Here is a 142,949-nt window from a genome sequence, read left to right on the forward strand (position 1 = left end):
CAACTTGCACTGACATATCTTAAAATACATTAGTGCCCTTTGTTTTGCCTCAAAATGCATACAAGTAATGTTTGTTAAACCTCGTTATATTTCATAATTAAACTAAGGCCTAGTCGTGGCTTAAGCTAATCCCTGTACAGGAAACCACCCCGTAATGTTCAGAAAAATTATCACAAAAAGAAAATTACACAGGATTAGAGAAAAGAATGGTGGTACATAGGCCTAACGTACATGATTGATGGGGGCTCGCATCCAAACGGACTGAATGTCGCCGTCTATGCTTCACTTCATATTTCACGTTTTCTCTCATATGGCAGGTAATACCTGAAATCCCTATAACGTTATGGTGTTAAGTTGATGATCTGGATCACGTTTGACAGTTGTCATCCAACACATGGGTGAAGGCGCTGGTTAAAAAAATAGTTGTAGTCTGTGTTGTAGTCGAGCTGTGTGTTAAGCGTGCCTGCCCCCTAGTGGTTTCTTTCTGAAGATGACGTACACGCATGCATCAAAATATTTTCTAAAGTCCTCATTTGTTTTAAAGCAAGAGCCAACAAAAGGGTATAAGAATGACACAAGTATGTTTTTAAGCTTTGTATTATCTTTTAAGAATTTCAAAATATCAAATTACATCACAAAAGCTAATAAAAAGAGAATTTGGCATTTTACAAAAAACAAACAACACTAATATACTTGGGGAAAAAATGTTAAATACCAAACAAACATTTTTTCACAGTGGTTAACAGGTAGCCTAACTAATTTCACTCAAATGTCAAGACAATTAAGGCTCTCATTTTACACATAAAATTAAAAATATTACATTTTATATTGGCGGTTACATCACTCAAGCTAAGTGACAGCACAACAAAGTTATCATGATATCTGTGAAACCAATCTTTGGTGTAAATTCCCCTGTTACAGTTTTAAGTGGGTAAATGGTTTAATACTGGTAATGCGTTAAACACACAGCCCTGCTTATTGTGTTTGAAGAAAATCACTGATTTAAATTCATTGCTTCATGTAGAAACATAAATACTGAGACTATCTGTGAAAGCATATAATGTAGTAAAAAAATGTGTGCGTGTGAGAACAGCAGTAAAACCCTCCCAGAATGACACAAAATTTCAGCATAAGAGAAATAAATAAAACAGATAAAGAACATCCGTCTCATATGATAAATCAAAGGCGACACTGATGTAAAGTTTTTATGCTAACAGATGGTTTGGGGGGGTCAGCATTGTGGTGTATTCTGGTACTTGTGGTACTGAACTGCATAATTTCGGATGTAATTTCACCTTATTCCCTTGAAATAAAAAGTGCATCACTTTGTGCTGTAACATTTATGACAATACAACCATGGGACAAAAACAAACATACGCACATACATTCAATCCCTTTAAAAAAAACTTGTACAAACGCCAGTAACCTTTTTCGTTGCCAAAATAAATTAAGTTCATGAGTTCACATTCATTCGTTGGTTGTGTTGTTTGTTCACAGCTGGTAGAGGCTCACTGCTGGCTAAGAGATTTTCTTAGGAGTTCAACGTCCGACCGCTTAAGAGGGTCTTTTTGCGTTGGACACGAGTATTCATCCAGGGACAAGGGGATGAACTTTTCTCGTAAGCCCAGCACCTCTGCACCCTGGCATGCCAACACGGCAGTCCATGGCTGTGGTGATGGACTTCCATGGCCGAGGAACCCAAAAACAGCAATGGCCTCTGGAAAGAGAAAGTTAGAGAGGTGAGCAGACAAAACCTCAAACAGGACTTTAAAAAGACAGAAAGAGCAGTTACCTTTCTTCTGAAGATCTGGCACTTTAACAGATCCCAGAGAAACCAGATATTGTGCAACACCAGTAATGTCAGCAGGCCGTCCTCTTGTTGCCAGAAGAACGATTGACCTAAACACAAGTAGATAGAATAGGTATAGTTGAGATGACAGAAACTAACAGTGTCATTTATGTTCATATTTGAATGTAAAGAGAAACACAAAGTGAAAATGTAAAAACAGAGTTTTTAGTACCATCATAAATGTGACGGACTACAAAACCAGTCCTAAGTTGGGCAGGTATATTTGTAGCAATAGCCAACAATACATTGTATGGGTCAAAATTATTAATTTTTCTTTTATGCCAAAAATCATTAGGATATTAAGTAAAGATTATGTTCCATGAAAATATTTAGTAATATTACTACTGTAAAAAATATCAAAATGTATTCACCTTTAGTAATATGTGTTTTTAAGGACTTCATTTGGACCACTTTAAAAACTTTAAAAATATATTTTTTTGCCCCTACAGATTCTAGATTTTCAAATAGTTGTTTACTTTGGGTAAACATTTTCCTATCCTAACAAATGAAAAGCTTATTTGTCCAATTTTTAGATGATAGATAAATCTAATTTTCAAAAAACTGACCCCATGACTAGTTTTGTTGTCCAGGGTTACAAATATCTCAGCTTTTCTGCAGTCCACCAAGTTACTACAATTGCAGTGCCAACTTTAGAAATTAAGAACCATGTCTTCAGAAATGCCATCCTAAACCCCAACTCTGAACCCTTACCTCTTCATAATTCCAGTTTTCAAATACTGTTCCATCTTAAAGTCCAGCTTGGTAAACAATGAGCTCTTTGTGACTCGTCCCGAGCATGCGTCCACTGTAACCAGGAGAAACCCTGGCTGATTGAGGTCAAACCTCTCTTCATTCACCTATGAGTCAGAGAAAAGGAAACAGTTGTAAAGGTCAAAAACAACTTCATGCACCCTCGAAAGAATAAACAAGATGAAAGACATTATTCACAGCCTTAAAGCAACAGTTCACCCAAAATTCTGATTACCTCTTTCCCTGCCTTCGCCGAGTTTTTATGGTAATCTGTTATTCCGCTATTATCCGCTAATTTCCACTAGATGACGCTCTTACCCATAAAAAAACTGAAGCAAAAACAAATTTTACACATTTTAAACTCTGTGTATGTTTTAATCGTTCTGAATCTGATCTCTAACAAAATTTCTTTACAAAAATGCATTTATTTCAGCTTTTTGCTCTAAATTAGGTATTTTTGAAGAAACCTACCGAAATTTAAGAGGTTATAAAAGAGAACAAACGAAGCTAGGATAAAAAATTTTTCCCTTTTTGTTTGTTTGAAAGCAGAGGGTCTGTTCTTTCATTTTATATATATTTATGTTTATATAAAGTACTGTGCAAAAGTATTAGGCCGCCACCACCAGACTTGTTATTTTAGAAGTTTTAATATCCATCCATATTTATTTTTCAATCTTTTTTATTAAGATACAAACAGAAAATACAGGAAATATGTACAAAATAATAATAATAATATTTTTCAGGACTAAATGTGCCCATTAGGCATCGTGGGTGTTTAGTGTGACCTCTCTTGGCACTAAACACATCTTGAGCGTTTTTGAGCAGCATGTAAAAAGACTAATTTCTTTAAAATGAAAAATTAGGATTTAATTTTATTTAGGTTTAAGAGATCCTGCAGTTTCCTGCTATTGCTCAGGTGGAAGGGGAGTTTACCCTAAAAACTTGACACATCAGTTTACAGCTTTTAATACTATATACACTTTTCCTGTATTTTCTGAATGTATTTGATTAAAGGGACTGAGAAACAATTATATATTATCATTATAACATAGCAAAAACAACTAATCTAATTCTGGAATGGTGGCCTAAAGAGGGGGTCACACACCGGACACGCAGCTAAACACCGCACAGCGATGCGCCATTCAAAAAAAAACAAAAAAAAAACAAACACATTGTTTTCTATGAGTGTGCGCACACCGGCCTGTCCGCGGTGCCCAGCTACGACTCAGGAAGTTGCTCAAATCCCTGTCGCGCCAAAGAGCGCCACTCACAGAGTTTAACATTAAATAACATCATATTTTGCCCAAATCATTAACGATTAACATTAACTGGTAATGTAAATTTTGCTTTTTGAAGTAGATGCTATCTAACTAAGCTAGCGCTATTTAATGTGCACTTCCAGTTCTACGATACTTCTGAGTTGTCCTAGATGCGAAGCAGCACTGCTCGGAGCTGCGCATCCGGTGTGTGACCCCTTTAAGACTTGCACAGTACTGTATTTATAGAAGAACATTTTCCTGCAAGAGATTTTGTGAAACCTTTGTGAAAATCACAACACTGGCCGGCAACTTTAAAAAAAAGGATGGCGGGGAATGAGTTAAAAGTGTGCTTCTATAAAGATCTATAAAAACATGTACCTGTAGGAAAATGTATTAATTATACTGTCAAAGTATGGAAAAGTTAAGTATACATTTTTTAAAAGTTCATATTTTGTGATTACGAAAAACGGTTTGTCATTTTTGAGTGAACTATTCCTTTAATTACTACAATTTACATATAAAACAGTACATTTCTTTGAGCAGTCACACTTACAGTAATGTAAGCCTGAGTGTCATTACTCTGTTCTTCTTTTACGCTGAGGGATTTGATCCGAGTTTGGAGGTAGCTGTTCCACGGTTCACTGGAGAAGACCAACTACAAGGAGGAAAATAAAGACAAAGAGTTGGCTGGACTTTCTGTTTCAATCACCCGGAAAACACAAGGTCAGAAGAGCAGATGGACATGTAGGTAAAAGTCTGTTCCTACTCAACCCCTATAGAGATGCACAATTTATCCTGTTTGTTCATATGGTGTTTGGGTTGTGCTCACCTGTGAAGCCCCACAGGTTTTGCAAGGCTCTGTGTTTGGCTTTGGCATAGGCACTATGGTGCTGGCAGTTTTGCTGTATTTGGGGTAGGCACTGGCGGTGCAGTTGCAGGTTTGTGTTTTTTGGGGGGGCTGTATGTGAGCTATGATCTTCACTCTCTCGCAGCCCGCGGTGGAGCAGTAGCTGTAGCCGTCACGTCTGTTCCGTGCTTGAACGTACAGCCATAACAAACTGGAGAAAATCATCAATTGACAACAGGATTAATATCTTAGCATTTAATTGGCTAAAATTTGAAAAAAAAAAAATTCAAATTCCTCTTTCCATTTAAAACATAAATGCAGAATGTCGATGCTAAAGGTGAAATTTCATCTTCACTAGTGGCTTTAAAAAAAAATGCAAATATAATCAAAATAATCTCCCAAACAGGTATTTCCTTCCAAAACTTATATTATTGTTATGTCTTTCCCAGTCTAGCAATTTCATTGGGTGGTGCTAGTGGACGCAGAAATTGCACTTCACCTTTAAGTCATACAGCATGCTAATAAAGTTAATATATCAAACATACCCGACAGATTTGTCGAAAAAGTACTTTCTCTCGTTCTGTCGTTTCTCCAGATCTGACATGGATGAAGCAGTGCCGTAGTCATCCATGCCCTCGAAGCCATTGTTTTGCTTGTTGTAGATATCTGATGTGATCTGGAAGCTTGTTTGATCGGGGTAACACAGGCCAAGGAGAGTCCAGTCACCCCTACAAAAGCAGCACATTCAAATAAACATCCTGGATTGAATTGATCTTATATAAAACAATACTAATACATGTAATAATGCAAAATCTTATGATTATGTAAAACAATTAAGGAATTCAGATGCAAAAGCTAAACACCACCTCCATTGCAAATCAGATAATGATATTAACCGAATACTCTCAGCACGTATTATATGTTTATCAAATACCTTTGACCTTTCAGAAATTCTGGTTTGTTGGCAACTATTTTTTTAGTATTTGTAAAATTACTGGCGGGCAAAACAACTGTTTCACATTTAAACTTGGGTCCCTTGTGAGTACTTGGATGTGAACATCATCATCTCATCTGATTCTTGAACAATCTCAACAGGAAGATCTTACTTGTCAAAATTAATAAGTGACAAGACTGTCTCCCTGGGGGCAGGTCCATTCCAGTGAAACGTGTAGCTCTTGCTTGTCATCAGAACAGGTTGGTATTGTTGGGACGGTGATGTCTGGCTTCTTATACCTCTCAGCACCATGGGTTTATCAGGGTACTCGTCTCTTCTGATGGTCAGGCTGAGGTTAGACGCACCCTGCGTCTGTATGTACACCTGTATGCGGCAAATGTAACTTATTGTTTAGCAGACAAAATAGTTCAGACGATATACAAGCATAATGAGAGGCATTTCTTTACCTGAGAGTACTTGCCACTGCACACAACCCCATTCCAGCGGGGAACATCCACGCATTGAGGATGGCGGATGAGGAAATTGTCAGCTCTTGCCACATACGTGTCTGTGTAATTGCTGATCGAACCGTCCAGGTCATGAAAGATGGAATTTTTATCACCATCCAGATCGTTCTGCTCAAACCATTCACCTGGTCGCCCGAAAAATGCTCTCAGGGTCACCTGAATAAGAGGATCATTGAGGATTTATATAGAGATCTCATTTTACAGTATATGAAATCTAATGCTTTTTCATATTTTAATCATTTCCAAGGATTTTCCAACCCAGCGATATTTTTAGGCTTTCCGAAATCATGTGAAACCCACTGGACAGTTTAAAGGCTGGGTGCATGATCTCTGAATGCCAATGTTGACATTTGAAATCACCTAAACAAACACACCCCTACCCCAACAGAATTTGGACCTTCTTTTGATAGACCCGCCCCCACACATACGAAACCCAGGCAACGATGTTGGTTAGTAGACACGCCCCTTACTGCTGATTGGCTACAAGTGTGTTTTGATACTCGGCTCAACTCGTGCATCCCGCCTTTAACAGACACTACTAAAATAAATGTAGTGACATTAAGACAAAACAAGTAAGGCTGGCAGACTCAAATCCAAAGACCTTTTTCACTTACACATCCTAAATGCCAGCTGCCAGATCAGGGCCGTATTTAACATTACAGAGGTCCCCGCAGCTTAAGCAGATGGTGACCGATCAGATGACAACAACCAGATGTGTGAGCCAAAAGTAAGGTCTCTTCTATTATGACTATTAGTAACACTTAACAAAAATTAGCATTACAGACTAGACAGAGTCTGGGGGGGGGGGGTTAACCTCATGGTTAAAGAGCTTCTTGGGGAAAAGGCCTCTATCACCTTGGGCAAGACAATTATGCCCCAGCAGACCAGACCCCGCAATTATGGGTAATTCAACAAATTATAGCAGGAAATTAAATTATGAAAGCGGAAGTTTAATTTTGTAGTAGTAAACAATTTAAATCAAGAAATGTCTGTGTGTGTGTAATATTTAATTTGTAATCACAGTATAACAGAAGGGCATCTTAACAGTTTTCAAGTCATAAATTTGTGTGCGTGTACCTCTTAATGTCCCCACAAATATTTAATAATGTCCTCATGAGGGAACAAGCTTATAAATCATACAGAATTATGTTTTTGAAAATCTTACATAGCAGCAAGTTTTCTTTGAGGTTTAGGTTTAGAGGTTGGCTTATGAGAAATTAATACGATTTATAGTTTGTATAGCATAAAAGTCAATACAGCTATAGAATGTCCCCTCAAAAAATGCAAACCCGTGTGTGTGTGTGTGTGTGTGTGTGTGTGTGTGTACACTTACACCGTGCTGGAAGGAGAGAGAGGACAGGTTATTTCTGGGTGTCAGCTGCCAAATGTTTTTCAGGCTGAACCCCACGGCAGTGGTCAATCGTTCTGTTGTGGTGCTAAAAGCCTGAAATGTGCAGTTTAAGATCCTCACTGGACCATCGTTTATCTGAAATCCTCGGATCGGAAATGTCCTGCAAAGAACAGGACATCATTATTTAAATGAATGTTTTTGTCATTGTAAATGTATGTGCACTCCCTTGGAATCAAACCCAAGACTTTTAACAAGCGGAAAGCATGAGATGCATTTTACAAACTCTTATCTGGTTCATCTAACCTCTCACACATCTATGAAGTAGGAAAGATTAGGGCGGTTTTCCGGACAGGGCTTATCCTATTCCCAGACTAAAATGAATGTTTGGGCTGCCTTATTTTAAAAACATCTTGCACTTACATATCTTAAAATATATCTGTGCCATTGTTTAGTCTTAAGATGCACACCAGTATTGTTTTTTGTAAGGTATGTTTGTAAAAACTACTTAAGTGTCCTAATATAACCAAGGCCTAGTCCTGGATTAATCTAAATCATGTCCAGAAAACTGCCCCATAACGCTTGAAATTAATCTCCCTCTTTCACATACTTGTTTCTTGGCAGAGTCCTCATCTTCCCGTCTACTCCACCAACGCCCCAGTATTTATTTTGCCCTCCGTTGGTGCCGCGATTTTTGCTCTCACCGACAAACAGAGACTGGGAGACCTCCTGACTGGAGCCCTCATCTTTAGGGTAGCTGCCATCACTGCAGTGAGGGAAGTACAAATTAACTGTTTGCCTTAGGAAATCTGATGTAACATAGTAGTGCAAACAAGTTCTCATGCTTGCACACATTTCCCTCAGATTGTGACATTTTTGTCAGAAGTTTTCTTTAATTATTATGACTGCAGGAAGGTTCATAGGCACCAGAAACATGCAGATTTGTACCTTGCAAATGAGAGTCCTACACCATTGTCTGCGAATCTATCAAAGAAACAAAAAATGAATCAGAACATCAATGTATTTAAGTTATGTTTTGATTTTGGAAAGAAATTTTTGTTTAACAGGGTCTCCTACCCTGAGTTTCGTATGATGATGTCACCTCCTCGAATCCAGGCCCCAAGATCATTGTTCTTAAAGGAGATGAGAGTGTCAATGACAGCAGCCACTCGTGGCCTGCTTGGATCAGCATTCTCGTGAGGCCTGAACCTGAGAAAAAAATGAGAAACGTAATTTTTACAATTTCTGAAGAACACAAGTGGTTTTAAAGTAGCCTAGAAAAGCTTTATGTCACAGTCTTGCGTAAATCAGAAAAAAATAAAATTGTGAAATCATGCTCAAGTCCTCTTTAAACTTAATAAAACATGGTCAAGTGTCACATCCAATAGAAACAATATCGTAAAAATCATTTTTATTGTTGTTTATACATTTTGTGGTGTTTGTAATAAGCTTTAAGACAAACCACATTCCTCATTAAACACCACTGCATATCCTCATAAAATTTGAAAAGACCTCTCAAAGCCTGGCTTTAAAATCGCCTCGGTTTCCTATGTCACAAACATGTAACCAATCTTGTAGAGACTGAAGCCCTTTTCACACAGACGTTACGGAAAATACACATGAAATGCATACAGGATTTGTCCGGGATCGTTTGGTTTTTTGGTTCATTCACACTGCAAATGATTTGTTTGCTTAGTTAGTTGTGAATCGACAGCAGCTTAGCTTAGCTTAGCCAGAGCGGTTTGAGTTTATCTGCTGACTGAAGTATTCCTGTGAGTGGAGTTTAGTCAAACAATCTTGCTTGACGTCATTCAACCAGGAAGTAGAGGGCTGTCGACCAAACGGGCCGTTCACTGTAGGCTTTGATAGGGGAATTATATTAAAGAAAATATATCACTTGGCACTGAACTTTGAGCTTTAACATTTTGCAAGTACTTTTATGCTCTAACAGCAACATTACACACACTAACTAAAGTTTGAAAAATGGGATCAGGAAAAATGGGACCTTTAAGTGCTATAATTGGGTTCCTAGTGCTTCTATCAACCTAGAAAACGTGAAAAAGAACAACCCAGTAACTTAGTTTGGGTAAGCCATTCTTTGCAAGCATGTGAAAAATTAGGTTGTTCAGATTTTGTGAGGTAGGTAGCAAGGCCGATTACAATAATACCGCTTCTTAATCTGAACTATCCAACCACACCACTGCCATTTAGTGCAGAGAGAAAGAGAAAAAAAAATGAACTGCACAATTGAGTTTCAATTGCAACAAACCACCATCATTGTGATCAATGTTTGCATTTTATCAGCTCATTTGCATTAAAAAGGACACACCCCAAAACGGCACATTTTTGCTCAACCCTACAAAGTGGCAATTTTAACATGCTATAATAATTTATCTGTGGGGTATTTTGAGCTTAAACTTGACATATGCACTTTAGGGACACCAAAGACTTATTTTACATCTTTAAAAAAAACCTCATAATATGACCCCTACAATTGGAATGTAGCCTTATCCAGTTTTATTAGATATTGCATTGTGACATTCTTTATATGACAACTAAGCAACCGCTTCCTATTGACGTAACTATAATGAGTAACACACTAATAATCAGGGGCGGATCTACCGGGGTGGCACGGGGTGGCAGTTTCCACCCTAAATAAAAGCATTGCCACCCCATATGCCACCCCAGCGCGGGTATCCTAATATATATAATTTATACCCGAGTAGGCTCTTTTAACCAGAAAGGCAATGTAGTTTTTCTCTGCGTGTGTTTGGGGGTGGGAGACACATATCTGACGATGATTGGTGTGTGTGTCTTAGACGGGGTGGGACAACCACATAGCTGATGGTGATTGGCTTAATTTCCATTGTTAGCCAACCAGAGGCAGCAGAGTTCATACACAAGCATGCAGTCAGTCCGAGCAGAAAGTCTTTTACAGTGTAAAAAAAGTCCGCGCAGATTTGCCAACTTGGTGACTTTGTCGCTAGATTAAGAAACTTTTTAGACCCCTTTAGCGACTTTATTAAAAAAGCGACTAGGACAAATCTAGCGATCTTTTCTGGCGTGGTTGGAGGCGTTTGGAAACTGCGGTGAAAGGATGCATCGCCCCATCCAAGGCACTCACATGCAGCCCGGTTCTCGCGCTGCAGTCCATCCGTGATCCGAGTCGCACAAACCCGCAACAACAGAGCGATGGCGAATACAACGAGCTCAAAACAAAGGTAGCGGACGCAAGCACAAAGTATAAAAAGCACAAACGTTACTTTTCCATCGTTGAGGTTAAAGGCAAGAATGTTTATGAACGTGCAACTTATGCCCATGAAGAAAGAGTCTCTTCACGTCTGTAGCGAGGAATTCTGATCTAATAAAGCACCTCACATCATCACATGCTGCCAAAACAAATTCTCTTTAGTGTCTTAAAGTGATTAAGTTGAGCATCACATCAGCAAATCAGAGTACTAAATACGGTCATATTTATAGATAAATGTTGCATCAGGATAAAAATACAAAAATTAAACTGATGTTAAATATTGCACGAGGTAGTTGCTTGGTAGTTAAAACAACTGAACTGCAGGTTTGTGTAAGCAGTAAATATCTTTTAAGCAGTTCTTTCTAGAGTTAGCCCGTCATGTCTTGCAGCTACTGCAGCAATCAAAATATTCCATACGTGCATATGAAATCGCTAGTTATGTTTTAGTCTGATGTTTTTATTTGTCTTCGTTAAGGAGACAAAACTATTCAGTGTTGTGTATGTTTAGAAAGCTTGAAAGACAACTTAATGCGGCATTTTCCAGGATATTATGAAAAGAAAGGCTGATATCCATTCTTTTTACCAAAAATATGTCAAATACTATGGGAGTGGAAGGTACAAATAAAACAGAAAAATATGTTGTGGAAGGGAGAGGAGTAGATGAAGTCATGAAGGAAAGAAACATATGGATGGCAAAGAGCTTAAAAGAAGTGAAAAGACAGAAATCCATCATGAAGTGAGTGAAAGGATTAAAGAAGAGGGTTATGAGAGAAAGAGATGTTTGCCTTTCAAATATGTTTTACATGAATATAAACTAGGCAATCCTATTTTATTTATATAACTGTCTTTATACCATTATGTTCAACCAGTCAGTGTTTTTAGATATTGATAAGCTGTATGTATTAACTTTGTATTAAGACAAAGGGTGCTACAGAGATGCTTAAGGTACCTGCTTGGGTACTTACTTATAGGAACATTTGTTGTTGCGTTTATTAATGTTATAAAAATTTAAGGTCCAGTGTTCACCGAAAATAGTATATACAGTATATAATTTCTTGAATCCACGACAACCATGCAAGGACGCTTACTTCATTGCCACCCCTTGTAGTTCTCATGCCACCCCCTTGCCACCCCATAAATAATTTTCTAGATCCGCCCCTGCTAATAATACATTATAATATAAATAGTAAAAATCTACAAGAATTAAGGTGATGACAAATTGGTGTAAAGAGGAACTGTACAAAATTAGATTTTTTTTGTTTATTTTAAAGTTAAATGTCACATCGTCATGTTTTTTTTTGGTGTATGTGTTCTGAAAGACTAAATCCAAACTCTCTGAGCATTGCACAAACTCCATATGGCCATATGTTTCTTCTGTATAAGAAGAATAGAATGAGCACATGCACAAGAACATGCAAATATTAAACCCCTAACAGGCTTACTGACAGATCTCCACCATGTTTCCTTACCTGGCGCTGTTGTCCAAACAGAGGTATTCACGGGGGTCCGCTGCGGTGGCGTTGGTGCTTTTGACTTTTCTGTCGATAAAGAGGCCAGCCTGAGAAGGAACAAAAGATAAGTCAATATTAATATCAGGTAGTATGTGAAAAATATGGAATAGATCTCAACACCGAGCACACAGCTCAGCTAACCGACACAAACATGCAGCTAACAGAGAAGTATTGTATTTGGGAAGTTATGTCACACAAGTTCAAGGAGTGTGGGATGATTTAAACAACGGGGCATTTTGGAGAAACAGTGAGGATGCCTTGTAAAGCAAAACGCTTTCCTGAAGCCAATCTTACAAATCCCAAAAGATTTATGAACTGCAGCGCTATGAGCCAGAGACTGAAAATTCTTAAAGGAAGATAAAGAACTGCATCAGTGTTGACCATGTGTGATAAATATCACCTAATTATTGTGAAAACATGTCATGCATGCAAAGTATGCATGTCCTAACCAGAAGATTCCAGCAATTTGGCTGTCCACAGGAGACGGGACAAAATCAATCAAAATTCACAGCCAATAAGAACACTGTGTAGGCGGAGCTCTCGCTGTAAGTGCTCTGCTGTACTGCACTCACATTAGAAATGTGTATGTACATAATCAAATAAATAACTTACCAATAATTTAACTTCATTAAACATATTTATGCCATGGGTCTGTTGAATGCTGTATTCTGATTGGCTGAGAAATGTTCTGTGGTTATGCATTAATTTCTGATAGGCATCCGAGCAATGTTGTGGTAACCGTGGTATAAGAGGAATAATTGAATCCGGTCCTTTGAATTGTTTGAAAATAATGCACACCCGCGGTGCATTGCATGGCCTGTTCAATGGCCCGTCGTCAATTATTCCTTACATAGTACATAGTATACAAGTAACTGATACACAATCTTTGTTTAAAAAATACAGTTGATTATATTTAAAAAATGTAAACATTTATCATTTATTTTCCATTGTCACTTTCATCAAAGTCCCTTCAGGGAAGTTGCGACACTAGGCGGCAATGTTTGCAATGCATCTGGGCAGTTGTGTCAATCATGCAAGATTGAAGTCTTATCTATTTTTTATATTTCCGTTGCCAAAGTGGCCATATAGAGACAGAGCGCAGTTATGCAAATTTGAAAACCACGCCCACCGGGGGAAAACAATCCAACCGTCTCCACTGACTTTGGATTGCGAGAGGCCGCCTCCTTGTCATTTCTGGCTTATAACAAAAACAGAATAATGCCTAAAAGCTGCTGTGTGACAATATGTACAGCTTACAAGCCAAAAACACAGAAATAAGTTATTATAAGCTGTCGAGCCGTAAAACTCAGCCTTTAAGGTGAAAAAAGTGGATCGCCGACTACTTATCCCCCTAGTGGACGCAGTTCTACTAATATGAGTACTATGAAAAGTTGCCTGTTTCCACTTGTGTGTCTTTAAACGCTCGTTTTTTTGAGGTCGACAGCTTATAAAAAGTTATTTCTGGGGATTTTTTGCTTGTTAGCTGTACACCTTGTCACACAGCAGCTTTTAGGCATTATTCTGTTTTTAAGTTTAACCTGTAAATAAGTTGAACCCAAAAAAACAATTGTCCCCTATTCATAGAAATAAAAAAGCTCAGCTCAACCATGTTGTCATATCCAATATCTTTACTTTCATTGTGGCCATTAATATTCATAGTGCGCATAACTTGTGGGAAGAGCTGTCAGCTGCAATGTCGAAATACAAAACCGATTCTAAGCAGAATGCATTGTCATTCATTGTGTATCGCCATTGTGGCTGGTTAGGACAAAAGACATGAAAAAGAAAAAGTTTATCGCACATTACAGTATTGTGTTTTGCACACATTTTAAGCAACCAATAGCCTACGGATGCATTCCATAACTGGTTACTTAACACAATTGACAGCCAAGAATGTGTTTACCAACCATAAAATTAAAGTTTCCTGAAGGCTTTTTATATTTGAAGGTTAGTGCCGCTGGTTGGCAGACTATTTGCAAATACTGGTTCTGAGCCAAAAGTGAGGCATTTGGTTACCTTAAAGTTGGAGTGAACGCGGTTGTTAAAGAAGGCACCCAGAGGCGTGAGCTCAGCTTTTGTATCTGGTACCAGCCCATGAGAATCACCAGTAGAGGAATTATGAAAAATATACCAGATTCCTGCATCCTGAAAAAAGCAATAAAATAAAGAGAGAAAGAGAATGAATAGATTATGTAGTTACAGTCCACTAATTTGATACAAGTTGGGTGTTGTATCACTCTGCTTGTCTGTACTAAGTTGTTTGTTACTAACATCAGCACTAGTGAATGACACTATGACTTGCTGACGTTTTGTGCAAATACAAATTTGATATTGCTTAAATATTTATTTCTGAGATCTTTAAACTGCGGATATCTCATCCTCTAAAGCGTAGACAGACCGAGTCTCTTAACCTGTCATGTGAGAAGCACAACTTAATAAGAAACTCTTCATAATACATCCCTTTGTTAACAAAACCTCAAGCAAAATAATCCAAGTAAGACCAATTTAATTTGACTAGATCTGATATATATTGGCACATAAATCTTTAATAAAAGATTGAAATGAGAAGATGCTTTTAGCGATTGCCTAAATGCCCTGATGTTCTCATCATCTGTATGTTTAGTCTGAGAACAACAATTCAGAGATTACAAATTCAAATCCCTGAATATTAGTATTTACCACTTTGATAAATACTGTGTAGACTTGTAAACAGATATGCTCACTGTTCTTTTAGTCATATCAATGTTTGTGTGTACCTGTGAGCCAGCTGCCGAGTTACTGATCAGATGATTATTGGGGTGTGCGATCCAAAATGTAGACACCGCCCTAGGACATATGAATAAACAAGTGACTTAAAATGCATTGACAGTTTGTGGCTTATAAACCCCACGCTTAAAAATATATTGCTGTGTTTGCTTTATATAACAACATTTCGGAAAAACCCAACTTTTCAAGATAATTAGGTTTCAAAGAAATTGAACAATAGACAAACACAATATTAAAAGTATTTAGACACTTTATGGATGTCAAACTTTGCGAAACATTCTGAAGTGGTCACTTGTGGTCAGTTAAATAAAATTAAAATGTAAAAAAATACTTTATAATATATGTTTTAAATAAGAATTTTTTTTCCATTTTTTTTGAGAACACATTTGTCCCCAGAAATAAACAAATACACAATCCTGCATGTTCATACTTGACATGTTTGGTTTGATTAAAACAAACTCTGGAGCGATTGCTCGGTTGGTGCTGCCACCTGAACTCTTGTTCACATTAAACAAGCATACCTAGACCGATGAAAAGGTGGGTCTCGGTCCTCTTTCAAACAAACTCTGGTGTGGTTCGACTGATAAGTAGGGCTGAGCAAAAAATACATTTTTCGATTAATCATTTTTTAAACGTGGTGGATTCAAAATCGATTCTCAAATGCCAACAAATCAATTTTTTATTAAATAACCTGATCCTGTCTGATCAAGGAATGCGACTGTTCTGACTTTTTTCTTCATACATTTTTCATCTTGCATTAAAATGTTATTGTATTTAACATAATTGTATGCATTTGAAAATTAGAGATGGGTTCTCTTTTAATGTACCCAAGTCTACCTAAAATAAAAGAGTTTAATATTCAGGTTTGTGGCTGTTAATTGTGTTCACTGTTATTTTTTATAAATATATAATATTTGTATTAAAACTATAAGCAGCGAGTTAAATCGGGAATCAAGTATAAAAATCGATCTGAGAATTGAATCGATTTGATAGCTTGTGAATCGAAATAGAATTGATCTGGAACATCTGAATCGATACCTAGACCTACTGATAAGTGAACGCACTTGAACCAGAGACACCGTAACGAACCAAAGCGTATTGAAAAAAACAAATCACAAAATGCTTAAGTTTATAAAATGTTTTGTGATAGTAAAATACCTTCATAAACTCTGAGCTTATAATATTACCTCCAAATATAAATAAGCATGTTTACTCCAGCATGCAGCATTGTTGGGAATGATTGGAGTTCTGTTTCATAAACGCGTCATCAAAGCTGACCAATCGGGTGGTGACCTTTAAGGTTCGTTATATTTAGGTTCGCTGATAAAACGCTAGTATGAACGCAAAGCGAACCAGGGCTTAATACATTTTTTTTCTTTTTGGTCCAGTTCAAAAACACCAAACTACAAGTATGAACATACCCTAACACACACTCCAAAAGTATCCAAAACATTGTCTTTTTATCATCCCTCTGAGATACAGAGGGTGTGTTTCTGGATAAGAGAAAAAGATTGTTGCGGAGTCTCAGGAAATGAAAGCTCGGTTATCCTCCTGTTTTTTTTGCCAAACAATACAGCAGGTCACTCTCTCAAGGTCAGCAACACAGAGTCGATCTAGCACTCGGCACATCAGGGGAGTTTCAGATAAAACACTCACGTATGCACCATGCAGTGAAAATTCCTCTCCATTTCAGTTACAAAATTACCATAAATATTCAACAAATGTGTTTCCGCAAAGTGTTTGTTATCTTACTTGCACTCGGTTGCAGGAGACGGGACGTAGCCTTTGTGTACTCTCTCAGTAATTTCGGCACACATGCTATCATTACGGTCGGTAGGCAGAATGGTTCCTGGCCTTGTCAACAAGCCAAGGTTATGGAAAAATACATTCCTTTGTTCAATCCCATCCTCCAGGAAAAAACAATGTCCCAGCGTATCGTAGCCAATTGTATCCCTAACCTGAAATAAAATATTAAAAGTATAATGGAATAAAAGTATATATATACGCATAAATATAAACAAATTTAGTGTTTATTTGTTTTAGATATGTATATTTCTCTCTCACCAGCAGGCCGTTTGTGGCGTGTATAGCAACACATCGAGAGAATGAGTGATGTATAGAGAGGGAATCCACATAGGCGGGGTTATTGTAGCCCCCACGCTGGTCCACGTCTCCACACCTATGAAAGTTCACAGGGTATCTGCCCTTCTCCCGCTGCTGACCCATGTGCTTTAACTCAACATGAGACAGGTGCACTGAAGAGAAATTACCTAAAATCTAAACATAAAATTTTAAAAGAGCATTAGAATACAAAAGTTGCTGACAAAACAACAATTTAGGTTTTAGGATTGTTTTCCTGTAATTGTTTCTCATGAAGATGTCTGTAAAAATAAATTTGCATGCCTCCTCCGGGATAAAACGGGATGCGTTCGGATGAAGATACGGTAAATTTGTGGTGGATATGCGAGTTTATAAATCTCAACAACTGGAAATGCGCTGCTCATGTGTTTAATCACAATCATTGATAAGACATGGTATATATGTCTATGTATATATGTATATGTTATACGAATACATTAAAAAATGTTATTTAGCACTTGTTGCCGCTATGATAATAGACATTTAAAAGTTTTCATGAATTTCTCAGCTCACACTCCCTGTAGGGGAGCGATGATGAGACTTTGTATCCATATTCTTCTCATATTTTTAGTTATAAAATGCACGCAAAGAAAGATGCTTCACTGATGCAAAATCAACGCAAAGCACATGACCAACACTGACATTCTGGATTCAGCAGCAATAAAATCACTGACTTCCCACTGTAAGTGGTGAAAATACCTTACTTTCCCATGAGAAACAATTACATTTCGAATTGGGCTTTAGACTGTGCCAAATATATTTAAAAAAAAGTTTAGTTTTAGTCAAGAAAAACCAAAATATTTGGTGTGGTTCAAAATTCTATTGGTAAACATAAATGTAAGATTTTTATGTACATTACAGTTTGTAAATGGTTTCAATTACTTTTACTAGCACAAGCCAATTTAGAGCAGCTGTTTGTCAATAAATCTGTGAATTCTCATATGAAAACCCAATACAGCTTACTGTTAAAAGACAAGCACACACACACACACACACACACACACTCGAACAGACCTTGATGTGTCCCCCAAATGTGTCGTGGCTGAAGTATTGGCACCAGTTTTTTCCATAGCAGGACTTTTCCATTTCTCCGTGAATAAGGATATTCCTTGAGAGCAATGCCACCTCTGCACGCATGTCCACACCGTCCAGTATCTCTCCAATGTGGGTGAACTGTGGCTTTCCTAAAAAAAATTCCCATACAAAAATGCGCATCCATGTTAAACTCGCACTTTAAACTACACTGACTATAATCTATGAAAATTATGATCATTTAGACTTCCCCCCTCACAAAAACGCATTGTTATTGTAAACATCTGTGGCAAACATCTGGAAAACATTGCTGCAAATAAACAGTTTTTGCAGGGGGATATTGGACACACGTGCAAAGTAAAATACTTAAAGATTGTTAAATGAACTGGTAAAGGTAGACAGTATAAAACATACTCCCCCCCCCAAAAAAGAATAAGTCAGGAAGGAAATAAATCTGTTCATCCGTTTGAAATGCCCTTTACACACCCAGAGTGCACACATTGTCTTTTCAAAAGGAAAAGGGCTTGCAACAGTTTTGCCAATAGGGCACAATGCACAAGGTGACATTTAAACTACATCCCTACGGTAAAGGCCACAGACTGAAGACATTTCCAAATCTCCCAAGCCTGGGCTACATGTGTGAGGAAAATAATGACCATATGTAACATACCAACTGGGACACTGGAGCTCTGGTAAGCAATTAGCGAAACGGCTAAAGTTTATCTGCATGGGTGGAGTGGAGGACCTCACATTGGAATTAATGTTCATGTTGCCACTGACTGAAGGAATTTGCTCAAAAATGACATGACAATGTTTATGGAATTCTAGTAAACAGCGCTCTCCCTTTTCCTGTCCCAAATTAACTGAACCCTGTACCATGCATAACTGTTTGAGGTATTTTCTTAGAACCGTAACCTAAACCAAAACAGCCCTCAACCAGCACAAATTAAATTACAGATGAAGTTATGATTTCTGACATTTGTGACATAAGATTTGCGCTAGTTTCTGTTGCTGTCATGCTGTATAAAATCCTCAAAACAGAAAAGGTCACGTGAGATACTCTGTAAGCTGCTACCAAGGAAAATCTGAAAAACGTTCAAGGTTTTTTGCATTATACACGGATACATGCAGACACGTATGACCCCACCTTGTATTCGGACCTGTTTCCTGTTACAGTGCGGACAGGGGAGGAGAGTAAATTCCTCAGCCTGATGCATTGAATAATCCGTGCTGGCGATCACAATTCGATCACCCGGTTTCCAGCTGCTGACGTCATCTTGCAGATTCAAAACCACTTTATCTATTGCGTCCACTAGGAAGCCCGATGTAGGGTAACCTTTAAAGTAGATAAAAGACCAATGCTTTAATGTACACCAAATGTACTACTCGCATGACTGAGTCATGAATATTCCGAAACAGCAACACTAGCTCAACCAATAGTAAGTAAGCAATAGCAACCATTTGTCCAGGTAATGTCAGACTTTAATTTTCCTACTGTTTATTATTAGTCATAATTTTTTTTTCATTTGTGACCCTAATTATGCATCAAAGTTTGATTTCAATCTTTTAAAAGGCCTTACTAAGTCAATATTAATATTAGCAATTAAAATTATTAAATAGTTATGCTCATTTTTCAGCTCCCCTAGAGTTAGGTTGTTTTCACATATATTGGTGCGCACCGTGGTGCGGCCTCGGATCGCACCAAAATACATTGTATCATTTTTCAGTTAGTGCGGTCCGTGTTCACATATATATATTTTTTTACTTTACTCGAAATGCCGCACCGTACACCATGTGACAACGGTCAGCGCTGTCATTGGTCTCTGACAGCTCTTACCGTCTCATGACCACCCCCACGTTTCCACGACAACCAGCTTGACAGAGAGAGCGCAGCTATCAAGATGTGGAGATAAACTATGCACGTCTTTGTGACGTTTCTTTGCTTTAACGCGAAATTGCGTAGCTGTTCTATTAAAGCCTTTCTCACGAGCCGTTTGCTAAAAGCCCGTAATGTCACTATTTGTGTGTGAAGGACAGCTATGCATTTATAAAATCATCAGCTCAAACGTAAAGGAGACAGCGAATCTCTATGCAACGGACCAGGATTGGCTTGTTTGTTGTTAACCCACAATATAACACCAGGCTCACGTCACAACGAAAGCCCAGTTGCTCAAACATGTGGAGAACTTCCTGTATTTGGTTCGGCCCGAGGTCCAGCAGTGTTCACACCACAGGTGGGTCGCCCCAGAGTTCGGCAACAGCCGCTCCGAGACCACCTGTTTAGAGCGGTCTCGGAGCGGTCGTTTAGTGCGCACCCGAGTGCGGCTGTTGTGTTCACACTGACCCAAACGCACCGTACTCGGAGCGACACGTCATTTGGGCCGACCTAAACAGTGTATATGTGAAAACACCCTTAATCATCTGATTTTTACCATTTTGGAATCCATTCAGCTGATCTCCGGGTCTGGCGCTAGCACTTTTAGCATAGCTTAGCATAATCCATTGAATCTGATTAGACCATTAGCATCGCGCTCAAAAATAACCAAATAGTATCGACATTTTTCCTGTTTAAAACTTGACTCTTCTGTAGTTACATCGTGTACTAAGACCAACCGAAAATTTATAGTTGCGATTTTCTAGGCCGATATGGCTAGGCACTATTCTTTCAAACTGGCGTAATAATCAAGGACTTTGCTGCTGTAACATGGAGGCGCAATGATATTACGCAGTGCCCAAAAATAGTCCTCTGCTATTGAAATCTATATTATTTTTGAGCGCAATGCTAATGTCTAATCAGATTCAATGGATTATGCTAAGCTATGCTAAAAATAGTACCGCCAGACCCGGAGATCGGCTGAATGGATTCAAAAACTGAAAAAATCAAAAGCTTAACTCTAGGGGAGCTGGAAAATGAGCATATTTTTATTAAAAAGTGGAGTGTCCCTTTAACAGTTGCTGATTGTTATTACAATATTTGATTATGCAATATGGAAACATACCATTTTGCCACTCGCTATACGCAGTAACGGTGAAACGAACACCATCTGTGGTAATGAAGTCTCTGCGAGCCAGCGCCTTGCCACCTGTGTTATGGTTCTCATGTTCTCTTACGTCCTCAGTGCAAGAACCATTTCCTCCTCCAATGACAGAGACCAAGGCCCATGCCTGCCTAAAAGAAAGATGGAGAACAGACACAGCATGAGATCAGTGAGTATGACAAATATTGTTTAAACATACATCATGTTTTTCCACATCAACTGATTGCAAAACTGGCTGCCAAAAACACATCCACTGGCATGCCAACAGTGTTTGCAATAAGGATCCTGTGGCACGTGGGATTTTTAAATACTCAAACTAGATGGTACTTTATGGTATAAGCGTATTCGTAGCACAAACAGCCTGAAGTCAAGACGCAAGAATCAATTACTCAATGGCAGTACCATATAATCAGAATGAGATTGAAAAGCTACTCCATTAGGAGTTGTTGACACTCCCATGTGCAAGTGATGATCACTTATCACACATTAAAGGGATGTAACGGAAGAGAAACCGGGAAAACGGATGAGATGACTAATTGGATGCTTCTCTCTTTTCATTTATCCAGCTAGACGCCAAGTACGATGAAATGAGCACATTGCTTCACTGATTTAATTTCTTTTTAATGTTAGGGACTGATAGCCTTACTCACATTTCATTTCAATTGAAAAAAAGACATAGAAAGAGAACTTTTTTGGTAAACAACTCCTTTTTATAAGCGTTAAAAAGAAAAAATACAACGATACATCCTATGTGCATCATGTGTCTTGTCAAAATAAGTGCCTGCTGCAGAGTGCAGACATGTCTAAAGGGTTTATGATACAAGGCTCCAGACTAACTTTTTTTACTAGGAGCACAGTGGCCCCAACTGAAAATTTTAGGGGCGCAACCAAAAAATTTAGGGGCACACGCCGTAAATCAACATGCTAACCAAATAATCACATTTCTACAAATTTCCACAGTATTACTAATACATACTTTGATGATAGATGCAGAAAGTACAATGTGCTGTTTCAAATTCACTATCACATCAGAAAAAAAGGTCAAATTTACTGGTCGCACATGTGCGACTGGATGTAAAATTCAGTGACACACTCAAATTTTGGTGGCAAAATGCCCCCAATTGGTGGCAGTCTGGAGCCCTGTGATAAAAGAGACCCTAGCGTTTGCCAGATACTCACATAGTCTCATGCATAATCAGTTTTACTGAGTTTAGTGTTAAGGGAGTGTCTTGCATGTATTTTGCGAACATGAGCGTCTCTATTATCGTAAACGGTTTTGACCGTGTGCAGCAGGCACTTATTTTGTCAAAACATGTGATGCACATGGTTCACAAGACGCAATAAACACATATTTTGAAAACACAAGCAACACACGACACTCTGAACCCTTATTTTGAATTTGCGCCCCACGGAAGAGCAATCACGAGGCGCCACTTGCGCGGCAATACAATTCTGTACAATTCTGATGACGAAATTTGCGCACACGCACAATGCTAGCATTATGTTGTATTACTACCACCAGACTCATGGCTTATATAGAGTGCCGCAGCGATGCAATAAATAATCCTTGTGTTTAACAAAAGTCTATGACACTTACATGCTTTGTCCAACATGTTTAGCTTTCATGTTGATGAACACAACTTTTAAACATTTTGAAGTCTCAAAGTTGCTTTTTTATTTCTAGTAAACACATTTAGACATAAAAGTTGTGTTCATCTGGGAAGATAAACTTGTTGAACAAAAAGTGTAAGTGCCATTAACTTAGCTAAACACAGAGTTTATTTTTTAAGTCAATGGGAAAAATGAATGTGCTTTTTTGGCGAGAGAACCTGTATCCCACTCACTTCCGGGTTGGCCTAAAAAAATACATCATCCCTGTGGCATTCAACTTCTGTTGTTGCATTATAAATTTCGCTGTGATGAAAGCGCTGTCACCTTTAAATAGCCACTATGACATAACTGCTGTGTGTTATACTGACGCACTGGGACTGTAAGGGCCAAGCTTCGTACACACAAGACTCAAGGTTTGGAAAACAGTCTCTCATTTAACTTTCTCCCATTAGGCAGAGTGGTTCACTGCAGTTTACTACAGGTTAAAAAATCTTTGTGGATAAACAGAGTGACTTAGTGTTCCTACAAACACCAATGTTATTTGCACCAGATGACTGTTGGAAAAAGAAAAACAAAAAATACTTAGCGTGATTTTTTATTTTCTTAATCGATGTTCCTGTAGCACAGTTGATAGAGTATTGTGTTAGCAACAAAAAGTTGTGGGTTTAATTAAAAATGTATAGGATTAATGCACTGTAAATCGGCTTGACATAAATGTAAACATTAAAATAGTGATTCAAAGTTGTGCAACATTTTACAAAAAAATTCACAGGTCACTCTACCAAATGTAAAAGAGATGCCAACAACTTTCACATTTTCTAATTTTCACTCATCTAAAACTTTCCTTTTCAGACGAAAAAGCTCCTGGGATCGGTTCAGTGACCCTATTTTGTCGCTTAGCACATGCTTTTCATCCAAATGTCAGCCTACACTTTCCACATGGACAATGCCTCTGCAGAGAAATGTGTTTTCTTTATGACACAAAAGAGCCAAATTTTACAACAGTGAATAAGCAACAAACTACAAGTAATTTACCTCCTAGGCAGAATGAGATTGGCAAAGCTCATTTATTAAATGTATCACTGCCCAATAACAGTTAAGAGTTATCAATGTATGAAAGATAAGTGCAACAAACCCCCTCTGAAGCTCCTTTGGGACTCGGAGAGCCTGGTTTCTATTGCATAAGCTTTCAGTTAGATTGTGCCAGATTATTTTATGTTTGCGAGGGGAGCTGCCAAGTTTGCATGCCTTGGACGAGACGAGTCGGGCTGGTACGCATAAGAAGTTTACTGGAATAAGAAAATATGTGTGCAAGCTGTCAGAATTGAGTGTCGCGTGTCGGCATGTGTAAATGCATGAATAGGGTGGCCATTTGTGCCTGTTCCGCCGGACACGTCCCGAACATGTTTTCAGGTTCGTTCTCCGGAAGTCGCGTTGGTCGACCGCATACGTCATCAAGGTTTCATATTTCAGGTTTAATTTCAGAAAGCAACCGTTACATTTCAAGGTAAGAATGAAACTACAATGATTGTAAGAAATAAATCTTAATTTTCTAATGTATTTTAACTGAAATGTGATGACGTATGTGGTCGAGCAACGCGACTTCCGGAGAACGAACCCGAAAACATGTTCGGGACGTGTCCGGCGGAACTGGCACGAATGGCCACCCTATGCATGAATAGGTTTTTGTGACACTCTGGCATATAACCATATCCTGCCACTATCTTAGGTTCACTGGAAACCACATAACCACAGTGAAACCAACTCAGTAGTAGTTTGTAATCAGATACTTTTTTTTCAGAAAATATGCCGATTTTGCCTTACAGGTCAAATTATTTACAAGTAAACTGAATTTGGGATTTTTGAACCAAGATGTTTAAAACAGTGTATTTTATTGTCATTGACCATAGCCTACGGCTTGGACCCTGAAACAAACAGGCATATTTTCCATGGTTCGGAGACTCGGAGAGCCTGGTTTCTATTGCATAAGCTTTCAGTTAGATTGTGCCAGATTATTTTATGTTTGCGAGGGGAGCTGCCAAGTTTGCATGCCTTGGACGAGACGAGTCGGGCTGGTACGCGTAAGAAGTTTACTGGAATAAAAAAATATGTGTGCAAGCTGTCAGAATTGAGTGTCGCGTGTTGGCATGTGTAAATGCATGAATAGGTTTTTGTGACACTCTGACATATAACCATTTCCTGCCACTATCTTAGGTTCACTGGAAACCACATAACCGCAGTGAAACCAACTTAGTAGTAGTTTGTAATCAGATACTTTTTTTTTATTTTCAGAAAATATGCCGATTTTGCCTTACAGGTCAAATTATTTACAAGTAAACTGAATTTGGGATTTTTGAACCAAGATGTTTAAAACAGTGTATTTTATTGTCATTGACCATAGCCTACAGCTTGGACCCTGAAACAAACAGGCATATTTTCCATGGTTCTTGGATGGCCAAAAGAATGTAACACATAAGTGCTCTTGGACTGCAGGCTTTATGTCTGGAGGAATCCACACAAAGCATTTCTATGTTTGTCACTAAGCTTTGTAAAAGTTGAGTCGTCCTTTCATTTCTTTTGGAATATTTTCAGTTGGATCGTAATAAACCACATGCTTTCTGAAAATGCATACTTTCCATCTGCTATTTAACCAAAAGAGTCTCTGGATTGGTTTGCTCTTGCTTTGAACTCTCTAACAAATCTGACCCCTAAACTGAATCAGAGACAGACAGATACACAAGTCAGCTCTTTTTATACAAATCCTGGAAATGTGCCTGCATAACCTTTAAGCAGCTTTTTCCTGCAGTAATACTGCCATCCCAAACACAGGATGCTTCCTTGGATATGTTTCCATTAGGGATGTAACAATGCCACGATTCGGATTGTATGCCGGTTTTGGAGCCACGGTTCGGTTCAGTTTTCTTTGCTTTGATGGCAGAGTTCATGGCATGGCACCAGCAAATGCTAAAGAACATTAGATAATAACAAAAATGTAACTTATTAACTTTACTAATGGTTTGTTTAAAGTAATTAAAATTATAGTCAGCCTGATTAAACATACGTTGTGACGTATTTCCGAGTGAAACAAAATATCACTTGAGGAAAATAGTGGGCGTGGCATGTGTTTTCTACTGTGCTTTGATTGAATATAGAAAAGTATGTGTACTGGCATACAGAGTGAGCAGACTGACAGTTTAAGGGGGCAGAGTTAACAGGCCCTGTCCCACATGGCAAACTCCATACTTGTAGACCTTCTCTTTGATGACATCATGTAGTGCAGACCTTAGGGACCCTTGACGCGAGTCCAAGAGGGCGCACCAGAGTCATATATTGTGTGTCACACCGGAAATAGAATTTGCCCATCAAACTCTACCCTTCCATCGTCTGATTGGTCTGATTGCTCTTTCGCAAAGACTTCTGGGTTGGTAAAGTGCGTGAAGCCTGCTACACTGCGGGCTTCACTGAAGACCGTATCAAGGGTGCAAAGGGGGCACTGATGAGCACACTTCGGAGCGTAAAAATGGCAGATAGGACACCCTACGGACTTTTAGACTAAGCGAACATGCGCAATTTAAGGCCACGTGACCGAAAGCCCACATGAAGTGTGCCATTTGGGACAGGGCCACAGATGTTCCCACCCAAGCCATCATGTCATCAGAGAATGATCGCCACAAGTAGGGATGCACCGATACCACTTTTTTGGAATACGAGTACGAGTACTTGCATTTCAGTACTTGCCGATACCGAATACTTAATAAAAAACATGATTTAAATTTACAGGTAACAGCTTTAGTCATATAATTTAACAAAAAAACAAGGGACTAGTTTTCCAGTTTGTTGTAAACTCTGCATCTTTGGACAACACAAGAGGCATTAACCCCTTACACGCCACTCAAACATAGACATTTCTCAGACCGTGGTATCGATCCCTGGTATCTTGGGACTTTTAATGAGTACGAGTACTTTAGAAAATGTGGTATCGAAGCCGATACCCGATACCAGTATCGGTATCGGTGCATCCCTAGCCACAAGAGGGTGGAAGTATTCAGTTTTTGATTGAAGTTTATAAAAGCAGATGAAATAAAAAAAATCATGACTTAAGCGGATAAATCGTTTATAATAAACACTGCTATATAACATCAAAAATTAAAAATGAACAGTTTTGATTTCATTGGTACTTTAAAAGTATGTTAGACTGCTCATTTGTTAACTAAAATTCAGAAAAACCCTCATAGTTGCTTTTGATTTCAGTGATCCCAAAAAAACTTCAAGACACTATTAGACACTTAAGTTGCACTAAAAATGCCATTAAATACCACATGGTCTGTTGAATAGTTATGTAATGCGGACACAAACAACCATACATTAAGTTTGGCTATCTGGCACTGTAAGCCTAAGTTAGAATCACTACATAAACGGGACTCGTAAACTTGGCACGACGTACGCTGTCTGTGTGTTTCAGTAGCTAGATCCCAGCAAGCGAGTCGGAATTTGGAAATGGAACGATGAGACACTTTCTGTTCCCAATCAAAGTAACTTCAAAGCTCAACTCTGAGCTAATCAAAGCAAACACACGTTAAGTTGGAACAAGCTTCTTTCCTCATACTACCCTCCGGGGATTCGTTTTACAGCTAAAAAAATATTTTCATAATGACGTTTGAAGGAAAATTCTGGTGAATCTCTCTTTGTATTTTTCTCTATTACCTTTAAATGTGTTTTACCTCAAAGGTAATTTACAAAATATATTTTTGACATCACAAAGCATTTTGTTTGGCTAGTTACCATCTAATCGACCTAAAAACTATAGGTTTTATTTGGTACACCAACTTCACAAAAAATAAAAGGATTCATGCAGTTATGCATGGTTTCCAAAAGCCTTTATTTACCTGTATTTGAGATCAGTGACATGTGTGCTGCCTAAAACATCTTGGATGGTTCTCTTGGTCTCTTCCAACAGGCTCTTCACTGCCGAATCTCCGATGGCAAGTGCAACAATGCGCCCCGAGGTCAGATTCTTCAGTAGCTCACTGAGCCGCTTGCTTTCGTTACGAAATTCGTGTGTATCGAAACGGTCCACCAGCAGCACTTCCGCCGTATCCTGATCTACCACCCGCAGGTTAATCCCACGACTGAAATTTTTATGGAAGGCATGGCTGGTAGCCAAACCTGAGGAGGGTACAGTACGAGTGAGGAGGGTCCAAGATAGTCTCTCTGATCCATGGAGCTCCAGAGTTCCTCCACCATACACACCCAAAAATTTGCGTCCCATACCAGGAACCTCAGTCACAGAAGTCTCGTCAGATCGGCCAACCAGGGTAATGGTGGCCAGGGAGCGATAACGACATTTTGGAGCGCCGATATGGAGAGCGCCGCCATCTTCGATCAAAATGTGACGTGTTCGTAATGTAATGTTTTTGGAGCCCTTGTTATCATCATCAAAAACAACTGAACCTAAAAGGAATGTGGAAATGTGAAATAAAGGGCTTTGCAAAGGTAACATCAATGCACTACCAGTAAACATTTCTATAGATTGGACATATGATCTTACCTCCAGCCTTGATAGTGATGGAGTACAAAGTGGTAGATGAAGTTAGGCAATAATGCTGACCACTGTGTACCACCACTGCCTTGTTGGGATCATGGCCTGGTTTCCAAGTCCATAGTAAAGGGTTGTGATGAGGGCAGTTCTCTACATACAACAAAAATGTAAGGTGGACATTTTACAACAAAGCACAACTGCCTACAGTTTGTTTTTGATTCAATACAACATAGATTTAATGAAGATAGGGGAATCCTTTTTTTGACCTGTCATCAGCCTAAATTAAATTTCCATCTAGACCACATTTAGGCAGAGATTGCTGAGATCTAAAGGACACAAGCAAACAAAATTGTATCTTACCATCCAAAACATCTTTGGAGGTAAGACTGAGGACAAGTATGAGAGTCAGGAAGAAAAGCCCAAAGAAGACCCCAGCACAGATGTAAGTGTTCTTCCTTTGTTGGTTCTGGGCACGTTCTCTCCTGCTATCATCTTCTGTCAAATTAATAACCGGAGGCCGTGCAGGGGGCGTGACTTGTGGCTTCGGCTTCAATGGGGGCGGTGGAGGAGCCTTGGTTGGGGGTGGAGAACGGACTGGAACAATCCTGCCTGGAACATATCCTGAAGACCGCTGAGCATTTCCATTGGCAGGAGCCACAAAAATAGGGTGACTGCTGGGGCCATCATTCACCTGCATGGTACAACAATCTGCCACGGTCTACAAGATAAGAAATAAAGACACAAAAGAGGTAAAAATAAAACAGAAAAACCATAAAAATACTTTTTCAGATAAATCAGATGTTGACAAATCTACACCACGCCAGCCTAAAAGGGCATCAAGAATCAGGTTTACAGCAACCTGGTACAGGTTAGACTTACTTTAATACTTCAATTGTATTGTGCAATACAATTTTTCCCTTTTTTAGGGATGATAAAGTATAATTATTTATACTATCAGGCATCAGTTTCATAATGGAATGACACTATGCTTTGAAGTGTAAGCTAAGCTTTCCACGTTTTCAACTTATTTACAAACACATGGCACCAATTAAGAGAAAAAAAGTGCTCAGTCTGTCAACTCGCGGCCCCTTCGTGCCACAGAAGTAACAGACATTGGCTCAACTCGCTCCATAAAGACTGTGCCACAAATCAGCTAAAATTTCATCAGTTATTCTTCAAAATAATTCAGAAGATATAAACAGAGATTCTTCACTATTTGGCCCATACAAAACAGCTGCTAACGCTTTTGTAAACACAAGTTGGATTCTCTCCAGGGCTGCAGCAATGACAAATCGTTTTAAGCCTATAACTATTAGTAAAGAAAAGGCCACTTAGACTCCTACACATGCTGACCCATGGTCCATTTCCTATTAAACTGTTCACTCTAAAAAAATGCTGAGTTGTTTTTAACCCAGGGCTGGGTCACTATTGGACAGAACACACTGCCGGGTTAAAAAGGACCCAACTGCTGGGTTGTTTAACCCAATTGCTGGGTTATTGTCAATCATCCATGTTGAAACAACCCAGCAGATGGGTCATTTTAACCCGGCAGTGTGTTCTGTCCAATAGTGACCCAGCCCTGGGTTAAAAACAACTCAGCATTTTTTAGAGTGTTAGACTAATAGTAATAGATATAAATACTCACAATAGATCCTGTTCTGGCCAGCTGTTGCTCCATAGCAATCATTACATGCCTCACCCAATTCTTTTGGGAGATAATCGATACCCATGCTTTAATGTGTCAGACCCCCCCCCTCACACACACACACACACACACACACACACACACACAAAACCCGCCCCCTCCTCCCTGTTGTCTTTTTACCCTTGTACAGATGAAATCACATTTGGGGGTGAGCAATGAATTACCATAGGCTGTGAAGATGAATGAACAATGGCAGTCTAGGGATAGAAACTATAGAAACTAAGAGGCTTTATTTGCAGTCAACCAATTTGCAGTTGTGTAATGTGTGGTGTAATTGATGATAACACTAACACATTAAGATAACAATTGTAGCAAAAGTTTGCAAGCACGCTGTAAGCCAAGACGATTCCTTATAACATGATATTTGTAGCAAAACTATGGTGATACAAATCCAGGGAAAGCCATGGTAAGTTGCACTTTCACTATAATTAAACCACGATTAATTTTAGTCAGGAAGGACAGCGATAAAGACTAGAGATCAAAACTGTAACTATAATACAAAAATGCGTGACTTACTGTGAATGGAGCTTGAATTATCGTTTTCTGAAACCGACTACAACACTTTATGATCAACTAAACTGTTGACTAAACTGACTTAACTTATATTGTAACTGTTACGTCGTTCGCGCTCCATCTGAAGTTCAAACCGTGCCGCAAACTTTAATCATCATCGGACACGTGTACCCTCAATTCTAGTCTCAATCACTCGTATCTTAAAAAAAAATGGCATAAACTTACGAAGTCTGCGCCAAAATCCACGAAAATAGACCTTTCTACAGTGGAGGTCTGAAGTGGGGGTCCAATGAACGGATAACGTTACTAAGGTGGAGATCTTTTACCTTTCGCAAGATCCACACTGTCACGTCCCTGTCTTCTTCACTCCTTCCTCGCTCTCGGGCGAAATGACACACGCACACCGGGTAAACTGACAGGGAGATGGCACTTTTTGTGTTTTAATCTTCTTTTACATGATGTTTTCTATCCTGGCTGAAGTCAGCCAGCCCCGTCCCAGGCGCGGCTCGCGAAGGAAGTGAAATAGAGGCGTGCATAAAGCGCGAGCGAGCGCCATAGACATAGAAGCAAACGTCTGGAATCGCAGCTAACATGAAACAGAGGAGTTCTAAAAGGGGCGGTACCTAGAGGACCGGATGTCGTTTCTCATTGGACAGGTAAGAACATGAATATTTATCTTTTCCATTAATTTAACATTTAAGTTGAAAATGCAGACAGCTAGCGCACTGTATCTTTATATGAAGCTTTTCGGTCATTCGTGTAAAAGTTTCATACCAGTTATTTATTATTTTTATTTAATTATACTTTTCATTTTCACTGTTTGTTTTATATATATAGATTCAACAAACTGTTATACCATGGTAAATGTATTTTATTGTTAATTGATTATAACGTGCCTGGCAAAAAAAACCAATGCAGACAGAGGCCGATGTATGGTTATTTTTCTTAGCTTAGCCCTGAGCAATAAGACCGTATGTGAATAACTGGTTAAATATTTGTTTGATAATTTTGTTGAGATTGAGCGGATATCCAGTTGTATGACTAGTTCAATCCTTGGAAAGTAACCGTTTATGGAAAGATCTTCCTGTGAATGCAGCTCAATAAGGATTTTGGCTTAATGAGCCTCAATGCGACCTCTTGAGGAAGACTATTTGTATTATAGGAAATAGTTATAAACTAGCGCCACTTGCAGCCCAATTTGCATCATCGTCATCATGCGCATATCACTCTCAGACAAGATTTTATACACGTTCACATATTTATTTCGGGAAATTTGTAAAAAATAATTAAAGGGAACATCATGAAAATCTGACTTTTACATGTTTAAGTGCTATAATTGGTTCCCCATTGCTTCTATCAACCTAGAAAATGTGAAAAAGGACAACCCAATAACTTAGCTTTGGTAAACCATTCTCTGCAAGCATGTGAAAAAATAGATAATTAAAATGTAGCTCCCCTTGTGATGTCAAAAGGGCACACCTATTGCTTACACCTAAAGTGGCAATATTAACATTGTTATAATAAATTATCTATGTTGTATTTTGAGCTAGAACTTCACAAATACTCTGGGGACACCAAAGATTTATCTTACATCTTAAAAAGTCCTGTGAAATGTCTCCGTAATTAAAATTAGTTTGGTGTCATTGGCAGTTTAATTCTATAGTTATTTGGACAAGCGAGGTGAGCAAAGGGAGGAGAGAGTAGATGATTTTAATACCAACGTTTCTTATTTCTTAATACCTGTAACCCTATAAAACAGTTAGCTGTAAATTGTTATTGCATTTTAAAAATGTTTTCATTAGCTTAATACCATTCAAACCATTACAATATAAAGCTTAAACAATTAGCTAATTAATGGAAAGTGATACATATATAAGATCTGTTTTGCATATTTTTATATACGCATAAATATTCGCACTTTAATATACATGAACTTTAAACATACATGCATTGATTTAAATCAAAGAAAACAATTATACACAACTAAATACTATAAAACTTGTGCAAATACTCCATACAGAATTTTGGATGAACAAGCTTCTCATCAGATACCAAAGCCACAGTTTCACATATCTAAATGTTGAATTTTGTTTAGAAATGATCCCAGCTGGAAAAGGATAATTTAGATACACTGGTTGCTTTCAAGTAAGCTTATAAGAAGGTTTTCCTATCGTTGCACAGTAATGTGCCTGCCCTGTTTTCTGTTCTCATCCTTTGAACTCATTTAAGTGCCTTTTAGCCCTGTCTTCAAACATTTCCTACTGTTAAAAAATGGCTCACATGTGTTCTGTACTTCCATGCTTAATGCCCCAGGCTGCAAAGGTCACTGAACCCAGGAGGTGTGCCTGACCTCAGGGCCATAAAACAATTGTCAGAAGTGAATACGTTTGGGATCACAAAAAGTTATTCACAGTTAATTTACAACATGCCTCTCAAAAATAAGAAAAAAAGATTATACTGGGTTGCATTACTTACTACGCATAATAAAAGCTTACTTTTCCACCAACATGCGCTGTATAAACAGCAATTTTACAGTACAAAAATCTCTATTTGCCTTTGGTAATGTACATAATTTCACGGCACTCCATAGTGGGACTGCTCATATAAAGCGAAAAAATTACTAAATTGTTCTCTAACCCATTAAAATAAAGAAACCATCCAATATGACGGAATCTTTAAAAACAAACTTTAGAAAAGAGGTATTGTTAATGATTTATGTCCACACCACAAGAGGTCGCTTTAGACATCTGCTTACACTTTTCTGCACAATAATTATTTTGGGTCTCTAGTTTTTTTTAAATACATGTTTATTTTCACTTCTGTAGTATAACTATTATCAATATCATTATACAATAATCTTATCAACGCGTGTTTAACAAAAAAAAAAACATTAGTCTGACCATTTAAAACATTTTCTATGCCATACATAGGATAGTAAATCAAGTTACATCGGTAACAAAATTGTTACCATTTTAATGGTTATCAAAATACTAAACAGAACAGGGAGACAGTCTTTTTCAGAAGTACAAATTGATAGTTCACATTTACACATCCATCCACACTCATATCATATATCATGTGTTCCTTAAGGAAAACTTTATGAGGATTATATAACAAAAAAACTTTACAATGCACCTGCTAAATTTAGCAGTAGTGGTCTAAAGTAACAGCTTTATCATGGCATGAAAAAAACAGTTGTGTGCATTTCTTTATATGGGTTTCATTTGTCAAGACAGTAGAAATTAGTGATGATTCCATACAGAATCAAGTGTGTTGTTCAACAACATTTATGTGTAATTGACTGATTTTTAAGCCTCACACAAATAGTGAAGAAAAATACACTCTGCTTTGATAGTAAAAGTGTCTTTATATTGGGCTGTTTTAAGCCACAACTAAGTGTATCTTTTATTTCCGAAGTCTATAAGTTTATTTGACATTTAAAACATTATTTTCAAGGTCTGCACAGGACAATACATTTACACTGGTGGACATCCAAAAAACAAAATCCAAATTAAATTGATAAAATGGCATACAGTGTACATAATGTGGTTAAACAGACAAGTTATAAACATTGTTCCTAGTACAAAGTAACATCAAAGATCAGTACTGAATTTTTGGCATCACCTGCATGGCGAAATGTTGTGTCAGAATGTTGCACCTCTTTGTACAGTATTGGATTTCCTTAATGGTCCTAAACACATGCATACAGCAAAATCATAGTATAGACTATGGAATGAGTTTAAATTTTTTAGTACATAGTATCAAGACACATAGCAGAAACTAACGTAGGGCTACTGAACCAGCAGACCCCTCGTCCACTCCACCACAGGTACATCATCAGAAAGGCAGTAAGGACACTCCTCCCATGTTCTCTATACCAGAGCACTGCGACTCATGAGGAAAAAAGCAGTCTGGTTCACAGTTGCCACGTTTATCAAGTGAGGTCAGTCCTAATCTAGAGGTTCAATTTCTAAGTTCACAAGTTCATGGGCAACAAACTGTTTCAAGCGTTCCAGGTACTGTCCATACAGCTCTACATCGTTGTGGCCCGCCCCCTCCACCCACAGCGGCTCCGCGGGCCTTTGGCAGCGCTCATACAACGCCAGTCCATGGGAAAAATCGATCACCTCATCTTCCGTACCATGGATCACCAACACCGGAGAAGTGACTTTGGAGATTTTATCAATGCTGAAAGAAAAGAAAGCACACATGACTACATGGAGATCACCATTAGAGTAATGTGAAGGAGAGACCTACATACATTTCTAAATTTCAAGAAAAATATTGTAGTTTTTAGTTAAATGTTAGACATAGAAAGGTCTATTAATATTGTAATTGTGGAATTAGACTCCATGTCACTGTGTGTTCTACCAATAACATAATTCTTTCAAAAGCCATCCAAAAGGCACTGTGACCCTGCACCAGAAAACCAGTCATAAGGGCCTTTTTTATCAATAAATCTCTATTTAAAAAAAAAAAAAAGAGCTGAATAAGATTTCTATTGATGTATGGTTTGTTAAATTTCTAATATGCTGAGAAAATCGCCTTTAGAGTTGTTCAAGTCCTTAGCAGCACACATTACATTTAAATACACATATCTTCATGGAACATGATCTTTATCTTAATACTTAAAATACATTAAAAAAGATAGATACTTTTGACCCATACAATGTATTGTTGTCCATTACTACAAATATACCCGTGCCACTTACGACTGGTTTTGTGGTCCAGGTTCACAAATACTTAAAACTACTGATTTTAAAATATTTGCCACTAGAGGGCACACAATCACATGGTAATAGCTGTAGGGGCAGCAAAACAAACAATCCAACCACCCGTCTTCTCCAGAAACACTTACAACATGGCTTCGCAAGAGCCAGACTTATTCCAAGACTGTTAGGATATAATACAACCAAATAAAGAAGCAAAGAACAAGAAGAGACTCACTTGGGAAACGCATCAAAGCAGTACGTCTTCTTGGTGTCGGGAAAAGCCACTCGCATGCCTGAGGTCAGAGGGGAGTGAAGGATAACTGCAGCACTCTCGTACCGTGAGGCGAGATCAACCGAAGGAACCGTGCCAATGCTCTGCCCATAAATGATTATGTTCTCCGGTCTGATTCCGTACCTAGAACGTCACATTCATAGGATTAGTTAAAACAAGACACTTACACACCTACTTCTCATGATGCATATATCAAATACACAATTAAACAGTTTATTCAGTAATACAGGTTGTGTAACCTTGTTTTAGAACAGGACAGACATGGTAAAGGTTTCATTGATGCATCAGAGCTTCTCACGTTTGAAAAAGGTCATATGCCATTTTCGCCAAGCTTGGTGTATTATGTGTACCGTATTAGGATGGTTTGTGGTTAGTGGGAGAAACTTAAACCTTGCCTAATTATTACACAACCTTACTTGGTCAGGTGTAAGCATAAAAGTAAAAGGCATGAGAAAAACGTAAGAACAGATACTATAACAGGGAGCAGTCATGTCAAACCTTTCCTGGAAAGAGAAAGTAAACGGTTTCTACTATATATTCATCTACTGACTCTCATCTGTCGAAAAGAACAGATAACACCTCATCTAGTTCACTGAATTGAAATGAAAACATACAGGGTCAATTTAGGGTGATTGGGACAGTTTTTTACAATCCCCTGAATGCACCTTAAAAAAAATTCACACAAAATTCTAATTCTTTCATCTTTTACTTGTACCTGTATACATTTCTTTCACAAAGGAAGATATTTTGAGGAATGTTTGTGACAAAACTGATCAGAAGCCCCATTCACTTCTTTAGTACTCCTTTTGCAATTTTGCAAGTCAATGGGGCTTCTGATCGGTTTGGTTACAAACATTCCTTAAAATATTTTCCTACGTGTTTATCAGAAAAAAGAAATTTATACAGGACAGGTTTGTAACAACATGAGAGTGAGAAAATGACAGAATTTTAATTTTTGGATGAACTACACCTTTAAGTGTACCCAATCAACCTGAATTCACCCTAAATGTCTCAAATAGCATGATAATGACAAGACAATACCTTTTTAACTAAACAAAAACAAACGAGTACGGATGCATAAAAGCCATTCATCATAAATGTACATTTTGCTACCCAATATGAAATTACACAGTACTGTAATGTCCTCTTAACATGTGGTCTGGTTAGTTTCTCTACTGCTTGTTTGACTGCTGTCATGACAGCATACAGAAGGTGACAGAACTGGTTTGAGGCTGAAACTGAAAATTAGCATCATATGACCGCAATGCATGTAAATATTTACCTTTAATGACAAGCAGGGCACAGCCACACCGCACAAGAATACAGTTGCAAATGTATGAGTCCTTAAAGGGGACATTTCACAAGACTTTTTAAAAGATGCAAAATAAATCTTTGGTCTCCCCAGAGTACGTATGTGAAGTTTTACGGTAGCTCAAAATACCCCACAGATAATTTATTATTATAGTTTATGTTAAAATTGCAACTTTGCAGGTGTGAGCAAAAATGTGCTATTTTGGGTGTGTCCTTTAAAATGCATATGAGCTGATCTCTGCACTAAATGGCAGTGCAGTGGTTGGATAGTGCAGATTAAGGGGTGGTATTATCCACTTTTGACATCACAAGGGGAGACACATTTCAATTAGCTATTTTATAGAAGCACTGGGGACCCAATTATAGCACCAAAACATGAAAAAAGTAAGATTTTCATGATATGTTCCCTTTACATCTTGGCCAGGGGACTACAGATGAAAAATAGCCTTTTGGCTAATTCTGGCTTTTTTAACCATGTTTGTTCATGCGTTTTATGAAATTGCACTGTCCCCTTTTAAATAAACTATTAAATAAAAATGAAAAAAATAAATATGTTGTGTTTACACAAAGTTTGGTTATTTAGAAATGACAATGGCATTATATAACCAAACTCACGGCAGTAAATATTTGGAACTTACAACCGCATTTACGGAGAAGACCTGCTGTGTGAACAGAACCGTACTGGACAACTAGTTGTCTGTGACATCACCTGAATTTGACATGTTATAGCACTTTGACATCACTGTTTTGAGGTACAAAGTGCATGAAGATGCAGAATTGCTTTGTAAATGTGTGCACAACCGATCTTCCGCAACCTGACAGCTGCACTGTAATGCAATATTTTAATAGCGTTCATAGATGCCACACTGCAACGGCAACTCTCATATAAACATAAAGCATGCATCTGAGTGTTGCGTTTGTAAGTACAATGTACAGACAGAATTGAGCCTTATTGTTGTACAACTCCAAGTCTTTATTCTTTGATATTTACATATATCATTATGGTTAGAGCATCCCGTATTAATACAGGCTTGACATTAGTACTGTCTGTATGATTGTACAGAGTCGTGACTGTCCTCGCATCAAAAGTTGAATTGTGTTAATGTCGTCAATGTCACTTTTCACTCAGCCTTCTTTAGCTCCTCTCCTGGGGACTCACGAGATAGTAAAGCGATTGAACACTTTGGGATCTTGCTGGAATTAGTAGGTAATCTGGGTACTTTTCGCCTACTGTTAGAATACTATGAATTCGGACATCCTACTCACCTAGGCCTTTTGCATACTATATAGTGTGGAAGTAAGTGGTTTCGGATTCAGCGACTGGCAAGCACCCGCAGTCGGAGTGCGCTTGGCGTATTTAGCTGCTTTCAAACGCTTTGGTGGAGGTGGGGTCTAAATATTGATAGTAAACATGTAGACTTCCTAGTACCATGATAGGCTGGTTAACAACGGCAATATTTCAAAACAAGTTAACTGTTGAACCGCCAATGTTGGGAAACCTAACTGCCATTGTCCCTTCCCCAATAAACACCAACAGTGTCGTAATTTTAATTCAGTCAAACCCAGGCACCATTTCAACCTAGTGTCTGTAGGCATTTGATGAAGCAAAAAAAAATCCAAAATCTACATCCTGCATACGCATGAATCTTCAAACAAACTCAACCTACTTACGTCTCAGAGTAAATCAAGTTTTAAAATATCTAACTAGGTTTCTTCACATTTACAAGGACCCATTGAGACCCACACAGTCATCGGTTTTGTCTTAGGGATGTAAATCACATGATTCTTCATTACTCTGAGAGGTCATGTGAGAAGCTGGAACAGCAGCATGGATGCTCAGGCATGAGAGAAATGAAAGCAAGCTGCTTGAAAATCAGTTTTCACCTTTCAAAATGAAAAATCTAAAGCACTGCTTTAGGGGGCCTACATGCTCTCAGATTCAAATTTGGGGGAGCACTGAGGGTCTGCTGAATAGCTTTTCATTCAACTTCATTTAGAAAGAGATGGTAGCGCCTTACTATAGACCTAATGTTTTAAGCATCTGTAAAGCACTAAATGAAAATTTGAATGGTATGCAAACATGTTTTCCCATCACATCTGAAGTATAATAAAACTTAGGTTTAATTTGCTATCCATGTTATTCCCTGGATGTGTGTGAATGGGTTTGAGAATGTAAGGACAAATTCTTATACCATGGTTATAAAACTATTTTAATTGCTAGCGTCTATTAAGACACAGATGAGAGAAGACCCTGATAAACATGAATTGTTCCCATGGCCACCATCTGCCAATGTGTAATGTACTAGTACACATTTATTAACTTCATGTCAGTCAAGGACACGCCAGCTGTCTTCAGACCAAACCCAAACTGATAAACTTTGAGACACCAAGTAGCAGTAAACATCCATTGCTTGCTGTGTGGCAACATCAGGAAGTTTTTTTACTTCCTGGGTAGACAATGTTGCTATGACTGCAACCAGGTCCATCCTCCCAGGACCCAGTTGCTAAGCAACCAATCAATATTTGACTTGGAGAACAGGCTGTTGGCACCTCCCCCATCACCTCTCAGAGGGATTTGTGCTCGGTGAAATACCGATACACAACTCTCACAGGCCGCTCAAGAGCCGCCATCCCAAAAATACTCAAGTACAATAGTCATTATTTCACATTTGGGGGCAGGGTCTCTTTCAACACAGCTGCCGCTGCCGGTTGTCGTGGCGCTTCCTTAATGACATCACACTCATTCCCTTCAGGAGGGAAATTCTCTCAGAGACAAAAGCCATTTCCTTTGCTTCTTCCCTTCTGTGCATGTCACACCGGAATGGTTTCAGACTTTTAAGAGTTTACAGACAACGACGTGTACCTCAAACAATTCAAGACAGGAAAACTGTAATGAAGACAGCACCAGATGTTCCCGTCTGGAATTTGAACACGGTTTTATTAGGTAGCCTTGCTACCAAACCACTGATGCAAATTACTGAAAGTGTCTGGTTGTAAACGCATACGACACAGAAAGAAGTCTACTGCAATGGCTAGCTGTGATAATAACAGATGGCAATATCCAGGCCAACCCCGAACCTGCCTGGCACAAAACATTGCACTGGTGTTTTCTGTGCCAACCACGCTCATTGCAAACATTTATCAGATACATGTATCAGACAGTGTGTATTTGAACAGCCCCGCCTGATGTTTCAACACTGACTCACCTGGATGAGCAGAAAGGTGTGTCTGTACTACTCTTACAATAAAGTAAATAAAGACTGAAGAAACACGGTCACTTTAGTTTTGGGATGCTCCATTTGTTTTTGTGACCAGAAACAAAAACATTTCAGAGATGTAAGTACAAACATATGTCCGAAAATCTGTCTTCACGGCAGTTACAGGGAAGCAGGAAGGCAACAAAGCATATCTGAATCCAACATTTACATAACGTCATGTATACCAAATTGGATTCTTCACAGCCTAATGTGATGCAACAAAACTAAAAATGGCTTTGGTATGAGCAGATGAATACATTGATCCTCCTGTTACAGTCTAAAGCTGAATTTGACATGATGTAATAGCACTTTGGAAGACCGTCTGCAACCTTAGGAGGATCCTTCATGTAAAAATGCTGCTTGTTAAGTCATGAAAAGACTAAACAATGAAGCAATAATTTTGTTATAATAACAACATTGAAGATAATTGTTACATTTACTGTTCCATGGAACACCCATATCTTATCCACCACAGCAATTTATTATTTAATAGGTATCAAAGTCTTAAATAGCTGTGCTAGTTTTGTGACTCATACCCTGGGGGTTTTCCTCAGATAATAAAACCATTTTAATTAAAATCATATTTACATACAATAAATAGGATAATGTAAAAAAAACCTTGACAGAGTGATCAGGACCCCAACATTAAGCAGACTTGGTGTCTGTACCAAGTCAAACCTACCTACTGACCTTATGTACTTTAGCGCATATAATCATAAAACTGTGTTGCTGCTACATGAGGTGCTTTTTTATGATTACCAATAATAAAAATCAAAGCACTGGCCACTCAAAAAAAAAAAAGATTGATAACACAATATCTAGCATTCTTAATGAATAAGCTAAAAGACGTTGTGGAGCGAGCCAGACTTCATGTTACAATAATAGCGGAAGGTAATCAATATGATACGGAAGAGGGTGATTTCACAAGCGTGCTGCTCTAATCAGCTGTTCATTGCACCTTTATGAGCCACAATACAGCAAAGAGCTGTGGCACATGGACGAACAGAAGCCCGGGGAGTAGGCCGGAGCCTGGGCTTAAGCTGCGTAGAGGAGCCCGGGGAAGACGCCGCAACCCTCGGCCTCTGCTGCGTAGAGAAGCCCGGACTGGCTGGAGCTTGACTTTGCTACACACCAGACCAGAGTGTTATTGTGTGTGTAACACATTATTGTATTTTCTTTGTTTTACTAGCGTGGCATTTATGTACACAATAGCATATCTGAGCAGTGTTCCGATTAATGGGAGTGGCTTGCAGAGCTGTGCATTGTGGTGCATAGTTGGAGTTGGTCGGGTTGCGATGTTTGGCGTTTTCTCGTGGTCCTGTAAATGGTATACAATATAGACCCGTTTGCCACTGAACCTGCATTAACGACGACAGTGGGGCTTTAGGCCTTAGTCAAACGGGTCGTCAGGTTTCATTTTCTCTTAAAGATCGGAAGGTGACCCTTATTTACCATATATACCTTCGCATTGGGCCCCCAATTTGCTAAATACTCAACTGTGGATAATATAATTATGCCGCAATAGTTAGTCTGTCTGGAACTAAGCTGAGTTAAACCACATCACTGTGTGACACTTCAATACATATGAACGGCCGCTACGCTAATAGGATTTTGTTTTTCTCTCCCTGTCTCGTCCTCGACCCCGAGGACAACGAGACAAACAGACCCAGTCCCGGTAGATGTGGAAGTCGGCACACCTCTGATCTACTGGCAGTCCTTCAACGTGATGTCCAGCTGATGCCTGACCAACGATCACCGGCAGAACCCGCTTAATCTCCGCTAAATCTCCTTATCCGTTCTCCCAAGGGTTTTTCCCTCCTAGGACTTATTTTTCCTTGAATAAAAGCCCGGGGGGGGGGGGTTCTCCTAGGGGGTTTTTCACCCCGGGGAGGCAGCCTTTTTGGGCTTTACTTAGCTTCCTTTACTAGACGTTACTTTAGTAATACGTTCACTTATAATATTGAGTCATAGCCGCAGCAAATTTAACTGCTTATGCTATCATCTATTTTGTTGTGCTATCTGTCGTTTTTATGTGCTTTTCACTGCTTCTGTTTATGTAAAGCTGCTTTGAAACAATTGACTTTTGTGAAAAGCGCTATATAAATAAAATTGAATTTGAATTTGAGTTGTAGTTTTTCATACAAATGTGCTTTAAAGTCACGTTTTGTCTTTTCTCGGTCAAATAAGCACAAAATTCTAAATTTATGTTACATTTCGACTACAAATATGACCCACTTTCAATAAAGATTAATGTTTCTATCGATGAAATGGCCTTTTAAGTATGCCAGGGCCTTGGTTTCTTTGTAGAGAAACTCCACACAATGCACACAGACATGCATTCATCTACGGAGCGTGATAAAAACAAAACAAACAAATAAACACGGCAAATGCATCAATTCGTTTAGGCGGACAATGAAGTATACGCTTATTACTACAAGTGACCCTGAACTACAATGCACCAAAGTTTTATACGTTTTGTTGGAGAAGGCCTTAAAGGGATAGTTCGGCCAAAAATGATTTTAATCCCATGATTTACTCACCCCCAAGCTGCCTGTCCGAGACGCATATGTCCATCGTTTTTCAGATGAACACATTCAGTTAGTCTAAGATGGCAGCGTTTGAGTTTATAATAGAGCCCGACCGATTTATCGTTTTGCCGATTTTATCGGCCGATATGAGCCTGTCGCAGATATATCTGTATCGGCGTATAAGCCGCAGATATGAAGCCGATATGAACGTTCGTTACAGAAGACATTAAATGCTTTTGAAAGATGTAAGTACTTGTTTGTCCAGCAGAGTGCGCCCTACTGGTTGCTAATGGTGACCCATGTCACTCACTGTAGTGACACCAGCCAACCCCCCTTCACTTCTGTCAGTCCCTCAGTTCAGGTGGTGGCAGTCACGCGGTTTCTTCACAACATTTTACACTTGGTATTAAGACGCGCTTTGGTCGATTGGATTATAAGTGGGCGAGAAAGACACATTCCGGTTTACATTTGGTGTTTTTAATCCGTCTCTTTTGTCCACTTGCGAGTTATTTAAAACGCAAGTGGAAGAAATGACGTGAGGCGGAGAAAGGACGCGCTTTAACTGCCGCGCAGTCTGTGGGAGTACAGCTGCTTGTGCTGTTACTGAACATGCTCATTTCAAAGCAATTGATTAAATAAGCTCGCGCAACTTTACACCCTCGCTAAATTAAAGCGGCGGAGATAAGACGCTTTAGTTTTATACAAGTTTAAAGTCCCGGCAGAACACTGTGGGTTCGTGTTATAAAAACGTTGTGCAGAACATTAAACATAAGCCTACATCATTATGTTGTCAGCAAGTCAAGCATTGTCGTCTTAACGGTAAGTTTCTAATTAATTTGTGAAGCACATAACTTATTGTAAAGCTAATAAAAAATGACTTTATAAGTTTCCATTTTCAAAATAAGCCCAATATAACATTATTCTCGTCAAAACTGACAATCATTTAAGTTATATGTATTTTGTTTTGTTTGTGTTTAAAAGTTATTTATAATTAGTCAAGTTTACTGTTTTGTGCACTTATGTCAGAATCATTTTGGATAATAAAGTTTATTGTTAACTTGTAAAACCTGCCTATATTACATATCTTTGTCACGTCATTTTAAGTGTTTGATCACCACATTTGTGAGTGATCATTGCAAAAAAAGTATTTATATATAGTATATTCTGTTAATGTATATAGTGTATTATATGTACAGTAGCCTGCTGTAGTATAATATACTGTAGTATGTGTGTACTGTACTATAATATACACAAAGAATATCGGCCGATATATCGTTATCGGTGTTTTTTACTCCCTAATATCTGTATCGGCATCGGCCCAAAAAAATGCGTATCGGTCGGGCTCTAGTTTATAAAGTTTTAAATGTGGATATTTCTACACCACCACACGGATTATTCTCAGAAGGCCTTTGTTTATCATTGTGGAGGCGTTTGGATTTATTTTGTGAAAGATGGATGCGCATTTTTTTGGACTTGAAGTACGTGGACCTCGTAACTTTACTTTTGATTAACTGAAAGATCTAAAACATTTTCTAAAATAATTGAAAATATCCGAACAGTGAATGAACAGAATAAAACTTTCCCATTTACAGTACACAGCATTATCTAACAAATCTTACGTTTGCTATTTGAGAACTCAATTAATTATCAGTTGGCTTTGATAATCATCAGCTATTAACCAGTTTGTACGTTTTCTCCAAATTTGGATTCCTAAGGGACTAGCCTTAAACCATTTACCTGCTTTAAAAAAAGCTGGTCAGCTATGACAGAATGAAATAATCCTCTAGAAATGCAGATGTTGAAAATGGGTTAATGGGTAAGGGACTGCATACGGTGGGGACTTGCCACAATTTGTGTACCACAAAAAAAAGCTTTTCAGCAGCCGCCATTGTTTAACAGACATAAGACTTGGATAGGCCAGCCTACTTACTCCTATACCTCTATCAAACAAACACTTTACATACTTTCAAGCATCACTGAACAAAAACACATACACGACATGAACTGCTATTACATAATGAGAACGGAAAAAAACTATACACATTGCTTTAGAATGACTACCAAACTGGTTTATCTTGATATTAAATATGTACCCAGTGTCCTTTCGGGACCAACCTGGCCTTAAGCTTAACCCTTGAGAGCATCTAAAATGACCACAAGTACGGTGTTGGTCTGCTTTACGGGGTAAACACAATACCTCAGGGACCTGATTTGACAAAACAATGCAGACTGTGTTTATGAGCATCAGCTGTGCTTTACAACACACACATACACAGCAGCATGGACACAGCATAACACACACCCACGCAGGAACACGACTATTCCACAAACATTCATGTGGTCACGAACACAAAGTCTCTTTGTGTTTTCTCATGGATGAACAACGCTGAAGCATCTTCACATCGAAGGGCACACCAATTTACCACAGTTGACACGGATATGAGAAGAAATGGATACACAGATAATAATGCGCACGTGACACCTCAAATGGCCTTCCCCAAGTCTTTTATGTCATCTCTCAAATACTCAACTAAGCCAAACTTACAGATGTTTGAGGTTGGAGCAAAAAGCAATTCTGCTGTGGAGAAATGAAACTTTTTATTGCTGCAGACTTCACAAATTTAAACAAACCACACTCTGAACCAAACATGACTCGTCCATCGGCAAAATCATTTCCTCCCCCAAGCATTTAAAAGAAGCACTGGGCATGCGAACTGGGGGATGGGATACAATATATCCCCCACGTATATTCCTCAAGCCCTTGGAATTTTCAGAAGGACAGAAAAAACCAAATGTGGTGTAAACTGATCAGACTGAACAAATGATATCTATTGTTACTAAGACCCATAGGGGCACAGACGACTAATAAACAGTATGTGTCTTGTAAGAACAAATTACATAATCTAATATCTGGTAATAGGTAAAAGTATCAAATTAAAATTTTGTCACTGTTTTCTTTTCATCATGTTGTTCCAAATCCGTATGACTTTTTCCAAAAAAAACAAAGTCAAATGCAGGCAAAACGTTAGTCAAAGACAGCCTTAATTTCCGTTCACTTGCAGCGTGTGGAAAAATACAAATATTCTTCAGCATTCCATACAGCTTTGGAACAACATTAGCATAAGTAAATAAATACAGGATTTCCTTTTTGGGGTGACTGTCCCTTTAAATAAAATGTGGAGGGGAAATTATGAAAGCAAATGCACTGGTTAAAACAACAATCACATTATTCTAAACATCTGTATAGCTTCCAGGGTGATAAGACTTTCATCTGTACTCCATTCTCACCTTGTTCGCAGCGCGTGCCAGGCCGCTTCTACATCAGCATACAAATTTTTCTCTGAGGGCTTTCCTGAGCTTGCTCCATAACCAGAGTAGTCATAGGAAAACACGTTACAATTGATGCGGGATCCCAGGCCAATGTAGAAGCTACTCATCTGACCCAAGTCTACAGCGTTACCGTGAGAAAACAACAGGGTATAGCGAGCATTGGGAGAACATCGCACAAACATGCAGGCGATACGGTTCCCCCTTGATGTCCGGGTCATGAAGCACTCAATGGCGTCTTTCTCCCGGGAGGAATACTGCCAATCCGCACGCTCGGATAGGTGAAGGGTCCATCGACTGCCACTCTCATCGGACATTAAAGTGTAAGTGGGCTCTGGAGGGAGAAAAGCCAGCTTGGAGGCGATTTTGCTTGGGCATGGAGGACAGCAGAAGAGGCAGCACAGCTCACTCAAAGACAGGTGATTCATCTTTCACTAGAGGAAAGAAGACAGACAGGTAAACGGGTGAAGTTGAAACTTAGGTGTTACACTTTTGTTAAATCCTTCTTTGGAATTTTAACTCGAACAGGAACTCGGGGTGGGACATACTGAATTGCCCTTCCTCCTTTTATAGTAATCAATAACATCGGTTTACCTCACAGCCTGGAATCTGATGAGTAGTTGAAATGCAGGATGATGTCATTAATCACTGATACTTGTTGGCAAAAGTGAGATACTGTAAAATTTGAATACTTATAGCTCTCCTAAACCTGAATTTTGTCATTGTTGTGGTGCACGCTGGTTTATAGATATCCCTAGGGCTAACATGTTCAAGCTGTTCATTAATGTAAAGCTGCTTTGAAACAATTAACAATTGTGAAAAGCACTATATAAATAAAATTGAATTAAAAGTCCCCAAAAAAATCCATTTTGAATTCATGGGATTCGATGTCATTAATAAATAACTAGGGATGCACCGATAGGATTTTTTTGGGCCGATACCGATTTAAACAGACAACTTCTGGCCGATACCGATGCCGATACCGATATTAAATACTTGTATACAATACTATACAGCTGGTCTATTAGCTAGTTTATTTCTGCATCAAATTATTTTTACTGAACATGGATTTGATCTAATTAACATTCAACTGACCAACATAATAAGAGAGACACAAATTAAGCTTAAACAAATATAATAAGACAGCGTGACAACCTTCAAAGGTGGTTTTTGCTATTCAGCATTTATTTTATTAACATAAACTCGTTTTTTTTTTTTTTTTTACATATAATGGATTTCTTTATGCAGTTAATTAATAGGCCGATACCGATTGTTTTTCTCATGCTATTGCCGATATGCCGATGGTTTCAAATTCATCAAAAATCGGCCGATAAATATTGGCGGCCGATACATCGGTGCATCACTATAAATAACTCAAAAACCTCATCCTGAGGGCATTCTTGTTTGTTTGTATACAATTACTGATCAGACTACTCTGAGTCATGACAGCTGACTAATGCCCTTATTTGGGTGAGTTGTATTTACAGGTAGAAAAACCTTGACGTGGAATATCCGAGGTTTGGCAAAGCTAAAAACTCCAGTATCATCTGTCATCCACATGACTGCCCAAAAAAACCGTCTACAATTTCCTTGTTTGTTTTTTATTGTAAACTCTAGGTGACAAAACAGTATGGTGCTGGTAAAACACAAAAATAACATATTGTTTGTAGTAAATATACGCACTATTATATATACACATTTTTAAATTATATATAAATGTTTATAATATATATAAATGTTTATAATAAATAAATAAATTTGATACCGTGATCCGAATCATGTAAACAGAAAGTGCCATATGACACTGATCTCTGCCGAATTAAGCGTTTGTTAACTAAAGCAATAAACGGTTTAATTTGTTACATTTGTATTTAATTTTTTATTTATTTATAATTGGTTGGTGTTAAAGGTTCAGTACAAAGCATTAAAAACCCCTTTTTGTCATATAATTAAAAACCGTACTCTACCTGCGCGACGTTTCGATGCTGGAAATGAAGTCTGAAATGCTTTGATTTGTCTGGCGCAGTCACTGTATTAGATCAGGCAAATATCAGATTGCCATTAACCGATTACTCCGTCCACTCAACCAGATCAAGAGTCCTTCTAAAATTGCCTCCGGCTCGTGCTGCTCAGTCGATCTTGTCAACATGTGGTCTCTTTTGTGTTGAAACTACACCGGGATATCTAATTTAATCCATCCGATACAGGTGATCTCATCTCAACCTAGCGCGTGCAACGCTCGCTTTCTTTTCATTTTCTTGCGGAATGCCGGATGTCAACGTCGAACGTCAAACAGGCTATCGACCAATCAGATTCATGGATGGATGTAATCGGCCAATCACACCAAGTAGTCCTCGCTGCAGACTGTAGCGCGGTGACATCACGTACTGACGTCACGTATGTCTTCGGTGCGCATGCGCAGAGTGACGCATGGTATGTCTTTAATATTCATGTCCTTTTACGACGTGTGACACGCCTCTGAGACGCATAAAAACAATTATAGGGAATTACAGAGCAAACTCAGCATTATCGGTTGTATTTTGAAGTTACTTTTTTTTAAACGCGTGTGTACAGAGCAAACTCTATTTTGTATACCGGAACAGTGAACATTAATGACACCTATAGGGTTCTTTTATGGGTTTTATATTTTGGGGCATATTTGCCTTCAAAGAAAGTTAGACATTTATGGTAAAGTACAGTATGTTTTCAGTCTCCTCATCCTTTATTTTGGAAAACACATAAAAATCGCCATGATAACACAATGTTGCTTCGTTTTATAAACACGACACATGAAATGATATATTATACACTGCGTTCCAAATGATTATGCACATGCAATTTTTGATAAATTTTTCCAATACAGCCAGTAAGTTTTCAAATTGTATTTCACCCTCAACAGTTATATGACAGTGTGGATGCTGTTATATTTAAATGAAGTAAAAATGTCAAGATCTTTTAATACTTTGAAAAACATGCTGTTCCATATTATAGAACAAGTTGTGGTCCTCATACAATATGGTTATAAAAAAGTGTGCATTCGTAAAAAAAAAAAAAAAAACCAAATTATTTCGTATAACAATTTATATTTGGTGGACCTAAACAGAAATCATTGAACTATTATAAGATTCACGAGTGATTCACAGTACAGAAAGGTTTGACTATAAGGCTTTTTAAAATATATTTTTAGGAAAATATTAGAAAAAGGCATCATTAAAAAACACAGTTAAGAAGCAAACATGTACTTAAACCTGGTGGTGTCTCTGGAATCCCAAGAACCTCTTGATACAGGATCCTTCAGTGCATAAAACTGTATTTCTACCCCTCCCCAAACCAAAACTTGAAAAAATAATACATTTGATGTGAGATAAGAATACACAGAGACATTTTTAAACAGTTTTATTTATTGACATGCAAAAATACACTAAATAGTATAGATGAATGTCATTCTGGATTATTGGTGAATAGCCACTATGTTCAAACAAGACTGTAACATTAGGGAGAAGTGGCAGAGTAATGATTTTGACTGCCATCCCATACTGCAAAAAGCATCACTGACTATTTTAATTATTAAAATAAGAAAGAAATCAAACAATGTGTGACCCCCATCATCATCTGACCTAAGTCCTATTAAAGAGCCTGTTTAGCATTAGAATATGAAAGATCTGTGAGGTGAACTGCACTTTAATTCGAAACATCAACTTAGGGATGCAATACTAGCATCAAGTATCAAGTGAAATAAAGACAAAACCTATACTTGTATACTTATAAGTTTTAATGAATAGGAGAATTAAAGTCATGTCAAATATATGCTCGTATATTATTATGTAACTTGTGTAAATATTTTTTCCCCAACATTGCCAGGTGGACAGTCTTTAAAGATTTCTCCACAGTGGAAGCATTGAGTCAGACAGTAGGGCATCCGAAACTGTTGTCTGTAGAACACAATCCAGTTCTCATGACCTAATTTAGACAAAATACAGATCAAACCATATTCAATTATTATAAAGAACGGCATTAACATATCATGTTAACATAGTCATTTAAGGAAAACATTTTAAATGAGATTGCTTTACACATGCTAAACAAAGATATCCTTAATACAATTTTAAGTTCAGGGTACTTTTCTAGCTGAAAGTTGAAAGGTTTTGAAGGCAATACAGTCTACCAGAGAATAAAAATGTAGACAGACAAAGAGTTTTCTTAAATAATTTTTAGAGTACTCCACATTATTAAGGATTTAAAGAACTTACTGTCAAGCCACAAAAAGTGAGCCTGTTCTTTAAATTTGGGCTCACTGACAATGTCCCTAAACATCTAGCATTTGAGTGCAAGCCTCAAGACAGCCACATCGCCATCAACCTTGACTACTCCCATCAGGATCTGCCACAGGATCTCAGGTGACATCTGTCAAAAATAGCCAACAGTCAGTTTAAAATGCAACTACATTAGACAATAAAAAGAGAAACAGATAGATTGACAGTTTATACCTTGGTCAAGTTATCAAGTATATATATAAATAAATAAAATAAATAAAAGTGAACCAATTCAATACTTAATCAAGGTAATCAGCATTACCTGTGGTTCAAGAAGATCCTTCACAACCGAAAGACTAGCATTAACAATCTTTTAATATTCAAAGAAAAATATTTTAAAATCTTTTAACATTCAAGGGCATATTTAATAGTACACATACTACTGTACATCACTGCATGGGTAAAGGGTAAAAGGTAAAAATATAGATGTATGCTTGCTGTTACTTACTGTTACTTTTACATCCTGAAGCAGTCCTCAAGGAAGCCTTCGTACTGAGCACTGTGGTTCAAACAGATGGCATCAATTCATTCTCTGGTCCTTTAAGGCATGTATTAGTTAGAAAATAACAGAGGTGTATAATACTTAAGTATTTTAGTTACATTTTCCAAGCATCTGTGCTTTATCAAAGTGTTTGTGTAGGGAAAATTTACTTTTCTTTACTAAAAAATGTTCACACCATTCTAAAGCATAGAATCATACTGTGTATTCCTTTTATATCGCATATTGAAATTTATTTAATGCCTGATTACATAAAAATTGTGTACTTTTACTTTCTTGAGTAAAAGTACGAAAATAATTTTTACTTAAAAGTACAAAAAATTACTAGATGTTTTACGTACTTAAATGTAAACCAAAAACTTGAAATTATGAAATGTAGTGGAGTAAAAATCACGATAATATGTTTTGGAATGTATGTTTTCCAAAGAAAAACACTAATAAAATATTAATAATTAAAAATTTACTTTTATGTAGAAAGTAAAATTACTTAAGTACTATACAACTCTGGAAAATAACACTAAAATATTATGTGTCTCTCTTTTTAAGTCCTAAAAAAACAGTTATGCAAAAAATAACTAACCTGGCTTAGCTGGACTGTACTTGGTGATTGTTTTTCTGTAAGTTACGCCTTCCAGAATCCAGAAACATGCATCTAGAAAATCACATATGCAATCAATTAAAGGTTTGCTTTTTGTATATCTCACATAAACAGGTTTTACCCATCACATGAACGTAAATTTTCTTTCATAAATATAGGGAAACTCAATTCCTCAACATGAAACCACTAGGGAGAAGAAACACAATGAGTTTTATAAGCAAACAAGTTCGAATGTACAATTTTGAACAGAAATAATGTTTAATAACAACTAAAAGCAAACATAAAGCATAAATATTTATTTTATGTAATCGATTTACCGCAATCGAATTAATCCCTTTCGAGAAAAACTCCTTCTTCGCTGTATTATTAAGGTTGGCATTAAACTTTTAGGCGCATTACCGCCATCTACTGATTAAAGTGAAATATTTTGTACATGCGCATTAAAGACATACGATACGTAGAACATACCTGACGTCAGTACGTGATGTCACCGCGCTACAGTCTGCAGCGAGGGGTGTCTCAATCACACGCGTTCTGCCTCGCACACGGACGTTGTCGAAACCACAATAACAATGTTGATTAATGTGTAACTTACATTATTATTTGTGGACGCGTAACGGTGTAAAGTTTGATATGTCACCTTGAAATATATATCGAAACTACAACTTTGCTGACGTGGGATTTTTTTGTGACGATAATTATTTTTTACCAGCTCTAACCAATTGCTATTTACTTCCGCCATTTCCGCATTGCGTCAATGGTTGTGTTAGCGTGTAGAGCCACGCGGTTTCTCATTTTGTGTTTTAATTGCGTTATTTTTGTATATTAGATATATTGTAAGATTGAAATGAGCTCTCAAAAAGGAAATTGTTCCCGTTCTCGAGGTCAAAAACATCAGAATGCGACTGCATTTAGAAATGACAAATACGGTGCAAGCGTTCAAGTTAAGGTAAGCATTGTGCTAAAGTGCCTACTTGAGAAACACAATAGTATGTAGTATGGATGGAATTACATTTTATTTAGCGGTTGGGTTCAGCGTCCTTTAGGTTAGAGAAGGGTTGCCCAGTACTGTTAGTGGAGGGTCACTGTCCTAATTTAACTTACCCAGTTTATTTTTAACTCTGATCAAACACCTGAAATCAATGAAGGTTTTCAAAATTACTTAATAGTACAGTAAGCACGTGTGTTTGTTAAACTCTACAGGGCAGTAAGCCTCTAGCAGCAATACTTGAGATTCCTGAATTAGTGAAAGTGTATAATCTGAACTGTTTCTTTGAATGTTTGTAGCAAAACATTGTTGACATGGCTTTTATATGTTGGATTTGTATTGTTGTGGTGTTTTCAGAAAGCCAAAGCAAAGGTTCATGATGGTCTGTGTCAGCGCTGCAAAGATGTCTTGGAGTGGAAAGTCAAGTACAACAAATATAAGCCCCTTACACAGCCCAGAAAATGGTGAGAGATGAGGGTGGCATAGCAAGAAAATGGTCAAATAAACCTCCCCACAATGAAACTTGTATTCTCTCAATTCATCTTTTTATTTGAAATCTTGTTTCTCTACTTATCTAGTGTGAAGTGTCTTCAGAAAACTGTGAAGGATGCCTATCATATAATATGTAAGCCGTGTGCACTCAAGTTGGAGCTTTGTGCCAAATGTGGAAAGAAGGAAGAGATTGCCATTCCGTAAGTATCTTCAGGATTTAGAATATAAGATCAGTCTGGTTTAAAAAAAACATCACCAGCCTTTTTATAATAGAGGGGAAAATCTAAACAATAGTAAATAAATATAGTAAACATAATACTTAATTGTGGGGAGGAGTTGGTGATAAACTATAATATATGGTTACTAGCTTTGAAAAAATAAATCTGATACACATGGTTAGGATATAAAGATGGCAAATGTTTACATGGTTCTTACCAGTTTAAAGCTTTGAAAAACACATTATTCTAGAATAAACAGATTTTTCACAAATCCGATAAATGATACACAATACCATGTACACAATGATAAACCGTATAACAAACTGGCTAAAAACTAACTAAATGTAGATTAGTGTGGCACAAATGCCCCCTGGTGGACAAGCAAGGTAAATGAAAATTTAAATTGTAGAAGTGTTTTATGACCTCTAGAGGGTTAGTGATGGTACTGCAAACAGTCTGCCAATTATTGTTTTGTCATATTATTTTTTTTATATGAAAAGAACTTCAAAGTTAAGAAACTAAAGTTTTATTATTTTTCCACATTCAAATCTATTGAGAAAAATAAAAATTTCTTAATATTTTTGCTGTGAGAGCATATCAGCATGTAATGTGGATCACATATAAGTTTAGAGGTCTTACATTAACTGGCTTTCCTGTATCTCAGGCTTGTAGAACATGGTGCCAGGAATGCCAAGCTCATTGATTCAATTCCCATTTCTGGGAATACTATTAAGTTTATTGTTACGCATTTTTAAAGGGGACTTATCATTAAAATATGACTTTCCATGTTTAAGCTCTATTACTGGGTCCCTAGTACTTCTATCAACATGGCAAATGTGTCAAAGGACAACCCAGTAACTTAGAGGCTGTTTACACTTGGCATTAACATGCGTTTTCGTCGATCGGATCACAAGTGGACGACGTTAATGCCAGGTGTAAACGGTGTTCAAAACGTTTTGAACGCGTCCACTTTCGACCACTTTCAACCACATTCAGAGGTAGTCGAAACCACTTTCGATCGGATCGCTTTGGAGTTGCGGAACGCAATGTGGTTGAATGCGTTCGAACAGCCACATGCGACCGCCTTCTCTCCGCCCATTTATCTAATCTGAGGTATTAAACACTAATTTTACGTCTTTTTTGACTTCTGCCGTGAACATACGGTGAACAGCGCTATTTTTAGACTTTCATTGATAAAACTACTGCGGGGTGTTCTCCGTAGTTTCGTTTTGAAAGCGTGAAAGTTGCGCGATCCTATTTCATCAATTGCGCCGAAAATTCAGAGAAAGCTCCAACAAATAAACGTACAAAACACTGTGCAGCATGTATACTTGCTAAACAAGCAGCGGGCTCCGACATAATATAAGTTTGCGTCCATATAAACTCATAATTACTCCCGCTCGCGTTTGAATGACAGCAGAGAGACTCGCCCACCGTCTCACAGACCATCCCCTCACAGTATTCAGGACAGATGCGGTCGAAAGTGGACAAAAGAGACGGATTTAAATACCAGGTGTAAACGCAATGTGTCTCTCTCGTCCACTTGTGATCCGATCGATGAAAACACATCTTAATACCAAGTGTAAACAGCCTCTTAGTTTTAGTAAACCATTCTCTGCAAACATGTGAAAAAATAGATCAGCTGCAGAGATCAGCTCATTTGCATTTAAAAGAAGACAGGAGGCACATTTTTGTTCACACCTGCAAAGTGGCAATTTTAACATGTTTTAATAAATTATCTATATGGTATTTTGAGCTAAAACTTTACATATATACTCTTGGGACACCAAAGATCTTATTTACATCTTTAAAAAGTATTGTGAAATGTCCTCTTTATAGCATGTTTTTGTTTTCTCTAAGAATTGACCAAGAGCTTGAAGAAGGAGGGGAGGAGGACAACAACAGACAAGATAAAGGGAACAGGCAGGAAGAACAAGATGAAGATTTTGATGACTTTGACTCTAACGATAGTGACTGTAATAGTGATACAGATGCAAAAGTAAAGTAAAGCTGCTGTATTCATATTCAACACCCAAAAACAGCGTTTCTGATAAAATCTGAAGCTGGCATTTGGACATGTACTCACCTGTTCACCTGCTTTTAATTACACAGAGAATCCCTTGAGACCTTTTGACTGTGCGTGGTGTTTGTTTCCGAACTATTCTCTGTGTTATTGCAAGAACTGGAGAAATCATTACATGCATCTATTTTAAATAGATGGTTTTTCTTAATCAGTAGATTTTGTCTTCACAAACCTGTGGGTGAGATTTATATTAATTTGTGGCGTTAAATGATTGCCTCATTGAGCAAGTAAGTAAAATGACGGTGTTGTGTAACTGTAAATATGCAGTGCTTTGGTTTTGAAAGTATTATGATTGTGTGAGAAGTTATGCACAGCAGTGCTGTTCAAACAAGTTATTTGAATAAACCCTAACTGGGAAATTTTTTCAGACACAGTGAACACATAGGACAGTTTCCTGGACAGGGTTTAGATTAATCGGTACTAGGCTTTTGGTTGTTTTTACAAATCTTACAAGAAACGTTACTGTTGTGCATTTTAAGACAAACAATGGCGCAGATGCGTGTAGAGATATGTCAGTGCAAGATCAACTTTTTTAAGTTAAGTCTGAGTCATGCATTTTAGTCTGAGACTGTTATAAGCCCTGTCTGGGAAACCGCCCCAGTGTCTATGTTTTATTAAAAACACCCATCTGCGTAACACTAGAAGTGACTTCGTAAAAGTCAGTATTTCTTTGTTGTCTATAGATTCATGCAGACGTATGCATACAAACGTTTGATTAAAAGAGTGACCAGTAACACATGTTCAATCAGCATATGATGGAAAACTATTTTCAGATTTTCAGGGAAGTTGTTCCTTGTGATATTTGAGGAACTTGAATTAGAATAGTCAGGTTTAGCCTTTGTGCAGCAAATATGCGCATAATGAAGGACCTCAATATAGAAGGCATTGTGGGATGTTTGGGGAACTGTACACTTGACATATACATTTTTAGCCATGGTTAAGCAAGAAGGAGAACCATGTAATATGTCAACATCATTGTTCACTTTTATATCACATGCATCAACATTATTTGCTGAATAACATTGTCAAAACACTCAAATCTAAATAAAATCAAATTATTCTTTTTAGATTATTATAAATATTAACCAATAAAACATCCTACTTGTTTTAATAAGAAAGTTCTTATCCATTTTGTCAACATATGTTTGAGTGCGATTTTAATGTTTTTAACCCATCTTTCATTATTCTGTGAGGACACCTGCTGTTGCTGTCACATGACGACACACATCCATGAGAGATGTGTGACAAAATATTTGACTTTATCTCGTTGTTTTGTACTACTGTGTACATAGAATGACTATAATCATTAATTTATTGATTTAAATAAATGATTTGTAAAAAAAAAATGGTCAGTTATTTTCATCTTGAAATATTAAAAGATTGTTAAATGTTTAGGGAATAGCTCATACTGGGGCGGTTTCCGAGACAGGGATTAGACTAGTCCTACACTAACAAATTTTTAAGGGCTGTCCAAACTGAAAACAACTTGCACTGACATATCTTGAAATACATCAGTGTCCTTTGTTTTGCCTCAAAATGCACATAAGTTATGTTTTTAGTAAGGCATGTTTGTTCAAACTAGTTATATTTCCTAATTAAACCAAGGACTTATGCCAATCCCTGTTTGGGAAACCACCCCTTAATGTTTAAGTAATGTAATATGTCTGAATTAGCCTTTGTGCATAAGCTGAATGCAATTTTTAAAGACAATTATGTATTTTTCAAATGTATGATTGTTCTAATACGACCTAAGTAGAACTATGGGAATTATGTTGTGACTAAAACAAATTACAATTGTTTAAAACTACACTCTAAAAACAAACGGTGCTATATAGCACCAAAAGTGGTTCTTTGCCCGTAGAAGAACCATTTTTAGTGCCATATAGCACCGGTGAACAACCATATAGTGCTATGTAGAACCATATGTGGTGCTATAGTGGTTCTATATGGCCCCTTTATGGTTCTACATAGCACTATATGGTTCTACACAGGTGCTTCACCGGTGCTATATGGCACTAAAAATGGTTCTTCTATGATTACGAGCAAAGAACCACTTTTGGTGCTATATAGCACCGTTTGTTTTTAGAGTGTATATTTTTTGCACAAATGTACTTGAGATCTCACCCTTATTTGATTTAAAAATATATTTAAAGAATTTCCTATTACTGTAATGTATTCTGGACCAATATTGATTGTTTTTTTTTTCTTCAAACCTGGTCCATGGCATCCAGCCCATTTAAAAAAAAATAATAATGTTGTAATTTAAGAAATGAATAGGTTGGCACTATTATCATAAGAATGTGAAACTAAAACTAAAAACTGTAGTGTGTATTCTCATCGTTTTATTATTATTGTCATTGTTGTTAGTGCAATATTGTAAATGTTATAAAGTAATAACTCAAGAACAATTAAAAAAAGCAAAATCAAGAAAACTATTAGTGTCCACCCCGAGTTACAAAAAAACGCTCGGTGGAACACAAGACTGTGATTGGACAGACGTCATGACTAAGGTTTATGACAAACGATACACCTAATAAATCTACAGAAAAGGCCACCTATAAAAGACCAAGTAAACTCGGCTTCCTGTAAATGCTGTGCTCACGATGAGTCAAACGGACTCAAGCACGCGCATTGCGCGCGTCTTCTGCGGCACATTCGTGCACTCCACACCGAGCGCAGCGATACAGATTTTGGAAAACTGTGTGCTAGGAGTCAACGATAAGGGGAAGGTTGGTAGGATCCGTGATATTCATTCATTTGACTTTGCAAAGAGCTAACTGTCTTAATCGCATTCGTCATATTTGTATGTGTATCTCAGACGATTTATAATTCGTGTGCAAGCAATAATATCACTAGCCTTATATTTCTTTATTACATTGAAAATGTTCTCTTTAAACAGGTTGCATTTATTGATAAAGATGCAGATGTGGACAGCCTAATATTTCTTTATTACATTGTACATTTCTCTCTAAACAGATTGCATTTATTGATAAAGATTCCAATGTGGACAGCCTTTCAAAAACCTGGTTGTTTGACACCTCAGAAATAATAAAGCTTGGAAAATAGTAAGTAGCCTTGCACTTCTAAATATGGGTTGCAGGCAATGAGATATAGATAGTCTGGTCAGGGTGGATACAGTGGTCATGAGCAAGCTGGACATATTTTATATATCTAGGCTACTAGCCTACTCTCACATACCATTATTGTTTAAGGTTTCATTTTGTTCTGCTTTGTTTGCAGTGAGTTTTTTATGCCAGGAATGGTCGATACACACATCCATGCATCGCAGTATAGCTACAGCGGAACCGCCTTAGATTTGCCCCTTCTGGATTGGCTTAACACTTACACTTTCCCTGTGGAGGCTCAGTATGAAGACCTGGACTTTGCCAGCAATGTCTACACCAAAGTGGTGGTGAGTTTAAATTTTAGCTGACCACATCAGGTGGTGGTGGTGTGATATACACTACAGCAGTGTTTCCCAACCTTTTTTCTGCCACGGCACAGTTTTGATCAGTAACAAAAATCATATGGCACACCACTTTCACAATACTGTAAGCATTGTGGATCTGCACAAACCTGTATTGGAATGCTTAAATGACTTGTTAAACTGGAATATTATACTGTATTTAATGTAGTACTCACAGTTAATGTGAAACTTGTATTGATGAACAGCTTCGTGCCTTTTTTTAAACACTGTGGCAGTGTTATTTTTCCACGGCACCCCAAACAAGTGGTCACGGCACACTTGCGTGCTGCGGCCAGTGTTAGGGAAAGTTAAATTTTTAAAAGTATTAAAAGTAATGCATTACAATAGTTACTGCGTTACTTAGTTACTTTTCATGGAAAGTAATGCTACGTTACTTTTAAGTTACTTTTGTGTTACTTTTTCTTACTTGGCTGAGGCTTGATCTCTTTCAGGCCTTGCAGGTGTTTTTTTTATGATCGCAAAAATGTCAAGCTTTGGCCTGCCATCTCCGTTTCTGACTCAAACTGAGTGCGTAATTCTCCGTTAATATGTTCAGTTTAATTCAGTACATTTATTTTATTTTTAAATTGAATTAATTAAAGGTGCAGTGTGTAAATTTTAGCAGCATCTAGTGGTGAGGTTGCGAATTGCAACCAATGGCGTAGTCCACTGTTCACCCCTTGCTTTTGAAACACATAGAGAAGCTACGGTAGCTGCCACTGGACAAACATCTCATCGTTGGAGACAACAAAAAATTGTCCGTTAAGGGCTTCTGTAGAAAAATGGCGGCACAAAATGGCGACTTCCTTATAAGGGGACCCTCTTTGTATGTAGATAAAAAGGTCTCGTTCTAAGGTAATAAACACATAACGGTTAATTATGAAAGGTCTTTGTACACCCCTGATAATATAGTTTTGTATATTATTTAGCATTTCAGTCAAGAGATCCTTCTAAAAATTACACACTGCACCTTTAAACTGAAAAGTAACTCGTATGCCTTTTTAAAAAAGTAACTTAAATATTAATGCATACATTTATAAAGTAATGCGTTACTTCACTCGTACTTCAGAAAAGTAATATTATTACGTAAAGTGTGTTACTTGTAATGGTTGGGAAACACTGCACTACAGGGATTTAAAGTAAGCAGATGCTACCTTATTTCTGATAGGATGATTATATGTGACCTGATGTAGTCAGATTTAGAATAAATAGCTTAAACATCATATAATACTTTTGACTTATGTGTGGCTCATCTGGTAGAGAGATTCCCAAAGCCTTGCTTTGAATCAAATTAACATATGCGTATTGCGTATGCAATAAACTTAAACTTAAAATATAAATGACTTGAAATAAACTTAGATTTGACTTCTGTTTGGCATGACTGTTTGACACTATAGAAACGAACATTAAAAAATGGAACCACCACGGCTTGTTACTTTGCCACGATACACACAGATGCCTCTCTTCTGCTTGGAGAGCTTGCAGGTAAAACACACTTGTGCACATATAGACTAAATTTCCCCTGTGCATGACTGAACGGCTGTATTCAGCATCTTTGCCTTAACCTTTGGAGTTTGTCTCGCTTTATGTAATCTTGACTCTTGCTCCTGACAATCTGTTGAGTAACTGCATGTTTATGTTTGCTTTCTTCTTATGATGTAATAAACCAGACAGTTAAAGCGTTATATGACCTATCGTTCTGCAATGTAACATGAACCTGCCAAACTCTTAAATTGTATATTGTTCTATGAACGCAATCTCTTTCTGTCATTTCATTTCTGTTTATTAAGCATTGTGACAACTTTTATAAAGATGCAATTTATTATGGATTTCTGAAATGTGGGTCTTTTTTACTTACTGTACCAGATAAGTTTGGCCAGAGAGCTTTAGTGGGCAAAGTCTGCATGGACTGCAATTCTGCAGTTCCTCATTACAGGGAAGACCCAGACAAGTGTAAAGAGGAGACGGATCGGTGAGTTTTGTGCATAGGATGAGATGTACAGTATAAATTCACCGACACAGAATTGTATTACAGGCCATATGTGATTGGCATACACTGACTGAATAACCCTGGTATATTAAAATTTGTAGTATTTCACTTTATATTAAAGCAGATTAATTTTTGTTTTTAATTTCAACTGATATAGGCCTAACGGTTACACTTTGTTTTACGGTGTACTTGTTACAGTGTATTTATACATTTAAGTACTAAGTAGGAAACATAGATTAACAACATGTACTTATAGGAAATTAAAGCCTAAAAGATTTGCATGTGCAGGATAAAATTGTAAAGTGTAAAATAAATTTGCATGCGCAAAAACAGTTTTGTCAAGATGTACATCAAGTTGAAATCACAAGAAAACAAGTTTTGCAACATTGTTTTTCGTAAGTGTAATTAACTTCATATTGACGATAAATAAGTATGACAGTACAATTTACGACGTTAAGTAACAGTAAAAGAGTACAATGTTGCAAAACTTGTTTTCTTATGCTTGCAACTTGATATACACATGTACAAAACTTTATTTTGCGCTTGCAATGTCACATACACAGATTTTATCCTGCACATGCAAATATTTATGGTATCATTTTACCTTCATAAGGGTTAGGGTTTGGTTTGGGATTAGTTGCATGTAATTATGCATAATTTTATCACATATAACATGTGTAACACACACACACACTCGCAAATAAAGTGTTACAGCCTAATCTAATCCTTTATATAGAGAGAACTACATGTATTATGAAAAGCACTATATGAAGTCTACTTCTTCTTATCTTGTGCAGTTTCATCATTGAACTTCTGAAGAAAGAGGTAAATAAAATGTTTCTTATATCTGATAAAGTTATATTTCTTCTGTTCTGTTTGTGACTAACTTGGCACTTAATCCTTTCACAATATTATTTTATAAGGACCTCACACGAAAAACACACAAAAAAAACACATGCCACAACCACAACCATAAAAGGCTCTTACGTGATTGTTTCTTTAATAATATAGTGCTACAAAAACAATAAATTCTGCAAATTTGTACTAGATGACTCAGTTGACTTCACATACTGACACTTGTTGAAGACAAGGTTGTTGTTGAGTGTTTTCATTGGTACTCTTTCAAGTCTCTTGTGTAACCCTGCAATGTCCCACTGTTATAGTACCCGCATGTTAGGCCTGTGGTCACTCCTCGCTTTGCTCTTTCCTGCTCCTCATCACTGCTTAGTGAACTGGGTGAAATCGCCAATAACAACAAGCTTCACATACAGGTTTGTCCTTTTTACACACATTAATGTCAACCTTATACAAAGGGATTTACAAAGGTTGAACAACATGTAATTTTGAAGTCAAGTGGATTATAATGGAAGCATGGCCATAGTATTCATTATAGTATAGGTTTTCATTTCTTTATGTTTTGTATTTTTTGCAGTGGTTGCCATAGGCAATAATGAAGTGAACTATTGGTGTGTTCAAGTTTGATATTTGTTGCTATGAAAGTCACAATGATTCTACAGTAGCCCAAACTATTCTATAGAGCAAGTTTTGTCACTACGTTGTCCCAGATGATGATGACATGTTTGTCCTGTGGTGGCTACCATAGCTTCACTATGTGTTTAAATAAAAGGGAGGGGTGAGCGGTGGATTGAGCCGTTGGTTGCAATTCACAGTCTCACCACTAGATGCTGCTAAAAATCTACACAGTGGACCTTTAACTTAAATTTTTGTACAACCCCATTTTTGTAGCCTCTTATTGCTACCTGTCCCAACTTTTTTGGAATGTGTAGCTCTCATGAAATCCAAAATGAGCCGATATTTGGCGTGATGTTTCAAAATGTATCACTTTTAACATTTGATTTGTTATCTATATTCTATTGTGAATAAAATATAAGTTTATGAGATTTGTAAATTATTCCATTCCTTTTTTACTCACAATCTCTACAGTGTCCCAACTTTTTCTGATTTGGGGTTGTAGATTCTTGTGGCTAATAGTTAAGAAGAGCTGTTCTGCTGTTTTATGTGATTACTGACATTGAATATCACACTAAATGAAACTGTGGTGGACTAAAAATGACACCTCAACATATAGAAAATCCTTGCACTAAAAATAACACGTTTTCATAAACGTTTAGAGTCACATCAGTGAGAACAAGCAGGAGGTGGATCTTGTGAAGAAACTGTTCCCAGACTGTAAATCTTACACTGATGTTTACCTCAAGCACAACCTGCTCACAGATAAGGTGAGTGATGCTTGGCAATAGAGTTCCCTATGAACTTTAGTTTCCTTACGTGTGTTAATGCTGTATTTCAAGACCTGATTTAATATCTGTACATCTGACTAATATATGAATCTATATAAATATAAGACTCTAAGTAAGTTTTTAATTTTTTTTATCCTTTAACTGGTGCAGCCCTTTTTTGGGGGGGGGTGGTGAAAAGGTGATGTACACCTTTAAATTAATATAACTCTGGCATTTTTTGGTCTAAAGGTCTTGTTTTAAAGAAGACAATTTAAAGTGTCTGGCGGTGAAAATATATAAAAAATTGTTAAAGCAGTATAAATTTATTGTAATATATAAAAAAATAATGCAATACAGTATTATTTTATACAAAAAATTAAGTTTGTGTTGGTTTGCTGTGAGGTTTGCTGCATACTCTTGTCACAAATTAATAAATTACAGTCACTGCTTTATTATTACGGCTAAAAGGTTTTGAAATATTTAAACTATACATTCTTAGACCTTTCCAACGCTAGAAATAGTTTGTCATGACAGCGGCAGTTAACGGGTTAAGAAAAGATGATTTTGTATTACTGGAAGTATAAGTGAGCATCACACTTTCTCAGTTATGCAATACTGTAATGACATTGTAATGAGCCTGTGCAAAGTTCAAGTAAGGGTTTGTATGACTGGTTTGACGTCTGCATGACTTAAATAAATAAATGTTTCTGACTTTCTAGAGTTTTCTACACAGTGTTCTTTATTATCACTTTTCAAATACAGTTTGTTTAAAAATGACTTTGCCTGGAGGTATGGGATGAATGAAATATGTTATTGTTTTAACATATTTCAATATATCATTTTGTAATTCCAGTGTAGTAGTTTAAGTGCTGCACATGAGAGTAAGTCAAATAATCGCAGTTCATTGTCAAAGAGTCTCATAATATTTTTAAATAATTACATATCCACCTCACAAAAAAAGTACTTCAAACATGTTGTTATTAGATATTTGTTCACATTAGGTCTGTTGAAGTGTAGAGAACTGAGCCTCCCAGCCTCGAAAAATGTCTGAAAGGAGTCATTTGCTGATATGAGTTTGTATTCAAGAGTTTATTACAGTGGATGCATTGTCATTTGTCTATGGCAGATGACTTGCACTGGTGAGGCCCTTCCTCACTGATCTAGGACCAAATGCAAATCCTAACCTTGTTTTGGGACACACACACTACACTTTCATGCAAAAATCACATTGCAATTAACTTCATGTGCTACAAAATAAGGCACTATGATGGAATATGAATGTTTAATTGTATTACCTTTTCAAATATTGGGTTTACTTTTGCTTCAGCAGTTTGGTGCTATGCGAAAAACCACTTGAATCACCTTAAACACTTAAAATCTAATAAGCTTATCAAGACAGCGTATGAAAACTGCAGTGATGTTAATGATGATGAATATTGGATGTCTTATTGCAGACTGTAATGGCCCATGGCTGTTACCTAACCGATGAAGAACTGGAGATTTTCCATGAAAAAGGAGTGGCAATCTCCCACTGTCCAAACAGTAACATTTCGTAAGCATCCTTAAATTTCCACTAACAATTTAAGTATTTATTAAAATATACAGAGCCCTCCAATGCATATGTAGACTTCTGTTTGTCATCTTATTGCTTTACAGGATTTGCAGTGGGCTGCTGAATGTCCGTAATGTTATGAAACACAATGTGAAATTGGGTTTAGGGACAGGTGAGGATCTTGGTTACTAAATCATTTAAATCCCTTCTACACGGTCAGAATTTTTTCCCAAAATTGTCCTTGGGGCAGTACCCTTTAAAAAGGTCCTAATATTTACATACAGATATGTTCACATTTGGTACCAATATGCATTCATTGGTACTAGTATGTACCCCTGAGGTACTAATATGATCTGCAGAGGCGTACTTTTTGAAAGGGTACCTCCCCAGTGACAGCAAGCATTTTCTGACCATTTTTATAAGAGTGTACAGTAACTCAATTTTGTGGTTTTGTCTGAAACATCTACAGACGTAGCAGGAGGTTACTCCCCATCCATTTTAGATGCTATTCGAAGGGCTCTGGACACATCCAAAACCCTGACCATCCAGGACCCTGAGCATCAGACTCTAACTTTTGAGGAGGTGTTTAGACTGGCTACACTTGGTGGTAGTGAGGGTAAATGACTCTCTTCTTTACATTTACATATTCGAAAAGCTATTTGACACTAGCAATGTATATATAAAGCTTACTGGCTGTTCTTTCTTTACCTTTCCACTCCCTAAAGCCCTCTCATTGTATGATCAAATTGGGAACTTTGTGGTGGGGAAGGACTTTGATGCCCTGCGAGTGAATGTTTGCGTTCCTGGTGGACCAATCGATTTGTTTCCAGGAGAAGGCACCAAGGTTTGATCTTTTTGACTTTTGTGAAGAAATACAGTACTGAGAAATCATTGAATTCGAACAGACCGATAAAACAGTGATTATTAACGAACTGAACGTCAACTAGTACAGAGAAAACACAGCCAACTGTAAATGCAAGTCCAATAAAATGCTAAATAAGGTGTAAATACATCAGTGTGTATAAATGACAAAGAAAATAATACTCCAATACTTTTTTCAGGTCATTCTGGAGAAGTTTTTGAATTTAGGTAAGTTGTTTTTTAACACGTCAGGTCTGTTCTTTAAACGGTTCATGTTTTGGCATTTTTTTTTTAAACTCTGTGTTTGGTTTTTTAATAGGAGACGACCGAAATATTGCTGAGGTGTATGTGGCTGGAAAACGGGTGGTTCCTTTTTTGCATGAATAGTTATCATGTTGTTGCCATAAATGTAAGGCCTAAAGGGGTTGTGTGTAGATTAGGCTTTCATATCAAAGGTTCTGGATTTTATTGACACTTATAGATTTATATTATTTGACTTATCTGAGTTATTTTAAAACATCTCTCTTTAAATTTGATTTGTTACACACCTTTATTGTCATATATGTGATTTTTGTTGATTTATGATGGGGAAAATGGGATAATACACAGCACTTATAATTTTATTATTCAACTATAAATCCCAAAGTAATTACTTTGTAAATGACATTATAATGTTACTGTCTTCCATTACTATTGTTTGTGATAAAATAATAACTGCACATGCACATTCACAAACACTCATCTAGCTGTCAAACTCACCCGTTCTTTTACCGTCTATGACAGCTGTTAAGATCACAGCTCTTAGTGTTTACGCTCTTAGTGTTTACACTCTCCTTGGGCTCACCAAATGCAAAAAGGTGTTAATAGCAGCTAGTCTAATATACTGTATGTGGGCAAACAATCTGAAATGTATTTGTGACCCTGAACCACAAAACAATACATTGTATGGGTCAAACATGTAATTTGTAAATTTCCTACCATAAATATATAAAAAAAATTCATCATAGTAATAATTTGCACTTAGTTGATTACAGATTTTTAAATAATTGTATCTTTGCCAAATATGGTCCTATCCTTACAAACCATACATCAATGGAAAGCTCAATTCAGTCTCAATTTTATTTAACTTTTATTAATGGTAGTTTTGTGGTACAGGATCACATCTGAGCATTCAAGTTTCTTCAGTTCTTGTTATGATAATAATACTTTAGAACCACATGAGGGCGCTAACACACTGCTTGTGTACTCTGCTGTACTGCACTCTCCTCTTAATGATGCATTAAAGACATTAATCCCACGAATGATTTTAGTAAAACCATTAAATCTGATTTGCTGCAGTGAGTATGATCCATATCTGATTATATTTAGATCATGTCTCAGTACAAGTCAGCATGATCTTTCTATATTTCTGCATAATTGTTTAAGATGGGTTTTGTTTTAATCGCTAATACATACTTGTAGGTTTCATTTACGTAAAACCCTTTGGTAATTTAGAGTTTAAAGCACGCTGTCTAATAATGTTTGTTTAGACACACATCACTGTTAACAATCTAGACTAGTCCCTCTTGTGTAGGCCTATTTTGGCAAGTAGTATTTGACGTCACTGAGCTCAACATGATACTCAAGACTCGAATCTTTTCTGCGACGACTCATGATGTGCAAAGAAAACATGAAGCTACCGCAGCCACCTGAGGGACAAATCTACAGCAACTGAGCTCCAAGCTTTTCCTCCATCCTGCTCTCTTCTCTACCTTCATTAAAACACTTTCACACACATAGACACACACACACACACACACACACACACACATTCCTCCTCTTTTCTTGGACTCATGAAGTTTTCTGCCAGTACTGCTCTCTATTCCTGACCACTCCCCCTACGCTGCAGCAGCCAATGAGCAGTCCCGCCTCAGGTGCTCCCATTGGACAGAAACGATGGATGTTGTGGTGTGCACAGCAGAATACTGTACATCTTCCTAATCTTTTTTTAATGTTTGTTTGTTATACGTACATGCAAATTGTAAAAATAACATAAATGATCTTATTGAGTGTAAAAAAAAAAAAAAAAAAAAAAAACTCGAATCTTTTCTCAATATAGAAATTGACAACAATAAAAACAGTAATTACAGCAACAATCCATTGCTATTTTATATAAACATACAACCAAACACTTTCTATATGCTTTTAAACACCTTCTATTTGTGAACCGATACTTGTAAGAAAGTTAACACCTTAATAAGTGACGTGACACTGCCGTTGCCTTTTGCCTAAGGATTTAAAACAAAGAAAGCGAATAGCAAAAAGTGCAAAGAAAGAGGGAGTGAGAAAGTAGATGTGAGAGAGTATAAACACATAAGTGAAAAGAGAGACACAGTAGTGTGGGACAGCCAAACACGCTGAGAAAATACAGAGAGGTAAAGAGCATGTGAAGGGGCGGAGCCTCCCACGCAGAGGTGATGAGTGCCAGAGGACAGGAGGCGGAGTTTGTGGAACTGAGCGTATCTCTGTTTAGTGACGTCGTAATGTCCCCCGCAGTTCCGCCCCCTTCCTCTTCCTTTGTAGCAGAACAGAAGTGCTGAATCAGTCAAAGCCAAATTAGTCTGACTAGGAGTTTCTTAGTACGCAATAATATATGTGATGGTCACACAGATTACCTTTAAAAACACAAATTAACCGAAACGTTCGACCGTAAAATCGATTTAATTTATGTGTTGCCACTTGCTGGATGGCAGCTGACTCTACCATTAACAATCAGAAGGTTGTAGCCTCCGGAGGTCGCATTTGTAGGCTTCCCACGTCATAAATTCTTAGTCGTAAATTGTTGTTATATTCGTATGACTATGCGAATGTAATGATCAGTTAACTTAAATAAATCAGACTTCCCTACTGAAAAAAATACAATAAAACCATTACAGAAAATTCTAATGGTTTCCATTAAATAGCAATAGGAACCTTTAGCTTTTACTATTACACTACACTGTAATGTGTTTTGGGCCATATTCCATTAGAACCTATACATAGACCCAATACATACCATTAGAGACCAACAAAGACCAATAAACTGTAGTGTGTTTTGAGCCATATTCCATTAGAAACAATAAAATTCCCAATAAAACCAATAGAATTTCTGTGATGGTGTCTATCGGTTTCTTTGATGACGTATGCAGCCTGCATATGCGACCTCCGGAGGCTGCAGCCTTCCGATTGAGAAACGGCCCATATGTAACAATAAATGAGTCAGGGGGATTCCCATATGTGTCATAATCCCATGTCTCCATATAATCTGAGTGACTCAATGAACTTCCTCTAAGAGGAACATAAGTAGCTTTGAGCCATAGGCTATACACACCCAGTTCTTAAACAAGGTTTAGGGCGGTTTTACTCTAACTGATTACAATCTTACTGGCTACGCCTTGAGGGATAAAAGTACGTAAAACACAGCAGGGAACAGCACACATTTCATCCAGTTAAAATGAGAACAAACTTGTGAGTCTGGATTGTTCTGTGAATGAAAGACGTATACTGAGAAAGGATCGAGAGTGATTATGTGTGGTATTGTTAGGTCAGGAGGGATTGCGTGAGATCACAGGCAGAACTCACTGTCCTAGTTCATTGCATCTGTCATAATCTGGTTAAGCTTTGTGACAGACCAGTCATTCAATGATTAGGACTAATCCTAGCAACCATCACTATCCTTTACATTTCCATTCATTTCTTACACTCCATTCAATAGAAACCTGCCAGGATGATGTACTTTTATAGGCAAAACCCAGAAACAAGTTCCCTCGGTTGTCTTGAACCAGTCAATTCAAATGAATTATATAAAGGAAGAATGTAAACCAGCCACAGCTCTTTAAAATAAACAGTACCACCCAAAGTTTCACTATGTTTCCATTCTTAACAGAGCAGAGCATTGAATTCATGGCATTTGAATTTTGTCATTGCCATGGTCTTCATTCACATCTAATTGTTGTCAGCACATGAAAATCACATGAATACTGAGAAGCAATTTTACAGTCTCTTGCACAACAAGGATAAACATACAGGTAGGAAGTACATTTGCAATAACCCATCTGCTGAATACCTACAGTACGTCCTATTTTCAATTCTGCCACCAGCTGTGCTTCACTCGCACTGGTTTGTATCATGAACTTTTGCTTATAATGTCACCTCCCTCTTCTTAACTATGCCTGAACGTACACTCAGAATTCCCTAAAGTAACCTCATTTACCCACGGTTAGCCCCTCCCCCTGACGCCTGTTTACACATTGTAGCACACTCATCTGCCCTTAGCATATGTCACCACCCGTCATTGTGATGTCACCCAGCTTAACGCCCAGCCCCCTTCGTACACACGCTTAGTAATAGAATGAGCTATATTCGCTGACTAGTCAGACGTCTGACATTGATACAAAAGTATTGGGCTGTGCCAAACACTGATACAAAAACCCAGACATACTCTGGAAACATAAAAGTATATTCGGACAAAGGTCTTTTTGATTGAATTTGACAGCCCAGGGCCGTCAAATTGACGACACCCGAGACTGTATTTTATAGCTGGGCCCCTCTTGCCCAGGCCCACTGTAAGCTATACCATACAGGAACTTTGTGAACCCCCTGTCACAAAACACGGGACAATGTTCTTAGTTCACTTGCAATGACTACAACACCTGTTTGGAGAGACACATGCACATGCAAGCACCCAGCTGTTACTAGGTCAGGCGGAGATTGTCAAATCTGCCTTGACTAAGAATACTGAAAGCTAAAGGTTGTGAGGGTAGCTCTTACAAAGACAGGAAGTCTTTGAATGCATCAGCAGCTGGGACAGGTGTGCAAAACGTTCGACATCTGCAGTGTCACTTTGGTGCAGCCTGTCAGTGTGAAGAACTCAAGTGTTAAACATGACAGCATATGTTAGTCACACTTATCTGGTATCCATGTTTTTCTTAAACTTAGCAAACAGATAAGACAACCGTGTTTGTATGTTTTCTTCGTTTATTTTATTTACAATACTATATTCTTTAATGCCAGGTAAAAGGATTAAATGCAATACATAAATATTAGACGTGGGTGATTTTTCATACAAATTTGAATATAACTAATAAATGAAAATAAACCTCAAACAGGAACATACTCTCAACACATACATGTCTTCAGAAAAACCTCACTCCCTACAGAGGATAAACATTATATACAATACATACACTCGGCTTGCAGACACACAAAAAAGACAGGTGCACTGTGGGTGCTACAAAAAGATAAAGAATAATTTATACTCATGTCTGACATACTGTTTATACTATTGCAGTGTTTCAAATGCTGTCTATATGCTTGTCTCACTTTGACAACAGGAAGAAGGGCTCGTACTCACATTTCCCTTTGCGCACACAAAAATAGACTGTGTCATCTTACAGCCAAATTAAATGGTCTACATACATCCACCCAAAAATCACAAACTCCCATATCTCTCAGTTACCATAGACATAAGCAAAACTCTGACAAAATGAAGGTTATTGGTTTGTATATGTCAACTTCAGATGAAAAATGCTAAATTTGATGAATATTAACCCTCCATTTAAAAACAAAGAAAGGGTGTGACATCACAGTAGCAATAGTTCACATTTTAAACAGATGCTAAATGAACGGAAATAATGATTGAGCGTCACCAGGTTCCAATCTGACCTTTGGGTACACCAACTGTTTTAAAGAACATATTGTAATGACATACGAACACATGCAGCACACATCAGGTAAAAGTCCAACTTTGACACACCTCTTGAAAATTTGCAGTCATTCATGATAACAAGTTCGAGGCCGAAATTACTTTTACAAAGCTTCCTCGAGATCTATACTGCCACATTTTGGCACAGAGTATCAGCCACTCCCATTGTGTGAGGGTGGGAACGGGCAAAAAAACAAAAAAAACGACAACAATCAAACCAAACAAAAGTTGTTCAGGTGACGAAAGAATATAACTAGCATAAAAACAGAGAGAGAGAAATCAAAAATTGGAAAGAAATTCATACCTAATACAAAACCAAAATCTGTAAGATCTTTCATGCATGAGCCTCAGGCGCTATGGTTCTCATTTTCTTAAGGTGGTAGAAAAACACCAGTCCGTTTTTCCAAGTCATTCGTTTAATCCACCAGTGTTCCGATCACATTTCGGGAAAAAGTGGAAAAGCTTATATTCTCTGGATCTTATCGGCCACCACTACAGGATTCTCCTTGCGTATTTTAGCAGCGGCTTCTGTCTTGTAGTCATACGTGCAGTTGTGCTTGTCCGAGTACCGGTGAATTCCACAAAAAATATTCCCACATCGACAGTCAAATCCTATAAAACCACACAGAAAATGAGTGCTGTTCAAGAAATCACAAACATACACATTATCAGAAGTGCACGGCGAGTCTTACCTGTTAGGCCCACTCGTTTACGGCAGGTAAAGCATCTGTTTTTCTTAGGTTTGGAGGAGTCTGGGCTCTTGCCCTCATCGCTGGACTCGGCAACGAGAGCAGGGGAGTAGGACGAGGTGGGCTGTGATATAACTGAGGGATGAATAGAGATGAACATTTTAAATACACAAAAGAGCCAGTTGGCTGTAATGTAATCGTTTGTCTGTGTTTAGTAGCGTGAGGCTGCTGAGTGGATTTTGGCAGGAGTTTGAGACCGACTGATTTTTGAGGTTTAATGCCAAATGAGTAAGGTCGCAATTTTAAAGGGCTGTTCCCAAAACAAGCTATGCCGCAAACCCCAGAGTCTCGACTCAAGTTCTTTACACTGAATGAACTTAAAGACTAACGGCAAACAACCCAAATTAAAACGTGAGGAGGCCCAAATATGGTCTGTTTTTGGGTTTTGGCTGCCAATAGGAGTACTCTTTATCTAAAGGTATGTAAGATCGCCTAAGGAATTAGAAAGGTCCTCTTAAGTATCGAGACAATAAAGACAAAATTTCCCTGACTGCTGTGGAAATTTGTAAGATGAATAAAAAGACAAAAATACAGAATGTTACATTTTAGAAAAACAAAACACATGTAAACAATTAATGTCTCAGGACAGTTCATAACTTAAAGTGTCACTTTTTTTTGAAAATATGCTCATTTTCCAGCTCCCCTTGAGTTAAGCACTTGATTTTTCAGAGTTTTGGAATCCATTCAGCTGATCTCCGGGTCTAGCTGAACCACTTTTAGCATAGCTTAGCATTATCCATTGAATCTGATTAGACCATTAGCATCGCGCAAAAAAAATAACCAAAGAGTTTCGATATTTTTTTACATTTGTAACATGGCTGCAGCAGGCGTAGTGATATAACGCAGCACCTGAAAATTGTCCCGTTCTATTGAAAGTAACCAAGGGGACTACTATTTTCAGGCAGTGCGTAATATCACTACGCCCGCTGCAGCCATGTTACAGCAGCAAAGTCATTAATTATTACACCAGAATGAGAGTATAGTTCATAGCCATATCGCCTAGAAATTAGCAACTTTTAATTTTCTTTTGCTCTTCGTACACGATGTAACTACAGAAGAGTCAAGTTTCAAATAGGAAAAATATCGAAACTCTTTGGTTATTTTTAGCGCGATGCTAATGGTCTAATCAGATTTAATGGATTATGCTAAGCTATGCTAAAAATGGTAATGCCAGACCCCGGAGATCAGCTGAATGGATTCCAAAACGGTAAAAATTAAATTAACAACTCAAGGGGAGCTGGAAAATGTGCATATTTTCAAAAAAAGTGGAGTGTCCCTTTAATGCTTCAGACAATTGTCTCAATAAGTTCACATTCGAAATGTGGCATTCTGTAGTCTCATATTCACCTTTTAAAGGGGTCATGACATTAGGAATCGACTTTGCCTTGATCTATTACATAAAAGGTCTTGGTATCATTAATACATTGTGCAAGATTTAAAGTTTAACTCTTTCTCCTTATCAATAACGAAAGCATTTACTCAATCGTTCTGCAGAAAAAAAGGAAAATGGCTAGATTTGTGACGTACTTATAGATATGTTAATTTTTATATGACCTGACTGCTCCAGGTCTGCAGCCTCCCCCTTTTCTGCCCCAGAGAAAGACACAGCACATCATCCTATCGTTGGCTCCACCCACTGGCGTTCAGTGACTGAAATTCAGTCAGGGCAGCAACTCAAAGGGATCTAAAGGAGTAGTTGTTTACAATCATTTTAAGATTGTAATAACAGATGTAATAACTGCGATGTCAGGTTGTTTTCACATATGTTGGTGCGCACCGTGGATCGGCCTCGGAGCGCACCAAAATACATTGTATCATTTTTCAGTTAGTGCGGTCCGTGTTCACATATATATTTTTTACTTTACTCGAAATGCCGCACCGTACACCATGTGACAACGGTCAGCGCTGTCATTGGTCTCTGACAGCTCTTACCATCTCATGACCACCCCCACGTTTCCACGACAACCAGTCTGACAGGGAGAGCGCAGCTATCAAGATGTGGAGATAAACGATGCACGTCTTTGCGAAGTTTCTTTGCTTTAACGCGAAATTGCGTAGCTGTTCTATTAAAGCCTTTCTCACAGAGCCGTTTGCTAAAAAGCCCGTAATGTCACTATTTGTGTGTGGAGGACAGCTATGCATTTATAAAATCATCAGCTCAAACGTAAAGGAGACAGCAAATCTCTATGCAACGGACCAGGATTGGCTTGTTTGTTGTTAACCCACAATATAACACCAGGCTCACGTCACAACGAAAGCCCAGTTGCTCAAACATGTGGAGAACTTCCTGTATTTGGTTCGGCCCGAGGTCCAGCAGTGTTCACACCACAGGTGGGTCGCCCCAGAGTTCGGCAACAGCCGCTCCGAGACCACCTGTTTAGAGCGGTCTCGGAGCGGTCGTTTAGTGCGCACCCGAGTGCGGCTGTTGTGTTCACACTGACCCAAACGCACCGTACTCGGAGCGACACGTCATTTGGGCCGACCTAAACAGTGTATATGTGAAAACACCCTCAGACAAACATTGTGGTGTTGCCGACTGTGGAAAATTAGCATATTTGCAGGGCTTTTTAAGGATCCCAACGTCTGAGAGAAATGGATTGCTTATTTTTTAACGGTTGTATTGTCATATCAGTGCTGACCTTTGTACCAACTGTTTGGACTAAGCAAGAATCCAGTAAACTGTATTTAATGTATATCATTTAAAAACTATTTTGTAATCAGTAATGATCCGTTTATCCACGAGTTTTGAATTACATTGCGTAAGACGGAAGAGGGATATCTGATAATACAATATATACACACACAAGAGCATCTGTGTTAGAAACATGCTGGTATTGTTTTAATAATCTGTGCTTATGGTTAATGGCAATACGTGCATTATTTAGGGTGCAATTCTGTGTTAAAAGAGTAAAACTGCAAGGTTTTTGTACATATTAGCAGAGAGCGATATATCTGTGTTTGCTAGCAATTAATTTATACGCTTCCTTTAATGGTAAAAACTTTATCGCTGTGCAGTTGTTTGGCTGTCCATGACATGAATAACACACCATGTGCTTAAAAAGACAGTTTGAGAAGCGGCATTTGTAATGAAACTGTGTAGCAGCCACAGCATGTCAATCATAGAAGTGAACGGGACACCGAGCCAGGCCAAAGGCTCTTAAAGGGGAAACGGGTCGAGAAAGGTAATAAATTACTTAAATTTGCATGTTGGGTAATAGTATAAGTACACTTCAGAGAACTTAAAAATAAATAAAATAAATATGTCATGACCCCTTTAATGTTAAGACATCTCTTGACTCCAGAACAGAGTGATTTTGCCTTCACTGTCCCAACACTTATTGAGCACACTTAACGTGAAAAGCTTCACTTCAGTAAAATGACATTACAAAGAGGAACTGAATAAAAGACCTTAATTTCAACACACACATATACACTTCACAGTTGTTCTTTTGACATCCATATTGTAGAGAAATACCTTTCACACACCTGAATGGTTGCAATGGACATTGAATAGGGTCCAAAATGTTTTATTGGTTGATCAATATTATTCCAGCATAATGTCCCAAATAAGAACCTTACCTTTACAAATGCATTAACATGATCAATGAAATAAATAGTAAAGAATCGAAAATATTTCTTATTCATTTTACATCAATGTTTATTGTAGTTTTGATTCCCCAGCTAATATTACAAAGAATGAAGAGGTCTTACAGTGCCAAAGCTTGCAAAAAATTAACGATTATCGACACTATACATTTTAAAAAGCTTGCATTAAAAAGTCCAAAATTCAGTGTCCAGGCATTGTATGTCTACTTCACAATGTCCTTTATCAAACAGAATTTTAGTTACCTGGTCCGACAGCCTCTGCCTTAGGCGACAAGACCTTTCCCTCTCTTGAAATACTCATTTCTGTCATCTGTTGTGTAACTGGTAAGGAGCTCGAAGGTATACATCTGCAAAAACAAACAGGTAGGGTTACAGCAACAAGTTGAAACTCCTAAGGTACAAACACCTGCATAAAATGCACCTATTCTTGCTTAAAGGTACCAAAGAAACACACAAAGTACTTACTCTCTCATGGCATCTGTGCTGGTTGTAGGTGAGGGTTCTGCTTTGTTTATACTGGCTTCTAGTCTCTGTATAGCTGAGGTCTCTGATGAAGGGCTGCCAGCTGGTCCAACAGAACACAAAGAAACAAAAATCACAAACGGTGCACGTGTGCAGCTGTTCTACAGTATACAAAAGACATGTGAAACAAAACAGGGCTGCCTACAGAACAACGTAAGGCTTATCATTATAACTTCTCAGGGTAGATCTGACACTTCCTGAGAAAAGATTGATTTACCTCGAAAACAATTCTGAGATCTCAGAGTAACGTGATATTATTGTGCTATGCCGTACATGCAGTAACTCTGGCTTGCTATTGCTGTAGCTATCACGGAGTCTTAGCTGCAATGAATGAGAGTCCTTATGCCAAAGTATAGTCATGTTGTTTGTGTAGCTTGTAACCATAGAGTCCAATACAGAAGGTAAGACAAACTTACCCAGTGGGCTCATGGGACTACGATCACTGCTCTGCTGTCTGTTCAGGTTCTCTTTATAACAAACGGAGCACATGCCATTATTCCTAGGGTTGCCATAGAAACCACAGCCTGTGGTACACAGCATAGGCACGGGGCTCTGGTTCGTCTCTTGGGCCATCGCTGATAAATCACAAAGAAGGAAAAAACAAGTCTTGTTAACAATGACAGCATTGATACGACACCCTAACCCCAAGTTGCTTTAAGTAAAGGGTTTTGAAAACCTGTCCAGGGTCTTCAAATACCCATATAATTAAAATACCTCGTTTTAAACTCGAGCAAACACAAGGACAACCAAGCTCCTCAATCAACATCTTCACAACAGTGTAATTACAGTGAAGTCAATGAATGAACTGACTAAATTGATATGATGTTCGGCTGGGTCTATTCATATCCACTGTCTGGTTATCCCCTGACTATATTGCCCAAATAAATAGCTATATATGGCTATATATAAAACAGCAATAAGCTCTCCCACCTAACCATGACTAACAAAACGAATGGGGTGTCAAACATAAAACCCAATTTAAGAGGAAATAAAATGTATTTACAAGTAGAGTTTGACTTTCAAAGTTTAATTTTAGGACATGGTTTGAGAAACAGAGGTGAACTGTCATGATCGTGTCTGATATTTCAGCTGTCAAGCCAGCTGTTTGACGCCACAGATCGATAATCGCTCACCCACACTGCCACTCAATGCTGGTGGTTAACAGCAATGCATTAGCCAGTGTTCAACCAAGTATAACAGGCAATTTAACCGTCTACATAATGGTAGAGTCGTGTTCAGGATGCTAAGCGTGGTGGTGGTGTTCAAAAACCTAGTAAACCAGCCACCTTTATAGCATTTTAGGTAACCGTATTCTCGCGCTTTTCATTCCCAGAATATGAAGGGGGGTTAGCAGTTTGGAGAATACCGAACATCACATACAAACTAAACTGTACATAATAAACATGACCCGTCGGTGAAAAACAACTAATAGATAAAATATCATAATAGGTCCAAACAAAGGCAAACGTCGCAAATCCAAAGCACAAGAGCAGCGTTGGCTTTGTTTAATCTTCCTTTGTCCGTTTGCCATAGGATTTCCTCCCCAGACAGACAAGTCTGTCATTTGAAACAAAAAGCTAACCGAGTTAGCTAGCTGTTTGTTTGAGTTACTTGCCAACCACGCCACGAAAAACGCAAACATTGAACGACGTGAATTAAAATCACCAGGGTCGAACAATAAACCACCACCACCGCCACACTGACGATAATCCGTCTAGTTTGGTTTTTAAGTCACTGGAAGAAAATAAAGAAATAAAACAAACTAAAACAAAAACAAATACCATTCAAAAAGTAAAACGACTTGTAGATCGATTCAAAAGTAAAACTGACGATCGTTTGTGGTACTGGTACGTTAAGCCCAACCGAGTCACGTTCCTGGGTTTGTGATGTTCACGAGGGTGCCACTGACAACTTGGGTCAGTATGTTTATAAGAGTCCCACCCGTCCAAAGATAAATAACTTGTTATATATCCGGACAAGCCATCAGGTTAATACAGATCCAAGCGATCGCATGTTACACGTCCTGGTTAATCGTTCCCTTTTCGGGGTCAATCAGTCCTCAAAACGTCAAACCTCTCGAGATTATAGCTCAAAGAACAATAAAAGAAACGTTTCAGCCACCTTAAAGCGCTTACCTTGGTAACGTGTTGAATGTATTCCGTCGATTAATGTAGTTTAAGGAAGAGGAACTCTTTAAATTGGTTTGTGTCTTCCTGTCGACGCTTTGTGTCAGTGATGTAAATAAGTGAATTCCTCTCCCGTCCTTTCCCGAGCTCTTCTTCTTTCACTGTTTGTTTCCTTCTTTAGTAAAGGGGAGTGGCTAGTTTCGTCACTACAGAGTGGCAGGACTTTATTGGTCATTCGACGCCCGGGGGCGGGGTGTTGGTCAAAAGGGGGCCACGATCCTCTTCAGGGTTTGCCACCTACACTGATGACGAAATCATGCCTTTCAGATGCAAGTCTCGGACACAAAGTCCTTTTTGTAAATATTGTTGTAGGTGTGAAAACAACAGTGGCATTTTGACCACCCTATCCTGGCTGTCTCATACCCTGCATCTCAAATTGCCTACTTAATAGTAAGGGAAATAAATATCCAAGAAATACCCAGATGGCCTACTTCCGCCAAGATTTCTCAAGCTGCGTCTGAAAGCTCTAAAATGCTGCGTTCAGAGGCTGCATTCCAAGGCAGGAAGGCATCAAGGCACGTCCAGATTGGTTTACTTCCTGACTCCTGACATACCTTCATCGTTTTGTCCCACAATTCTATGCGTATGTGTGTGCACGGGGAATGTGATTGGTCAAGCCTGGTCAGGTAAAAAAAAAAAATGGCCAAGAAAGCATCTGGATCACAAATTTAAAGTAAATAAAGTTATGTTTTTACTTTTTACGCATTTAGATTGCATTTATTCTAGCGAGAAATTGGTATTGCAGTTTCCAAATATGTAATTAGTTATCACAAAGGCACTCTCTGTTTATATTTCAAACAGAATTCCATTATGCTGCCTATGAAGGCTGTCCGAATGCGTTTCCCGGAGCTGCCTTCATGCATCCGAAGTCATTGCCTCATGAGGCAGCAAGGCAACAAGCTGCCTTCGGTTTCGGATGAGCCTCAGTTTGAATCGGATGGACACTTTTATGAGGCCTATAGCCGAGGAGCCACAAAATTAAAAATAGTTACAATTACAAAAATGACGGATAACAAAGAGGTACTATTGAGTGAGCCGAGGTCATTTAGCCTTATTGAGATGCCCGACTCCCATCTTGGACCGATCTCCCACCGGTTCAAGCCCGCTCGGGGGCTGTGCAAGTAAGACCGGTTACATGTAACATGTAGGTGATAAAGGTATGAAGAAATGTAGGCTATTCCTTGTAGTTAAATTGTACGTGTTTATCCAGTGTTAGTATGTCATAAGTGAACAATCATGCGGATCAAATGACATGACAGGTTGGAATGTATTCAAATGGCATACACACAAACTATAAAGTGCTGTTTTAATGAGCAGTAGATACCAATTTAATTGTTAAATGTTAAAGTGCGCAATTTCAGCATGGGTGCGACTGTATGATACTGCCAATTCTGGATCTGTTGAGAAATCCCAAGTTTTGAAAGATCCTAATTACAGAGACATCCTAACTAGAATCTTAGCTTAACCATTGTGATTTCAATCTGAAATCTGTTTAGACCATTGATCTTGTAAGATCCTGACATTTTATTATATAAATGAAGTTTTAGTCATTTTATTATGTATGCTCTGGTGTGTTTGTTACTACACACATAGCTTAGTGCCGGTCACCTACTCTCACATGAACTGTACGAACCCATAAGCCTTATGTGATAGTAATAGTATAAGATGAAATCCTTTCAATAGTGTAACCCAACTCAGTGTATCCTTGGGGTTGTTTGGAACTCAGATTGGATGTTTGTGAGAAAAACAGTTTGAAGTGGAGGAAAAGACAGGTTTTAAACTGCAAATTTAAGGAAAATAAACCTGTCTGAACAAGTATGAGTTCAATTTGTCACACTTATGTATGTGCGCTTGCATGAGTTGTTGTAGGGGAATGGCTTAATCTGGCATGTTTTGCCTTAAAAGCATCAGTTTAAGGGCAAAACATACCACAGACGCGTAGCATGTTTGTACACACAGCATGCGTGTTGCTGCCTATAAGCCGAGTACACGTGAGAATTAAGCATACACTGTGTGACTTTTAATTCTGTAATAACTCATCACATAGTAATTATAGATAACAATAAATGCTGTCTTGTTTGCATTCATCTGTAAGAACACTAAATCTCTTTATTGACTGAAACTGTCATGCAAAAACTGTAAACGGTTTGTTTTGAGATTCATTTTTCATAGGGTTTATGAACCCACTTAAAAGAAGCGTATCTACCATTTAAGATGTTCTGCTATACTCATCGTTTCTGAGATTTTATGATAAACAGAGACTCAGTATATATTGATTAAAACAGGACCATAGTGTATAATAAATAAATGAATGAGGGCATTAATTGATTTTTCCTTCCATTTTATGCTTTGTTGTGTACTTAAGCATTTTACAAATGAAAATGAACAGGAAAGATTACAGCAGACTACTAATAGATCTCTGTGTACCGTAAACAGAGTTGTCCTTAAGTGTTTGTGATTGTGGTATCCTCCTTCTTTTCTTCAGTGTTTGTTATGTTGCTAACCGTATTATAAAGTTGAGTTGTAACAGCTGCATTGGTTTGCTTGTTTGCTTGAAGCTCCGACCAATAACACCATCAGATTAAGACAAACAGGCAACAAAATCCTCTCTTGTATATCCAGACGAACTTTGTATTGAGCCTTCATAGTATTATCTCTAAACCAACACCTACTGAACCATACACAAACACTCACAACAAAAGTTACTCATGAGGTGTTACCACTAAAACATGAGTGAAACCTGTTAGACAACACCGCCATTTGTTAATCAAAGTGCTTTGCTCAACTTTGCCCTTGTGACTTGCTTTTTATTTACCCATCAGATCCTCCATTTAATTTTGACAGCCTCTTCCTGCTCTTGTTGTTTTTTCCAAGTATGGTTTCACTTATGTAACGCCCCTCTCTAAATTAAGATACTCAGTTCTTTCTTATGGGAGTATCCAGTATGCATTTGTATAAGTACAGCAGTTCCATGTAAATTGAATGGGCATCCCAACCATAGTATCACATCAAAATGTATACAATAAATGGATTAAAAAAGGTCCAAATGGCTGACTGCATTACAGCGAGGAAAGCCGAATGTGAAGACATTTAGCACTCATCACATGATGAGGTAGACAAACATGAACTATTGAACACCATAAAGTTTTCCAGATAAGTAAACTCAGATTGAATCACAAGCCCAGTAGTAAGATCTGTCACGTGTGTTTCATCACGGCCATGAGCAAAGGATAAACATAGAAGAATGCAAAATGGCAATGAATCACAGTAAAATAATTTCCAGTCAAACCGTTCACCTCTGTAGGCGTACTGAGAACACAGCCTGATTGAAAACGTGAGGGTAATATGGCACCAGCCCTACTATAAATACATCTTTCATCCACCCAGAGTGTATTGAATGTCCTGACTATAGGATTCTTCAGTGTAATGGAATCCAGCTCACTCACGATCCTGTCATCAGCTTATACCATTACCTGAGGCTGGTTATGATGAAAGCATTAAAGATGTTTAATACTATGACTCAGAACAGTCACATACTGTACTCAGAAAGATATCTGAGATGTTTACAAATGAAGTCTGCCAGCTTATACAGTGGTGGCCAAAATTATTAGAACACCTGGCAGATCTGAAAATATTGACCTTTTCATTGGCCTTCAAAACGTGATTTTATATAATGATGGTTGATCTGAGCACAACAAATATCAGATGAAGTGAGTTGTACAGTTTATATCCACTTTAAATGTTAATGTTTGGTATGTCCACCTTTTGCAGCAATGTATTACCTCAGAACTTCATCAGTAATATTGTCTGCAACTCAAACCTAAGGCTTTACTTTGAATTTACAGGTGTAGTTTATTTTCCAACTCATCCCAAATTTGCTCAATGCAGTAGAGGTCTGGCCTTTGAGGGGGCCAGTAAGGAAAATGTCCTAAATCTAAAATGTATTTCAGGTCAAAATTATCTGGAATGTTTGTCCTGCTGAACAATTCAAATTCTAATGGTTTACAAACAGAAGAATCAGCTGTTTACTATTAAAACCATTATAAAAACCTTTATGTAGTTTGTTTTGGGTCTTTAGGCCCAAGCACAGAGGAGCAGGCCAGAGCCCTTTTGTTTTTGCTCCATTTTTTGAGAGCCTAAACATGCTCGAAGGCTCATGAAACGTTGCACACGTGTCAAAAGTGGTAAAAATTGATCTGGTATGTTTTAGAATTGGGCGGGCAAAAATGGATTGATAGCACCACCTACAGAAATTAAAGCTATATTAAGCGTACCAGTATGAAATTTGGACAATTATGTGTCACCCCAAGACCTACAAAAAAGTCTCTTGAAGCCTTATAATAAACCCTACAGGTTATTATATACAAGTTTTTTTTCTGTAATTTTTGTGCACATTTTGACATTTCCAGACTTCGTACTTTAACAAACTCCTCCTAGAGATTTAATCTTATCAGCAACATATTTGGTCAGTGTCATCTAACAGCCTTTGTGATGCTCAATTGCAGAGATCTTGACTTTTCATTGGAGGGAGTGTCTGTGGCGGCATGCTAAAGTTTTATATTTTGCCTTAAACAGGAAGCTGTTGTAACTCAGGCATACCCCAAACGTCACAGGTTTGATAATGGTCCTGACCTGCACACATTAAAGGTAGGGTAACAGATTTGATCCTGAATTATTTTTTGTTATGCTGGTTAAAAGTCTCCTCACATCCTGATAGCAATCACTGTGTTAAGTTGTTTAAATGTATTTGTAGAAATTTATGTCATCTGTGAAAGGCGTAGGACCAAAAAATGTTCAACAAATCATAGATTTCGGTCCGAACAGACGTTTCCATTTTTGTCCCCCATACGTAAGCGTAATTTGAATGCCCACCGCGCAGCGAGTCCACGCAGACACCATACGTCATCGGCGCGTTCACGTGCGCTCACCTCCTGGTGTCTGTAAACAGTGAGAACAGCAAACTTTTCTGCTGAATTGACAACCTACACAGGAAAACAACATCAACAGCAAAAACTGCCTGGATCAGCAAGAGCAAAAACCCAAATTAACATCGGTAACTTTACTGCTTTACCCTGAGATGAAACAGCTGCAGAAGGCAAAGGGTCTGAAAGGGTCGTTGAACTGTTTATTTTGGTAAGGTAGGTACGCGATATGTTTGTACTGAAATGGATTCAGATATTCTACTTTGATGAAACATTGTGTTGCTTATGAAATTTGTGTTAGTTTGCGGATTAGCATAACGATATAGTTACTACGTCTACACAACCGAATGTGTGCTTAAACTAATTCTGATGTAAACCAGTTGTTTATGTTGGTTATTTTGGAAGTGTTATTCGACTTTGTACTGCAAAGTTTTCTCACTGCTGATTGAGACATGAGATGTGACCGTCTGATCTGTGCGTGTTCTTGTGTTTGGAAAGAGGCGTGACTTTGGATGGCGATTTGACTTGAGGGTGGGATCGGGATTTCATTGCTAGGCGGCTACCGTTAGCATTTTTTAAAATGTGTTACCCTACCTTTAACATGAGAATATTCAGTTACAGTCATAGCACCACCTGCTGGCAATGTGAGCAGGCATGCTTCACATTAACTTTAACATACAGGGGCAGTTTCCCAGACAAAGTTTGGATTAATCCAGGACTAAACCTTAGTTATACAAGTTATTTAAGTAGTTTTTACAAACATACCTTACAAAAACATTACTGGTGTGCATTTTAAGACAAAACAATGACACTGATATATTTTAAGATATTACAACCAGTAAAACCCATTACAAGCAGAGACACACAGAGACCATACACTCTCAAAAGAGAAAGCTATCATTGGGGCGGTACCCTTTCAAAAAGTGCAACTCCCAGTCACAGCTTTTGTCCCTTTTTTCTCACAGTTTAGTTTCCATTTAAACCGATTGCATACTAATCAGGAAATCAAATATAATTTCTATGCAGGTTTCTATAGTTTTACAGCTTAGTGATTTTACTGTTTGGCACCATCTTGTTAAAAAACACTGTTTGACACTATTTAAACAAGAAATCTAAAATGTTTGTTTCAGATCAACGATGTGCTAGAGTTTGAGAAAGTGAAGGAGAGAAGCAGGAGGCGTGCTCAGAATACAGTTACAGCCTCAATGTCAATTCTCTGAAGATGGATTTCCCAAACGATTTTGCTAAATTTAGCCCAGCAAAACAATTCAGCTCTCATGCAGTGCCAGCACCCCCTTGTGGATTTACATAAATAGACTTTCAAGCCCATGAGACCATAGACAGGCATTGAGTCATCCTCAATATACAGCTACTCAATGAATTCAGATATCTGCGGACTGTAAAATGTCTCATTGGAGCAAGACAAAGACCACAGAAATAAACCAAACATGGAAAAACTATAGTCTGACATAAAGTCAATTCCTCTAGACCAGAGGTCTTCAACCTTTCTCAGGCCAACAGCCCCTTGATGAATAGAAAGGTGGATCAGGGACCCCAAATACAGTAGCTAATTTATGATATAGATTTTAAACTTGAAACGTTATCTCTTTATTTTAATCAATTTTCATTATTAGCCTATTGATGCTTTTTATATTTGATGCCTTATTTAATTTTTACAAAGAAATCATTTTAAATTCCAAAAATATTTGAACGACACCCCAACCCCCATAATACCACCTTGGACTCCCAAGAGGACCTTGACCCCCTTGTAATGACCCATACTCTTTTTAAACTGGGGTTCCAAGGGCCCCCAGAAAATTTCAAAAGACAAAATCAAAGCAGAAACTGTAAAAGTCTAGAGCCAATTATGTTTGATGCCTTTATAATATCACAAAAACTATTTAACTAATTCAATGTCAATACATTTCTTTATACAATATATATTTTTAGGAAAGGGGTCCCTTACTAAAGATTGGTCATATGTGGGGGTCCTGCCATCATAAATAAGTTTGAAAACCCCTGGTCTAGACAATTATATATTTTATTTCAACAAATCAGCTTTAAAACTTGGTATTTAATGACACCTGGTGGTCAGGATGAGCAACGCATTTAATAATGAAGAAATAATCCTCTAAACCAGTGGTTTTCAAACTGGGGGCCGGGGCCCCCTGGGGGGCCGCGAGGTGGTGCCAGGGGGGCCGCAGTTTTATGACATTTTATGAAATACGTTAATTTATCATGAATTCTGTGTAATTAAACCTAAAAAAAATAAGGCTACTAACCAAAAGCACTACTTTTTTGTATAATTTAATGTGTTTTTTTTTTTTATTAAAATGTTGAGTTTTAGAACAGTTTTTTGTCACAAATTTTCTTTGGGGGGCCGCAAAGGAATGCACCGTACACAAGGGGGGCCACAAGCTGAAAAAGTTTGGGAACCACTGCTCTAAACAACACAAATGCGGAAAGTAGTTGATGTTGGACTCCCCCCCCCCATTGTCCGCACCAATAATATTTAAATGCCCATTTTCCACAATAAAATATTACAGAACCTTGATTAAACAGAAAAAGTTGTAATATAAACAACCAAACACTAATACATATACTGATTTTTAGTTGTTTTAGTCTATTATATGCTTTTTTTTAAATATTGCACTGTACTACAGTATGCATGCAGTTAGATCATACCACTTGCATGTGATGTACAGTACTTGGTTCCTTTTCATACTCTTTAAAAAAATTTTTTTACAGTGGTTTGTTAAAACCCCGAGTTTAATGTAGATTGGGAAATTAACATATCACATGCATCAATTTAGAAGAGAAACTGAGGTTAAATGCGTGGGTTAAACACAATGGTGTTCTTTCAGTAACTCTATCGGATACAAGATGATCAGTATTAATGACCTACAGTCTTACCAACTCCTGATCAGATTAAATCAATTCCTGGTCAGGTCATGGTTATATGTTATTTTTATTTAAATGTTATTTAAATAAATATTTTTAATGATACATATAGTAGTTTAGAGATCATTTATGCACAGTTTTCAGTTGTTTATACTATAAATGTGGCAGCATATCAAGATCTTTTTATAGACCCCAATATCCTGTTTTTTCTTCATTCCCAAAATAATATCTCTATTTTTTTCTCCTCCTCATCTGTTCTGTAGACTGCATCCCTGCAGGACACCTCAGGCTTATATGAGTAAAATCTATCATCCCATTAATTTCTCTGGAGATGTTTTCAGGCTTTCGTTATTTAGTCTTTGCTGCATGGCAGCATTGCCTGTGAATGTGATAAATATGCTGTAAAGTATAAAAATGATTTTATATAGGTATATCATTATATAAACTGTTGTCAGTTGGTGAAAGGGGCTCACTAGGACCTTAACTGTATGTTTTGGTTTACTCACTGGGCCTATGAAAGAGGAGGACAAGCAAAAAACATTTCCCAGGCCCTGTGAATTTGAATGACGGCCCTATTTTTGTATTCATCTTACTTATTCCACAGTCAGTCATTAGACCATCATCCTTTTCCTTTGGCTTGGTTTTGCCTGACCCCTTCTTTTTCAAAAAAGAGTCATAATTCTTTTGAATAATTGATAGGGGTGAAATTGAGAGGCTCTAGAGTTTCGGTGAGTTATTGTTCCTGGACAAGGTCGCTGAATGGTAGTAAAAAGTGAACTCTTCATGCACGGCACTCATCAACCGCTCTGTTCGGCCAAAGCGTAGTCCATTGCTGCATCATTAGCACGCACACACACACATGCACGCATAGACACACACAAGCAAGGTCAAACACAAGCTCACAATGAAGAGCATTTAGGAGTAGGATGCCACGGCAGAAACTTATCGCCTCTGAAAGTGAAGGTAAATAAGATTTTTCTTTGTGTGCCATAAGTTTTACTTTGAAAAGCATATCTTCTTGGAATGTGACTCACTTTTCATAATTTGATATACATTTTTTATTATATATGAATATTAGCTCCTAAATGTTTTGCAAACAAAAGCATCTTAGCTAGACGCACACACTTTTCCATCAGACCTGCTTCAATATTTACAAATCTGATAACAATTGTATAACTCTTTATTGTTTAACACAGGATCTATGGCTGAAAGAGATTTATGATTTTCTGGGCAACTTCATTTTAATGCAAACTTAATAAAGTAACTATTCAGCTGTTACATGCCAAGGTGTCCAGGCAGAAAGCATGAACTTTGAATGTGTGTACACTTTTGAAAATCACCTTTATTCTTTTGCCCTATGGAAGGACAGTTTGCACTGACACTAGACTGAATGCTCCATTGTGCCTATTGTACAACACAGCTAAGCATGTAATGACCCGGTCAGCACTTACCGGTCTGGTTACACTAACAATACAGCAGACGCTCAACAGCTGCTGGTAACCCTTCAAGCCTGACCTTTCAGGACAGACAATCTCTTCTTGATGATATCGGGACTTATGTTTCCTTTCTGTGACTTTCACTTTTGTTTTGTTTGCTCCTATAGTGAGCATTGAGGTGGATGAAGGTATGAAGACACACACACACACACACATACACATACACACACACACTTGGGATTGCAATGCGTATTGTTTGTTATGTATGATAAATTACTTGTGATGTTCCTCAAGTCGCTTTATATGTTTCTAAATGCAGACATTTGTCAAGGTGATGACAATGAATTCAACCTTTACTATGTGGAAGTTAAAGATCATTCCGAGGAAGAAAAGGAACAGCAGATGAAGCAGGAGGACAAACGAAGGAGAGATCGAAACAATAAGACCAGAAGAAGAACAGAAACAGCTTCAGAAAAAAGATCAGCGGCAACGAAAAGCTCGAATAAAAGAACAGATAAGAAACACCAGAAGACAGCTAGAGAAAGAAAAGAGATTGACAGACATGGAAAAAGACGTAGAAAGAAGGCAGACGAAGAGGAGATTGAAGAAGAATGTAGCAAAGAGGACAAAAATATTAAAAATGAAAGGACCAAGACATTAAAGCTGGAGGATGAGAAGAAACAAGATGAGAAGAAAAACAGAAATAAGCATGTTAAAAGGGAGGAAGAGGAAAGAAATCATGAAAAAACGAAAAATAAAGATCGTAATGATGTGCCTTTAAAGGAAAAAAGAAAGAAGAGAAGTAAGCATGAGATTACGTAAGTGGATCATCAAGTGTTGAACAAACATCTCAATATCTGGAGCTCTCTGTACATATCTGCATTTATGTTTCCCCTATAGCTCAGAGTCTGAGTCGAAATCTGAGTCCGAATCGGACTCTGATGACAAGGCAGTAGGAGTCTTGGGCTCTCTGACTCCAGAGGAACTGGAAAAGTTGAAAGAAGCCGTGGACGAAAAGAAAAAGCTCATCGCCACGCTGAAAGGAAAGCCATGGCCCATGAGAAAAAAATTAGTCACGCTCAGGTAAGCCCTACTGTTGATATTACTGTGCAATTTCAATATTTTTTCATTACCAGTGAGTTTTCTACTGTCTCAGGGAGTCACAAGAGTTTGTGGAGAAATATGAAGGTGCTCTGGGAAAGGGCAAAGGCAGAAAGCTTTATGCCTACAAGGTCATAATGATGAAGGTGTGTGATATATCATAAAACAATTTAATATCTCCTCCTGCAGTTTCAAAATGGCCATCATTGTGCTTTATTTGCTTTGATTGGCAGAAATGGATGAAGTTTCAGCGTGACTTTGAAAATTTTAAGACAGCCTGCATACCGTGGGAGATGAAGATTAAAGAAATTGAAAGTATGACTTTTCTTTCTTTTAAAGGGACATTTGTCTTGAAAATATACTCATTCTCCAGCTCCCCTAGAGTTAAACATTTGATTTTTACCGTTTTGGAATCCATTCAGCTGATCTCCGGGTCTGGCGGTACCACTTTTAGCATAGCTAGCACAATCCATTAAAGGAACAGTATGTAGGATTGTGGCCAAAACTGGTACTGCAATCACACAACTGGTGGCCAATACACAACATGACAACATAAACATCAGTTGAGGGCTGCAACTCCACTTTTTAAATGACAATATCCTGGCCAGACCACTGTTGTCAGTGATATAAGTATTTGAAATGAAAATGATTTCTTAATGTCTAGTGACATATCAGGGCAATTTTATGATTAATTGATAGAAATTTCTTACATACTCTTCCTTTAAATCTGATTAGACCATTAGCATCGCGCTCAAAAATAACCAAAGAGTTTCGATATTTTTCCTATTTAAAACTTGACTCTTCTGTAGTTACACCGTGTACTAAGACTGACAGAAAATTAAAAGTTGTGATTTTCTAGGCAGATATGGCTAGGAACTATACTCTCATTCTGGCGTAATAATCAAGGACTGCTGTAACATGGCTGCAGGAGGCGTAGTGATATTACGCACTGCCTGAAAATAGTCCCCTTAGTAACTTTCAATGGCAGGGGACTTTTTTCGGGCAGTGCGTAATATCACTACGCCTGCTGCAGCCATCATCAGCAAAGTCCTTGATTATTACGCCAGAATGTTTTAAATAAGAAAATATCAAAACTCTTTGGTTATTTTTAGCGTGATGCTTATGGTCTAATCAGATTCAATGGATTGTGCTAAGCTATAATAAAAGTGCTAGCACCAGACCCGGAGATCAGCTGAATGGATTCCAAAACAGTAAAAATAAAATGTTTAACTCTAGGGGAGATGGAAAATTAGTATATTTTCAAAAAAAGTGGAGTGTCACTTTAAAGGAGTAGTCCACTCTATAGATGGGGCCCACTGACTTACCATAGTATTTCTTTTCCTACTATAAAAAGTCAATGGACCCCATCTTTAAAGTGGACTACTCCTTTAACTTTCTTTCTATTACTGTACTAGGATTAACTTATTTTATTTTTCCTACAGGCCATTTTGGCTCATCAGTTGCTTCCTACTTCATATTTCTGAGGTGGATGTATGGCATCAACATGATTTTATTTGGGCTGACGTTTGGGCTGGTGATGGTACCAGAGGTGAGAAATATATTGTGTCCAACAAATTTGAAAATACTATTATATTAGTAATGCAACTGTACATGATATATACAGTATTTACTGTTTGCTTTTATATGTCACGAGACACCGTGCCTCACTGTGTAGCCTTGTTGCCTCACAACAAGAAAGTCCCCGGTTTGAACCCCGGCTAGGCCTTTATGTGAGGAGTTTTCATGTTCCCCCAGAGTCAGCGTGGGTTTACTCCAGTTATCTGGTTTCCTACCACAGGAATGAATGAGATTGGATATTAATTCGATTAATTGGAGATACCAAATTGTCCCTGTGTATGGATTAAATGTGTGGATCAACTTGTGTATGGATTAACCAGTTCTCCCCATGAATATAGCCGTAGATGCTGGAATGGCATGAAGAATATATAAAGAAAGAACCACACAGATATTTAACTTATCGTTCTTACTTTCTAGGCTCTGATGGGGAAACCATACGGCAGTTTACCCAGAAAAACGGTACCCAGACAGGAGGAGGCTAGTGCAATGAATTTCGCAGTCTTATGGGACTTTGGGGTACATTTTTTATATATGATCATATATACCAAATACAGTATCTCATAAATTTTCCATCTTACAACCCCTTTTATCTTTTAAGGGCTATGCTAAATACTCTGTGCTGTTCTATGGCTACTACAATAGCCAGCGAGCCATTGGGTGGCTCAAATTTCGCATGCCCCTCTCTTACTTTCTGGTGGGGGTGGGCACAGTGGCATATAGCTACATGGTTGTAATCAGGACGTAAGTAATAACCGTTTTTGTATTGTGACAATGTGTTCTTCGTGACAATTAAAACATATGTATATGTGTCCATAAGCACACTTGATCACTTATATACAGTAATTCAAATCATCTCTCTCACTCATATCCAACAGTATGGCACGTAATGCCAATGAAGAAGGTGGTGGAGATGACACTAGCTTTAATTTCTGCTGGAAGACGTTTACTAGTTGGGACTACCTTATTGGAAACCCTGAGACAGCGGACAATAAGTTTGCATCCATCACCACTAGCTTTAAGGTGTGCTTTTCTAAGTTTTACTCATGTTGGTACAAGATCCATTCTGTGGGTAATTCTGTAAAGGGATCTTATGAAGAGAAAATGAATTTCCATCGAGTCCAATGTACATATTGTATAACTTAAGTACCATATTGAAAGACATAAAAATAAAAAATTTATATTATTATTATATATAATATAAGAAAACGTCAGGAAAAGCAATTTATAGAAATAAAGAATAAAGAACGATTGGTCCCCTTCTCACGTGTCTGGTTTGATAATAAATTTACGACTTTAACAGGAGGCCATTGTGGAGGAGCAAGAGAGCAGAAAAGATGACAACATCCACCTGACAAGATTCCTTAGAGTCCTGGCCAACTTCCTGGTACTCTGTTGTCTGGCAGGGAGTGGTTACTTGATCTACTTTGTAGTGCGCAGGTCTCAGAAGTTTGCTCTGGAGGGACTGGAGAAATATGGATGGTGGGAAAGGAATGAGGTTAGAATCATAAAACAGCAAGAACAAGTTGTTAAGAGTACAATGTAAATCTTATTCAATGAAAGTTCACAAAATATTACACGTGACCCTGCCTGTGAAAACCCAGCTAAAGTATTTTTTGTAACGTAATGTTTTCTACATTAAATCATTCTAGATAATGTAAAGAATATTCTGTGAAATTATAATCTTGAAATCTTAAAAAAATTAAAGTGAACTCAATGACAGAAATCAAACTTTAGACTTTCAGAAGACTTTAGACTAATTTCAAAGACTTTAGTCAAATATATTACAAAACATATTGAATATAAAATGTTGCATTCTGTGTCTGAAGAAAAGTTCAATTTAAAAGGTTATATTTGTTTGTTTCTATTTTCATTGCTTGTATACTATTTTTGTGTTCATAACTGCAGGTGAACATGGTCATGTCTCTGTTGGGAATGTTCTGTCCAATGCTGTTCGATGTGATCAGCACTTTAGAAAACTATCATCCACGCATCGCCCTTCAGTGGCAGCTGGGGCGCATCTTCGCCCTCTTCCTGGGGAACCTCTACACATTTATCATAGCTCTCATGGATGCTATCCAGTTAAAGGTAAAGCTGTCACTTGACTAGAACAATCACAATCCCTTTTACAGTCTTTAGTGGTAACAATCGTTATCATTCCAGTTTTGCCTTGGGCTGTAGTAATATGTGCCAAATGAATCACATTCTTTTCAAGGTTATTAATCCTTATAATTCTCACTTGTCTTTATTGTATACTTTGAAGAGGGCGGAAGAGGAGATTGTAAAGAATAATATGACAATCTGGCAAGCTAACCTGTACAATGGGACTGTGCCGGATAACACAACCACTCCTCCGATCACAGTGCACCCTGCTGATGTTCCCAGAGGGCCTTGCTGGGAGACAATGGTGGGACAGGTACTGAAAAAAATGTGGTTATTTCAATTCAGTTATTTAACGACAGTGGTTTTCAACTAGCTCTCTGTGCCATTAAAAAATTATGTTAAGCATGTACACATTGAAATCAAGCTATGACTTTTAGGTTTAAACCAACAATACAATCTTAACCTCATTATTTCATACAAAAAATATGAAAGTGTAACTTTACAAGTGAATAAATGATATTGTAATTCATGAAATCATTAAAGGGGACATTTCACAAGTCTTTTTAAAGATGTCAAATAAATCTTTGGTGTGCCCAAAGTACATATGTGAAGTTTTAACTCAAAATTTAATATAGATTATTATTATAGCATGTTAAAATTGCCACTTTTTAGGTGTGAGCAAAAATGTGCCGTTTTGGGTGTGTCCTTTTAAATGCAAATGAGCTGATCTCTGCACTAAATGGCAGTGCCGTGGTTGGATAGTGCAGAGTAAGGTGCGGTATTATCCCCTTCTGACATCACAAGGGGAGCCAAATTTCAATTACTTATTTTTTCACATGCTTGCAGAGAATAGTTTACCAAAAAGTTACTGGGTAGATCTTTTTCAAATTTTTTAGGTTGATAGAAGCACTGGGGTCCCTTAGCACATAAACATGAAAAAGTCAGATTTTCATCATACTGTATGTCCCCTTTAAAGCTCACATAACACATGCTGTTTCTGCTTATGTCATGTTATGTCTTAAGTACCTTTTGGCCTGGTTTCACAGACAAGGCTTAGCTAAAGCCAGGACTAGGCTTTAGTTAAATTAAGATGTTTAAGCATCTTTTATGAACATACCCTAAATAAAGACTTTACTGGCGTGTATCTGGAGACAATGGCACTGGCATATTTTGAGATTTGTCAGTGCAAGATTCAATTTTCAGTTGAGACAGCTCAAACATGTGTCTTAGTCTAGGACTAGCCTTATGCATTGTCTGTAAAACCGGGTAATAGAGTAGTATCCTTCATATATCCAAAAAGTCTTAGTTTTATCAAATTTTTAAAAGTCAGATCAGCTGTACTGATTCTTTCTGAATAAACCCTAGCTCCTGGAGGAGTACAGCGGGTAAAGTCAAGTGGGTGGAGTCACGAGCAAGCAACACACACAAAAAAATTCCACTATCTCTGGATAATAATAATAAACTTTAATTTATATAGCGCCTTTAAAAGATTAATCTCAAAGCGCTTTACGTGGATAACTTATGATTCACTACTTGTTTGTGTCGTTTACATTATATGCACTTATGCGCCAATTGTACGAACCCTGGCACAGTGCATTCAGCACAGAAATACTCACCTCCAACTGCTTTTTTGACACTTTGCTTATGTTTAGCATGAGGAATCCAACTCTTAAACAGTGTTAACAAGTCAGAATTCATGAAATAGCTTTGGACTCCCCTCTCCCCCCTTAAAGGGTTGACTTGTTATTGTGTCTACAGGAGTTTGTTCGTCTCATTATTTCTGATACAATGACAACTTACATTACTCTACTTATTGGCGATTTTTTCCGTGCGGTCCTGGTGCGTTTCCTAAACAATTGCTGGTGTTGGGATCTGGAGTACGGCTTTGTGAGTATCCATAATTAATGCAGAAGCCACTAGCTGGGATATTTTCTACTGCTTACCTGAGATGTGCTTTCTTTAGCCATCCTATTCAGAGTTTGATGTGAGTGGAAATGTTTTGGGGCTGATCTTCAATCAGGGGATGATCTGGTAAAAAGGTTTTCTAAATAATAATAATATAATCTTTCAATTTAAATAAAATATAATTCATAGATGTTTGTCAATGTGTGTCTGTATGTGTATCAGGATGGGGGCATTTTATGCTCCATGTCTTCCAGCATTAAATCTACTTCGGCTTCATGTGTCCATGTACCTGCAGTGCTGGGCGGTGATGTGCTGTAATGTGCCACAGGAACGGGTCTTCAAAGCTTCAGGGTCCAATAACTTTTACATGGCCATGCTGTTGGTCATCCTCTTCCTTTCTACCCTGCCTGCTATATACACCATTGTCTCCATTCCTCCCTCCTTCGACTGCGGACCGTTCAGGTTGTTCGTTTTGCATTTTAAAATCAAAGCTTTTACATTTGAATCGTTTTTACATTTAACTTGTTTCAAAGGAAAAGTGTAAAAGGTTAAGGATGTATTTGGTTACAAAGCTACCGCAAATGCTTTAATGCCTTGTTCTGAACACTAGAGTGCAGCAGCGTCCCAATTCACCTAGTAAAGATATGTAGGCCTACATTTTTTGTTATGGGAAAGAAATTTTCATTTGAATGTGTGTAGCAACAAAGTACTCGATATAAACATGTGTGACGTTGTTGCTTGGCCCATCAGAATCAAGCATTTTTTTTTTCTTGTACAATGTAATAAAGATTTATTTCACGTTTATGATTCACTTTCGCAAAGTGTTTACCTCAACTTTTCCTGTAGTGGGAAAAACCGCATGTTTGATGTGATTCAAGAGACTCTGAAGTCAGACTTCCCAGCTTGGTTTGGAAAAGTCTTCTATTATGCCTCGAACCCCGGACTGGTGTTGTCCTTCCTTCTGCTGTTAGTGTAAGTGTTTATGTCTAAAGGGCATCTGTTTCGGCATTTAAACGATGATGTTTAATTTTAAATATCTCTCTATCATTGTAGTCTTGCAATTTATTATCTGCAGTCCACCTCTAAAACATACAAACGGGTAAACATGGAACTGAAAAAGAAACTTCAAACAGTAAGTTTTAAAATGTCGATGCCTTTTGTAAATGTGTCCGTTTCAAATGTGGGCGTAATGCAATTAAGTACAAACTCCACTAGATGGCAGCACCAATTTGCCCTTAAAGGGATGCTCCCATATATGGATGCTCCAGCCAAATATCAAAATGACTGACTTTATACCCATAAAAGTGCATTCGTAGAAGTAATACACGCAGCTCCAAGGGGTTAATAAAGGTATTCTGCAGTTAATTAATGCGATTTTGAAAGAAAAATATCCATATTTCAAACTATAATAACTTGCTTCCGGTAACGACGTCATCTTGGACGCGATTCACGATATTTTTAGCGTAAACCAAACCTGTCACATTTTATAAATGATTTCAAATTATACAGTACCCCTTTGGAAAAAGTTTAAAACAAAAAAGCTCAGAAAACATTTAATATTTTTAAAAATACTCACTTTTTTGTATTTTTTTTCTATTTTCTTTTCTGATAACTCGTGAACAATGTGTAAGTAATACCTCATGTTCATGTGGCATTGAACAAAAATGTGTTTTATACTTGTTGATGATATTCAATAAAAAAAAAGTTTTAGCGTGAATGATTTTCCTGTCTAAAAAAGTTTTTTTCCTGTATTTTTTTTCATAGTATGTCAATGCGGTGCTATTTTATAGGCTATTTGTATTTCTTTTGTCTTGCAATAAAAAGGGGAAAAAATGAGTTGTAGCTTAGTAAGCGTTGGTTGCCATGGCGTTTCGCATTGAAATTTGAGGATGAGTAAATCATGGAGTAATTTTGATATTTGGCTGGAGTATCGCTTTAACAATTTAAAATAGTTGATTTTAACTTTTTTATTCCTCAATATAGATTAAAATTAGACTATTTATTAAACTGTCTAATTGAAGGTATATAGCTATTCAAATACATTTGTTCAGTACAGCATTCCCTAAAAATTAAAACCCACAATGATTTTGGCATCATCACCTCCCCATCATCAGCAGCTAATGCATTACTACCACCGTAGTCCACTATTCCAGCTACATTATACACAGTTAATGTCTCTGACTGCATTCAGTTTGTATTTACAGCAAAATGAGGAAAACAAGAAAAAGAACAAACTCGCAGCCCTAAAAGCAGCCCATGAACTAGAGCAGGCAAGAAATGGAGGAGGACAACGCGACAACACTGACACCGATTTGGGTATTCATCAGTCACTAAACTTCCACTTAGGCATGGGCCGGTATAAGATTCTGGCGGTATGATAACCTTTAGCAAAAATACCACGGTTTCACGGTGTTACGGTTTTGCCATTGCAACACAAAAATGTGTTATTTTTTAAATGCCAGGTAAAAATAAAGCCTTTAAATTATAATATGCTTTCAAAAAATATAATATTTTTGTAATGTATAGTAAATGTAAACATCAAATCAATCACATGACTTAATGATTTAATGAATTTTGTATAAACACAGCTCATACCTTGGAGACGGTATCACAGAATATTTCAGTGGTTTTGAAACCTTGACTGTTTAAAACCTCGGTATACCTTGAAGCCGGTAATCGGCCAATGCCTACTTCCACTAAACTTTGAGTGCTCGTATGTCATTGTATCAAAGTAATTATGAAACCGTCAAAATGTCTCTACCTCCCAATTCTCAGGAATGAATGAAGAGAACAGGAGCTCAAGTAAAACAGGGCAGCAATCACAGGCTACTCGCCCATCAAAGGCTCAGCACACTCAAGGTTCTGGATTTCCCATCTCGACAACCAGGCCCTCTGCATGCCGGAGACATCTTCCAGGAAACCCACAGCAGCCACAGAGAAACTCACACTCCAACAGGAGATAAACACCACAGATGTCCCGTGCAGAATAAAATGTCTGTTAAATATCTACCATGCTTTAAAGGTCAATACTGGGCCGGATGTTACATAATCATAGTGTTCACTAACAATAAATGCATCATGGTCTTGCTAGTTTAGATTGCAAGAACTAAAACACAACACGTGCTGTCTATTCAACATGGTATACAGTATAAGGCTACATACAGCAGCATGCACATTAATCTTTATTTCTTGTTGATGTGCCTGTGCACCACCTTGCATGTCATTTGTGTCTCAGTAAGGTTCAAGTATTCAGTGACTATGTAACTCTAGATTGATAGTACTCTTATCTCTGTAAAAGAGAAATGATGTCTCTTGTTACACACAGGCTAAACTAAGGCCAACTAATTTCCATATTTTTGTGACTTATGTAATATTGTTATTCATGTATTCTTTTTCTAGACAGCTTTAGGAACATTTCTGGACTGTTGCTTCATGCCAAATACAAATTGTAATAATTAAACATCATTATGTGTGCATTTGTTTGATAGGGAGTCAGCCGCTCTCAGATCACCTGCACCCTTAATGCATCTCACATGGCATTTGTAAGAAATCCAAAATGCATCATCAGCCTCCTTTGAAGATCATGAGATTCAATCATCTGAAGTAGATTGGCGGGTTGGCTTAGCCCACCATTATCCCTCTACTCTTATTTCAATGTTGTGGCCGGGTGTGCCTCATAAGTCTTGAAAAGTGAAGCCTCTGGCTCTTTGATCGCCCCCTGGTGGCTGGCTGCAGTACAAGTCATAAACCCCGCCCTCTCCATTCAAACGAATGGGACTCTGCTCTAAATAAAAAAAATATTTACACTTCCAATACAAGTTTCCGAAAGATGGTTTTGGTCCTTTCAAGTAGTTGTTATCACGCTGATATATGTTCAAGTGTTCATTTTTCTGATAAGTTTCATTTTAGCTTGTTATTTGATTCTATAGAAACGGGGCGTGTCGTTAAGAATGGCGTGGTTCAATTGGTCGCGCGAGCGTTTGGGCGGAAGTTTGATACCGCGGCTCCGCCTCTGGCTCCACGGACGATTCCTTCTGCGCATGCCTTGGCTCCAAACTGACGTTTTTACGTAACATGGCGGCGACCGTGGTCGGACATTTTTGGCTTCAATTCATAACAATGGAGGGAGGCGACGTCGCGTCGTCCATCTTTTTTTACAGTCTATGGTTGTGACCCAAAACATTTGCATGCACTGTACTGTATCTCAAAACTGCTTTAAGGGTGTCTATAGTGTCCTAGTCACGGATTATTTTCCGACAGTCGCAGATTTGGCAGCAATGATGGATCTGGCACACTGGTCCTTCAATGGCCCAACACTGTTCTGTTTGGGGTTGTGTTGTTTATTATTTATTTGAGATCATGTTCATGAGGATTATAATGGCTTAAAAATAGGTATTTTTGCTAGATCAAAGGTTTAACAACTGTAGAGTTATGATATCCTGGTATCAGTTACACAAAATCTTGACGATTATTTATTAGAGAATTGGCACATAAGTTTCATTAACATTGCAAATGGCCATACATAATTCAAGTGCAATCTTCATTAAGTATTAATAGGGGTCATTTGAGATTTTATTTGTTTGTTTGTTTAGGGAGTCATTGTTAATTGGAGTTATACCGCTCATTTGGAATTTACTTAGTTTAGGAAGATTCACATTTTGCTGAAATAATAATAGCATTGACTTCAGTACAATATCTTATTGATTAATTATATCATACTGTATGTATGTGATATACTGAATTTTAATAGTTTTTATTTTGTGTTAAAGGAATACTCCAGCCAAATATCAAAAATGGACGGATGATTTACTCACCGTCAAGCGATCCGAAATAAATATGTCTATCAACTTTCAGATGAGCACATTTGGAGTTATTTTAGTATATGTTTTTGCTTTCCCAAGCTTAATAATGGTAGAAAACAGTGATCAGGAAACAGCCTTTTTTAACTGTTATAAGTTTGAGAAAGCAAGGACATTTACTAAAATATCTCTAAATGTGTTCATCTAAAAGATGATGGACATGTGTTTCTCGGATTGCTTGTGGGTAAGTAAATCATGAGGTCATTTTAATATTTGGCAATTTCGTTTTAATAAACAAAAAAGATTTTGATAAGAAATGCTATAGGCTTCGCAACATACTGTCTACCACAGAGAAAGCTGTTTGATATAGTGGACATCTGATCTGGGTGAATGTAATTCTGTTACCGGATGTTATAGTAGTAGCCCTCTTGTACATAATTAACTCAAATCAATGAATAGCTTTCGGATGCTGTGTCAGAACATGCAGGTTTGTTTTTTGGGATGTGCCTGAACCTCCAGTCAACTTCTTGCCTTATCATTTACACACAAACAGGATGTTCATTTAATACATATACTGTGTGATAAAAAAAATAAGAAAAGTCAAAGAAAAGAAAAAAGTATATTTAAAGGGGACAGAGAATGAAAAACCATTTTTACCTTGTCTTTGTTGAATAATGGTAGTCTACCCGCATTCACAAACATACAAAAAGTGCTAAACATCTCAGTCTCATAGAAATTCCTCTTTTAGAAATGTCAGCCAGAAAACAATCCAATCTGAAAAACTGATGCTTATGACATCACAGGCATCTAACTGCCCCTCCACTTTAAAATAATTGGCTACATTTTTTGAGTGGCAGCAAAGTCAGCCAATCAGTAATGAGATTGCAAGTTAAGCCAGTAGGGGAGCCCAATAGGTGCAATAAACCACTTGTTTAAAATCCCCCACCCTAATAGATCTTATCTGAGAGAGGTTTTTAGGAAGCTTCTAAGGCTTTTCAGACCCAAACAAAACATTTTTTGTCTAAATGTCACATCACAGAACAAGGATAAATACCCCATTCAATCATTCTCTGTCACCTTTAAAGTGAGTTATTGAATATTTATATTCATTTCTTGGTTCTGATCACTGCGTTAGCAATGAAACATGTAAAACATTCTGTTGCTGTTGACAGTCGGTAAGGGGCTATTTTTTCCAGCGGAAGGAAGCATTTTAGTGATAGATTTACCTTTATAAAAGTTACGTTGATACATTTTTCATTTTTCTTGAATATTTGTATTGTGTGGTAAGTGATAACTGTTTTATAAAAGCAATAAGGTGCTCAACCCTGCTGAAAAAAACAGCATACCAGCAAGACCAGCATATGTTGTGTTTTGGTGCTGGTTTGCGTGAACACCAGCTAAACCAGCACAAAACCAGCATCCCAAGCTGGTCACACCAGCATCCTATGCTGGTCATACCAGCAAGACCAGCATATGTTGTGTTTTGGTGCTGGTATGCTGGTGACCACCAGCTAAACCAGCATAGACCAGCATAATTCCCATGCTGGTCCATGCTGGTTTGATGCTGTTTTTTCAGCAGGGAAGGCTACCGCTGTATGGTAATTTCCCTTTGCGTCATGCCTAACGACGCTCTTGAACAATGATTTATTTCACAATAGGCTTTATGCCCAGCTGTACTTCCTGAACTTCAGCCAGCTCTTTGTTTCCTGTCTGCCATTATTGGACAAACTGATTAATCCAGGTGTGCCTGACCTCAGTAGTCACAACAACAATAATCAGACACACCTGGATTAATCAGTTTGTCCAATTATGGCAGACAGGAAACAAGGAGCTGGCTGAAGTTCAGGACATAAAGCCTATTCCACGTACCCTATTGCTTAGAGGAAAACACCACCGGTTTTCAATATTTTACTATGTTCTTATTTAACTTGAAAAATATTAATACATACCTATCTTTTTTCAATGCGTGCACTTCAGCTTTGTGCAGCGCCTCGTGAATGTGTTAGCATTTAGCCTAGCACCATTATTTCCTTAAGATCCAAACGGTGCAGGTTGTTTTTTAATTAAGGCAGCTCAAATTGCATTTTAGTCTGGGATTAGGAAAAGACCTGCTCAGGAAGACACCTCTACATGTCCTAAATGTATTCTTTCAACCCAGCGGGACATACAGGGACGAACCCAGCCCAGCGGGTTATAATTTAACTTATACTGGGTTGTTTTAACTCATTGTTGGGTTCATTTAACCCAACAACCGGGCTCGACCCTTTTTCACCCAATGCTGTGTTGAAAATAACTCAGCTTGTTTTTAGAGTGTATTTATTTAATTTTTTTTAGCAATAATTATTTGACAAATGAAGCAGATGTCATTTATGCAATATAGGTGTAAATTGGATTTGTGGAATAAGTGAGAGTTGTGGCATCCATCTGTCAAAATGGTGAATTTATCCAAAATAATATATTGCACAAAAGATAATATACAATGAAATCTGCTGCTAAAGACATATTTAATGTTTAAAGATCAAGAACATTTATTGTTGTCTGTTTATTTTAATCTTTAATCTGCCCCAATTACAGCTTTGTTTACAGCTCATGAGATGGCTTTAGATCTTGACTACCAGTGTAGTCAAGGAGACATTTGATGCCTTTTAGGAATGGAGCACCTGTTCACTGTCAGGTGTGTCATCAGCTGTAGATGCCTCCGAAAGTTCATGAGAATAACAGGACAACTTAAACCAACAAAATGCCACGCAAAAAAAATGATATTGCGATAACTTTGGAAGATGGTAAGTGGATATGAATTTAATTGATGAATCATTGTAATGCATTTCCATTCAGTTTATTGTTAGGATTATTTAGTTTTCGTGTCCATCAGGCTTCATGTTGAGTTTTTTTTTTTTTTTTGCAGTTTAGCTGTGTCATGACTTAATGTAGTTTATTGTTTTAATAATACTGTGAATCTATGGTCTGTTACACTGTTTTTGGGTCAGTTTGATTATTGGACGGATTGAATTGAGTTGATTTGAGATGAATGTCATTATTAATACAATATATGTGTGTGTGTGTGTGTGTGTGTGTCTTATAGTTGGGATGGACATTGATGCAGACTTTGATAGTGACGGTAAGTCTTGATAAAGAATATATATATATATATACTTAATGTCATGTAGTTTAAAACAATCCTTAAAATGATTTTGTATTTACATTTACACATTTGGCAGAGGTTTTTATTTAAAGCGACATACATGTACAGTGCATGCAAACTATATTAACAGTATGTGTGTTCCCTGGGATTGAAACCATGAGCTTTCCGTTGCTATTGCAATGCTCTACCCACTGAGCACCACTAAGTTATTTTGCCAATATGTACTGTAAAATAACACAAGTTTTCCCACCGTTCCAGTGGATACAAATAGAAGAGCAAGAGGCAGAAACCAACCAAGACCTGTAGCCCGGGGAAAGAAGGCCAAGCCAGCGGACAGCGAGGACGAAAGTGAGGAGGAAGAGGAAGCTCCACGGAAAAGGAAAAGCAGAAAGAAGAAGGAAGAGAGTGAGGAAGACAGCGAGGAAGAGCCGAAGGCAAGAAGGAAGAGAGGAGCGGGTGCAAAGAAGAAAGCTGCCAAGAAAGATGACTCTGAGGAAGAGAGTGAAGAGGAGAAAGGAAACAGAAGAAAAGGAAGGAAAAAAGGAACAAGTAAAAAAGAAAAGGAGGAGGAGAATATCAAAGAGAAGAAAGGAAATGGCAAACAGGCAGGCAAAGGGGGGAAAGATAAACAGGAGGACAAGAATAAGAAAAAAAACAAAGGGAAACTCAGCAGGTGCAGTATTTTATAGCTCAGTTATTCAATGCTACACACACATTGTGTAGTTCAGACTCAATAAGAGTGTCTTAATTTTAAACAGACATTGAATACTAATAAAATACTTAAATTATTTATATTTCAGACACAATTTATAAAATGATCTCAGGAAGTATTTATTATTCAGGAAGATTTTTTTGTCACTTCTGTGAATATTTTAATACGTTATGCCACTGGACATTTTTTTATTTTTTTATTCGTTGCCTTCCAACTGATGATCTGGAAGTGCTTTTCACAGTCCTCCTGCACAGTAAAAATCACTGAATAGACTTTTAAGCTGGACTGATCCCTCTGGTTCTCTGATGGCTTTGTTCCACAGCGGTTCCTCCTCGGACAGAAATTCAGAAGAAGACGAGTCTCTGTCTGAAGGAGAGATGGAACGACTAAAAGAGGAGGTGGAGGAGAAGAAAAAACAGATAGCAACGCTTCGAAACAAGCCATGGCGGATGAAGAGAAGACTCAAGTGTCTCAAGTAAATTGGATTTCTATTCACTTGCTTACTTTGATGCTATTGGATCTTGTGCTGGGAACCACAACCTCAACTGAAGTTCATGTATTTAACATGAGTTTCATGTTTGTTTACTTACTTCATTAAAGCTTATGAGTTGCCGTGCTGCTACTTTCTTGAGGCTATGTTTACACGTACAAGGTTTTTTTGAAAAACGTAGACCTTCTGTTTGAGACCTTCGTTTGCGCCCTTCGTTTACACGTAAGCATAGATTTTGCCTCTGAAACCGATTCTTTCTAAAAACTCCGGCCAAAGTGGATATTTTGAAAACCTTCGTTTGCACGCTTGCATGTAAAACTGAGACAAACGGATGTTTAGGCGGCCAACGTCACAGTATGCGCCAGAGCTCGCACTTACGTCAAAAGTGCGATTTGACTGCTACTCTGGACACTTCCATGATCACATTTATATTCGTGCAAACACGTTTTTCGTGTGTTTGTATTTGCAATTGCAAATACAGCTGCTCCATTATGTCGAGGAGCAGAGACGAGTGCTCGGTAGGGTGACCATACATGCCATTCTTCCCGGAAGCATCCCGTCCAGGATTTTGTGTTCGTCTTCCGGAAGTCGTATTTGTCGACCGCATACGTCATAGAGGATTATTATTATTATTATTACAGAAAAGCAATCGTTACATTTTAAGGTAAGAATGAAACTATGATTGTATATCTTATGTTTTTAACTGAATGGCGTATGCGGTCAACAAATACGACTTCCGGAAGATGCACCGAAATCCTGGACGGGATGCGTCCGGGAAGAATGGCACGTATGGTCACTCTAGTGCTTGGAGGTCGGCAATTTTACGCGTGTTCGACTATATATGCGGTGCTGCAAGAACCGACAGGCAGATGATGTCAACATACCGCGAGAGTGAGTTGAGAAATCACACGTAGGGGTCTAATATCGAATCACTCTTGCGGTACTTTGACGTCATCGAACACCTAATGCAACAACTCCTACCTCCAACACGAAGAACCAGTCCGCGTCACCACCAGCGGCGCCAGTGATTGGCTTACGTGGGCTTGAGCATATATGCATAGGTACGTGTAAATGAACACTTTTCTGAAAACTGACATGTGTGCACAATATTATTTTTGAAACCGGAGAGCTTGAAATGTCAGTTTATGAAAATAGCCGCCCACGTGTAAACGTAGCCTAAATCTTCTCACCTCTTGTTGAATTTAAAGCTGAGTTTTTAAAGTGCTTTTACTAACTCTGTATTGCTGCTTAATGTTATACTTTGTAAGAAATTAATTTTACATTTTTTTGAGAAAGCATGTGTTTGATTTATGGCTGTTAAGGGATCTCTGCTAGACCAATATAACAAGCACCAGACTTTTAAACTAGCTTAACCAATAAGACATCCTTGGTCAACTATAGCTTCACCAAATACAGTAAATGTCATTTCGTAGTCTATGATTTTATGTAGAAAACAGTAAATCACAAAAAATGACTTTAGCTGGTATTACACAGACCGGGTCACATAAAACAGCTGTAAAACAACAATACAGGAAATTATCACAATTGATTTTTAGAGCAATACAATTCATAATAGTCTAAGCTGGTCTCTTTGATCAGGCGTGCCATTTTCGTCATAAAAACAATAAAATCACCATTATCTAAAATGCACTTGACTGTACTTTAAAGGGATAGTTTGGCCAAAAATGATATTAAACCCATGATTTACTCATCCCTAAGCTGTCCGAGTTGCACATGTCCATCGTTTTTCAGACAAACACATTTTCGGATATTTTAGAAAATGTTTTAGATCTTTCAGTTAATTAAATGTGAGGTTACGGGGTCCACGACCTTCAAGTCCAAATAAAGTGTGTCCATCCTTCACAAAATAAATCCAAACAGCTCCAGGATGATAAATAAAGGGCTTCTGAGGGTAATCCGCGCGGTGTTGTTGTAGAAATATCCATATTTAAAACTTTATTAACGAAAATAACTACCTTCCGGTAGCGCCGCCATCTTAGACTCCTCTGTATTCAGGAGAGAGTATTAGTGTAGTGTACGCACTTTTCTTAGTAACGTATGACAAATTCGGAGGGGGGGGCACAGAGCAGCAGCAGAGTAGCTTCCGTAGGCTGCGTAAGCTCTCATTCTGAATGCGGACGCGACTAAGATGGCGGCGCTACTGGAAGGTAGTTATTTACGTTAATAAAGTTTTAAATATGGATATTTCACAACACCGCGCGGATTACTCTCAGAAGACCTTTGTTTATCATCCTGGAGCCGTTTGGATTTAATTTGTGTAGGATGGATGCACTTTTTTTGGACTTGAAGGTCTTGAACTATGGGTGGACCCCGTAACATTACATTTAATTAACTGAAAGATCTAAAACATTTTTTTAACATTACTGAAAATGTGTTTGTCTGAAAAACGATGGACATATGCAACTCGGACAGCTTGGGGGTGAGTAAATCATGGGTTTAATATCATTTTTGGCCGAACTATCCCTTTAAGATAAAACACTTGACATCGAGTCCATGCCAGTACATTCATTACCCGCCAGCCTCCACTTGAACCTGTGCCTCAGATAGCCTGATGGACTTGACCAGTCTCTGTAACAAGTACTGTAAGAGTTTGGACATGTGCCCTTAAAGGTTAGTAGAAACAGACATGCTGCCCAAGAAAGCGTCAGTAGTCAGGTAACATTGAGTTGGAGGGAATGAAACTGTGCCACAGACAAAGAGGACACTTGACTGGCACAGCTTTGAGGAAAATGTTACATGGGTAACCTCTGGCAGGAGGGTTTAAGCTTAATTCTGAAGGTGGTTTGCCTGCATGTATGGATTTTGATAAGAGAATGGAAAAAGGTGCAAAGCTTAATTTTGCCACTCTAATGAAGTCCCGCCTTCCAGTATAAAGAGACAATCAATCATTGTTATTTAAATAATCTATTATTATAGATAAATGGGACAGTTTATGTCTAGTTTAATTGTCGGTCAGAGTTTTTTTTATCTTTGCATGCAATTTTGAAGATATCAGTCTTCCTCCATTCAAGTAGATAGGACTTGGTCTTGTATAAATGAAATGTACTCAAGAGTGCGATACATTTCCTTATTTCGATGATTGTAAGGTTGCACCTACACTCTAAAAATTCTCTTTTATTTTCAACCCAGCAAAAAGGGATGAACCCAACCCATTTGGTTGTAATTTAACTTAAGCTGGGTTGTTTCAGCCCAACCTGCTGTGTTGTTATTTTCTGGGCATTTTGTACATGTCACCATTTGCGGCTGATGCTGGTGCACGCAGCATCAGGCGCAAATGGGTTAGATTAGTAAACTGTCTGCTTTAAATCTGCTTTATATTGCAAAACATAACCTACCATATATCATGTGGAACATTACATAATGTAGGGTTTGCTCTGTCATACAGTAGGTGTCAATCTGTTGAATAAATTCACCCATCTTGTGTCTATCTGCTACCATTCACATTCATTATGCATTGATGAATTAATTAACGATTCGGCTGTTGTTTCAGGTTACAGTGTGTGAAGGTTGTAAGTGAAAGATGATATTTACTTGTAGTGACTGCACCTTACTGCACAATGCTGAGCAGTCATACTGTGCAACGTGCGTGATCCATACATAAGCCGCCGGAAACTCAATGGATTTGTCATTTACTGTGCAGAACACATGCACTATGGAAACCTATTGAACTCTGAAATGAAAACTGTTTGGAAATAGAAAGCAGAGTCACTCTATATGTTATTAATACTGAACTTTATTTGTATTATCTTTCAGAGAAGCTCAAGCGTTTGTGGAAAAGTTTGAAGGGGCTTTGGGTAAAGGAAAAGGAAGGCGACTCTATGCATTTAAAGTTATGATGACCAAGGTGCAGCTCCCTACCATATTGAGTAACTGCACTTCATGACTATAACTCATTTCTCTATTTATTATAGCTAATTTCCTAATTTATTTCTTGTTTCTTAGAAACTAATCAAGTTCAACAGAGACTTTGAAAACTTCAAAACAGCCTGCATTCCCTGGGAAAGTCGGATTAAAGAAGTGGAAAGTTTGTTCATTTTTACTTTATTGAAATTAGTTATTTATAATTGTAGGCCAGTAAAATTTGCTTCCATTTTGCAGTCCTCTCATCAGTTTAATTCTCACAGGTCACTTTGGGTCATCTGTTGCCTCCTATTTCATTTTCCTTCGGTGGATGTATGGACTAAACCTTATTCTCTTTGGCTTTGTGTTTGGGCTTGTTGTTATTCCGGAGGTGAGATGTCATGCTAATATCTCATGTTCTAATCTAATGTATGTTTATAACCCTAAAATAGCACTTTTATTCATTAAATATAAACATTGACTGTATAAATGTACATATATGCATTTGATGGTTTTATCCAAAGCGTCTTATAGTGTATTTAAATTATACACTTGCAGTATTTATCAGTATGTGTGTCCGCTGGGAGCCGAACCCATGGCCTATGTGTGCCTTTTTCTCTCTCTGAAGGTTCTGATGGGAATGCCTTACGGTTCTATACCCCGAAAAACAGTCCCCAGAGATGAGCAGGACACTGCCATGGACTCTTCCGTCCTATTTGAGTTTGGAGTAAGGATTTTTATAATCATTTATGGTAACACTTTACAATAAGGTTGTAGTTAACATTCGTTAGCTAACACCAACTACTTTTACGGTATTTATTTATCTTAGTTCATGTTAATTTCTAACATTAACAAAGATTAATGAATGCTGAATTATTGAAAGTTCATGTTAGCTAATTCAGTTGCTACTAATGCTAACAACTTATATCTTATTTTTGGTATTGGATTTTATGGTGATGATTTGTGAGATTATTATTAATTCATGCTAATGCACTTTTAACATTTTCGCAGGGTTATTGCAAGTACTCCATTATGTTTTATGGATATTACAACAATCAACGTACCATTGGATTCCTGCAGTTCCGACAACCCTTGTCATATCTTTTGGTTGGTGTGGGAATATTTGGCTACAGTCTGATGGTGGTTATCAGAACGTAAGTCAAATGACTATAAAAGCTGTTTGTTTCATTGATTGTTTCAGTTGTTTAGTGTGAATTTTCCTAACAAGTCATCTGCTTTCTTCTTTTAGAATGGCAAGAAATGCCAATGAAGGAGGAGATGGAGCAGAGGAAGGCTCCTTTACCTTTTGCTGGAAGCTGTTTACTAGCTGGGATTACCTTATAGGAAACCCAGAGACAGCTGACAACAAGTTTGCATCCACCACCACAAGCTTCAAGGTCAAAGCATAATTAGCATAATCATTGTCACTGGGGGAGTACCTTTTAAAAAAGTACACCTCTGCACCTGTTAGTACCGTCCAAATATAAAATATTCATAATACTTAAAATGAAGCAATGTAAAAACATCTTTCTAGTAAAGTTCTCTAGATGTTGTTGTTTTTTCCTCTTAGGAATCTATAGTGGATGAGCAGGAAAACCTAAAAGATGAAAACATTCACCTGCGCAGGTTTCTGCGTGTTCTTGCTAACGTTCTCATCATTTGCTGCTTGGGTGGGAGTGGCTATCTCATCTATGCTGTGGTCAAAAGATCTCAAGATTTTGCCAAAAAGGACAGGAATGAATTGACATGGCTTCAAAAAAACGAGGTACTCATTTTTACTTTTTACTATAATGTGATTTGACGCAGAATTTTAAGTGTATTTTAGTTTTTGAATTGAATCAGTAAGAGCCATACAATAAGGATGATGATGTCCTTAAAATTGTTAAATTGGTTGAAATTGTCCAATTAAATCCTGATGCTCTGCTTTCAGGTTGAAATTGTGATGTCACTGCTGGGTTTGGTATGTCCACCTCTGTTTGAGGCTATTGCAGAGCTGGAAGACTATCACCCTCGAATCGCACTCAAGTGGCAGCTGGGCAGAATCTTTGCTCTCTTTCTGGGCAACCTCTACACTTTCCTGTTCGCACTGTTTGATGAAGTCAATGCCAAGGTATGAATGAATTCTAACAACAGAATTAAGAGGAAAAGACTTTTGATAACACTATAGGATAAGGTTATACTTGTTAGCTAATAATGCATTAGCTAAAATGAACAATGAACAATACAGCAATTATTAATTTTATTTAATGTTAATATCTACATTACTAATAGATTTTTAAAATCAAACGTTGTAAATAATGGACTAACATGAGCAATTAAAGGTGCAGTGTGTAAATTCTAGAAGGATTTCTTGACACAAATGCAATATATTATGCATAACTATATTATTAGGGGTGTATAAAGACCTTTCAATCAAAGGGGATATTTCACAATTTATTATAAAATGTAAAAATTGCCACTTTGTAGGTGTGAGAGAAATGGACCGTTTTTAGGTGTGTCCTTTTAAATGCAAATAAGCTGATCGCTGCACTAAATGGCAGTGCCGTGGTTGGATAGTGCAGATTAAGGGGCAGTATTTTCCCCTTCTGACATCACAACAGGAGCCATTGCAGAGAATGGTTTACAATAACTAAGATACTGGGTTGTTCTTTTTCATATTTTCTGGGTTGATGGGGACCCAATTTTAGCACTTAAACATGGAAAAAGTCAGATTTTCATGATATGTCCCTTTAACTGTTATGTTTTTATTACCTTCTAAAGAGACATTTTTATCTACATACACCATGGGTCCCCTTACATGGAAGTTGTCATTTTGTCCGCCATGTTTCTACAGAAGCCCTTAACGGACCAACTTTTTTTACTAAGTTGTCTCCGACGGTGACATGTTTGTCTTGTGGCAGCTTCTGTAGCTTCTCTATGCGTTTCAAAAGCAAGCGGTGAGCTGTTCAAAACCTCACCGCTAGATGCCCCTAAAATTTATACACTGCATCTTTAAGGAGTGCAGATGCAAAAGCCGCCAAACGCCACCTCTGTCAAAATATTAGATAATGGTAATGACCGAATGCTCTCAGCACGTATTATAAGTTCAAATACCTTCGCTCTAAATCCGCTGCTTTGTTGGCAGAATCAGCTAAATGCCACCTTGATGTTCTGACAAAGTCCTCTAAGTGTACGAAAGATAAACTGGATGAACAACGGTGCGCAAAACCACAGTGGATTCCATTCAAACTTGTTATATGATAAAAAAATTAAGGATCCCATGTTAAAATATATTCAGTAAATTGTGTTACTGTATGTAGTTGTTAACAGTACAGTATGACTGTCTATATCAAAAACGATTATTTAAATATATCTGTAACATAAACATCATAACAAAATATGTAAATCCAGTCTTAATTTTATACTGGGGTTGTAAGGAACGACAGAGTCAGGATCCCAATGCAAAAGTACTTTTATTTGACAACAAATAGAAGGAGGGGGGGCTGCCGTCGAAGAACAGAGAGAGTAAACCCCGGCTCTGGACACCGGCACGGGAATCCCCGGCTCAGGACACGGGCACGGGTAGAACTGGAAACAGCCCCAATATGGGGCGAGGCACGTAGACCACTCCCGCGTGCGCCACTACGCGGGAGACAGGAGGATGGGGGGGCGAACTCTCAACCCAGGGCACTGTGGAGATGTCAATAGTACAGCCAAGCCATGGCAGAGGGGCACAGATGATGGAAATACAGCGGTGCTGATCTATGACACCAGATGGGACTCCAGCAGATGTGAAGGCAGTCTATGGGTACAAATAGAGAGTATAGTTAGAGAAGGGACCCGAGAAACGGGCCTCCCAATAGGGCACAACACCCCGCATCTGCTCGATTGTGAATTGATATCAGCCAGATTTACAGTATAAATGCTGAAAAACTACATTGCTCATTGTTCGTGTTAGCTAATTCATTTACTAACCCTAACAAATACAACCATTTGGTAAAATGTTAGCAAAGTTTTCTACAAATGACATTTTGCTCATCCTCCTAGTTCATGAACTTAAGAATGTAAAAGGGAATGTAATCTTACACGTACAACACAACAAACACGTTTTGTATAAATTCTTCAATTCACTTTGTTTCTTTGCTATGTTTGCAGCTTGAAAATGAGAAACAGATAAAAAATGAAACCATTTGGGCTCTTAAAGAATACTATGCCAACTACACCTTGGAGCACAATGTTACAGAAAACATTCCTCCTCCAAACATATCACCTGCTGATGTCGTCAGAGGGCCATGCTGGGAGACAGAAGTCGGCATTGTACGTACACTCACTACCACTTTCATTTCAGTAACAAATGTCAATGACAGACAGAGCTTTTAAACCCTTGTTAATTCCTTCATAGGAGATTGTGAAGCTCACTGTATCAGATATTCAGGTGACGTACCTGACCATTCTGATAGGGGACTTTTTACGGGCCGTTATTGTGCGATTTCTCAACTATTGCTGGTGCTGGGATCTGGAAGCTGGCTTTGTAAGTTCATTCTCACACTCTGCTTTGTCTTGTGTTACATTAGTGAACAGGGTGAAATGATGTAATCCAAAACACACCACAGGATGACCTTTGATGATTACACATATTAGTTTAGCACTGCTACAATGTATACTCCAAGAACAGAGTAGTAGGAGCCTAAAACAAGATGTCAATTAACTGTATGATTGCTATATTTGAGTCACAAACAAGTGTTTGTGTTAAGAAGTGTCTAGCTGTGCCCTTCCAACCTCATTTTCCCGTCACTCGATATAGGTAACATACTACTCACTCATCCGAGGTCAACTGAACATAGTGAGAGGTGGCAGGACAGGTGATAGGGCTGCTTTACAAACAGAGTCACAGAGAGACACACTACACTATTCAGGGCACTTAATTACAGAGAAAGAGAGACAGTGAGAGGTATCTTTTACTATGACATATCTTACATATATTTACCTGTACTCATATGTGTGTTTGTTTCTGCAGCCATCTTATGCAGAGTTTGACATCAGTGGTAATGTGCTTGGGCTCATCTTCAACCAGGGAATGATCTGGTAAGTTCATAACAATTAGAAGAAAAACACCTTAGTCATTAGCTGCTTTTCCAACATTAAGTCAGTGTCTTTTTAATGCATAAGACAATTTTATCCAAAGCAACTTTCAAGGTGTACATTTAAGTAATGTTTATTTCCTGGGTGTTAAACCCATGAACTTTGTGCTGCAAACACCGATATCTGAGTTAAAGGAACATTTGGTGATAATATCTTGATGAAGTGCATGAGTTAATACAAATGAAGTCAAAATATATTAAATTGCCAGATAAACGTAGTCAAAGAAAGGCTGTTTGAGTTATTTTGATAAATGATGGTAAGCACACAGTAAACTGTGCCTTGGCGGCCAGTGACTTCTTTTTTCGAACGTGCAGGATGTGAAGTTCGTTACAACATGTATGTAGCCCGTCATGTGTGTGATACATAATTTCAAAATATGTGTTCTGAACGTCGAGTGATCCTATGTGCATCACGTGTCTTGTCAAAATACACTCACCTTAAGGATTATTAGGAACACCTGTTCAATTTCTCATTAATGCAGTTATCTAATCAACCAATCACATGGCAGTTGCTTCAATGCATTTAGGGGTGTGGTCCTGGTCAAGACAATCTCCTGAACTCCAAACTGAATGTCAGAATGGGAAAGAAAGGTCTGAGTATTTCACAATCTGCTCAGTTACTGGGATTTTCACGCCATTTCTAGGGTTTACAAAGAATGGTGTGAAAAGGGAAAAACATCCAGTATGCAGCAGTTCTGTGGTTGAAAATGCCTTGTTGATGCTAGAGGTCAGAGGAGAATGGGCCGACTGATTCAAGCTGATAGAAGAGCAACTTTGACTGAAATAACCACTTGTTAAAACTGAGGTGTGCAGCAAAGCATTTGTGAAGCCACAACACGCACAACCTTGAGGGAGATGGGCTACAACAGCAGAAGACCCCACCGGGTACCACTCATCTCTACTACAAATAGGAAAAAGAGGCTAGAATTTGCACGAGCTCACCAAAATTGAACGGTTGAAGACTGAAAAAATTTTGCCTGGTCTGATGAGTCTCGATTTCTGTTGAGACATTCAGATGGTAGAGTCAGAATTTGGCGTAAACAGAATGAGAACATGATCCATCATGCCTTGTTAACACTGTGCAGGCTGCTGGTGGTGGTGTAATGTTGTGGGGGATGTTTTCTTGGCACACTTTAGGCCCCTTAGTGCCAATTGGGCATCGTTTAAATGCCACGGCCTACCTGAGCATTGTTTCTGACCATCCTGTCCATCCTTTTATGACCACAATGTACCCATCCTCTGATGGCTACTTCCAGCGGGATAATGCACAATGTCACAAAGCTCGAATCATTTCAAATTGGTTTCTTAACATGACAATGAGTTCACTGTAATAAAATGTGCCCCACAGTCACCAGATCTCAACCCAATAGAGCATTGATGTTTGGTCATCATTTTGTTACTGCGGATGTGGTGGAACGGGAGCTTCGTGCCCTCACTGTGCATCTCACAAATCTCCATCAACTGCAAGATGCTATCCTATCAATATGGGCCAACATTTCTAAAGAATGCTTTCAGCACCTTGTTGAATTAATGCCACGTAGAATTAAGGCAGTTCTGAAGGCGAAAGGGGGTCAAACACAGTATACCTTCTTTTGTGTTCAACAAAATTAAGAAACTCATACATGTTTAGAACAGCTTGAGGATGAGTAAATAATAACAGAATTTTAATTTTTGGTTGAAAATCCCTTTAATGATATTTGAGTCCAGATTTAATGCAGATTTTATATAGTAGGAAAAGACATAACCATGTCAAACCATGCTCTCGGTCCAAGGTAAAAAAAAACGTGAATTGTTACCGCAATGATTTTATTAATACAGTCACTAATGCACAGTAATTACTGTATGTGCGTTTTAGGATGGGTGCTTTCTACGCTCCAGGGCTGGTGGGCATAAACGTGTTACGTCTGCTGAGCTCCATGTACTTCCAGTGCTGGGCAGTGATGGCCTGTAACGTTCCCCATGAAAGAGTGTTCAAAGCCTCACGCTCGAATAACTTCTACATGGGACTGCTGCTTCTCGTCCTCTTCCTCAGTCTCATGCCTGTGGTTTATTCCATTATGACCCTTCCTCCGTCCTTTGACTGTGGACCATTCAGGTAACATGCAAAAGATACAGATGGGATAAACATTTAAATTCAGGCCAGTGTTAAGTCCCACCCTGCGTCTCCTTACAGTGGAAAAGATAAGATGTATGAGGTGGTCATGGAAACTATAGAAAAGGATTTGCCTGCGTTTATGGCAGACATCTTCAGCTATGCATCCAATCCAGGTCTCATCATACCTGCAGTCTTGCTTATGGTGTGAGTAGTCACCTTATATATAATATATCTAATCAAATGTGAAAGTCATTTTTTTGTGACTTATATATAAGAGTCGTACATCATGTAAGGTACACATTCTGTGAAAATATCATTTTGATACCTTTAATAATGACCTTCTTTCAAGAAGATTGAAATCAAACTGTCTCATAATTTGATTATGAGACTGGATTTCACATATAGGCAAGGTACAATTTGTATGACAATATATATATAAGATTCACTTAAAGAAAATATCAAGTATCTGTGTGCTTTTGTGTGTTTTGACAGGTTGGCTATTTATTACCTGAACGCTGTGTCTAAAGCCTATCAGAATGCTAACATGGACTTAAAGAGGAAAATGCAAATGGTTGGTAAACCTTTATAATTTACGATAAAGTGGTTTAATACCAATAATATTAGCTATTTTTCTGCTTCTCATTTAGCAAAGAGATGAGGAGAAGAACAGAAGGAACAACAAGGACAGCACTAATCAGGTGATGAAGGACCTGGAGGATCTTATGCCCAACAAGTCCCTGATTCCCCCTCCATCTCCTGAGGAGACTGGTCAGTGTGGGCTACTTGTACAGTATGACCATAACTTTACCAAGCCTGTTAGAGCTATAATTTGACAAATTTTTATTTAGAGTAATAAAGGAAAGATTTGTGATTATATTATTTAAAATGTTTTGTTTGCTTATGAATGGTATGTTGTCAATTGCACCTATATGCTGCAATGGTTTGCTACAGAAAGAAAAAACAGTTTTTTTGACAAAGTTTGTATGTTTATTTGATTGTAATGAAATTTCAGAAGACTCAGTCAATTATTTGCCTGAAAAAGGAAAGAAATAGAAATTAACGGTTAATGTTATGCCTTTCTTTAGTATATTGTCTACTTAAAGTGATTAATGTAACAGCTTCCCCTACTGGTGAATCTATCACACCAACATCTGTAGTATAGTATTTGGCACTGAAGTGTAGATTTTTAGAACTCTCTTTGTTCACAAAGACATTTCTCATAGTGTAACAAACTTACCATTCATATTGCAGGAAAACCAGCCGACCCACCCACTAAGTCACCAAAGGTGACAGGCAAACCAGGTTCTGCTGCCAGTGGGAAAGGTGTCCATGTTCAGAAGGAAGTGTCTTTGGCTGCAGCAAATCCCCGGGCTCCAGTGACTCGTCCGCCAGGTCCCAGGGCACCTGGGCCTCTCCCGGGTAATGTTCGTGGACCTCCGCCAGGTCAAGTGGCGGGTAGAGGAAGAGGCAGACCACCACCACGAAGATAAAGCAATATGGACACATGTATGATAAAATTTATCCACATTTGTCAGTCTGTTTCTTTTTGTAACAGATATAACAGTTTTCATTCGCTACAGTACTACAGTCAGGTGGCAGTGTAGTTGTAAATATTCTCATGTAAATGTATTTGTATGTTCTTTAAATAATTGTAATAAAAAGTTTATTGCTGTACATCTTTGGTCATCATTAGTACACTCATCCTGCATCCCAATTTGCATACTATCTTTCCTATATAGAGTTATATATTAAAATTAGCGTGTCCTAAATCATGATATGTTAAAATGAATATGCTTAAAGTAACCAAATGATTTACTATTTCCAGTAAAAACTCGAAGTAAAAATCTATGAAAACTTTAACGCAGTGGTCACCAACCCTGTTCCTGGAGATCGTCTTTCCTGCAGAGTTCACCTCCAACTCCAATTAAACCTACTAATCAAGCTTTTCATCGCTACCTAAAAATTAGAGGCATGTGTGCTGAAGCAAGGTTGGATCTAAAGTATGAAGGAGGGTAGATCTCCAGAAATTATTTATAATGTAATAAATAGAGCTGGGCAAAGATTAATCTAGATTAATCGCATACAAAATAAAAGTTTTGTATCAAAACGAAATTTTGTCTGTGTCGACACGACTTTGTCAAGTCTGCGTTTACACGACTTTGTCAAGTCTGCATTTACACGACTTTGTCAAGTCTGCGTTTACACGACTTTGTCAAGTCTGCATCGACACATCAACGTGACTTTGTCAAGTCTGCAACGACACGTCAACGCGTCTTTGTCAAGTCTGGGTCGACAAGTCAATGCGACTTTGTCAGTCTGCGTCGACACGTCAACGCGACTTTGTCAAGTCTGCGTCGACACAACTTTGTCAAGTCTGCATCGACACGTCAATGCAACTTTGTCAAGTCTGCATCCACACGTCAACGTGACTTTGTCAAGTCTGCGTCGACTTGTGACTTTGTCAAGTCTGCATCGACACGTCAACGCGACTTTGTCAAGTCTGCATCGACACGTCAACGCGACTTTGTCAAGTCTGAGTCGACATGTCAACACGATTTTGTCAAGTCTGCGTCGACACGTCAACGTTACTTTGTCAAGTCTGCGTCGACAGGTCAATGTTACTTTGTCAAGTCTGCGTCGACACGTCAACGTGACTTTGTCAAGTCTGCGTCGACTGGTCAACATGACTTTGTCAAGTCTGCGTCGACTGGTCAACATGACTTTGTCAAGTCTGCGTCGACTGGTCAACGTGACTTTGTCAAGTCTGCGTCGACTGGTCAACGCGATTTTGTCAAGTCTGTGTCGACACTTCAACGTGACTTTGTCAGGTCTGCGTTGACACGTCTTTGTCAAGTCTGCATTGACACGTCAACGTGACTTTGTCAAGTCTGCGTCGACACATCAACGCGACTTTGTCAAGGCTGCATCGACAGGTCAACGTTACTTTGTCAAGTCTGCGTCGACACGTCAACGCGACTTTGTCAGGTTTGCGTCGACATGTCATCGCAACTTTGTCAGGTCTGCGTTGACACAACTTTGTCAAGTCTGCGTCAACAGGTAAACGCGACTTTGTCAAGTCTGCGTCGACAGGTCAACACGACATTGTCAAGTCTGCATCGACACGTCAACTCGACTTTGTCAATTCTGCGTCGACACGTAAACGCGACTTTGTCAAGTCTGCGTCGACACGTCAACACGACTTTGTCAGGTCTGCGTTGACACGACTTTGTCAAGTCTGCGTCGATAGGTCAACTCGACTTTGTCAAGTCTGCATCGACTTTGTCAAATCTGCGTCGACACGGGAGATGAGCAACGGATTCCTATATTTTTGCGGGATATTGATTTTGGAAAAGTTGCCAATAAGACAGAGTGTTGGGAATGATGGAATTCTGTGACTCAGGACGGTAGACAGTGTCTCAGTGACTGTAACCCAAAACGATTGAACTGGTTGGCACTGCCACATGGCGTGCAAATAGTCAACTATGCTACCTAAAGTGCATTGTGAACAAATATCGGTATTGTGTAGGCCCGTTTTGAACATTTTACTTTGGTTGATGTGAGTTCTGTGAATGACTTTATATTGAATAAGCTGCAGGTTTGTGTTATCGGTCATGAAAAATTTGTTCCTACAGATTTGTTCCCAGTACTCAGGGTTGTAAGAAATGGAAATCATTGTATATAGCTGGGAGGTTAATTTTTTTAAGTTTAAAGTTCTTCTATAAGCTGAGAAGGTTGTAATGTAATGTTGGTTGAATGACTTGTTCTCTCCTAACCCCATATTTCTGTGTAAGTGTGTTAAATGACATGAAATGGTGGTTCTCAAATACAGGGTGAAGATGTGTGATTCCTTTTTGTGCCCATGTGGGGAAATAAAGAGGTTTATTCTGTATCATGAATTCTGGGTTGTGCCAGAGTGGTGTAAACTTTGTTTTCTTAATGCAGATTCGTCCATTATTGTCTAATTAGAGATACAGGGTATTAATTGCAATGGCAGTACATATTTATAAAAAAGGGTGTTTTAGGCACTGTGATTCTGCCGGTTAATTAAGTTAAATTCAATAAATTAATCTATAATTAACTTGTATTAATAAAATGCACATTAACACAGGCATAATAATTGAAAGTAATGAAGATGGCATCTCCCACCAGATGTTCATATTAACAACAAAAAGAAAACAACACTGAGCCAGTGGTATTATAATAAACAATAAATTAAATGAAGAAGTGCCTTCTGAGTCCTTTTTAAATATTGCTCTTTGTATATTAATAAATCAAACAGGCACATGATCTATACACAGCACAAAGTTAACTGTACATTATAAAGATGCACAAACACAAGCTACTACACAGTGCAATGCATGTTAAAGCTTTAAAATTGTTGGAAGCGGTGTAAAACATGTAGGAAAACCCTTTGCATTAAGTTCGGCCTGCCCCACAAAGATTTAAGATCTGAGTAATACACACAGACAATTCACTAAAATAATAAATACGGAATTACAGTGCTAACACTGAGGCCCATTTTCATGATCTTGCCTAGGGTCCTAAAACCCCACAGGCCGGCCCTGGGATGAAGCATTGGATTTCATTCATCAGATCAGTTGACAAAACAGTAAATGACAAATATGGGCCAAAATGGAAACCGCCAAAGCATGTTCTATTAATAGTCTCAATTGTAATATTTATTTATTACATATTTTTATATTAGCTTGGCTTTGTTTTTGTATGTTAACATTTTTAAACAATACTTAAACATATCAACAAGTAAAATAAAATAAGTAAAATAAAAAAGTAAAACAAAAAAGTTTTTAGTAGACTATATCAAAAAGTAGCCCTCCAGATTGTTTTATCCATTGTGGTAGCCCTTGCTCACAAAAAGGCTGGAGACCCCTGCTGTTGTTAACGAGCCCTAGCTGACAGCAAAACATAATAATAATAATAATAATAGCCTAATAAATAAAAATGATATAGTTAATGCTATTTGTTTGTTGTTTATTTTGGTTCTTTTAATTATGCTATATTTATAAGAATATTTTTATTTATCCTGATCATTCTTATATTAGAAATTATATTTTGTGATGTACGTGTTTTTTGTTTGTTTGTTTTTACGAATAGTTAACTAAATTAAGGATACCATCTTGTGGAAGTATTATTTTCTGTTCATTAATATTTTGTTATTCATCATTGGTCTTCTTTATTCACGATTGTCAATGGATTACAGCAGCGCATCTGATCGCCACGCCCCTCTCGCGCTCTCTGCTCTGAGAGCGCGTGTCAAGAAGAGAGCGCGTGTCAGTCTAGTTCATGCAGTCATGGTGATGCGCGTTTAGCACGAGCCCTGACCGCAACGCAGCGATTTGTGTGCTATTAAAATTTCTTTTAATACAAAGGTTTTCTATTAAGAGTACTCACAAAGGTATGTAAATAGTTAAAAAATTTTATCACGCAGGTTTCACAACTTTGTGCTTGCTATTCTGTTATTTATCTGTTTGGCTGCATCTTATTTAAACCTATTTTAAAACCTAGATTTAATAAAGTCAGGTATTTTGCATGCTTCTTCATGTTTTATAATGTACATTGTCTGAATAAAGCTCATAATATCCTATTTTTGCAGCCCGTGGCATGTTTCTTGAGGAGATCCTCAGTACATGTGGAGTGACTGTATTCCTCTGTGTCTTTACTCTGCTCCTGCTGGCACTTCATGGTCAGCGAAAAAGACCAGGCTGCATCTTGCCTCCAGGTCCCAGACCATGGCCGCTGGTGGGCAACCTTCTTCAAACGGGGGAACAGATCCATTTGTCCCTAACCAACCTGAGAGCTCAGTATGGAGATGTCTTCCAGATGAAGATGGGTTCCCTCGTGGTGGTGGTTTTGAGCGGTTATTCTACAATCAAAGAGGCTTTGGTAAGGCAAGGAGAGGCGTTTGCCGGACGTCCTGATCTTTTTACCTTTTCTGCAGTTGCTAATGGTACCAGTATGACGTTTAGCGAGAAGTATGGTGAAACTTGGGTGCTTCACAAAAAGATCTGCAAAAACGCCTTGAGGACCTTCTCCCAAGCGGAACCGCGAGCCTCAAACGCCTCTTGTCTCTTAGAGGAACGTATTGGTGTAGAAGCAGTGGAGATGGTGGAGGCTCTGAAGGAGCAAGGAGCTGAGGCGGGAGATGTGGGGTTTGATCCATCCATATTGCTAGTGACATCGGTTGCCAATGTGGTTTGCGCTCTGTGTTTTGGAAAGCGATACGCCTATAATGACAAAGAGTTCCTCACCATTGTCCACATTAATAATGAAGTTCTGCGCATCTTCGCTGCAGGGAATCTCGCAGACTTTTTTCCCATCTTCCGTTACCTGCCCAGTCCATCGCTGAGAAAGATGGTCCAGTACATAAACAGGATGAACGACTTCATGGAACGCAACATCAAGGAACATCTCATTACCTTTGATAGGGTAAAAACAAGAATCTACAATAAACCTAATATCTTGTTCTCTTAAAGCTTTATATCAAAATGAACTACTGTAGAAGTCAAATTGATCTTGCAGTGGCGGCCGGTGACTTCTTTTTTCGAAGTTTGTCACAACATGTATGTAGCCAGTCATGTGTGTGGTTCGTAATTTCAAAATATGTGTTTGCCGCGTCGAGTGAACCTGTGTGCATCCCGTGTTTTGTCAAAATAAATGCCTGCTGCAGACGTGTCTAAAGGGTTTATGATCAAAGAGACGCTCACATTTGCCAGAAGCTCTGCATAATCACGGTTTTGACGCATGTGCAGCAGGCACTTATTTTGACAAAACACGTACGCATATGGTTCACATGACGCAACAAACACATATTTTGAAAACTTGAGCAACACACGACACATATTTTTAATTTGCGCCCTTGAAAGAACAGTTACAAGCCGCCACTGTTAAAAAAGGTTGCACTCCAGCTTCATTCTCAGCATCTGTTTGCACTTTATCAGAAGAACGTAAGGCTATCGTTTGAAGTCAATAATGTCTTCCATGTAAAATCCATTGCAAATAAATAATTATTCGGAAAAATATACAAGCTCCTTAGAAAAAGGGAGCTTTTGCAAGATATATAACCTCAGATTTCCAAGTTCAAGTCTACTGAATGTACTTTTTGATAATATATTTTAATAGTATGTCCTTGTGGTCAAAGTTTTTGTTCATTTTCCATACATTCTGCTCTGTAGCTATAGAACAGTTTCCAAACTGAGCTCTATGCGACTTCAGTTCTTTCTTCAAAGCGCCTGTAAATTGAGCATTTTGTTTATACACACTAAAATGTTCGCATGCACAACTGAATTCAGTATAAACAATTTTTGGGAAAGGAGCACATGCCAGGAACAAGAGGAACATGAATGTGATATAAAAGTGAGTGTAGGCTTTAAAAGGCATCACAGTTTATTTACACGATGAAAGTGAGTGTATTAACATGTGATTTTGTGCAGAACTGTATCCGGGATATCACAGATGCTTTAATTGCCATGTGTGAGGACAGAGAGGAGGACGGGGAAACAGCCACGCTCAGCAACTCACAGATTGTGAGCAGTGTTATTGACATCTTTGGAGCCGGTATGAAACCTAAAAATCAAAAGTGTGAATCAGAGAATGTAAACAATGTGTTCTGGATGTAGAATCTGTTTATAATCTAAATTAAAAACAATTTTTGAAGCGATCTAGAAGCATTATGATTATTTGCATTAGGTAACAATTCATAAACTCAAGCATTTATTCATACAACTGTGCCAACATTATTTTACATATTTCATTGCGGTTTGCCAGACATAAACACATGCCTTCTAGGGCTGCAGTTCTTCTCCATGGGATGCTATTACACTAATAGCTCCGGTTGTTAAAGACATGCATTTACATCCAAAACCAGATGTTTTTTCTGGCTCTGTGCTTTTGTCACAGGGGACAAACTGCAGACTGAATCTCCCAGAATCCGAGTTCTTAGAATTTGCCTTAGATGTATGTTTTTCATCTGGGCTTGGCTCGCGCTAATCATTTCTGTTTCTGCGTCTTGCTAGTTCTGGTTCATTAAAGAGTGTTTAGCAGACCCCCTGTGAGGAGCCCAACTGCTCTTTTTCGTTTTATTAGTAAGCTGAGAATGTTTTCCTCTGGCAACATAGACTTTCTTGCCCACTTCCTATCAATGTGATATTTTTACCATGTGCGTAATAAATAAAGCAGAGTATTTTGTTTATTTTTTATGAAATGCAAATGTATATCCTTATTATCTAAATCAGTGGTTCTCAAACTTTTTCAGCGTGCGACCCCCCTTGTGTACGGTGCATTTTTCGCGCCCCCCCAAAGAAAATTTATGACAAAAACCTTAAAATTTAATTAAACAAAACATTAAATTATACAAAGCAGTGCTGTTGGTTAGTAGCCTTATTTTTTTAGGTAATTACACAGAATTTATTAATGTATTTTATAAAATGTCATAAAACTGGGGTCCCCCGGCACCATCTCGCAGCCCCCAGTTTGAGAACCACTGGTCTAAATTATGTAAGAAATAATTAAAGATGTGCCGGAGTCAGTTATTCCGCTTTACCACGGTTTTCACAAATATTGCTCTGGTGGTTATTTTAAGACATTTGACAGGTTAGTTCAAATGACATAATCAACACCTGTGGAACATTTCTCAACCAATCAGAATAAAACATTCAACAAGCTTGTGGTATAATGTAGAGTATTAAAGGGATAGTTCACCCAAAAATGAAAAATCTGTCATCATTTACTCACCCTTAAGTTGTTCCAAACCTGTATATTTATTGCTTATATTTGTGTTCTTATATATTATATATATTCTTATATGTTTTATATATTGCTTACAGTATATTTGTGTTGTGTAATCAAGCAGGAGGCAAGAGCACCATTGACTTCAATTGTAGTAAAAAAACCATTTGCTTACAAACATTTTTAAAAATATTTTTTTTTTGTGTGTCTGTTTAGCAGAACAAATAATTTTGTACATGTTTGATGGCTACATGATGACAAAAACTATTCCTTCAAGATTTTGATTATAACCAATGGCTTTTTTTCTTATAGGTTTTGACACTATCATCACAGGTTTACAATGGAGCCTTTTGTATCTAATCAAGTTTCCAGACATTCAGGCTAAGATCGTCCAGGAGATAGGTAACTATTCGAAGGAGCCAATTAAAACAATTTACTGTTTATTCAAAGCAAAACGTTTTCCATTATGCATTTGCCTTTCTACGGCTATCCTGCTGCATCCTCGGGAAATTGGATCCCCATTAATCGCGGTTTGTGGTTTGTTATGGGACACACACAGGAAAACCTAAAACAATATAAAATCAGATCCATGATTTGGAAAGCGCTTAGGGGATGTGCAAGAGGTATTAACAAAGGAACAAAACTTTCTCCTCATTTGGCCTCATTTTATTTTGGTCTTCTGTACATGTAGGAATTTTCCACAAACAGTAACTTAAATATGTTCTATTCAAAAGTGCATATGATTATAAAAGATCTGAATATAATTACGTATGAACTGACAAAATTATGCATAATATTTGTGTTTTCTCTTCACATATAAATACAAATTAGGTATATTAGGTAACATAGTATTTAACCAAAGCAAGTTTGGTAGCAGTGTAATGCATTTGTAGTTGTTGTTTTGCCTGTGAATGGTTGTTATCTGCTTTTCAAGGTGTGGTCAGTTAGTATTTGTTGCATGTGTTTTCCAGATAACCAGGTTGGAATGGACAGGCTTCCACAGTTTAAAGACAAGCCAAACATGCCATACACTGAAGCCTTTATATGTGAGGTGTTTCGCCATGCATCCTACGTCCCCTTCACCATTCCTCACTGGTGAGCCTGTGTTGCTAAACTCTTTCTGTTTAGTATCACTTAAAGTCATCATATAAGAGATGAATTACTCATAATATATACCCATTTTTTGTTGCACTGTGTCATGTAGCACAACTGAAAATGTTACACTCAATGGATACTTCATTCCTAAAGACACATGTGTGTTCATCAACCAGTATCAAGTCAACCATGACATGTAAGTATTAGCAGACTCCTCACTGTTTTTGTTTATGTTCTTTTTTTCTTATCTATGTCTCTCTTATTATATACACAATAATGTGTGTATACTATATATTATATTTATATATAATGTACAACTGACTAATCAACTTGCTATATTTTCCAATAGGGAGATTTGGGGTGACCCAGAGTCCTTCCGCCCAGAACGCTTCCTTACCCAGTCTGGTAATGTAAATAAAATGCTTACAGAGAAGGTGATGATATTCGGTTTGGGAATACGCCGCTGCCTTGGTGACAGTTTTGCCCGTCTGGAAATGTTTATGTTCTTAACCACGTTGCTCCACCATCTAAACATAGAAAATATTCCCGGGCAGAAGCTTGATCTGAGCTCCACATTTGGTCTCACCATGAAGCCCAGACCCTTCCGAATAAAAATCGTATCTCGTTACTAAATTAATATATATATTATTTGTCATTATATGAACACCAAATGTACAGAATCACTTCTGTGACAGCTAAGCTTAATACTTTTGAGGTCTATTGGAATTTTGCTGCTGTACCAATCTTTATTCATTATGCATTCTGCTCACATGTTTCCTGTTGCACATACATTATATTTTTCATATTCATGCCATGTTTGTGCTATTGCATGAGGGGTATGTAACTGGTTACTGTGTGTACTTTTAATACATTGAAAATGCTATTTGTTATTTTCAACCCAGCTTTGGGGATGGGTTGTTTCAACACAAAAATGCAGGGTTATTTTAGCCCATTGTTGGGTCAAATAAAAAATGTTCTGGGTTAATTTAACTCAGCGGCTGGGTTCGTCGCTTTTTGACACAACACTGGGTTGAAATAACCCAGAATTTTTTGAATGCAAAGGAAAGTGTGGATTTTATAGCAAATTAAGGTTTGAAAAGTGAAGTCAGTTAAAAAGCTGCTTTTGTTAGAATAAAAAGTGCCTTTAAAAACTTTTAGTGCCTTTTAGAAAGAAAGAATGTATGTTACACAAGAATGTAATTAATGGTGTTGTGATTTTGCAGTAATAAACAAATATTATTGAACAAATCAGTTGTAATATAGTATATAGGACTAATGGATAGTCCTGAATATAATGCATAGTCCTCAGGTTTTTTTTCTTTTATCATTTTATTTGTCAGGTCTGTACAGCTAAACTGTGTTAATCCTTACAATCAAATAAAAACTATAATATATTAAATACAAAATAAAGTAAATTACAATAAATTACTTACTGATTAAAATCTGTTTAACTCTCAGATTATTGCTTATTGCTAAATACCGTATGCTGCATACAGTAGTTATTGTAGTTTTTTAATACACACACACACAGACACACACACACACACAACTTTTTATACAAACAACTAACAGATAACAGATGATAAAGGCCATTGCAGAGACTGCAGTGCATGAACATTTCACATACTGTATGTACTGAAAAATAAAGTTTTCAAAGCCTGAAAGTACTTTAGCTATGAAGGTTAACTTGATGATTGAAGGATTATTTTTTATGGTTTTGTTTATGGATATAGGCTCATGTCCAGGGTTTAGTTTCAGGAAAGAGAAAACAGACATATTTGAAAACAAAGCCATATGTGATTGAAGCTTATACATCTTCTTCCACAGGTTGGCCTGACTTCAGTTTTAAAATCACCTTAAAAGAGGTAAAAAAAAAAAGGCACATGTGAAAACCAAAGATCATAGCGAACAAGCTGAAAAGTGTGTTATTTTGTCAAACTAATGTATGTGTCGGTACATACTTCTTTCAGCTGGGCGATTTCCTTGCTGTCAACATTTTTCTGTGCACTATTGGTAATGGCTTTCACTCGAGTTGCATAGCTGTAATAAGACATTAATATTACAATGCTTTATTGCTTTATATAAATGTCATTCGAAAAGTTATAGGTGACCCTTTCAGTAAGATATTTGCATCTTACATAAGCGAGGTGAGAGTCTCCTCCAGGTTGCAGTCAGATGGGGAGATGTTAAGGATCATGAGGGTCTTGGCGTTGCCTCCCAGCGAGTCTTGCATGAGTTGGGTCAGCTTGTTGTTACGGTATGGAACGTGAGGCTGTTCCATGGATAAAGCTGAAATGACATCTCCCAGAGCACTCAGAGATTTGTTAATAGAGTTTGCCTCCTGGGAGGAAATCCACATAAAATGAGAGACGCATTGTTTGTCACAAGAGAAGACGTACTTGACATGACATATTATCTAGATTTTAAAGGAGCACATCCACATTTTGGGAATTTAGCTTATTCACTGTATCCCCCAGAGTTAGATAAGTCCATACATACCTTTCTCATCTCCGTGCATGCTGTAACTCTGTCTGACACAGCCCCCCAAGCTTAGCTTAGCACAAAGACTGGAAGTGAATGGCTCCAGCTAGCATACTGCTACCAATAAGTGACAAAATAACGCAAACATTTTCCTATTTATGTGTTGTAATTTGTGTAGTCACACTGTGTACAAATAACAAGGTCATATGAGACACACCCATCTTTTAACAGTATACATACTGGGAACTATATTCTCAGAAGACGAAGCACTGCTACTTGTAAGTAGCAGTGCTTCGCCTTCTGAGAATGTATACTGTTAAAAGATGGCTGTGTCTCATATGACCTTGTTATTTGTGCACGGTGTGACTATACAAATCACAACATATAAATACGAAAATGTTTGCGTAATTTTCTCACTTATTGGTAGTAGTATGCTAGCTGGAGCCATTCACTTCCGGTCTTTGTGCTAAGCTAAGCTAGCAGGGGCTGTGTCAGACAGAGTTACAGCACGCACGGAGATGAGAAAGGTATGTATGGATTTATCTAACTCTGGGGGATACGGTGAATAAGCAAAATTCCCAAAATGTGGGCGTGTTCGTTTAAGGCTGAAACATTGGGTGAGTATGAGCTGCAGAAAACCTTTAGCTGGTCGTCTTTGGCTCCTGTTTTTGCTGCTCGTTCACTTCCTGCGAGGTCCACGAGACTAAGCTTCCCGTAGCTTATGGTCCCATTTGTCAGATTACTACTCTTGATCATAATGCCAATGATCAGGTGAGAACGTGAACTTTCAACATTCATCTCTAAAAAAAATACATAAAGGAAAAATAAAACCTTTAGAGCAAAGATTACTCGTACAAATTGTTAATCCAGTGATTGATCCAAATGTTTGGATGGATGTTTGAATTACTTAATTTTGGATGGATGGATGGATGAATGACTGTTTTGATGGATGTTCGGAGGATTTTTTTAATGGATGGACAAACAGATAGATGCATGAGTGTTTGGATAGATGATGTGGGGCGTATTACTGTACATCATGAAAGCCATGATCATTAAAACCCTAAGGGATGGGTTACCGGACAGGGTTAAGATTAATCCAGGACTAGCCTTAGTTATATTAGACATTTAAGTAGTTTATACAAACAAACTTTACAAAAACCAATACTGGTGTGCTTCTTGAGACAAAACAATGGTAACACGCTGACACAGGGAGAACATGCAAACTCCACACAGAAAGGCCACCTGCCCTGTCCAGGGCTAAACAGTAGCTTTGCCAGATCATCATGTTCTGCATGATTGTAAAACAAATAAACCCAAACCATTAAACTTGACTCCTTTGAAGTTGTATTAAGCACATACTTGTTGCTGCGATGTGACGGTTTGCGCAGCCCTGCTCGAATAATGCGAAGAGTTCACCGGCACTGGCTGCCTCCTTTGTCTCTGCTCCCTGGGCAAACACAAGACCCTTTCTGTCCCTCTTAATTTCAATTTTCTTGCTGAATGCCTCAGTCGGGCTTACGAAGAGATCCTGTAGACGATCATTGTACAGCTCCAACATATAGGCTGAAACCTGAGGATGTACAATAGAGAAAGCTATAAAGTCTACCATGGATGTAATCCAATGAATATAACTTTACCTTAAACTCAAATTTGGACTCATTTTCCTGGATGATCTCAAAGATCTTGGTGAAGGTCCTGGGAATGATGCCTGGGTTTCTCCGATCTTTGTCTCCAACCATCGTGAATGTTTTCCCTGAACCCGTATGGCCATACGCAAAGATGCAAACATTGAAGCCATCGATTGCACACTGGATTAGCCTGGGAGAAGTTAGCAACTGATCAGAAAAAGTGCTATAAAATCAACATACTTTACAGTGCACGTGACACAATTTTTGTCATTGGAAGCGTGGCGGAGAGACAGATTTTTTAAATCCCACGTACTGCGTAGGTCACACATATGCGCCTATAGGAAAGTGTAGTATGTAGCCCAGGAGAGGTTGAAAGTCTGTATACATGTACGAGTCAAATAAACAATGGCTGCATCCGAAACCTTAGGCAGGTGCCTTGCTGCCTCGCTGCCTCATGAGGCAAAGACTTTGGATGCATGAAGGCAGCTCTGGGAAAAACATTCGGACAGCCTTCACAGGAAGCGTAATGGAATTCTGTTTAAAATATAAACAGAGAGTGCCTTTGTGATAACTAATCCCATATTTGAAAACTGTCATGCTAATTCATAGAAATTGAAATTCAATTCATGGAAACGCAATTAAAAGGAGTAAAAAGTGAAAAACTTTATTTAAACTAAATTTGTGATCCAGCCACCATTTTATTTTGTCGAAATCGACCAGGCTTGACCAATCACATTCCCCGTGCATACACTGTAAAAAATGTGAAGCATTTTTGTCAAATCAACATATATTTTTATGTCACCTTAACCAAAACTTAAAATATTAACCAAGTTGTTTTAACTTCTTTTTTAACAAGACAATGTAGGTATGTCAGGAGTCAGGAAGTAAAGCAAACAATGGATCCAAATGTGCCTTGATGCCTTACAGCCTTGGAATGCTGCCTCCGAATACATCATTTTAGAGATTTCTGACGCACCCTATACTTTGGAAGGCATAATATGTTCGCAAAACAGACTATACTTTGTGCTTTAGATGCATTCCTGTGGTTCAATGAGTAGAGAATTGCTTTAGCAATGCAAAGGGCATGGGACGCTGATAAAGAAATGTATAGACTTAATGCATTTTAAGTCAGTGTGCATAAAAGGTCTGCCAAATGCATAAATGTAAATAAACAGCGCACTAACCCACTGGACTCCAGAAAGATCTCGTCTTGCATACACTCAGAGTTAAAGATCTTGTCAAACTGAAACTCGCGAGGTCCTCGAGGTGTCTCCAGGATCACAGAGTACTCATCGAGACACGAGACTATGACTTGACTTCTTTTCACCTGCTCTGTACGGGTGAGTGGCCTTATTCGACAAAACACTCTGATCTTACCTGTACAAGGACAAAAATAAAACCACAGACATTAGTTTTAGGGGTTAAATGGTTAACTTATTGCTAAAACTTTATACATGGATAATTATTAACATACATGTATTAAAATATTCCTTATTTAAGCTTTGTAAAGGCATTAAAACCCCTTAGATAAGAACAGAAAATGCCCTGGTTCTTGTTCCTTTGGCATTATGTGTATTACTGTTGGATTTAAATACAACTGCTTAAAAAGAATGTCTGGGAAACCAGTCAATAGTCCGGGAGCTATTTGGCCCGAAGCCTTAGATTACATTGTAAATAGCCGTAAATGGACAATTTTAGTTCATGTTGTGTCTGGCAACAGTTTCAATATAAACACATTTCTATGTCCTCCGTGAAGATATATGAGGGTGATGTTTCATGCCTTTCATGTCTTCCACCATGTTGTAGTATTTCTTTCTCATGGTTCGTTCAGCTGTGTAGTTCTCAACAATCTTCTTGTTTTCTTCTTTGATATGCTTCAACTAAAAAAAATACGAGTTAATGTAAGTCATGAATGGTAGACAGATATAATTCAGTCCTTTTGGCATTTTACAGAGAAGATCAAAGGTGGTATATTATAATGTTAAGTGTATAATATTCCCTGTGCAAATATATTGAATAGATTATAAGGGATAGTTCACCCAAAAATGTAAATTCTATAATCATTTTCTCATCCTCATGTTGTTCTAATCCAGTATGAATTTCTTTTATCCGATGAACACAAAAGAAAATAGTTGACATACCAGCCTGATCTCACGAGAATTCATATTTTACGAGTTGGCTAATTCATATGAATTCATTTGAAGTTAATTGTGCAAAAACGGATGATTCTGATGAAAAACAACAACAATGAAACCAAACACCTAACAAGTGTGCATTTCCAAATGTTAACCATATCATGATTTTTTTATTTTGAGAAATGTTTTTTTTTACCAAAAGTTTTTAACCATACTGATATCTTAAATGTCAATATCTCTGTTTATGTTTTCATAGTTAGTTTTAAAGTATTATAGTTATCTGTTTAAGTGCAACTTTCAGGATTGTTACATCCATGACAGAGAAATGTTACATCCATAATGTTGTTTCTTCCTTATAAATGTGCACACAAAAATAAAATAAAATAAATATTATTTGTTCTTTGAAGAGCAATTTTTTTTTTTAAATTTTTATTATTATGGCTTCTGGTTTATACATTTTAATTCTCGGAAAAGTATGTTGTCTCCCCACAAAAATTGTGTCTTTTTCTCATCCATAGTGTGCATATTTCCCTTATCTTAAATAGAAAACATGAGTTTAGAGTAAAATTTTTCTAATGTCTAGACTCTATAATCAGAGGTTTAGGAAATATGAACAGATGGTTCAATACTGCATATTGGTAATAAATACAATGTCTGAGAAATTGTTATAATTTTTGACTGAAAATGTCACATCCATAATTCTAAAACTAAACATTTTATTTAAAAACAAGTCTTAAAGTCCCATTGCTCTTATTTTTTTATGTAATATTGCAGTGTTTATAAACAATTTATCCGTACAAGTTATTATTTTTTCATAAAATTCTTGTGCCCTTCAATCAACTTCAGTCAACTTGTGCCGATCATTCTCTGATGACCTCAGCTGGACGACTTCCGGTTTACTGGGACTTTACTACCCCATGCGATTTTGCCTTGTAGTAAGTCTCTCGCATTTTTTTATAGACATATATATATTTTGACTGGATAAGGCCCAAATTATAGCCCGACCAACCGAGGATTACATTGGCAAAGCAAAGGTCATCATGTGTTCGATTCCCGGGGAACACACAAACTGATCAAATGTATACCTTGTAATGCAATGTTCTTAAGTGTATTAGTCACCGAATGCGACACCCAAATAGACAAAAGTGATTTAATTTTCACCTCAGTCTGCAGCAACAGCAGCTGCTGGCCCACACTCTTCTCACTCTCAGCGTTTATCAATCCGGTCTTGCGAAAATTCTCCTCAAATTTCTAGAAAGTGTTAAAACATAAGTATGCTGTGAGATTGAATGCAGATAAAAATGAGCATGCATGTGTGAATTTAGGACGTACTTTGACTCTTTCATCCAGCTCTCCTGTACATGCCTCACTCGTGTCAGACCCTATTAATAAAACAAAATAAACACACTATCTATGCTGTACATTTATATGAAAAGTATTAATCATTTACCAATGAGAGTAGGTGAAGCCCCAGCTCTGATGCACTCCAGAGCCACTTGTATGACCTCATGATGTAGTAAACTCATCTGTACTCCATCATCCACCTGTGTCTCGGCTCTGAGTGAACATGTGTTATTCGGTAAGCAGATGTTCATGTCTTTAAGAGTATTATTAGTTATATTCAGACTCTTCAGGAATCATGCAGTGCTCCCACATTTTGTGCTGTATGTTCTCCTCTTCCTCCTGACTCTGGTTGGATTCTTTTATGGTTTGTTGAAGACTTTCTTTTACATCTGCCAGTGTTTTTTGATTGTTCTCTGCCATCAGATCAAACTGCTGCTTAGCCTCCACCAGCTCAACATAAACATGATGACCCTGAAATACAGAGCACAACTATCTGTAACAACAATTATTAAGGTTTTTATAACTCATATGCTCAATATTGCAAGAATATATGAAACAGTATTTGATACACCAGCCTTTTCATCCTGCACTGTCAGAAAACCCCCTTTTAAAAGTAGATCTGTGTATCTAATGCATGCATAACATTAATAAATCAGAGGCACATATCTACATGTAACATGTAATAGTAAAGTACATATTAGGACCTTTAAAAGGGATCAGTTTTTGTACTCATTTTTTGACAAAGAGTGTGGATAAGTGAGTGAGACCAAGTGGTCTGTAAATTTGTTTAAATGACCTTTTGAATCTTTATTAATTTATTAAATCTCTATTGACTTTATGGAAGCTACACATTTTGTATTTAAATTGTCCTAACGTATTACATTGTGTTGAGTCATCGTGTGAAAAATGCAATAAAAACATTTTTATGAATGGCATTTAATGAATGTAATTAATAAGCACCTGTTTAATAACAGCACTAAGGAGGCGAGCATATGCTGACTGTTCAACAGAATTTATCACACCCTCTTCTCCTTCCAGGAGCATTGAGATCTCTTTCTCCCTCTTTAAAAGGTTATCCTTCAGAACCTCAAGAAGAGCCTGTGCTCCCTCTAGTGGCACATCTGAGTCACTGCAGCACTGATAGCACAAAGCATAATAGGAAATGTCAAACTCAATTAAAATTATAAATAATACTTTTTGTTTAATTTAATTCTTCAATAAATAAATACTACTGTTAACATACATTAGTTGACATTCAGATTCTTCAAATCCATTCTTATACACAATGACAACAGACTGAATGGCTTTAAAGGGCCAGCTGACCCAAAAATGAAATGCTGTCATCATTTATTCACTCTCATGTTGTTACAAGCTTGCATTAATTTCTTTGTTGTGATGAACACAATGAAGATATTTTGAGGAATGTTTATAACCAAACCAATCAGAGGCCCCATTGACTTCCATAGTATCCTTTTTCCTACTATAGGAAGTCAATATGGCATAACCGAAAATGGGTAAAGAGGCGGGACATGGGTGAAGCTGTGGTGGCTGGTTGCTGAAACCACGCCCACCTAGCTTGATTCTAGTGACAGCAGTGGCAGTTCACCCTTCACTCAAGTGGCCACACCCTTAATTATGCAGAACTTTAAGGCTTAATATAATTTAAACAGATGAGTTACAAAGAATTCACCATCCTCACAGTTGTCAAGAAGGGCAAAATGAGCTATACAGTCCAAAAACACTTTTTGTACCAGGCTCTTAACATATTTATTTCTGCTGTAAAGTTGGGCATTTTACATGAAGATCTATGGGAATTGACTCTAGACCAGTCTATTAATTGAAGTTTAGGTCACTTCCTTGTTCCGAAGGTTCCCCCTTGGTTTGTAGTGACATGAGAGTGAGTAAATGATGACATAATTTAAAACTTTTGGTGAACTATCCCTTAAGAACAGATCTGAAGGCTCTTTAGGACTAAATTGTGATATCACTGAAAATCAGAATTTCTACCATTTCATCAGCTAAACTTTCTTTCTTCTCCTGAGAGGCCTGCAGCATCTCCTGGACCTTCCCCATCTCTGCCCTGGCCAAATGCAGCTCCTGCAGTGCTGTCACAGAAGCCAGAGATCCAACAGCTTTCAAATTACCTTTACATATCTTTATTTGTACCACTTAAAGGCGGAGTGCATGATTTTGTAAAAACACTTTGGAAAAGAGAGTCGGGCAGAGTACCAAAACACACTTAGCCAATCAGCAGTAAGGGGCGTGTCTACTAACCAACATCGTTGCCTGAGTTGCGTATGTGTGGGACGGGTCTATCAAAAGAAGGTCCAGATTCTATTGAGGTAGGGCGTGTTTGTTTAGGTGATTTCAAATATTGTCTTTCAGAGATCATGCACCACGCCTTTAAACAGAACAGTGTACACATTTTGAAAAGCCTGATTGAAACACATGCTATGAGTAAATGCCACTTTTCGTGATTATATTTCTTGGTTGTAAGTGATGACTTCTGATTAAAGCCTTTGCTAAAGTAATTTTGTTTATTACCCAGAAGAGGTGCCCCTCAACCACCCACCACATTGCAAAATCATTGCAAGAAGCAAAGAAAGCATGCCCTGATAGTATATAGCATACTGGAAATATTTGTCACCATGCCTGTGAAAACTCAGCTAAAGTCATTTTTTGTGATTTACTGTTTGCTAAATGTATCCTACATAATGTAAAGAACATTATGTGCAAATATAACCTCAATATCTTTAATATTGACTGAGTAAACTCATTGAGTGTCAAAGATTAAAATGAAAGTGAATTCAATAACTAAAATTTAACTTTGAAGCTCCACATCTCAATTAGATTATGAGACTATAGCCTGATTTTTAGGCAGGGCTATTTGTAGGCCTATTGCACTCTTACTTGATGCCTGGTGGTTATGAAGGAGATCCAGTCTGGAGGAAAACAATTCCATCAACTTGTTCTGCAAAGGTTTCCATTGTTGCAATAAGTCCACGATTTCTCATAAAGCATTTGTCTCAAATGTCATAGTCTAATGATATAATACTGTATAGTAGCGGTGTAACGATATTTCGCAAAACACACTAAATACCTGTCCGATATGGTCTAAACCGTAAGGACGATATTATGCACAATCATGTCATACTACGGCTATTTAGAAGTCCTTGTCAATCTGAAATCACTGAAAGTTTGAGTCGTTTATAACATGCATTTGAAAAAGCAACACTCGTCAAATATAAGCATTATAAATAAAAAAAATTTATATCATGAAAATATCTGTAAATGTTTGAAGTGCAGAGATATAAAACCGCTTAATTTCTTAGATGGCCTGTGCATGCTACTTCGTCTGCGGCGCATGTTGAGTCTCTGCATGAGAGTGCCATCTGGCGTTTGGATGTAGCGACATTTCACCATAATTCATTGAAAAGCGTAGCAAGCAGAATCGCACAATGTATCGTTACACCCCTACTGTATAAACAATACAGTAAATCTGTCAATACAGTAATGCAACACCTTTTCTTTGTCCCATGCTGCTAAATTGTCTTGGTTCCTCTGCTGAAGTACTGTGTGCTGCTCCTGAAGTGTTTCATTCCGACTCTCCAAATTCTGATCAGAGGACGGTAAACACCTCACACATGAAAAAAGCAGATGACATAACTATGCCATAATTACTTACATATTCATTATTAATAATAATCTTTAAAGTAAAAGAGAAAGGCATGATGAATCTGAATTGGGGATTAAATGTGCCATGTTTATGACAAGGAAGAAGCAGAACAAATTTGATGATGCTCGTGACTCACCCTGACCTTCTCTTCCCAGTAGGCATTTTTTCTGGCCACCTTTTCCTGGTAAATATCCAAGATTCTCTTCAGATTGTTAAGCTTATTTTGGTAATATGTCCTAATTTTAAGTGTTGTTCTTTCCTATACAAAACAAACAAGGAAATATCTAACCACATTTTTTTTCGTATTTCTATCTATCTTTATGATCATCTTTGTCACCTGATTTTCTCGTGATGCTATAAGAAAGTTCTCCTCCAGTTCCTTAATCATATCCTGATGTCTGCTCCTCATTGCCATCATATCATCTGTCATCTGTTGATATGATTTGCAGGAAAATTATTAAATATGTAGAATACATAGACAGAAAACATGGTTGGGTTAATTTAACCCAATGGGTCCTTTTTGACCCAACACTGGGATGAAAATAACCCATTATTTTATAGAGCGTAGTACAGTGAAATGTTAGCGCCTTATAAAAAAGTGAAATAGTCTTTGAGACTGCTGGAATATTATAATAAAAGTGATATCAACAAAATGTACAATATGCTAAGCCCATTTTTATAGTAAGGAACCACGCTGGGAGGGCTATTTCTCCCCTGACATGTTACAGCTCCACCCCATAACTTTTTGGTTAAAATGAAAGCTAATTATAATGATTTATTATCACAATACAAGAACTAAAAAATACATAGTGGCAAAGACAATCCAAGCTCCTACATAGTCCATTACTGTGTTTATAGGATCATTGTTCCATCTTATAGTAAAGATTGTGGGTTTTAAATGAGCACAACAACTAATAGATGTGTACCTGTCACGTTAAGTAAAAATGGGTGTGCACTAGAACCTGTTGAGATTTGTCCATATGAGATCATGATAAGTAGTGAGTTCTCAGTTTCAAGAGGTGACTGTAAAGGTTCAATAACAAACAAATCTCTAGTCTAGTCTTAAATGGGCTTTTCTCCCAGAACAACCAGTAACATGTGACATCAGATGGAACATCCCATCCTCACCCTATTCCCTAAGGGCAACAAAGGGCGTGACAGACACATGACTGGTGGTGCAGGAAGTACAACTCTATGTCTAATAAAATCATTGTTTTCTTAGGCTACATGTCTGATAGATAAAAAAAAAAACATGTCAAAACCATGCACACATATACTGTACCATTCTGCCATGTTTTTAGACATGTACCATTATAGCATCATGCTATTTTTAAAGTAATATAGTACTATTTTATAACTACATACAACTATACTTTTAAAAGATATTACACAATAGAGAGTACAAAATATTGTACGTTTTAGCCCTTATATCCACATACTTGGCTTATGCATAGCTTGGCAGAGTCGTATGGAATAAACATCTTGACATCCATTGGAGTCTGATCTTCACAACCCCTTACTCCTGCTCACAGATGACACAATTGATGCTAAAAATAAAGTGTAAAACCTTTTAAAATGAATTTTTATCTTATATTTTTCTCTTTCCATACCTTTGGGGGTGGAATTTGGATTTTTATGTTGGCCTGTGCCCATCCAACGTTTGAAGGGGTTCCATCGGAATTTACCTTTCCTCAGCCACGTGACCTCACGTTTAGCTGGACCTTTAAATATTAACATGCTGTTACAGTGACACTTCTTTCATCAGGGCAGTCTGGAGCTTATTGTACATCATTTATAAACACAGATGAGAATTGTTCTTTCATGAAGTATAGCTTGCTTGTTGAAATAAACTTTGGGGTACTGTATGTTAAATATAACTTGTGGCAATGGTTCTGGGTATACACAGGTTATATCCCTATAGTGGGAAACCACCATAAAAGATGAATTTATATAAACCTATATTTAGAATTGGGAGTAATTTGGACTTTAGCCATATGTGTGTTCTCTTTAGGAATTATAGACAGTTTAGATCATCTTCTTATTATATGTTTTAATGTTTATCAGTTATTTTCATAAAAGTCTCTTTAATGTTAGATAAACAACCATGTAAAGTCAACAATAGTATAGTTTAACAATATTAAGTAAGAAATCATAGACAAAAGACATAAAAATAAAACATGTAATAAAACATTGATCTTTATTTTTGATTCCTTTATTTATTTCCATTAACATATTTAGAGTATTTACTTAAAAATTAAACAAACAAAGTTAACAATTTTGACTTTAAACACTAAATAATTTACATGATTTTAAATGATTTCTGTTGTGCACAACAATATATGAACATGTTTAGACCTTGGGTTTATCGTTAAGTTTGTTTAACCTATTTCACTTATTTTTCTTTCAATTATTGTTTCTGTCTCTTCCTGTGACACTTTCAGAAGTGGGATAAACATCATGTTGCAACGTTCCAGACTTTCTTTCTTTAAAAAAACAAAGGGGGGGGGGGGGATCTATGTAAAAAAACACCAATGCTTTTAAAGGTTGCAGGAACACAAAAAATATGTTAGAATTAGTTTAGGTAGTGTTAGGATTACAAGGTTATGATTTAAGATTAATTAAATTTAAATGTTAGATAAACTTGCACAATGTTTGAGGTTTGCACTATATTTAGGTTATAAGAAGGTGACAGGGTTTAAAACTCACCTCTATTTTTATCCTGATCTAAGAGTGTGTTACGGAAGTTACATGGCCTACGCCGTTGGACCTCTTCTCTCAGGTCTGGCACACTGCCTGGCAGTTCCTCTGATTTTGAAACAGTGGCATGGGAAAGCACCACCCGGGTGGTGCCCACTTCATCATCCTGAGATGAAAGGTTAGTGGTCTCCCAGGCACCTACAGTATAGAGATAACCAAAGAACACACCAAACCTCCCATGCAGTAACACTCAATACCATTTTTCTACCAAGCACATTTCATTAACAAGAAAAAGCAAAAGCATATTTCCTAATTAACAAAAATATATATAGATAAATGCTTCCCATTTACAGTCCAAGAAAAACCTTTATTGCTAAAAATATAATGCATATATGACTATATATGACAAATATGACTAAAGTGATTAACAGATGAACCAGCATGAGCTGTATGCTTGTGTTTGTGTAATATTTACGTGGCCTTGCTGCCGGGGCAACAGTATGGTTACGTAATTTCCTGCCCATGAAGTTCAAAGACATGGTCACATTTTCTGTTCCAGAATCGGCATACATGATGCCAAAGTGATTGTATCTCTGTTTTAGTTTGACAACGGAAACAAAACACGTCACAATGATATCTAAAAAACTCTGTTAAATAGAAGTCATGCTCTGGGGTAACTGTGATAGCAGGATTCCTCCACAGTGTCTACTCGCATGTAACCACACAGGGAACATTACAATACATTACAATATGAATATAAAAAAACATTTAACACCAGCAATTTAACGTCTATATATTTTAGACAAATAAATATAAATATAAAAGTCTATGCACTGTAAGTACCAATAAAACATGCTATTAATACGGATTACCACACATTAGACAGATATGTTTATTAAACGGTTTTGCTCTAGGAAATCGATTTAAGAAAATTAATAATGATCTGCAATTTAGAGAAATTACCTTAATTCCAAGATGACACTAGATTGCAGGTTGCGCCAAGTATATCTGGCTGAAAACCATGGTAGAGGAAAGGTAAAACTGGAAGGATGCTTGTTTTTGTAAGGAACAGAACTCTCAACACTTGTTAAATATTAACTTGTGTGGATGAGGTTTCATTGGGGATTAGTTTACCTGAGGGTAGAGATTGTTACTAGATCCACAGTGGTCTGTTTCTCTACTAATGCTGTATTGTGGTCATCTGACAGGTTTGTGAATTACTGTCTTTACTGGCTCATATATCAAATGTTCATCAGGACCTGCTTGATATTTCCGCACCCACCTGTGCTTAGTTCTTATTTAAAGAGTTCTTATCCTATTTTCAACTTTTTAAAATTAGAGCATTTAATTATATACATTTTAGTGTTTGTCCTAGTGTTATCTTATAGCCCACTTTGTCCTGTGTTGTCAGCCACACTATGGTCCTGGAAGAAAAAAATTATATGCTGTATACAGTATGCCTGAAATGACAATAAAGTTACACTGATTTTCCTTGAACCAGCTAAGCCTATAAAGGCACAGAATGGGCAATAGTATTAGTTCTGTAAACCTATATTAAAACTGTTAGAGATGTAGGCTAGTATTGTATTCTTGAAAGTATTCAGGCTAAACTGGTTTGGTTTGGTTTATGCTGTTCTTCTTCTTTAGGATTCCTGTCTGTTAAGAGACCACAAATGCCATCCTCGAATCAAGCTTACATTTATTTATTTATTATTTGGGTAGAGAGCCGCTTGCTGTATTTAAAGGGTCAAATTAAACAAATCCTCAAAAAAATCTCTCCAAAATTTAAATTTTAAAGTTGTAGTGGTTAAAAAATAACGTACTGGGCGGAGTCTGTAGAAAGCCCCGCCCATTTGCGTCTGTGGCGTTGGAGTTGGTGGAGTGTATAAATCTATGGGTGGAGCCGTGGAGCCAAAACTACTGGGCGGAGTCTGGAGAAAGTGTTGCAGTAGTCTGAATCCCATACACCAGCTTGACAGTGGCAAACAGAATTAAAGATAACAAAGTTTTTTTTAGTTCAAAACGTTGCGGTATGTTTGGGGATAAAAAAGTTTTCATTTGGTACGTCGATTAAAAATGTCAAATAAGTTCTAGCCTACTTTTTAGACATAGGACTAGGTTATTGCGCAGTTGGAGGAACTGCGTGAATGATCCAACAAGTAGCCAAGGAAATAAATAGTTATGCTGTGTTTAGGCAATCCAAAAAGGGTTAACATCATACATTTTATATAATATTATAGATAGGTCAGACATTGGGTTTACATGATGGTTTGGTGAGTATATAAAAGATAATGCAAGAAGATGCGTTAGGTCAGTCATACGTGCCAACAACACATCTAAAACAAAACAGCAGGACTGTGTTAGACAGTTTATCTTTCGTCGTAAGAATGAGAGATGAGAGTTAATATATTGTCATCACTTAAGTCGAGCTATAGTTTGTTGTACAAAGGAATGTCGGAGAACCAGAAACGCTTTTGTCCTCCTTTAATTCTCAATCAGTGTTTATTCTGTTAAGCGACTAAATATTTTTTCATATATAGGCTACTGAACCGCGACAAAACAAATCAAATGCTGCGCAAAACAATGATGGCGAATAAAGTCTTAAATAAACACATTTGGGTTAGCCGCATGCATGCGTTCATCCGTACTTGACCACTCTAATAGGAAGCAGGAAAGTACTTGCCAAGTTAACACCCTTTTGCAGCGCAACAGTTAAATGATGTTGCTAGGTGTGGTTCATGGTATAAATACAGCTCAAGCTTTCCTCCTACTTGCTTGCTGTGTCTTCTGTCTTGGTAAGTAGGAACTGAGATTTTCTTAACTTTCTTGCACTTTACTTCTGTGTTTTACCAACCCAGTATTTTCATCTATATATATGTATTATGTTGCATATTTTGATGCACATCACATAAAGATTCAAAGATTTCAAAATTATGCAACTATTTAAGAAGCTATAGAAACTTTGCACACCTAACTAACAACTTACTAACTTTAACATTCTAGAAATAAACATGGTCGACTTCAGTTTTTACTGTGTATGTGTCAATGTAAAAATAGCAAGGATGGTTTTGATGGTTTGTTACTATGTTTGTGAATAATGCACTTGTAAGAGTAATAATTATTGCTAGAAACTTTATAAAAGACAGATGAAAATTGCTCAAACCTTACAGTCTGGAGTTTGTTTTGTGTTCCGTATGTTAATATGTATTTTTGTGTCTATCACCATGCAGGTTGAGTGTTTCAGGTTAAATTCCAGGTGCCAACATGTCATTCATCAATGCATTTCTCGAGCAGCTCTCCTATCAGGGCATGCAAGATTTGCAAGACATCACAGTAAGTTTGCTTTATTGTTTTTCAGCTTTCTGGAAAATTTTGAACAGCGCAACACTATGAGTCAGAAACAGGAATGTTCCACTCCCCGTTCTGGCCACATTCTGCCTGTTAAAGTGAACGAGCATAAATACTTTGCACTTTCCTTCTTAAAACGGTGTCTTTATATTATTGAACAAACATCTTGGTATCTTACATTGGTTTGCTTAAAGTTAAGTTCTGTAATGAAGTTTCTATATACTTGTACTGAGCATAATCAGTGTCTTTCGTGTATTAAAGGAGGGGCAGGGGACTGTGAAGCCCTATCCTCAGTTTAATCCAGCTTCAGATGTAGCCGTCTTGGACAAAGCAATCAAGGCAAAAGGTTGTATTAATATAGAAATATATTGTTTACAATAAATCACTTAATTAAAATCTTTAATGACCTTTGAAACGTATTTGATATGAAGGAACAAGTCTTGAGGGGTGGTTCCTGGACAGCGGTTAGACTAGTCCTAGACTTAAATAAATGTAAGAGCTGTCCAAACTGAAACGACTTGACTAACATATCTTAAAATACATCAGTGCCCTTTTTTGCCTCAAAATACACACAAGTAATGTTTTTAGTAAGTTTAGTTTGTTAAAACTAGTTCTATTTTCCAATTAAACTGAGGCCTAGTCCTTGCTTAAGCCAACCCCTGTCTGGGAAACCACCCCTGAATGTTTTCAATTTTGATTACATTACATTATTATTATATAAATATTATTTTATTTTATTTAGTACAAACTAAGAATTTTATTTACAGAAAATGGTGATTTGGACCAAATAATTAGGAAACATTAGCAAGATAATAGGCAAGAATAAATAACAAATTCTTTAATATTGTTTAAAAAACATCCCAGAATCAGACCTTAAGAAGCTGGTTGATAAAATGCTGCTCATTTTTGCAAATTCTAGGGCAAAGGATGGCTACCTTATGATCGCATGTACATTCCTGCTTTTGCATCTGTTTTAAGCTCTGTCGGTAATATGTTATTCTTTTTTCACAGGTGTGGATGAGGCCACAATAATTGATACACTGGTCCGTAGGAGCAATGCCCAGCGCCAGCAAATTAAGGCTGCCTATCAGCAAGCCAGTGGCAAGGTTGGTGTCACAAAACATTTATTGGAACAGAAGTTGAATACTGTCTTCCCAACTCTATCCTCATTTGCCTTTTAAAATAATCTCTTGTCATCTGTGTAGCCTCTGGATGTGGCTTTGAAAGCTGCTCTTAAAGGTGAGCTGGAAGAAGTGGTTCTGGCCCTGTTGATGCCTCCCGCTCAATATGATGCTTTTGTGCTAAAAAATGCCATGAAGGTAAAATGCCATGAACACAATCTCCACACTTGACACACTCACACATTACGTCTGACCATAAAGGTGGATGGGTAGATATTTTTATTGTCATTGTTATTCTAAAGTGTCAATACACATTTTTCTCTGCAGGGTATGGGCACAGATGAGGATACGCTTGTTGAGATTTTGGCTTCAAGAACCAATAAAGAGATC

The 142,949-nt window shown here is 37.7% G+C and overlaps 10 protein-coding genes and 1 long non-coding RNA gene across 14 annotated transcripts in view; 6 read left to right on the forward strand and 5 right to left on the reverse strand.

The window, feature by feature from the left end:
- Window positions 1-581: 581 nt before the first annotated feature.
- Window positions 582-31,203, reverse strand: cemip2 (cell migration inducing hyaluronidase 2). 3 transcript variants are annotated; one of them, XM_065250381.2, is made up of 24 exons: window positions 30,945-31,203; window positions 28,761-29,118; window positions 28,410-28,550; window positions 27,748-28,312; window positions 21,212-21,381; window positions 19,360-19,548; window positions 18,195-18,364; window positions 17,106-17,318; window positions 16,794-16,999; window positions 15,032-15,101; window positions 14,292-14,420; window positions 12,234-12,322; window positions 8,592-8,723; window positions 8,463-8,498; window positions 8,125-8,280; window positions 7,500-7,677; window positions 6,107-6,322; window positions 5,812-6,023; window positions 5,251-5,433; window positions 4,688-4,916; window positions 4,412-4,513; window positions 2,561-2,706; window positions 1,793-1,899; window positions 582-1,717 (listed from the first exon to the last, which is right to left on the reverse strand). In XM_065250381.2, exons 2-24 carry the CDS (start codon window positions 29,095-29,097, stop codon window positions 1,509-1,511), a joined length of 4,185 nt encoding a protein of 1,394 aa, XP_065106453.1. In that variant the 5' UTR covers window positions 29,098-29,118; window positions 30,945-31,203; the 3' UTR covers window positions 582-1,508. The 3 variants fall into 3 exon arrangements, with proteins under 3 accessions (XP_065106453.1, XP_065106454.1, XP_065106456.1); XM_065250382.2 differs by having other exon boundaries at window positions 30,844-31,203; XM_065250384.2 differs by lacking the exon at window positions 30,945-31,203 and adding an exon at window positions 30,622-30,765.
- A 2,191-nt stretch (window positions 31,204-33,394) lies between these two features.
- abhd17b (abhydrolase domain containing 17B, depalmitoylase) lies at window positions 33,395-48,323 on the reverse strand. The gene is made up of 4 exons (XM_065250385.2): window positions 48,013-48,323; window positions 46,007-46,479; window positions 35,566-35,745; window positions 33,395-34,806 (listed from the first exon to the last, which is right to left on the reverse strand). Exons 2-4 carry the CDS (start codon window positions 46,471-46,473, stop codon window positions 34,569-34,571), a joined length of 885 nt encoding a protein of 294 aa, XP_065106457.1. The 5' UTR covers window positions 46,474-46,479; window positions 48,013-48,323; the 3' UTR covers window positions 33,395-34,568.
- A 684-nt stretch (window positions 48,324-49,007) lies between these two features.
- On the reverse strand, window positions 49,008-51,832 carry LOC135732109 (uncharacterized). The gene is made up of 5 exons (XR_010526695.2): window positions 51,773-51,832; window positions 51,438-51,509; window positions 50,807-50,857; window positions 50,296-50,449; window positions 49,008-50,005 (listed from the first exon to the last, which is right to left on the reverse strand). It is a non-coding gene; the product is annotated as an uncharacterized lncRNA (long non-coding RNA).
- A 161-nt stretch (window positions 51,833-51,993) lies between these two features.
- On the forward strand, window positions 51,994-55,985 carry c5h9orf85 (chromosome 5 C9orf85 homolog). The gene is made up of 4 exons (XM_065250388.1): window positions 51,994-52,404; window positions 52,801-52,907; window positions 53,022-53,135; window positions 55,014-55,985. Exons 1-4 carry the CDS (start codon window positions 52,303-52,305, stop codon window positions 55,159-55,161), a joined length of 471 nt encoding a protein of 156 aa, XP_065106460.1. The 5' UTR covers window positions 51,994-52,302; the 3' UTR covers window positions 55,162-55,985.
- Window positions 55,986-57,786: 1,801 nt separating this feature from the next.
- Window positions 57,787-67,426, forward strand: gda (guanine deaminase). Its single transcript, XM_065250386.2, has 14 exons — window positions 57,787-57,965; window positions 58,213-58,301; window positions 58,477-58,648; window positions 60,100-60,187; window positions 60,569-60,674; window positions 61,490-61,517; window positions 61,856-61,963; window positions 62,825-62,932; window positions 64,387-64,484; window positions 64,589-64,656; window positions 64,954-65,100; window positions 65,210-65,328; window positions 65,546-65,573; window positions 65,665-67,426. The coding sequence occupies exons 1-14, from the start codon at window positions 57,840-57,842 to the stop codon at window positions 65,730-65,732; spliced, it is 1,353 nt and encodes a 450-aa protein (XP_065106458.1). The 5' UTR covers window positions 57,787-57,839; the 3' UTR covers window positions 65,733-67,426.
- Window positions 67,427-70,322: 2,896 nt separating this feature from the next.
- Window positions 70,323-78,233, reverse strand: zfand5a (zinc finger, AN1-type domain 5a). The gene is made up of 6 exons (XM_065250387.2): window positions 78,080-78,233; window positions 76,361-76,519; window positions 75,888-75,987; window positions 75,666-75,769; window positions 71,760-71,891; window positions 70,323-71,679 (listed from the first exon to the last, which is right to left on the reverse strand). The coding sequence occupies exons 2-6, from the start codon at window positions 76,515-76,517 to the stop codon at window positions 71,531-71,533; spliced, it is 642 nt and encodes a 213-aa protein (XP_065106459.1). The 5' UTR covers window positions 76,518-76,519; window positions 78,080-78,233; the 3' UTR covers window positions 70,323-71,530.
- A 9,502-nt stretch (window positions 78,234-87,735) lies between these two features.
- On the forward strand, window positions 87,736-97,732 carry tmc1 (transmembrane channel-like 1). The gene is made up of 18 exons (XM_065250014.2): window positions 87,736-88,207; window positions 88,290-88,472; window positions 88,546-88,636; window positions 88,724-88,805; window positions 89,933-90,039; window positions 90,486-90,584; window positions 90,667-90,809; window positions 90,944-91,088; window positions 91,369-91,563; window positions 91,974-92,153; window positions 92,329-92,481; window positions 93,927-94,055; window positions 94,132-94,199; window positions 94,296-94,535; window positions 94,920-95,045; window positions 95,127-95,205; window positions 96,278-96,389; window positions 96,849-97,732. The coding sequence occupies exons 1-18, from the start codon at window positions 87,792-87,794 to the stop codon at window positions 97,034-97,036; spliced, it is 2,736 nt and encodes a 911-aa protein (XP_065106086.1). The 5' UTR covers window positions 87,736-87,791; the 3' UTR covers window positions 97,037-97,732.
- A 4,574-nt stretch (window positions 97,733-102,306) lies between these two features.
- Window positions 102,307-115,879, forward strand: tmc2b (transmembrane channel-like 2b). 2 transcript variants are annotated; one of them, XM_065250016.1, is made up of 18 exons: window positions 102,307-102,687; window positions 103,049-103,201; window positions 106,991-107,081; window positions 107,180-107,261; window positions 107,362-107,468; window positions 107,706-107,804; window positions 108,089-108,231; window positions 108,327-108,474; window positions 108,648-108,842; window positions 109,008-109,187; window positions 111,212-111,373; window positions 111,459-111,587; window positions 112,074-112,141; window positions 114,053-114,292; window positions 114,371-114,496; window positions 114,785-114,863; window positions 114,940-115,060; window positions 115,544-115,879. In XM_065250016.1, exons 2-18 carry the CDS (start codon window positions 103,104-103,106, stop codon window positions 115,780-115,782), a joined length of 2,307 nt encoding a protein of 768 aa, XP_065106088.1. In that variant the 5' UTR covers window positions 102,307-102,687; window positions 103,049-103,103; the 3' UTR covers window positions 115,783-115,879. The 2 variants fall into 2 exon arrangements, with proteins under 2 accessions (XP_065106088.1, XP_065106087.1); XM_065250015.1 differs by lacking the exon at window positions 102,307-102,687 and having other exon boundaries at window positions 102,998-103,201.
- A 3,705-nt stretch (window positions 115,880-119,584) lies between these two features.
- Window positions 119,585-125,471, forward strand: cyp1d1 (cytochrome P450, family 1, subfamily D, polypeptide 1). The gene is made up of 7 exons (XM_065250389.2): window positions 119,585-119,705; window positions 119,904-120,736; window positions 121,741-121,864; window positions 123,347-123,436; window positions 124,006-124,129; window positions 124,239-124,325; window positions 124,479-125,471. The coding sequence occupies exons 2-7, from the start codon at window positions 119,912-119,914 to the stop codon at window positions 124,759-124,761; spliced, it is 1,533 nt and encodes a 510-aa protein (XP_065106461.1). The 5' UTR covers window positions 119,585-119,705; window positions 119,904-119,911; the 3' UTR covers window positions 124,762-125,471.
- A 171-nt stretch (window positions 125,472-125,642) lies between these two features.
- Window positions 125,643-131,773, reverse strand: LOC135732385 (uncharacterized). Its single transcript, XM_065250390.2, has 10 exons — window positions 131,706-131,773; window positions 131,535-131,624; window positions 130,019-130,118; window positions 129,423-129,615; window positions 128,248-128,428; window positions 127,970-128,180; window positions 127,250-127,410; window positions 126,268-126,470; window positions 126,091-126,169; window positions 125,643-125,984 (listed from the first exon to the last, which is right to left on the reverse strand). Exons 3-10 carry the CDS (start codon window positions 130,056-130,058, stop codon window positions 125,937-125,939), a joined length of 1,116 nt encoding a protein of 371 aa, XP_065106462.1. The 5' UTR covers window positions 130,059-130,118; window positions 131,535-131,624; window positions 131,706-131,773; the 3' UTR covers window positions 125,643-125,936.
- A 9,057-nt stretch (window positions 131,774-140,830) lies between these two features.
- anxa1a (annexin A1a) overlaps window positions 140,831-142,949 on the forward strand; it is a 4,061-nt gene continuing 1,942 nt past the window's right edge. Inside the window, exons 1-6 of the mRNA XM_065250394.1 lie at window positions 140,831-140,885; window positions 141,321-141,423; window positions 141,700-141,784; window positions 142,450-142,544; window positions 142,644-142,757; window positions 142,887-142,949. The exon at window positions 142,887-142,949 is cut by the window's right edge and continues 28 nt beyond it. Coding sequence (XP_065106466.1) covers window positions 141,355-141,423; window positions 141,700-141,784; window positions 142,450-142,544; window positions 142,644-142,757; window positions 142,887-142,949 — 426 coding nt within the window. The 5' untranslated portion in view covers window positions 140,831-140,885; window positions 141,321-141,354. The remainder of the gene's footprint in view (window positions 140,886-141,320; window positions 141,424-141,699; window positions 141,785-142,449; window positions 142,545-142,643; window positions 142,758-142,886) is intronic.

Source organism: Paramisgurnus dabryanus, chromosome 5 (genome assembly GCF_030506205.2).
Source record: "Paramisgurnus dabryanus chromosome 5, PD_genome_1.1, whole genome shotgun sequence".
Lineage (NCBI taxonomy): Eukaryota > Metazoa > Chordata > Actinopteri > Cypriniformes > Cobitidae > Paramisgurnus > Paramisgurnus dabryanus.

Excerpts from the sequence above, each read along its gene's own strand:
- cemip2 (XM_065250381.2), bottom strand. The coding sequence starts at position 29,097 with ATGCAGGTGAATGATGGCCCCAGCAGTCACCCTATTTTTGTGGCTCCT. Across the intron at positions 8,281-8,462 it reads GTAGGACTCTCATTTGCAAG|TGATGGCAGCTACCCTAAAG; the intron begins GTACAAATCTGC and ends CCCTCACTGCAG. Across the intron at positions 2,707-4,411 it reads ACACTCAGGCTTACATTACT|GTGAATGAAGAGAGGTTTGA; the intron begins GTAAGTGTGACT and ends TCTGACTCATAG.
- gda (XM_065250386.2), top strand. The coding sequence starts at position 57,840 with ATGAGTCAAACGGACTCAAGCACGCGCATTGCGCGCGTCTTCTGCGGC. Across the intron at positions 60,675-61,489 it reads TGTAAAGAGGAGACGGATCG|TTTCATCATTGAACTTCTGA; the intron begins GTGAGTTTTGTG and ends TATCTTGTGCAG. Across the intron at positions 65,329-65,545 it reads TTCCAGGAGAAGGCACCAAG|GTCATTCTGGAGAAGTTTTT; the intron begins GTTTGATCTTTT and ends TACTTTTTTCAG.
- abhd17b (XM_065250385.2), bottom strand. The coding sequence starts at position 46,473 with ATGAATCACCTGTCTTTGAGTGAGCTGTGCTGCCTCTTCTGCTGTCCT. Across the intron at positions 35,746-46,006 it reads TGGCACGCGCTGCGAACAAG|GTACGGAATCAGACCGGAGA; the intron begins GTGAGAATGGAG and ends GTGACGTTCTAG. Across the intron at positions 34,807-35,565 it reads TGCTTTGATGCGTTTCCCAA|CATTGATAAAATCTCCAAAG; the intron begins GTGAGTCTCTTC and ends CTTTTCTTTCAG.
- tmc1 (XM_065250014.2), top strand. The coding sequence starts at position 87,792 with ATGAAGCAGGAGGACAAACGAAGGAGAGATCGAAACAATAAGACCAGA. Across the intron at positions 88,473-88,545 it reads AAAAAATTAGTCACGCTCAG|GGAGTCACAAGAGTTTGTGG; the intron begins GTAAGCCCTACT and ends CTACTGTCTCAG. Across the intron at positions 90,040-90,485 it reads GGCTGGTGATGGTACCAGAG|GCTCTGATGGGGAAACCATA; the intron begins GTGAGAAATATA and ends CTTACTTTCTAG.
- c5h9orf85 (XM_065250388.1), top strand. The coding sequence starts at position 52,303 with ATGAGCTCTCAAAAAGGAAATTGTTCCCGTTCTCGAGGTCAAAAACAT. Across the intron at positions 52,405-52,800 it reads GTGCAAGCGTTCAAGTTAAG|AAAGCCAAAGCAAAGGTTCA; the intron begins GTAAGCATTGTG and ends TGGTGTTTTCAG. Across the intron at positions 52,908-53,021 it reads CTTACACAGCCCAGAAAATG|TGTGAAGTGTCTTCAGAAAA; the intron begins GTGAGAGATGAG and ends CTACTTATCTAG.
- zfand5a (XM_065250387.2), bottom strand. The coding sequence starts at position 76,517 with ATGGCCCAAGAGACGAACCAGAGCCCCGTGCCTATGCTGTGTACCACA. Across the intron at positions 75,988-76,360 it reads TAGTCCCATGAGCCCACTGG|CTGGCAGCCCTTCATCAGAG; the intron begins GTAAGTTTGTCT and ends CTGTTGGACCAG. Across the intron at positions 75,770-75,887 it reads AGCACAGATGCCATGAGAGA|ATGTATACCTTCGAGCTCCT; the intron begins GTAAGTACTTTG and ends TTGTTTTTGCAG.
- LOC135732385 (XM_065250390.2), bottom strand. The coding sequence starts at position 130,058 with ATGAGAAAGAAATACTACAACATGGTGGAAGACATGAAAG. Across the intron at positions 129,616-130,018 it reads CATGGTGGAAGACATGAAAG|GTAAGATCAGAGTGTTTTGT; the intron begins GCATGAAACATC and ends GTCCTTGTACAG. Across the intron at positions 128,429-129,422 it reads ATCTTTCTGGAGTCCAGTGG|GCTAATCCAGTGTGCAATCG; the intron begins GTTAGTGCGCTG and ends AACTTCTCCCAG.
- tmc2b (XM_065250015.1), top strand. The coding sequence starts at position 103,032 with ATGGCTTTGTTCCACAGCGGTTCCTCCTCGGACAGAAATTCAGAAGAA. Across the intron at positions 103,202-106,990 it reads AGAAGACTCAAGTGTCTCAA|AGAAGCTCAAGCGTTTGTGG; the intron begins GTAAATTGGATT and ends ATTATCTTTCAG. Across the intron at positions 115,061-115,543 it reads TCCATCTCCTGAGGAGACTG|GAAAACCAGCCGACCCACCC; the intron begins GTCAGTGTGGGC and ends TTCATATTGCAG.
- cyp1d1 (XM_065250389.2), top strand. The coding sequence starts at position 119,912 with ATGTTTCTTGAGGAGATCCTCAGTACATGTGGAGTGACTGTATTCCTC. Across the intron at positions 120,737-121,740 it reads ATCTCATTACCTTTGATAGG|AACTGTATCCGGGATATCAC; the intron begins GTAAAAACAAGA and ends GATTTTGTGCAG. Across the intron at positions 121,865-123,346 it reads TATTGACATCTTTGGAGCCG|GTTTTGACACTATCATCACA; the intron begins GTATGAAACCTA and ends TTTTTCTTATAG.